A 141,009-nucleotide genomic window follows, 5' to 3' on the forward strand; every position below is an offset into this window, starting at 1 on the left:
CGCGATTACACCTATATACTACACCTTGCACAGCTTTTTCACCAAGCTACAAATCTGCTGCAGAACTTCGAAGCATAAAAAGATTTTCTATCCAATTAGTTGATGCGAAATCGTCTATATAAAATGAATGTGTGGATAGAGGGACACAAGTTTGATTGGACTGAAAAATATGCCCCATCCTACAATAGCGAATTTTAGCTGACCGTTTCTCACGAGTCCGCTCCGCTCCGATAGCAAGCGGGAGCGCCATTGCGCATGCGTGGCGCGCTTGGTCGTCGCGCACGGCTCCGGTTGCGCTTAGCGGGCCGCCGATACCGGAGCGGACCGTCGAAAACGGTCAGCTAAAACTCTCTAGTATTACTGAAAGTGTTAGCAAGACAACGATGACAACGTGAAGCGGCAGAACAACTGCAGAACCACTTTGTTCTTGCAAAGCTACAGAATGCATCTTTAATTATCACTTAAGAACAACTGGCACACCATAGCGACAATCCAGTGAAACTTATTCGGCTTAACCAATATAGGATCTCGCGGGAACACTAACGGGGTAAAAGATGAATTGTGACATCAAAATCAACGCACTTGAGTGACCATGAAAGCGAACGGCTAAAAAAAGCTTGAAGAACAAACTGGGTTTTAGTAAAACCTACGGGTCTGCGATTAACAAAGTTGGGACTGTGATTTGAATGTGAATACTAACTGCAAACTGAATTGAGTATTTTTAGGTACAAATCGTGAAAACAGATCGCAAGCAGAATTCAATATTTGCAGATACAACTATGTGTGCTTTAGTATGTAGAGAGCTACTAAAACACAGCTACAAAAAAAATATCACTTAAGCGGTCAGACTGGACGCATTTTGAGTGTTCACAGCCTTTAGCTTAAAAATAAAACGTTAAAAAAAAGTTTAAGACAACATGACAAAGCCGTGGAACAAAAATTTGGTCTGCATTCTCATGAAGGAATGTGGGTTCCTCAACACGCTGCAAGTACGGGAAGTATACTGGTCCCACCAGCCATTGAAAAGGGGCTACACACAGTAGTGGCCGGCACGAACTTACTCCGAGTCGACAAGTCATCATCATTATCAGCCTGGTTGTGTCGACAGGTACTAGTCTACCAGTAACAACTCTTCATTCCTCATTCGTACCGGTGTATTGAGAGAGAGCTTATATATTCCCTACAAGTAGCGTTCCACTTCATCTAACATACACCAATGCTTACACGTGCCGCGTAAGCATACAGAAATTAGTACATGCATGATGATGATGATTAGCATTATGATGATGATTATGTTGCTATTGGTTTCCCCTTTGAAGCGGGGTGATGACATGTCATCTTACCAAAAAGGACTAATATAACCGTGTTTTACACTCTTAGTTTAATACTAGCGCTGCTTAGGGCAGGCACTAAAGCTTATTAGGCCCGAAATACTTTCTTTTCCCTGTTACAGGTGGTAACTGTCCTTACAGAACTTACACGTGCCGCGTTTTCTTGCACAACTTTGGCGTCGTGCAAACAAACCAACTCAAAAGATATCTCGTGCAGTGAAGCTTAAAAGCTCATTTGTGCGCCAGAGCAAACCTCAAGTGCACTATTATTCCTATTTTTTAACACTTCGATTACTCTGAACAGTAAAACTGCGCTGCGAATCAAAACGAATAGCAAACACTATAGTAGAAGTTTTCAAAGTTTCGAAATTCGAATTTCGAAAACAAAAGTCTGCCGAAATTCAGAGGATAATCTACTAATGCGTAGCATTTTTATGCCGCCTTTCTTGAGTGTGAGTTTTTTCAGCCAATTTTTTGTATTTGTCTAAATCCTGTCCGACGAATTCTCTAATTACGCTTTCATTACGATCACAGGTGAAACTTTTGCGGAATCTTCATTATTGTGGAAATGCAGGGCGTTACACCGTTCACCATTTTCCGTAATTATTTTATATTTTTCTTAGTTTTTCAGTTTTTCAAAATTCCGTTCGACCAATGATCTCCATTTACGTTATTACATCGATTACATTTTGACCTTTTGCGAAATCTGCATTATTGTGGAAATGGCTTGCGGTATACGTTTTGACATTTTCCGTATTTTTAAAATATTTTTAGCACCGTCAGTGTCCAGCCTGTGACATATTATCTCGATCGTGGTGTCCCTCAGGGCTCCATTTTGGGTCCCCTGCTCTTCAGCGCAGCCATGCTTACTGTGGCCCAAGAACTTGAAACCAATAGTGGTGCCCGCTACAACATTTATGCGAATAACATCACCATTTGGACAAAGGGACGGGACTACAGTTGTAATATTGAATATATGGCCACCGAGCTCCAGGCTGCGCTAATTGCACTTGAGGAGACTTTTCCAGAACTATGACTCACCTTAGCGCCGGGCAAAACAGAACTCCTCTGTGTCAATGAAGGGCGGAGTGCCCTCCTAGCAGGGGAGGCAATCACTTTAACACTGGGGCAACATGAAATCAAGACTGAGCACGGATATGTCAGAATTCTCGGTATTCCTATACACAGCTGCAACACGGGCCACCATTTCATCATGGAACTCAAAAAACAATGTCCCGCGGTCCTACACGCAATCAAACCCGTTTCCAACAAGTTCGGCGGAACACGACAGACGGCCTGCACTATCCTTTTGAGATCTATTGCAATTTGTAAAATCACCTACGGGGGTACAGTCGTAACACTGTCAAAAACAGCTGAAAAGACATTGCAAGTTCTCCACCGACACATCCTTCGGACTATCACGGGCCTTCCCAAGTTCACCGATCTACGGAAGCTTCGGGACCTTGCACCCCTACCGCCAATCGAGGACATCCTCAGAAGCGCTCAGTCGTCATTGTACAACCTACTGCACCTCACAATAGCGGGCCAAGACACCTTGATTTGGGACACCCGACGAGTCTGTACAGAAGCCCGCGTCACTCCAGGCGAAACAACCACCTTCAGTTTTCCTACCCTGCACCCCTCCAAGACTTGCACGCACCCCGCAAATGACGCCACTTAAACCGAGAGCACCCCTCTCATAGGCACAATCAGCACAACGCCAATGCAGTATTTACTAACGCCGCTCTCGATGGGTTTCGTCTGGCCTTGGCCTGGTACAAACCCTCGACCAGAGAAGCCAGACGTTACGTCTGTACACTGGACCACACAACACCTGCACAAGCACAACTTTTGGCTATCTGGAGAGCTCTAAGGGACAACACCGGGCCTTCCGTTATATATACAGACTCATTTGAGGCACTACGTAGCATTGAGGACCCAAAAACAGAGGACTCCAATGCTCAACGCATCCGCCAGATACTCCAAGCACAAGCAGAGGAACGACGTAGACGCTACGGTCACCTGGACGCCGGGACACGTCGGGGATCACGGGGGTGGTAACGAGGTGGCACATGGTCTTGCCACCTCATAATCTGGAGTTCTACCTGTTCATCTCCAGCCTCTCCCGCTCAGATCTCCCGAATTTCGCGACCACCCTTACGCGGACTCGCTGGCAGGCGGCCACTTCGAAATGGCGCGAGTACGATTCTACCTCCGGTTTCTTCACCGCGAGAGATTAAAAAGCATTACCCCTCCACAAATCTTTAAGGATTCACCCCTTAGCCGATTGCAAGAAATATTTATCAACAAAGTACTTGCCAACACGGCCACTACACCTCATATCATCCATAAATGGCAGGCACTTGCTAACCGGAAGAAGGGCATGGGAACCGCTGCCCCCTGCACACGTACCTTTTGTAACACTGTGTGAAGCAAACATGGACCATCTTGTTCTGCACTGCTCCGCTTTCGATCTTCATAAACTAAACCATAGAGTTTTTCAAAATTCAGATATAGAAGCATTACATAGGGACATATCCCTGAACATCCACAACACCTGGTGACCTTAGCCCAGTTTGGCGTTACCAGTGGCCTGGCGACCGTAATTTAGTGGGCGTCTACCTCCCTCCCTACTCCCCCTCTTCCCCCTCCAGCGACCTTCGGTTCTCCCCTTCCTAATAAAAGAATTTATCATCATTATTTTTTAGTTTTTCAAAATTTTGTTCGATCAATCATCTCCATTTACGTTACTACATCAATTACATTTGGTACTTTTGCGATATCTGCATTTTTATGGAAACGCTGGGCGTTACACAGTCCTGGCTCTGGGGGTACTCGGTAAATGATGCTACGCATTAATAACTTGTTTGCGCGACAGATTACACCACCACCCTTAGCAGCAGCAGCAGAAGCCTGTTGATTACTGCTGCAGGATGAAAGCCTCACCATAGAATTCCAAACACACTAGCTCGCGCTGCCAAAACCCATTTTTCCACTTTAATTTTTTTTATGTCCATCGCTTCACAGGGCTTTCGAATTAATCCGAGTCCATTTCCTCTTTCTTGTACTTTAAAAAGGACTACTCCAGGAAAATTATATTCAGTGACCACTTACAGTATTTCTTCACTCATGCTGAAAGGCGACCCTCGTTTAATATTTTTTCAACATATTCTTATCTATTTTTTAGCCCACACAGGAGTATTCAGTAGAAAGCTCCCAATTATTTGCACGTATTCCCCGGATTGACAGGACGATGTCGCCCGCAAGGCCAAACTGTGTTGAATATTCTCCATTCACTCGTATCCTGGACTTCTCCAAATCGAGAAATCAAAGATCCCTTTTACACAGGTAGTAAATAATTTCCGAGAGTATCCTTGTTTGACGTCCTTCCTTAACAAGGCGCTTCTCACTGTTCTAAAGCTGTTTACTGTGGCATAACATCATTTTTATAGGTCCTCCGAAATTCCCATGCAAAATTCCTCCACACCCTGAACTCGCCATTTATCAAACATGAACATGTCATTTAATTAGAATCTCCAATCGCACTTCTTTAGTGCAGACCCTGGAGCATCAATCAGAAGGATCACCCATAAAGTCTGTTGTTTTTGTTCATGAACTTAAGGTTTACCTTCCCAATTCTGATAGTGAAAAATAATATTTTGATGTTAGGGCAAGTACCCATTTTTTGTAATTGCTGTTACGCCTTGAAAACGCGTGCTGCTAATCATGTTTTTGTGCATACAGCAAACTGCGTCCTCTTTACCGTTATAGAAAGTCGCCTTGACAGCTGTCGTTGAACGTGATGGGATGCAGCCACGATGCGGGGTGAATATAAATTCCGGGTCATTGTCAAACTGCAAGCAAAGAGAAAAAAGCGGGGAGGTAAAATCCGTTCTCTCGCTCTTCAGCGCACACTTTTGTGCGTGAAGTTCACAACGCCATCTTCCCTTTTGCAGCAAAAGACACTGCCGCAAGATTTGGTGTAACTAGTTTTGGTATGCACTATTACTTGTGGTTGCATTCAACAACAGTAGGTTTAGAACATCAGCGTGTTAAGCAAAGAAGCACATAAATAACGCACGCAAACACACACGAGAGCAACAGGGTCTTCTATTCACGAAGTGGTCCGCACAAAGTGTTTGCAAATGACACCTTCAAACGAGCGTGTGTTCACCCATGTGAACTTGCAGTGACCTGCTTAGCTTAGTTTTCCAACTAGGCTTTCCCTATTCTGCAGCCGCTGTAAGTACTTCACAAATCCCACAGATAGGGAAGGAGTCAATGTCGGTCAGAGACTTTATGCAGGGTGCTGAAAAATTATCTGAGCTATTTTACATTATCTGAGTTATTTTAAACATGTTTAACACGAAAATGCTCTATTCCCAGATACACGAAGATTTCGCTGACGTCATATCCGTCACGGAAGTGACGCCTGTACAATGAAGCAAGCGGCCTGTAAAGGGTGCACCCCTGCAGGGTCTTTTTGCGGGGAAGCAACCTTTAGTACTAAAGAGTACGTTGTACTTAGGGTTGTCATTATTGGGTTTTATATTTTAACCCGAAAGTGTTCTATGCCGCGATACCCCAAGATTTCACTGCTGTCATCCGTCACGTAAATGACGCCAGTACACCTTTGCCGAAGCGACCCGCCAGCAGAACGTCGCTCGCCAAGCACACCCAAAATACAGCCGCAGACCCACAAATCATGCTCAGCTGGAGGTTTCGCTGCACAATTCCCTTTTGTGTTTTACCGATTCCTACGACAGAGAAATCAACCACAGTTTTTAAGTGCGAATGCACTTTATAAGCGACCCCAAACCATCCACCGCCGGCGGCGGCGGCGGCGGCGGCGGCGGCGGCGGCGTCCGCAGTGCTCCTCTATATTTAAAAAAAAAACAGCATCCGGCGCCAGGTTTCGATCCGAGGATTTTGCGGCCGCAGCGCGACGCGCTACCGACTAAGCCACGGAAGCCACGCTGATATCAGTGTGAGTAACGCGCCTTATATCTTTAACGCATTCAAACTACGTCGTCAGCGGCGTGCGTTGGCGACTCAGCGGCGTTATAGCGGCTTGATAACTGCGTGGTGTACACGTGATACTACAAACCCGATGGAAGAGATGGAAGAGAAGGCGGCGAGGCGGTGGGCTGCGGGGGCCGAGCGCAAGCGCCGCAAGCGGGCCGACAACCGTGCATTCGCACTTTCACATTCTCGCCCTCGGGGAAATGCGGGGGAATTTTTTTTCAACAAGACTTTCCCTGTTCTGCAGCCACTGCAAGTACTTCCCAAATCCCACAGGTAGGGAAGAACTCAACGCCTGTCACAAACTTTATGCCGGGTGATGAAACATTATCTGGGCTATTTTACATTATCTGAGCTATTCTCTGCATTTTTTAGCATGCAATGCCTTTTATATGTGGCCCCAGGCCGCGGCATTCCATCATTAATGCATTCTGAACGTGGGGAACGGGGGAAACTTTGTCGAAACCTTCTCAAAACCAGTGTCATTCTCTTTCAAATTAAAATTAAAATTTATTCATAAACGTACAATGCAATTGGGGGCTGTCTTGGTCACATCATGCGGAAAGCTCATACACGAGGGAAGATATGAAAGCAGCACAATACATAACCGTACAGACGTCATCGGCTTACCCGGAAGTGGACAGTTCTCATGCTGTCATTACGGATCTCGATCGTAGCGTTCAGAACTTCGAAGCCTTGCTCGCGATGGGCACCTTTAAATACTACGACGCCTTCGGGACTGCGCATTAAAAAGAAAGTCCACAACCATGACATACCAGTGAGGAATTAAAGTAATTCAATAATAACGGGAAACTCTAAATCTAAAATTGAGCGATTCATCAGACGCAGTAAAACACTGGAATGCAGCCAAGGTAAAAAAAAAAGGACACAATACTTATTTACGAATGAATTTTGGTCTATCCAAGCACTTGTACATGAATGCAGCAGCAGCAATAAAAACCAACAAAATGCACACTTGCAACAAAAAAAAAATCACACTCAAGAAGTCCATCATAGAAATGCAACGTCCTTTTTTTTCATTAAGGTCCCGGAAGGATAGCTGAAGCACATGTGTATGCGGAAATTAACCCTGTAGGCCTCAACATTACTCTTGCTAAGTGGTTAGTATTTTAACACGAAAGTGTTATATTCGGGGATACACAAACATTTGAGTGACGTCATATCCGTCACGGAAGTGACGTCAATACAATGAAGCGAGTGGCCTGTAAAGGGTGCACCCCTGCACACAGGGTTCTCTTGCGGGGAAGCAACCTTTAGTACTAAAGAGTACGTTATACGTGGGGTTGTTCGTTTTCGGGTTTTATATCTTAACACGAAAGTGTTCTATACCGGGATACACCAAGATTTCACTGACGTCATATCCGTCTCGGAAACGACGCCAGTGCACCTTTGCCGAAGCGACCCGCCAGCAGGACGTCGCTCGCCAAGCACACCCACAAAACAGCCGCCGACCCGCAAATCATGCTCAGCTGCAGATTTCGCTGCACGTTTCACTTTCGAGTTTTACCGATTCCTATGACAGAGGAATCAACCATAATTTATTTGTACAAATCACAGAAAACGTACAAAAATGTCGAAGGAAGGTGTAGTTCGTACAATATATATATCGAGGTGTCAAAATGCTCACTTGTCCAACATCATGGCTTACATCTGATATTTGGACAATTAAGCAGGAAAAAAAGTCCATCAGTGTGGTCGTAATGAGGCACCAGTGTGAAAGCACGCATGTAATTGGTGTCATAGTTCTTAGTAAGGCATCATATGACTCTAGGAGGAATTTCTATATTGGAGTCATTCAACACCTCCACGAACCAAACAAACAAAGCAGTACGTAGACAAATATTGCTTTCGGCCTTTCACAAATGCTGGTAATGAATATACATTTTTACGATTATGACCTGAGGGCACTGGGATTACACAGAACTTAAAATAACCGGGGACGCGCAATTCGCTTTTGATTCTTATACGTTACGATTTTCGTTTACTTTATTACTATTCTATTCTCTTAATTCTGTTTGAAAATCCTTTCCTACTCGCCTAAATGCTTCACTCCCTGCCACACTGCTACACAAATCGTCGGTGCTATATTTTTCATAAACAAATGTTTATCCCCTTGATTATATCTATTACCGTGCATCAAACATACACCATAAAGGCTGATATGATTTATTAAATGTTTTAAGTGCTTAAGCATTTATACGCGGACTCAGCGAGGAAAGCCGTCCGTATGTATTGCTTGATGTGTCCAACCCACGTGGTCCAACCTTCGGTGCATACAGAAATGCTGTCAATAAATGGCTCTATGGCCTGCATATTTTCATATAAGACCTGGTATATTTCCCCTTAAAAGTCTTCCCCGACATGAGTTTGTGCGAATTAGTGAAGCCCGCTTTAAAGGGAACCTGAAGACAAACAAAAGTTTGGTTCATTAGAAAGGCGGCTGTGTCCTGATAACAGTGACACCACTTTTATCGCAAACATCAAAGAAGAACTATATGTGGATATTAAAGAAAACGTGTGAGCAGTGACGACTCTGCTGTCACTTTCCGCAACTTTTCTATGACGTCACAGAACCTTTTTTGTGCGATTGGCGGCTTCGTACCTAAACATCGCCAAGAAACATGGCTGCGTGATGCAGTGGAGCCGCGATTTCCGTTTGATCGTACATTACCTGAATCATAACGTGCAGTCAACACACTGAGAACTCTGTTTTCAGGCCTGGCCTCTATTCGTCCCCCCTGCCCAAATCGCGACACTCTAGATCGAAATCTGGAAGTTTTTCCATGTATCCATGTTCCTTTCGTTTTTCTTTTAGTAAAAAAACGTCTTTTCGGGCTGGACTGCAGCTGATTGAGTTACAAAAGATTAGTTCTTTCAATCTAAGCAAAGGAGTATTTTGCCTTCAAGGCTCCTGTTTAAAGCCATACTGTATAGCGTTTTATTGGCTACACGACGGCTTATGGGTGTAATTACTATAGAAGCCCCTGGGGCCGTCATACGTTGACATGTCTGCTAAATTGCCCCTGGAAGAATATCCCAGCAATGCAATCATAAATAATAATAAACCCGACTTTAAATAAGCTTGGGGAATAGCTGAGCGGCCAGCTTACGCATTTATCCGCGAAATTCTACTAGTCAGTTTCTGTATTTTTCGCTTACCACACTAGCCACAACAATGCCAACGTTTACCAGAACCTCGTGTGTTTTTGTCGTCTTACTGCGTGCGTGTAATGCACCGGAAGCAAAAAAAAAAAAAAACACTTGAGCAACGAACTTACGGTCAGCCTGTGAAAAGAAATTCGACAACCTTCACAACTGAGATGCGAAGACTGAAGAAACCGCGGAGCTGATGGTGTTCACTAGCTTTAACTTGGCTTTTCTTAGGTCAGCCCTTTTCTTATAAGAAAAAGTTGGTTAAAAAGTCAAGCTTTCTCCGTGCAAGCTGAGTTAAATCAAAGTCCACAAACCACCACCCTAAAGTACTAAATACGAACTGCTCAAGTCCGAGGCCAAAGTCCACTTCAACTCAGCCAAAGTCCAAAGCCAACGCCCGCGCTATGAACTCAAAGGAAATTCCGTGCACCTCGAATGCTGTTCTTGTTGAAAAAAAAATAGCAGTTGCTTAGCTCGGCTATGCCAGGATATACGTAGCCTCACTAGCGTGAGCTAAGGTTCAGCTGGTTATTCATAGCTGTCCTGGTTGTCTATGATTAGCTTGATTATCATGCTTACTGCTGCTTCAATGACACGCACACTGTACACGATTATGTGACACAAGTACATTTATCAAGCGGCTCCGACGCAGCGTCAGCAATCGCCCCAGAGCTAAGCTGGTTCCACAGGCGCACGCCGGTGTTGCTGCGACGCACGAGCCATCGGTTCCACACCCGGCCACCCCTCGCATGATCATCAAGTGGACCGGGACGCCACGTGCGGAACGGAGGTCGGCAAAGACGCTGGGCGCGTGGGGTGTGTGAGAGATGTCGGGCAGAAAGCAACGTTCTGTGCGCCGTGTGACGTCACTGCTCCGCGTGCACGCGCAGCACGGCCCTCCAGGAGCCACGCGAAAATGCTCAAACCGCGGCCAGTGTAGCTGACGCTACGAGAAAGAAACCGATGATAGCACAATCGGATTGTCGCTGGTTTCATAACTCAAGGGATCCAGGTTGTATTCTGACCACGCGTAGCGTTTTCATTTTTCGCGCAATCCCCAACACCTGCTCGTGGGATCCTTGCTTCTTGGCCTAGCATTTTCCCCCTGTACTCTCTCTCTCTCTCTCTCTCTCTCTCTCTCTATATATATATATATATATATATATATATATATATATATATATATATATATATATATATATATATATATATATATATATATATATATATATATATATATATATATATATATATATATATATATATATATATATATATATATATATATACTGCTCCCGCAGTCGAAACGTCAGTAAACCACTGTTTTTGTTTTTAGTCGTGCGTCTACCATTTTCTCAAGTATTTTTCTGGCTCCTCGAGAAGTTTTCTTTTACTGCTTATATATATATATATATATATATATATATATATATATATATATATATATATATATCGCCAATTCGCCGAGCGGAATTTTCTTTTAACGATCCGCACAGACAGAAGAAAGTTTAAAAAAGGTGTGCAGTAAACCAGGGCCTTTCAATTATTGATTGTCTGCAGACCGGTGAAATCGACAACAAAAGCTACCAGCGGGCCGCGAGCTGAAGCATCCTCGATAGCTATTGCTCTCACAACCAGGGCCGTACCCAGAAATTTTTTTCGGGGGGGGTTGTGAATTTCGGGAAGGAGGTAGTTTTGCTGAAAGCAACAGTAAGTATTGTTTACGTGCTGCCTGGAAAAGATTTCGGGAGGGGTTTGAACCCCCAAACCCCCCCTCTGGGTACGGCCCTGCTCACAACGAATCCTAAAAAGGAAGACGACCATCCTGCTTATTTCTTATATTCCTCTCTTTATCTCCTGCCCTTCCCTTAGCTATTCCTATTGGCCTATTTCGAAAATTACGTGCATTTGAGCAGGACGATCCGAAACCAAACTGCAACGCGAAAGCACAACTCACTTGAACGTCAACCGGGGTCCCGTTGTGGCGAGTCGGCGCATCTCTTGACCCAGCGACGCTGTCGTGTTCACATTTCTAATTAGCTTGAACTACGCTCAGCTAACCGCTTCACAACGCGATGTCAGATACGCCGCCACCGCGTAATGATGATGGAGACTATGATGATGCCCTCAAAGGTTTGAAACGTACACACAAGGGGGAATTGACCAGAGCTATACATCTTACTGTAATTCATGAGGCCCTCAAAATACTAGTTCATCTTTGGAAAGGCAGCGGCCGTAAAATAAACATCTTCTTCTTCTTCCTCTTCTTCACCTTAATTTAGTAGCTCGTACCGACAGAGTGGGATTGGTCAGGGCTTGAGTTATTATTTAGTTAATCAATGAAATGGTAACAATAGGATAAAATAAAAAGAAAATGGCCGCGTATCTGCGCCTTTCGTTGCAAATGTCGTCATTTGCCAAGGAAATGCCCCCCTTTGCTTTCCCGCTCACCTCTCTGCCGTTCCTGTTCCGTCGCGCTCATCCCAAGGTAAACACACTAAAGGTTTGCTCAAGGCGATTTGAATTTACCGCGTTCTACTGCTACAGGCGGGTTCCTCGATGCCAGCGCTGCAGCACGACGGAGACGCGCGTGAATCGAGGCGGCCGACTTCAAGGTTTATAGAACCGCGTTGCCGTGCACCACGTGCGTTCCAAGCAGAACGTGAAACCTAGCTCGTGGAACTTTCCTTTGCTGTTGCCGCGTGATTTCTCATATGCCGCCCGGAGATGGCGCGGGCAACAGCAGGCGGTACGCGTCGTTCTGCAGTAGATATAGAATACCATTTGCTATCGAAAAACCAAGCATCGAGGAGTTTTTTAATAAAGGAACGCTGTAAATGTCCCTTGTGTACTAATTCCCTGTCTTATATTTGCGTAATGTCTTGTTCTTGTTCAACACGGGTGAAGAGGTTTATTTGTCCATCGAAGCAGATACATAACATGCCTCGATGGAACTACGCATCGGGTAACAAATATACATTACAAAAGGGAAACACACAGAAAAACAACAATCCAGAAGTGGCTGCCGCTGGCCTACACACAAGTTGTAACAGTTTGTACCCCGCAGGGTACAACATAAACAGAGTAGAAAGTCGAGTTGTTGGCAAACGCGAACAGTAGTTTCAGGGTCGAAACACCACGAATGTGGGTAGAAGTGCTACAGTCTTACATAGTTACAGATACACACACGGTAAAGTGAACACTGCAGATAACTGTGTATCGTATTTAGTCTGGTTACAAGGCTAATATTCTAACTTTTTTAGTATGGTTCAACAAAGTTGACAAGTATGAACATAAACCGGGCTTAGAGGTTGACATTTGGATGTGAGTATATAAGACTATTTCGCAGTAAGCATTTTACTTTGGCCGGGTGGCTGAATCAAGTTACAGACAGACAGACAGACAGACAGACAGACAGACAGACAGACAGACAGACAGACCGACAGACAGACCAAAATTTCTGGGTTTAAGTAACCCAAGAAAGACGATCGTCTTTAATAACCAGATTCATTCCGTGGGGGCGGGGAAGCGGGATGAAGTAAAAAGTAAATTTATTTTCTTGTCTATCCGAGGCTTCTGGCGCAGAATGAAAGAATAACAGCAGTTTTTAGTCACGGTTTGAAACCGAGGCGTTCGAACATCACCGCAATTTCACTGCGTTGTATTTTTGTTCACCAACACTGGAGCATTGTCTCGCAAATTTTCGTTGAATTTTTAAATGCGAATGCATTTCTTAGTCGGGGGTTGTCGTGCGTTGGCCGGCGTGCGCCTAGCAACAGCTGTGGCGCGCCTAGCAACCGGAGCATATGGTAGCTCGGGCGGGAGTAGCGGAGGGCAAGGGGAGAGGAGGAGCGCGCTCGGGCGTGTGAGGGCGCTCGCATCGCGGAGCTCGGCGGAGAGAGCTCGCGCGCGGGGCGGGCGTGTTGCGCAGGGCTCTCTCTTTTCTCCGCGTACCCTCTCTCCGCTCGCTGCGCTCGGAAAATATATATATAAACGCAGTGGAGCGTGCGCCTCTCTCCGTGACTGCTTGCCGCAGCGCACTCATCGGTGCACCCAATTCATTCGCATTTCCGCACGATCCCCTTCGGGGAGGTGGGGGAAGTTTTTTTGTTGTAGCTGCGTCATCCGTGGTTTAGCCTGTCAATCTGTGCAAATTCGTAAGTGTTCTTTCTGGGTACAGAAGACGAAACAGTCTATTTAAATACATTCCTAGATTAAATGATCGAAAATGCTTTTCCAGTATGCCTTTCTTCTGGGCCTTTGGGAGTCATATAGAGTTTCTAGTGAGAAACTATATGTTTGGGAGTATAACTCTGCGCATGCGCATGTACATTGCGAAGCGGCGGGTTTTCGAATATGAGGACGGTACGTGCGCGGGACGCTAACTGAAACGGCATTTCATTTTAAATGCAGAGCATTTCAGTAACTCACGATGTCACCCGCGTTGACGTCCGTCGTAGTCCGCACCGTCGTTGTCCGCACCCCTCCCCCTACACTATATAAAAAAATACTATCCGGCGCCTGGTTTCGATCCCTCGACCCTGCGGGCGGAACGCAAGGTACATGGTGATCTACCCACTGCGCCACAAAGCCGACTCAGAATGGGAGGCTACGAACGCGCCTTATATCCTTGACTCATTCAAACTACGTCAAGAAGCTGCTGATACAACGCATTCACTACCACCAACTCCCCAAACACTAAACGTTAACGCAATACACCCACCCCCTATGCGACGCATTTACTCGAGTCCCCCTCGCGGGGAGATGGGCCCAATTTTTTCTTACTCTGGTTTCCGTTTAGTTTTATTTTCTACCCACGTTTCAGCCCGAAATGTTACCCTGCCGTGGCAAATCCCTTAAGTGGGTAAGCGCCATTGCTTTTACTGACCCTCACCTACCCGCATTCTTCCGTGATGTTGCTCACCGACTCCCTGTCCGTGTGCATGACTCTCTCCTCTGAAACTTTTCAATCTTATTCTTAAAACTTTTTATTCCTGCGTTCCGTTTCACGTGCGGGAGATTTAGCTTGTTTGGATTCCCGGTCACTGTGGGTAAACCCTCAATGAAACCCCTGATATGTTAGCTAACACAGCTTTGGCTTTACCGATTGTAGAGGTGCTTCCCCCGTTTGCTTACGTGTTGCTCGAACGTTATCGCAACTACCTGTTGGCCCAAGACGCCTCTGATTACGGCCTGTACACGTCTCCTGAACTCGAACATCACAGGAAAAGAAGTCTCTGCCAAACTCGCTTGTGCGAAGTATCGCTAACTTCTTTTCGCTGTGATGTGCCTCCACTTAATGTATACCTATATCGGGCAGATCTGACAACCTCCCTCTTGTGCCACGAAACTGAATCGGAAGAACATTTCTTCCTTTTTCGCCGCCGATTTTGTACTCATCGAAGAAGGCTGCTGGAGACTCCCCTGCGACGTCTTGGACTGCCATTGACTGTGCCGGTGCTTTTATCGTTTGAGGGCACTGAGCTGGGTCAACGTCATAGCTGGCGGTGGTGGTGGTGGTGGCGCATATACTGGCGCATGCCCACTCAGGGGGATTGGCCAAGAAGATTTCTTTTCATTAAAAAGAACCAGATAAGGCAAAACAGTACAGTCGAAGAAAGAATTTAGTACGTAGATTGAAGAGAGAAATAAAAAAAGAAAGAGGAACGAGAAAGCCTGATCGGAATCGCTTTAGCAATGCAGACGAGCCGTTTCTGAAATGAAGGAATGGATGGCGTGACAAACATCCCCATGGCAGTGGCCTAGCTTCGTGCCCCCAAAAGACAAAAGGCACGTGTGGAACGCCATCCACTTCTTCATTTCGGGGACAGCTCGTCGGACGTGCTGAAACTATTCCAGTCTTTTACCGAGTTTTCCTATACCCTTCTCTCTGTTCTTTTTGTTTTGTTTTGTTTTTTTCTCTCTATCTTGAACTTAGACTAAATTCTTTCTGCTGCTCCACTATTTTGCATTATCTGATTGATTACCATAAAAAAAGAACTCTTCTTGGCCAATCCCGCTAGGTGGGTATCCCCCATTTTTTGGGCGACCACGACCACTTCTTTTTAACTTTTTTTTTAATTTCTTTGTATAATATCCTTACTTTTATTTCTCTAGTGATGTACTGCAAGTCCATTCTAACATTTAAATATTTTCCTTTCCCTACAAAAACTACATCATTTTTTTCGGTAAGGCACCCATTTCCTGGCCAATCCCCCTGAGTGGGTATGAGCCATCTCACAGGTACCACCACCGCCACCACCACCAAGGACGGCGGCTTTAATGGAAATTCTTGAGGATGGCTGAGAAATGCCCCATTAACGCGAACGCAGGCGTATCTGTGGATGAAGCTGGTACGTCTACCAGTGATGAGTCTACGGGTAAGGAAGTCGCTAAACTTCGGGACAGCCCCCTCCGCTTCTTCGGTACGATATTTTTTTTTTTTTTTGGCTGACTCTAATCTCCCGGAAGCCGTGAGAATTATCTCCGGGAAATGCTCACGGCAGTTTCTTAAAAAGTGGCTGGCCTAAAATTCATATTCGCTCCCAACGCAGCCTAACATAACCTAACCTCACCGAACCTAACGTAACCTAACCGAACGTGTCATAACCTACCCAAATCTAGCCCAACTGCGACAGACATAACCTAACCCAGCCCAACGGCACAGAACACAACCTATATTAAACCTAATCCAACCCATTGTAGAAGCCATGTGCGTCGATATCTTCATATAGTAATAACCAGAATAAAAAAAAGCAAAATCACTATCAGCGAGAACTTCAAAATTCCAAAATCTCTGAAAAAAAATATCCCAGCAATGCCGGACTCGAACATCGGCCTTCGTGATAAAAGCAAATACTATACCACAGCGCCACAGCAGCAGCTGTGGGAACGAGCTTTTAGAGAATATTTGTTCCAGAAAATTTTTGGGTGGCATGTTTAGCCAATCAGAGGCGACTGCCGTGAGAAATTTCTGATGGTGATTCTCATGGTTGGTGTGATAATAGACACTACCTTTTTTTTTTTTCCTTGTATGTTCTAAACGAAAATCGCAAGCATGCATACCGTACGCATGTAACGTGGAGCAAAGTTTCTATTTAAGCTGTCAAAAATTCAGGAAGACTTATTATTTTGACTGGCTTTGCCGGGAAAGGTTATGTGCCCAACAATAGGTGAGATGGGCCAGCAAGATTCGGTGGTGTTGGTAGTGGCAGTGGCGTTGGTTGTGTGGGTTCGGGCGGTGCTACCCTGGCTATATATCATCATCATCATCATTTATTAAACCCTTAAGGACCCCAGAGGGGTATTACATAATAAGGGGGGGGGGGCAGAGTTATCAGTAGTGCATATGTGGTACAAGAAAAATACGGTTGGGTATATGGTTCATTAGACAATTTATACAACAACAAATCAAATTAGAGTATTTAACAACAACCAAAATAATAATACACTAAAAAAGGCAGCAGCGGCAAGTCTTGGGGATTATATAAAATTAAAGTCTAAGGTGAGATAACAAAAAATTGGGCCCATCTCCCCGCGAGGGGGACTCGAGTAAATGCGTCGCATAGGGGGTGGGTGTATTGCGTTAACGTTTAGTGTTTGGGGAGTTGGTGGTAGTGAATGCGTTGTATCAGCGGCTTCTTGACGTAGTTTGAATGAGTCAAGGATATAAGGCGCGTTCGTAGCCTCCCATTCTGTGTCGCCTTTGTGGCGCAGTGGGTAGAGCACCATGTACATTGCGTTCCGCCCGCAGGGTCGAGGGATCGAAACCAGGCGCCGGATAGTATTTTTTTTATATAGTGTAAGGGGAGGGGTGCGGACTACGACTACGGACGTCAACGCGGGTGACATCGTGAGTTACTGAAATGCTCTGCATTTAATAATTCTTTGAATTTCGTCGGATTGCGTTCACGGACAACAGAGTCTGGCAGCTTGTTCCATTCTTCGATGGCACGTGGTAGGAATGACATATTGAATGCGTAAGATATGCCGGCAACATGCTCCGCCCGAGCTGAGCCCGATTAGTCAATGTTCCTCGCACCACGAGTCTGCCAGTTCCGTCTCCCGAAGGAAGCTTTGCAGAAGGCGCGACACGTCTCTGCGCAGCATCCGATGTTCCCTTGGGAAGACGATGTGGTCCAGAGTGTTGTGTGGGGCTGCCAACTTTCGCATCGCTGAGAGCATTGCCGTCCGTTCTACAGCATGCTCTGGGCGACACAATACGTAATGGTGCACATCCCCCATCACTGCACATGACGAACACAGAGGCGATCGCACGAGGCCCACCTTGAAAATCCATGCTGTAGTCTTGGCTGACTCCGTTCGGATGCGGTAAAGCAAAGTTTCCTCCAATCTCGTAAGTCACTTTTGTGACGCAAGGCTGATGGTACGGATCTTCCAAGGAGTTGAAATGTTTTATGACTATTCGCCTGAAGTCGTTCCAGTGATGGGCAGAAACTTTAACAGTCGGTGCTGATGGCAGCGTATTCCGTGCCGTCTGATCAGAGGTCTCATTGTCCTTGACGCCAACATGGGATGTAACCCATTGAAACCGCACATTGAAACCCTTGTGGCTGAGTTCTCGCACAAGCTGTAAGGAACGCTGACAGACCCTTTTCGTGGGGATCCCATGCCGCAAAAGTTGTTGCGCTGCTATCGAATCAGCAAGAATTACAACTTCCTGAGGCTGGACGACTTAAGTTTCCTCAACGCAGCCGCGATGGCAATGCACTCGGTTTCGGTGGAGGACACTGCATGACCCAATCGTGCAGCCCAGGACACCTGCGCATCAGGAGTGGCATAAGCCAGTAAGAACCGGCTGGTTTATGGTTGAATTCCCAGCTGGTGCCGGCTGGGCCCGGCTGGAAATTTATTTACTCTTGGTGTTCCAAAAATGAGCCTCTTTAAATCTTCTGTAGGCATACTTAGTGCTCCCTTGCCCCCAGACTCTGCCAGAAGGTAATATTTGATGGTCTTTGCTTTGTAGGAATAACACAGCTGGCATCCCACGCTTACTTTCTTTTTCTTTTGCAATCGAATAAAATCCAATTTTAGACTTTATGGGCGTCAGAGTTGCCGGATTATTTTTTGTGCATTTACATAGCAAAACTAAAAAAATACTTTGTCATACCCGCACGGACAAAAATTCGGTTTTTTGTGTAGGGAATTTTAAAAATAACCAGGGCTTTGCTGTCGCCTGTGTTATTATAAAACGCAGGCGTAAATTTTGACATTCACCAAGCAAGCTGTTTTCAAACAATTTTTTGAACTAGAAGTTATTATTTTTTAAATTCCACAAGAAGAGCATGGTTAAACATAAACGGCCGGCCTCAAATCCCCCTCTGGAAACCCCTGTGTTGCTTACCCGGCCTTCAAAGTCCCCCCGATCGGTACACCTGTTAGCAATTTTCCCAGCCGGTTTCTATCTTCTTTGCGGAAACGAGGGAACAGGTGGTGCATCCTTGAAAAAGTAACGGAAGTGTGCTTCCCCGAATTACGAGTTGATCAAAAAAAGTGTGCTCACTGAAAAGGTAGTGTTTAATCTAGTGCCGACGACGACGAGTGGCAGCCCGACACGACGACTAGGCTGCGTCCCAGCTGCCGGACTCAATAAAGATGTTTGCTCTCTCTCTCTCAATTTTCGAGTTGACGAGGGTTGCAGCAACACGCTTTTACTACACTATTGTTTTAATTGATCACCTTCTGGCAACTGCTTCAGAGGAGTATACAGTTGACCATCGTTAATTCGAGCCTGGTGAAGCCGCTATTATTCAGTCAATTTAGGTGCAAAATCAAATTAAGTGAAGCAACAATGCATGCATCGATGTAGATTGATACATTCAAACTTGACTAATGAACTGATTTTGTATTAAAAATTGAGTTAACTGTAGCGTAACTTACGAAACTAGTGATTCTGAACACTATTGACTCGTTGCCTTTTATAAAGTTGGTTAAATTTGGCCCATAAAATCCGCTCTTCATCTACAATCAAAAGTTTACGAACCAGGTAAATGGCAATTTTAGGTTATTTCTCTTCCTACAGCAGCCCGACGAACTGTCGAATGCATGCGAGATGTCGTGTAAGTACTGAACTAATGAAAACTACCGCACATAGTATTCCGGGCTGCGTGCGGCAGAGAAATAACTCCTTTCGCGGTCTGTAAACTTCTGCTCTTCGGTGTTCATACTACTGTTGCCGCAGTAAAATTGCTTCGGCGAAACGGGAGTGTTGTGCGTTACTGCGTATAACTGTACACGACCGGCATCGTAAGCGTCGTGTGCTTTTGTTGCAGGTTACATAGACGAAGTAGGCGAAGCCTTCAGGCCCCTGGTGCACGTAAATCTGGTACGACTCTCGTATGCTTTCTTAGTGCGCGTATGTCTTAGTCGACTAGACAGCGAAAGTCAAGACAGCGGACAAGGTAAACCGGCATTGTTCGTTGCCATTTAAAGGGGCTACAAAGACGAAATACCAGCTTAGTTCATTAAATAGACTGCCTTGACCTGGTAAACGCGTGATAAAGCAGTCTTTTTCATGAACCAAACTTCTATTTTGTCTTCATGGCTTCTTAACGTTTTTTTCAGCAGTTTCTATGGGGTGCAGCATGATAATTTTGCGTGCTGAGAGACATGCAACGCAACAGTTCTTTCCACAACAGAGAGATTCAGCCTACCGTGTATACCGTATGTTCCGTGTGTACCGTGTGCACCGGGATCCGACAGCGCATGCGCGGGCGGACGTGGTGAAGCGGGGCACATGCGCGCTTGCCAAGTCAGGTTTCTGTACGCATGGTACGTACGGTAACACGGTTCACACGGTAGACGCCAAAAATCTCTAATTAAGCGTTTCAACCCGCAGCAAAGTGCCCAGATCCCAAGAACCACCAGGGGAAGCTGCTCATGGCTGCCGCCGACACCATTATCTGGCAGGCCCTGGCTTCCATCATCATACCTGGCGTCACCGTCAACCGGGTGTGCACACTGTCGCTATTCCTCTTCAAGCGTGTACACCAACCTGCGGCTGAAGACCAGCCAGCGCACCACACGGCCTCAGCTGCATCCCTCTCATCGTCTCGCCCATAGACAAGGGCGTGACCAGCTTCATGGACAAGATGATCCGACCGTGGCTGTGGAATCACAAGTTCGACTCCTACTCACTGTTGTGTAGCTGGACCCGTTTTTTAGTATGAGTGGAAATCGACATTAGTTCAGCGAATAGTTTCGCAACAAGCCAGATTTGTGAACAGACTTGAGGGCCTCACAGGCCACCCAGCTAGATATCGTTTTGAGATCCGGAAAAGTAAACCGTTCGTTAAGTAGCTGGAACCTTCGTGCAATTCGTAGAAATGGGCTTTTGCGGATAGCTTTGTAATGACCTTCGAGATGCTTTACCTTGCTGCCTTTGTATTCAAGAGGAATGCGGCTCACCCATCGTAATGTTTCAGATATTAAAACAATGTATTTTGTTAAAGCTTTTTTGTTGCGACTTCGTGGGTTTGTTTGAGAAATGCCGGTTCCGATATGGTTAAAACATAGCAAAAAGCAGGGAGCTTTTCAGGTGGCAGCATATGATCGATTTGTTGTTCGAATTTCAGAGCGGCCTTTGGCGGGCAGGCAGCACCGTGGACTGAGAGAAAGATGCGGAACATAATCGCTGATGCTTAGGTAGTTCGTATCGTGTGGATGTATGTCATGCACTGTTTTTCGTGTGCGACTCTTTGTTTTAAAAAAAAAGGCGTAAAATTCTCAATTTGTGTCTTCTTCTGTATGAACAACATGTGTTTAGGCAGTAAGGCATTCAACTCTGCTCTCCGTTTTTGTCTAGTTTGTGTGTACGTCTAAACAAACACAACTGCGGGCATATATGAGTTGTGCCAGAAGTGGATGTTCCTGTCTCTGCTTGCGTCCGACAACGATGCGACGTCTTGCGGTGGCGGGAATCCACGTGGACGACGCATGCGCTAACACCGTATGTATACAGGGACCCCATCATCGTTCCCTCTTATACCTCATCCGTGAAGCGATTCTGATAGGGTCTAACGCGCCGACGCAACGCAGGCGATGAGGCGCGCCGTAGTGGAGGGCTCCGGATTAATTTTGACCACCTGGGCATCAGTAACGCTCGCCGAAATCTCGTACACGCGGGCGTTTCTGCTTTTCGCCTCCATCAGAAAAGCGGCCGCCGCGGCCGGGAAACAAACATCCGTGAAGCGAGCATTTTCATGTTCATCTAATCAACTTCCCTCATTATAAATTCATACCCCTTCATCTACGCCCTGCGGTAGAATAAATGCCTTTAAAAAAATGGATGCATGGCAAAAAGTTCATCAATAAGAAATTAAACACAATTGCCTAATTGATCATGGTAATGATGATGATGATAATAACTTTATTTTGCCCAAAACTGGGTTGTGGTGCAGCAGGAAGGAGGCGATTCCATCGGGCACCTCCTGCAAGTTTCTGTGAAGCCAGTCCCAGTCAATTCAAGTTAATTGCCAGTTTCTCCGTGACGTACCACATCCAAGCAAATGACGCGCTCATCCCCCAGTGCTCGGCGGGCTCTAAGAACACGCAATGCACAGGCATCAGTCTAAGCAGCCATTATAGAGTTTCTTGAAAGAAACACTATGAAAGCAGCACCATGGACTGCTAATAAATTACACTCTCTCCCAACACTGTGCAGTACGTTCTGGCAATGCGAGGCGTCCGAGCAAAAGCGCGAACGTTTTAACTCTGAATAAATGACGTCACACCAGCCGCACATCTCTCCCTTACCCATCGGCGTATAAGGAAAGAAATGCAATAACAAATACACCTACCAAAGAAAAATTGTTCACTTTCCTGGTGGGGGGGCCCGCCGCCCCCCTCCCTCCCTCCCTCCCTCCCTCCCTCTCTCTCTCTCTCTCTCTCTCTATATATATATATATATATATATATATATATATATATATACATATATTACTTTACCTGCACCCCATTATTACGGTAAAATGATGATGAAATGTAACAATCATTATCATCATCATCGTGTGTATATAATATGGTATGTCGAGATTTCGGCGCACGTTAACGATCCCCACCTGGTAAAAAGTACTCCAGAGCCCTTCACTACAGCGTGCCTCAAGCCTGCGTGCAGGATTCGATGCGTGCTACTGAACCTGAGATCTGATTTTGAGTGAATCTGGCTTGGCCTCATTTTCAGTACTGAATGAATCCCATATTTATCACCTCTTCCTGCAAGTGACGATGTCTCCGTCCCGAAGAATTGTAAATTATTACAAGAGCTTCTTTTTCCCCGAGTCGTCAGGGTTTCCTGCGGGAAAGAGCATATGCACCAATACTCAGACACAAAACACTCATGAGCATTTGGCAAGTCGCTGATAGAAAGCGGCCGAAGGTGTCACTGAACACTGCAGCCTTTTTTTCATGCTCAAAAGAGCACGCAAAGTAATCTAACGCGAGGGGAACATACAGAAACATATTTATTCCCTTAGCATAAGCTATCCCCAACATTAGACAACGAAGTTTAGTAGGCTCCGTTCTCTTATTTAAAAATCAATTATTCTTGTGTAGTACATAAAATGTATTTTGTGTGTACATAGCGTTCGCAGAGAAAAGTTTAAAAAATTGAATAAAAATACGAATGACGCAACCGCCACTAGTACTTCTAGAGCGCTTGTGCTTTGAAAGAATGAATGGAAAGTATGAGAGTAAAGCCCGTACTACATGGAGCGATTTCGCCTGCGAATTCGCTGATGCGGCGCCGCTCGTGCGGCAAAACTACCTTTTTTCGTTGCTGCGGCAAAGTGCCAAACATTTGAAGCGGTCGAGCAAACGCCGCTCGTGCGGCGTGTGCGGCGTAGAGGGCAACGTTCTATAAACGTTGGTAGAGGGACCGGACCTGCGGCCAATAGGAGCACAGCTCGGCACCACTTGCACGCTTGGAAACCAGATGGCGTTGCTTGTATGAGCGCGACAAAACAGGGGGGTAAAGCGAGCTCCGAGACCGTACGAATCGTGGGCGCTGACATGATACAATTTTCATGGTTGCCAGATCAATTGCATTCAGTCTTCTAAAAAGTTGTTTCGTAATTATTTAACTAAAACAAAAAACTGAAGCAAAATAGTTACAAATAATTGCTTCAGTAATTAAAACTACCTTTATAAAAAACTTTCAGTGTAATTACGCTCTTATTAGCGGAGAAAGAGTAAGTGTGTAGTTCAGTTTTGGTTTCGATTTTCTTTAAGTGTGCTAGGAAGTGGCGAGGCCCTTGCGCCTGACTTGCGTAGTGTGTGTGTGCAGTGTGCAGTCTTCAGCTCAGATCTGCGCGCGCGCAAAACGTGTACAACTAGTACAACTCGGATACACGCGCTGAGCAAGTGCCTGCCCGGGCGCTTGCGAGGCTGTCATTCTTTCTTCACGTTACTGAACTGACGCCGGAACAGCAATTCTGATCTGACCTTGACTATCGCAAGTTCACTACAGGCTACGGAGTGGCAGCCAGCGATCGTTCCCGTTGGAAGAGAAATAAAAGAAGCTTCTATAATCGTTCGGTTCCAGTTGTTTTATTCATGAAACTTCTGACAGCTCTTCGTGCTTCGAACTTTCGCGCAAACGTTCGTCAAGGTAGAACGAAAAAATAGGTAACGAAATGCGGTTTCTTTTTTAATCAGTCAATGTTCTCTCCTCGCGCGCTCTGTGCGGTAAATTACTGCCCATTCAATATTGCGCATTCAGTCCCGCAAGCTTTCCCTTTGAAGTGGTGGAAAGCAGCTAGAACTTGATGAATACAGACAGAAAGGAAAACGGGACACGCCGCGGACTGCATTTCGCATACTCCCTTGGCATGCATTCTTCCACTCCGTTGGCATGCGATCGACCGCGCTCTTTCGTTCCTGTGCTTCAAAGCGCCGCGACTCACCGGCAATATCAGCGTTGGCCCATGCGATGTCTTTTTTGTGCGTGTCAATAAAGGTTTTACATTGAGCTAAAGCCACAGGCAGTTCACTACACTTCGTTTGAAAAGCATTGAGCGACTCGCAAAATGTCACAGAATGGCAAATAAAGCGGCACAGCGCAAAAATGCACGGAGATCATACGGAGATTCATTATTCTGTGCACCCAGTACGGATCAGCTGACTCCTTGGCGTCCTCGCGCATGCGATCAGTCGCATTCGAGCTTGCGAGCAAGTGTTGCGTGAGCGTTGCCACATCTTGCTCAAATAGTCTCAGTACATACAAGTCGCACGTACGCTAAACCGAAAACACGTCGGTTACCTACCCACAGGAGATAAACTACGCAATGCTGTCGACGCCGCCTACACAAAATCCGCCTGGCCAGCGGTCCGCCATGTTACAATTTCTCCCGGCATGCTTCGCTAGCCGGACGCGGAAACGCCACAGTAGCACGTTGCCAGATTACAACCCATCGCTTTCGCCGTTTTCAGTAAGCAAAAGCTCAGCTGGCAACCTTCAAATCGTTGTATCATGTCTGCCACCGTGTGTCGTACGGTTCCATGGAGGAAAGAAAATGTTAGGAGGGAGCATGACGTCAGGCGGCACAGCTTTGGCAAGCCAACCTCCTCTGACACCGCATTCTCCTCTCCTCGGGCTCCTCCCGCGCAATGCATTATGGAAAAAGCACTACTCTCAGGCCCGCGGTAGCATTTAGTGGCTCCGGCTGGCTGCCGGTGGAGATGGAGGCGAGCGCCGTCGCCGAAGGCGCCGTACAAGATTGTTCGCCAGCGTTGCGCTCCAAGCTTCGTATGGTGGAAGTACTGCCGCTGACGCTGTTCAAAGCAAGGCGAGACTTCGATCGCCTTCTTACGAAGCACCCTCACGAGCTGCAAGCCGAATTTCACTTCTGACGTTGGATCGCTCGTACGCGCCGCCGTAAACATTCACAAGCATGGAGCGGCCTACGGCTGCGCGGTGTTTGCCAGGTGTGCTGTGACGATTGCGTTTGGCATTCTGCTGAGTTATCGCGCGTAACGAGTGTCGTGTTGGCGGGGAGGTGGTGAGACTAGCTTTGGTTTCGCGCGCGCTTTTGCATACGTTCGCCTTTCCGGTGCTCCGGCGTGATGGTACGTTTTTATCTACTTCAGTGAACTGGAAAACAAAGGGTTCAGAACCCTTATGTTGGGTGTGACCACCTCGCGTCGCAAGCAGTACTCCGGCTGTTTGTCCGCTGAGGACCGCTCGATCGGTGCAATACGTATATTAAAAAAAAAAAAAACGAATGGTAGATTACGCCTGGGAGGGACCTTGCTGAATTGCGGACTGACTGCGCCTTGCCAATAAATGATTAAAGAAACGGTTGAAATGGTTGATCTTTTCAACTTAGCCTGAGCGGCAAAGTTGAAAACATCATTTTCACTTCTGCACGCGGCGGCGGCACACAACTCTCCGACTGCGGCGTGAACTTCGACGGGTCCGAAAGCTCAGTAAACAAAGATGTTTTCTGCCTCTCCCGTCCGACCACTTTGCCCGCACGATCAGGCCGCTGCGCGTTTCGGGTTGCAGGCAGAGCTGCGCGCAACGACTCGTCGCCGAAACTCGAATACGCGGACGGCCCGGCAACCAAACGGATAGACGCACGCACGCAGCGTCGGCGAAGGGCCACATGAGGCGCAAAGAACTACCGCTTGCCTGTCACGTGAATAGAACACCTCCCATCAGTCTTTCCTTTTTATTTTTTATGACTAGGCTTCACGATTGTCACGTGACGCTCCCTCCTAAACTTTTCTTTCCTCCATGTACGGTTCCAATGCATTGGCTCAGCGGCGCGCTTTCCCTCTAGAGTCAGTATATTATCTCTATGCGACAAAAGCGCGGGCACACCAAAACGTTTTTTTTTTCTGCTGTGTGTGCGTATATTGATAAAGAATTGCCGATTGTTATATAAAACTGCAAATAAACTTATATTTACCGCAAACCAGGCAGAAACAACTTGCCAAAAAAGTAAAATAAAACCACCCTTGTTAAAATCACAACAACCTTTGCTGGTGGCAAACTTAATTCAGTCTACAAACAAGGCGCATCTGAAATGCGAAAATCGCGGCGTTCGCAGGCCCCATGTAGACGACAATTCCAGGCATTGCGAACTTCGCAAGTGCGAATGTTCGTTCCAGCGGATTCGCAGGCGAAATTCGCTCCATGTAGAACGGGCTTAAGCCGTGCACGTCTGCGCCAACGATGCTAGCCACAATGAAATTTTAAGTGAAAAGGTAGATGCAACACAAAATAAACCACAACTGTAAATGTCACTGGCAATTGAAGTTCGGGGAGCAGCATTGCCTGAAGTGTGTGTGTGTGGAATGGGGGGAGGGGGGAGGGGGGGGGGCGGGGGCGGGGAGCGCTCAGTGGTTTATTCAGAATTTCAATTTCGGGGTGTTGAAATCCTCCTGGGGGGGGGGGGGGGGTGTGTATATATTCCTGGGCGGGTTGCTTGTGGTTGTGGAATCTTTTGGGGGGTGTCTAAATTCTTCTGGGGAAGGGGGGGGGGGTGTTAGGGGGTGTATAAATCCCCCATTCCCCCGTAGTCGGCGCCTATGACACCAATGCAGTGATATTTTTATAGCAGCGGAAGATGACAAAAAAAAAGAGTAGCAGCAAAACGCGCAATTAATCAGGAAATACGAAGGCGGGAGCGCAATTTCTGCAACATTAAAATCCAGCAGAGCACGGCACAAAAACTCAATTGTCCTAATTTTTTTTATATATAAACGTACCACTCCGAGCCTTAAATTCAGACATATGGCGTTTTTGTAAGTAAAATAAATATTGTCGCTCTTCTCTTACACAATGACAGGAAAAGGGGCGGGTCGTATGCATAGAGTTTCATTCAATAATAGCGCTAGAGAGTGAAGTCCCTCCATCACCTCTTTACCCTGTATCGCTGCAGCGCTCTGAAGGCGTTAAAGTGAGTAAATGCATGGCGCTCTACGCATTGCAATAAATTCAATGCCTTGATTTGGTCAAGTTTCGGTTGGGAAAATGAACACGCGTTCTGTTTTCGTACCGAAGAACGACCGAACTGCCTTCTATTGCTTCCGTTTAAAAGGCGCGCCTAAGCAGCCTAAGTAGATTCATATGGGCGTGGCATCAACCATGCGATCGACGGCCCCTGTAAAATAAGTGAAAATGTTCTAGCAACGACGCAAGAAAACTGCATCACACGCTCCATCCTGTACGCCCCGCCGACCAAACAGGCCTAAAGAGAAATAAATACGTTCTCTATGCGATTCCACGACCGCCACGACGCTAGAAGCGCGCATGTCGGCATCTAGGTGATTGTGTGCTGGAGGTTTCGTTTTCAAGTTTTCTAACCTTGATGCGTAGTTTGCTACAAGCTCAAGTTTTGTGGGCTTTTTTTGTTTACATGAATACCAACAAACAATCAGTAATTAGTACAAAGTTTTCCTAACATAAACGCTGTACAACGTTAGAAATTGCGCAACTATGCGTCATCAGGCTTTCGTCGACTTCGGCTCGACTTCGTACTGGCTGGTCATTGATTTGGGTTTTGCGTGAAGGGGCTGGATCCCGTGAGCCGCAGCTGACAGCGTTTTCCTCGGAAAATATCGACGGTTTGATGGTCCGGCTGGCCGGGTAACTGTTACCGTGACTGTCACCATGGTCAACAACACGGAAGTAGCCGCCTCCCAAGCCCAGACGGACGGCACGGCCAAGGAGGATGACGAGAGCCAAAATATCTGGTCGTCCATCCTCAAGCAAGTGCAGGCGAGCCTCCCCAACAAGTTGCCCTCTCACAAGCTCCTGCTCGTTCTCGGCGACAACGAGTCAGGTAAAACGACGCTGATCGCCAAGCTTCAGGGCAACGACGACCCCAAGAAAGGCTCGGGGCTCGAGTACCACTACCTGTACGTCCGCGACGAGTATCGCGAGGATCAGACCCGACTGGGCGTGTGGGTGCTAGACGGCGACCCATGGCACCGGAACCTGCTCAAGTTCGTCATCACCGAGGAGACCCTGGAAGACACGACCGTGCTTCTGACGGCGTCCATGACCGCGCCGTGGTCCATACTGGAGTCCCTTCAGAGTTGGGCCACCGTCCTCGAAGAGCACCTGGCGAGACTTCGTCTTCCAGAGGCCACGGTCGAGAAGAACAGACTCCGCGTGATGCGGAGATTCCAGGACTACATCGAGCCCGGTGACGAGATCGAAGGCGTGACGTTGCCGCTGCGGAGGACTTCCGTCACTGTCGGCGACGGCGGTGGCGACGCAGCCGCGCTGCCTCTCGGTGATGACACGCTTACCAACAACCTGGGCCTGGACGTGATCGTCGTCATCACCATGACCGACTTCATGGGCTCGCTGGAGAAGAACTTCGACTTCAAGGACGAGCACTTCGACTTCATCCAGCAGGCCGTGCGCAAGTTCTGCCTGCGCTACGGCGCCGCCCTCTTCTACACGTCCGTGAAGGAGGACAAGAACTGCGACCTGCTCTACAAGTACCTCGTGCACCGCATCTACGGCTTCCCCTTCAAAACTCCCGCGCTCGTGGTGGAGAAGGACGGCGTGTTCATCCCGTCCGGCTGGGACAACGACAAGAAGATCGCCATCCTCTACGAGAACATCACCTCGGCATCACCCGACGACCCCTACTCGGAGGTGATCACCAAGCCCATGACGCGCAAGCCGCTACAGCGGGAGCCCGAGGTGGTGGCCGAGTGCGACCAGGCGTTCCTGGCGCGACAGCTGGCGCTGGTCAACCAGCAGACGCCGTCGCCGGGCCGGGCGACCGAGGCGCAAGCGCGAACGCCCGTCGGCGTCCAGAAGTCGGCCGAACGCCGGCTTCCGGGCTCGCACGGCGTCCCCTCGCCGGCTGGGAAGAAGGAGAGCGAGTTCGCCAAGCTGAGTCAGGCGGAGGGCGTCAAGGGGGGGAACGAGGGGGTCCTTCAAAACTTCTTCAACAGCCTCTTGCACCGCAAGACAGGGCCGGGCAGCACGCCTCCCGCCCGGACGGCCGACAAGTCGCTGATGAGAAACGACGCAGCCGCCGAGCTCGAACGCATGACGCGGTCCATCGCGAAGAACAAGGGCATTACAAGCAGCCCCGCCGCTCCGACCGCTTCTCCCGCTGCTCCAACGGCTGTGACACCCACGGAAGAGTCGGCGAACAACTCGTTCAACTCCTGAGAAAATCGCCTTGTGGACTGGGTGCGGAGCGCTTGAGCAGACAGCCTTGAAGTGAGCGAAGTTGAACGGTGCAGAGAAAAGGGGACGGTGTGGGGAGGTGACCGGGGGCTAGTGGTGCGTAAACGAAATCTCGCAGTAACCTGTGCCCGAAACCAACAATACACTTAATTGGTTGTGCAATGTGACGATTTGTTGGAACAAATTGTAGCATTTGCTTTTACAAACAGTCACAGAATTTGAAGTGCAGGCTCAAAATAAAGGGCAGACAACTGCAGTGGCATCTGCACTGTGTTACAAGGCACTTGATTGTCGCAAAAAAGCCCATTGCGTAGATTCCCCGCCTTGTCCCGTGTTTGCTTGCACTATACAAGATCCACGTTGCCATGTAGCCTGATCGTCGACTCACAGGCCATGTTTCGTGCGGTGTGGTTGATAGCAGCTAAGTTTCTGTGCTGAGCTTTAATAACTTTGGCATTTGTCTATCATGCCACTGCATTCAACGGCTCAACTTGTAAGTGCCAGCACTCATCTGATAAAGGCTGTCTAGCTAGCTCTCGTCTTAAGCCATACTATTTATGTTTGTGTCGAATGTTTGCATCTGCGTGCGAGTCTAGAGCTGCGTAGTCTTGGAATACAGTCCTGTACACATTCCCTCCTCTGCAAGATTTTGGGGCTTCTTACTTCAGGCTTCCCGGTTAGCACTATGGTAGACAGATGTGGCCAGTGGGCAGCTTATGTCTTGTATGTCACAATGGCAGCATGTAAACACAGTGGAAATAAATTGCTTTGAATTGGATTGCTGTGTGGATTGATTGATTGATTGAAAGCTCACAAAAGTTGCTAAACATGGCTTGGTTGAAAAGCCATGGGCTTTTGTAAAGACTGGTGCAGCTTGGAGAAATTGTGTATTCTTCCACATACTTGTTTTGTTTGTGCTGAATAATCTCTACTCTGGTCTAATGAAGCCAAAAATGGGAGATGTCTTGAAGTTGTATGGAAGAGAACCAATCGTTACTAACAGGCATGAGAGAAGTGAAGGTGAAGTTAAGAAATATGCAGGTCACTTGGTAGTCTTGTTCACTGAAAGGCCTGTCCTCTCCTATAAACAGCCAAATCCGAGGTGTTCCTTAGGGCACTGTTCTGTTTCCCGTGCTTTTTAATATTTTAGCGAGTTCGATTCCGGTAAATTTAGGCCAGTGGTGTAGCTAGAAATGTTTTGTGGGGGGTGTTATACCCTGCGGGGAAAAAAATATTTCAAGATAGTCTGCACCCAAACAATATCTTATGTTCATTTTCTTATGCTATTCTCATTCTTACGTTTAATTTTATAGATGAAGTATGTAAAAAGCATGGGCAGGGAAAAAGGCCAAAAGGAGGGGGGGATGCATCACTTACAAAATTTTTGGGGGTGTTCTGACACCATAACACCCCCCCCCCCCCCTTGGCTACACCCTTGATCTAGACGTTCAGGTGTACATTTACACGGACGATATTGGTTTTTTTTTTTTTTTTGCCTCAGCCAGAGATATTACGATGTTGTATCTGCTTTTGCAGTCCTAAGAGGCTTGGCTGGATGGTGTCCACTTGACCCTACATGTAAGTAAATGTACTCTACTTCCCTTTCCAGTGAGCAGCCCAGTCTTTATCCCTCTTAGTCACTGTCAACAGGTCATTCCTCAGGTCAATTCATTAAAATATCTGGGAATGTTATACGAATATACTCTCAATCGTTGTTCACACAGACTATATTACGATTGAAGGGGCTCAGGCTGTCTCGTTCTTGAGAAGCCCAAGTTACAAGAGAACGGGCATGCATCGCGACACACTACTAATGATTTATAGAATGTATGTCTGGCCAATTCCAGAATTTGGATGTGTGCTGTTTTGTAGAAGCCTCCACTACAAACTTCACTCATTGATAATGCTCGAACAACAAGCTGCAAGATTATGTCTCGATCTTCCCCGTTATATGCCAATTAATGTTTTATACATAGAAGCCTGAACTCCTCAGTTCATCTCTCGAATGCACGCCCTTGCATTCCCAAGAGTTATGGTGTCGCCCATTTCCAGGCTGCAAACTGCTTTGGTTACATGGCCTTAGTTGTTATTCAGTAGTCGATGGCCACAATTAAAACAGCCAGGGGCGGTCTTCGTACAGTTGTCGGCTTCCATACCCGACCCAGTCTTGTCCTTAGATATCGCTTTTGATGATATTTTTCCCACGAATGCTAAATTACTCCCGCTGAATTTCTCTACAGTCCCCCTACAGGATCATCTGAACGGTTTCTGTTTCCATGCCATTACTGCAATTAACGCCACTGTCCAGAAGGAGAAGGCAGTCGTGGGTATTTTTTCCTCTTGTCTAGATTCACATTCTGTTTGCTCTGCCCTTACTTCCCCAACCTCATCTCCCCTTGCAATGTCCTGCTTCTTCATCACTTTACTCCCTCCGAGAACTTTTTGTAATGGCTTAATGAATTGGCACAAGCTCTGGCAAGAATGGCATTGGGCGGTGTCCAGTAGTGGAGGTTCCGCCGCCCATTGACCTCATCACTTCGGCTCGCTATTGTGGATTGTGCCCACTTCGAAGCATGCCTGCTTCCATTTACGCAGACTCCGAGTTTTTGCACCTCTGGTACTCATCGAAATGAAGCATAAGCAAGTCACGGGTTTGCAAAGTCACCCTCACCAGTTTCCGGTGTCGCGTGCCAAATTTAAATTACTACTTGCACCGCTGTGATCTGGCCCCTTCGCCTCTATGTCTGTTCTGAATCAAACCAGACACGATTGAACATTTTTTTCTCTCCTGTCAACAGTCCTCCTCCATACGGCGGAATTACTTAGAAGGCACATGCAACCAGCTAAACGTCCCACTGTCTGCTCCACTAAATTTATTGATCTGGGCGAAGGTACTGAAATTCTGCCACGGTCATCTTCACTTTGTGGTACGCTTATTCATTCTGGAATCAGGCCGTCTGCTCTGCTAGCTGCCATTTGCCTCTGCCGGTTTTCCCTTTTAAACTTACGCGCGTTTTGCTGACTGCTTCGTGTGCACAACATTCTCTCTTTGTTACACTTGCATCCTACTTTTTTTGCAATTATATTGTTTACTTGTTCTTAAAGGAGCCATGAAGAGAAAATACAACTTCGTTTAATTTGAAAGAACTAGGATTCAGTATCTCACTCAGCTCCATTACAGCCTCAAAAGATGTTTTTTTTAACGAAAATAAAGCAGGAAGTATTTAAAAACTTTCAAATTTTGCGCCACTGTGATGTGTTATGAGCAAGAATGACGTCATACGGGCCAACAATGAAACATAATTTTCAGTGCGTTAACTGCACGTTAGCATTCAAGTGATGCGGTCAAATGGAACTAGAGGCCCCATTACAGACGTCCAGTCATGTGTCGTCAGGACAGGTCAGTTAGGCGGCCGCCAATCGCACAAACAAGGTTCCGTGACGTCATAGAAAAGTTGCGGGAAATTGGCTCGGTGGTCGCGACTGCTTGGCATGTTTTCTTTAATATCTCCGTTATTTGTTCGAAGATTGCGATGATATTGGTATCATTGTTATCGGCACTAAGCAGTCTTTCTAATAAACCCAACTTGTATTTTGTCTTCATGGCTCCTTTAATCTCCTCACTTTTATTACTCTCAGCACCTACTTTCACTGCATTCCTTTATCTAAATGTATATTTTTCTTTTATATGTTTTTCCTCGTTAAAGCACCCATTTCCTGGCCAATCCCTCCGAGGGGGTGAGAGCCATTGTCCGATACCACCACCACTTCTGAAAATATGCGAGATGTGCATTTCGTTCAGCACTATTATTTTGCATTTTTCTTGCATTAAAAACTGCGAACAAATGCAACTCTTGGGCAAGGCAGTTTTACGGCTTTAACGACTGGTAGGCTAGTGGGCTACATGAAACAACAAATCCACGTGAAATGATGTCCACACCTATTCCATATTCTCGCCACTGCAGCTTTTTGCATGAAGCTACAAAGCATGAGAAATGGACAGACAGCCTCTCGGAAAAAGCTGTCCCCTCCACCCACTAGTTAAGCAAATTGAATGCGATCACTGCAGGTAGATGCAGACATTATCACCAACCCAACGCATGGTCAGGTTTATACTTTATTGAACCCACAAAACAGAAGAGGCCACATTGAAGGCAAAAAATTCGCAAGCTGTTTTCATTGCGAGTTTACAAAAAATATCACAGGGATGCTTGTAACTTTCAAAGAATGTGAAGTGGAAAAAGCCTAATTGGACCTTCTGCTGATCTGCCGTTGAACTCTTCAACTTTCACGATGCTATCATCGGGCCGCTGCAGCAGCTTCATTCATAGACGCTTCCTCCCTACGGCGGTTATGGTGGGAGCATTTCAAGTGTCTCCAGCCCCTTCCACCATGTTGCACTTTCACATCCTTCCTCGCTGAAGACCTGGGGCAGTATTCTCGAGTTTTGTCCCTTTCAAAAGTGTCCCTTTTGGCGAGCCCTGATTGGCTAAAAGCAAACAACCGGAAGTGACGTCACGCAAGCGCGGCAAACCTACTGTCAACGCTTATTGCTTTATCGGAAGTACGTCACGATGAAAGGGACTCAAAAGGGACGTTTTCAAAAGGGACAATTACGAGAATACGGCCCCAGGACCTGGCGTGCCGATGCGCCAACGTAACGCAGACGATGAGGCGCGCCGTAGTGGAGGGCTCCGGATTAATTTTGACCACCTGGGGATCTTTAACATGCGCCGAAATCTCGTACACACGGGCGTTTTTGCTTTTCGCCGCTACCAGAAAAGCGGCCGCCGTGGCCGGGAATAGAACCCGTGTCCTCGTGCTCGGCAGCGCAACACCTTAGCCAAAAAAAAATCCAGGTAAGCTAAATGGTGTTCTACGTCGGTAAGGCGTGGATCCAAGTGCCTACTTTGAGGGGGGGGGGGGGGGGGGAGGGGGCAGGTTTTCCAAAAAGCTGATGAGAGGGGAGTGAGCGAGGCACAACAACTGCATTTTTCACAACATGCTGCAGACAACCATGCGAGGAGTTTAAAAAAGGCTCCCTCCGAGCTGATACTCTTGGAAGGGGAAAAATTGGCTGTGGGGAAAAAATGATTAGCGTGCCCCCACTAAGGTGGAGGTTGTGTTAGCCAATATCACGCCTAATAAAAAGTTAGAAGTGACGGGTGCTTCGCTCGCCACAGACAGCACTGGTCCTCGGCGCGGTTTTAAAAAATTTACACATGCCGAAAAATCAGTGTCAAGGAGCGTAGAAGGGCTCTTTGGATTCACCAGTGGCATCAATACTTTAAAACTAAGAATCCAAATTTGGGGGTTTTACACTTTGGAGCTACACCAGGTCTATGAAGTGCGCTGTAGTGGAGGGCTCTACATCAATTTTGACTGCCTGGGGATATTTAACGTGCACCAAAATATCGACACACAAGTGTTTTTGCTTCTCACCTCCATCCGAAGAATGGTCACTACGGCTGGAATTGAACCCACGTCCTAGTGCTCAGCAAATATCTTAAAACTGACAATGACATGGCGCTGGAGTTTGCAATGCAGCCTTTAGCTTTCCAGGCACTTTCTGTGGGCATCGTCAGCTTTTCTTCATTAAGTGTCATTTTTGAGCAGACGGCAGGCGACCACGAAGTCACCGCCCTGAAAACAGTCTGGTATGCAGTTGAGACTGATATGATGAACCTCAGATGACAGACCTCACATCCTAATGAGAAATGATGTTGCAAGCAAAATAATCGCCTTCAACTCGACACGGCTGGTAATGTTTACACACTGGGAACATTGTTTGGACTCCATGAATAAACCCTGCAAGCGCGTGTGATTAAAGCTCAAATTCAGCAAAAAAGGCATAACTTTTATACGAATACAACTAAGAAAATGCTAACAGATGATATGAATGCCAAGGCACCTACTGAACATTTCCTGTTGCTTTTCCTTATGGATTGCAAATTTCTCACCAAGACCCTCAAACATCACTGGGATTTATTTGTGAAATTGGTGGTCGCCAACCAAAGCCTATGCCAAGAAACAAGACAGTGCAGTTGGTTGTAGCGGTGCCTCTAGTTCCATTTCATGTTAGCACTTGTACGCTGGCATGGAGTCACCACACTGATGACTCCAAGCATTTCCAGTATTACATTCTTCCTATTGTTGCGTAAAGCAAAATTTGAACGTTTTTCAATATTCGTCATCTCTTCGTCGTGAAAACATATTTTGGGGTTGCGGGAATGGGGTTGAGCGAGTTACCAAACGCTGGTTCTTTCAAATAAAACTAAGTCGTACTTTGTTGCCACGGTTCCTTTAAACACATAACTATCTTGCAAGTGCTGGGACCCCTCACGGTGTAAGCAGACGTCATGTTCGTAGCGTCGATTTCCGAGTGCCTGAAGAAGAAGCCCTTTGTCAAGAACAGTGTTAAATATTTTTGCATCTTTGTAGGCGGAAAATACTGCCCCACTAACATCCATGCAAATACAAGTCCAATACAAGCCACACCCCATGCAACACTCTTTTGAAAAAGTGCAAGCATGGTAGACTGCTCCTCCTTTTTATTGTTTCCCCAGAAAAGTAGTTGCTGCAGCCTAGCGTTCAGCAGCACAACACCTTTAACCATCACGGTCGAGTAAACAAGAGAAAACCACGAGAATTGCACATGGACCCACTACCAGCACGCTAGCTCAGTTTATTCTCATACACCTCCATCCAAGACTGCGCACCCCTTGGGCAGCTCAAAAAGCGGGTCCACGCTGAGCGCCTTGAGCCACTTCTTGACGTTGCTGGGCGCCCCCGACGCTAGCCTGGTCTGCAGCAGGGCGCTCCACACGGCAATGTCGGCCAGGCCGGGCTTGGAGCCCTGCACGTAGGGTGTCTTGCCCAGCTGGGTGTTGAGCGCTTTGAGCACGGCCTGCTGCTCCTTGTTCTTGCCGTGCAGGAGGCCGTGGTGCACTTGGGAGAGCCAGTGGTCCACCTCCGTCGCGCTGCCGGCGTCCAACGCCTCGTACGAGGGGTTCAACAGACGACCCACGTACCTGCACAGTGTTGCGCAGGGGCCAAACTTGTAAGCCAAGTCGAGGAAAAAAAAAAAAAAAAAAAAAAAAACAGAATATTGGAGTTTAACACACCAAAGCTACACCTCGGCTATGAGGCGCACCATATTGGAGGGCTCCAGATTAATTTGTTGGCCACCTGGGGATCTTTAAAGGGGCCATGCAGACAAAACGCAAGTTTGGTTCATTCGAAACATTGCCTCGTTAGAATCATACTGACACCACTTGTAACGCACACTTTGCTCAAATAATCTCACTAGCTCTATTCCTGCAACAGAACCTATGATGTTATATGTGCAAGCTTTGCGATTGGCTAAGGCCGGGAAAAGCAAACGTAAATTAGGCAGGGTTTATAAGCTTGCCAAGCAAGCTATTTCCGCTAAAACGTAATGCGTATTCGTTTTACAGCAGCAAAAATGGTACAGTAAACAATGAAAATTGCGAAAATAAACGCAAAACATGGAAGTACCGGCGCGCACTGCTGTTGGTACTGAGCGCACTATGCTTGTTTTACCTGCACAGCAGTCCGCCGCTTCAAAGTTGTCTTGCAAGACACTGGCCGATTGGCGTAAGCGACACTGTCTTACATGAGACTTTTTGTCGAGGATACCCTATGTTTAACGAAACGATTACTTTCTGCTGTGACAAAAATGAGCCAGGTGCAAATAGGGTCAAAAACAAAGCAACGGCGGACAACGGTCCATGGCTGAGTATGGTAGCGCCATCTGGGAGGACTGACAGCAAGCAAGGCTGCAGAGCCGAATGACACACTGGAAGATCGTTTGAATACGCGCACCTATGACTTCATGGCAGACGTCACGGAAACACACGATTTAGCGGGAGAATCAAAATTTTAACCTAAATTGATTAATTTCTCAGTGAATACGGCATCATTTGCTGCCAGGCAAGTGCTGGGGGCATTATAAAACACTAAATCTTTCGAATAAAATAAACTTGTATTTTGTCTGTATTTTAACGTGTACTGTATTTTAACGTGTGCCGAAATCTTGACAGACGGGCGTTTTCACTTTTTTCCCGAGTCTGGAAAGCAGTGAGTCATGTCACCAGTGGCACTGAGTAACAATTGTGCAATTGGTGAGGGACAGAGCTTCACAATAATTTAATGTAAACAGAAATCGGTGCTTAGAGTCTAGGTGAACTGAGTAAAAGTGTTCCACAATTTACTAAGCACGGCTCATGAACAAGCTCAAAAATGGCCTGTGGCTGCGGGAAACCATAATACAGAAAAACCTTATTATAAGAGACACTCAAGGGACCCGAGAAACGTGCCTTTTGTAACCAAGGTCTCTTGTATGCAAAGTTGCTAACAGGGCAAACATAGGAAAACCAACCAAACCGCCTTCATTCAAATGTCTCTTATTAACCAAGTGTCTCCTGTAACAAGGTTGTACTGTATTGTTAAAAGGCTGTTTAGAGTTGGTTGACCAATGTAACGGTACGACTCTTACAAAATTTATTCACGAGGTTTTTAAACACTTGTGCATGATGTCCCTCTTGTTCCTTTTGTCATCAGGAGTGATAAGAAGTCACGTTTCCACCCAGGCCAAGTAAGAATGGAACACTGCTGGCTGTTATGGCAGCCCACCCCAGTGGCATGGCACTTCGGCAACAGTTTTTCCTCAAGTTTGAATTCGTATCCCTTTCTTGACATACACGCTTTCTTGACATACATGACACAATTGACCCACAGACCTGCCTCTTCCTTTTGAAACAATCCTCTCATGACAGCACTTTAGAAATAAACTCTCTGTCTTGCCACTTGTTTAAGCTCTCATGCTGATCTTGCTTTCCCCCTCTCCACATTTCCATCCCATATTTCTGCAGCTCCTGTTCGTTCAGTCTTCACATACCGAAGGGGCCCCGGGTGAGTGCTGTTCATGTAGAAGTTTTTCTTTAAACCTGGCCTTTTTTTTTACAAGCCAGTGCCTAGTTCCTATCTCAACCCCTCTCTCTCTCACACACACACATACACACACTTGATAGGTGGCACAGCCTAGTTAAAGCCTTAAGATTAGAACCACAAACACAGGGGCAAGGGATGACAAAGCAGCTATGTGGGTGCAAAATGGGCTATGAAAAATGACAGCCTTGCTTTCCTTGGGCAAGGTAAACGTTGAAATGTCTCTGTCTGTTGCCTAAGTTAGCCAGGAAACTAATTCCAGCAGTTGTTTGTGCTCAATGACGCACTGGTACATAAGTGGTGGGTCAGTAGTGACCCATGACTTACTAGAGTATCACTCGTGACCCAAAAAACACATTGAGGAAGTTAGCAACAGCATCCATGGAATTCCATTTCAATTTCAAGCAAAGAGGGTGCTCAAAAGAGAGCACTGAGCAAGAAAAAAAAAAACCCACATAACATGAAAAATGAGAAAGCCGTGGCAGAAAAATTCATTCACATCAAAATAAAACCTTTGGTACGATACCATACTCTACACAACTTTAAGAGTGTTTTGTTCATTTTTTCTTCAGCAGTGAAATTGAAATATGACTGATCATCATGGGGATGATGTACACTGAAGCGGCATATGGTTGGTGAATAGATCATAATGATTATCAGTAGTCATGATTGATGACAGGAAGAGATCGTGGCCTTATTAATTCCTCCCCCCCTTGCACCGATCAAAAATTTGCCCGTTTACACCAATGGTAGTTAGTAACATGTCTCAGATGGTGTTTCAGCACCTGCCTTAAAGGGACACTGAAGTGATATGTAAACATTGCGCGATTATTAGCCCAAATTGTAGTCCGGAGTCCCCAGGCCATGTTTCGACCGCTCTGGGCGCGTTTACGCGATTTTATTTAGTAGAAAAATTAATTCGAAAATGCTGTCCTCCTCTCTTTACGCTCGCCCATTTTCTGCGCCGTTTTCGTGTGACGTCGGGAGGAGCCGAGCTCGCAATCTACTGCGCTACTGCACGGCTCCCCGGCCTTCAGACAGAGTCAGTCGGCCCAGCGTTTCATCCGCCAGCCGCCGACGGGTCGTCGCAATTCGTTCGCTCAGTTGAAACGAAGCCAGGAAAGTTTGTGAATGGAAGAATGTGCCTTTCTTTACTTGGTTAGTTTGTACACTGTATCTAGCTCCAAGTCAAGGTCGCTTCAAACAAGCGCTGCACAAGCGCACATGCGACGCTTCGCTGACTGGTACGCCAGTACGAAAATATAAGGCCTCTGGAAGGTGGGAGAAGAGTCAGCGAGGTCAATATAGGTACTCAGGAAATAAAATCAACAGATATTTTTACCGTGCAGCGTAAAACTATGGTGCGGGAAGCACTTTTTTTGCGCTGGGCGAACAAGCACAGCGGCCAGCAGCACAACTACGCATCTGCAAACGCTTTTCCGTCTAAGAAATGCAATTGCTAGATGTGAGATATTGTGGAAACTTGGGGAAGCTTACTGCACGAGCGCAAAACAACAAATAGTCACCTAAGTTGCTTGGAATGCTAAAACTAAATAAAAGTGTAAAATGGTTGTACATTATATACCTTATATTTCCAAGGTCGGCAGCTCTCGCCTGTGGCCGAGTGGTTTGGAGCGCTAGGTATGTCATCGCAAGTGTTTTGCAAGTCACAAGTTCGAATCCCCGCGGTTACGTGCTTTTTTTTCTGTAAGTTAACTTTTTCGTTTTCCGCCAATATTTTCTATACTGAGTTCACCTTTTTTTGGGCTGCAACGTTCATTGCTCCACAAACTAGTTCACAGAACGCGCGCAGGCTGGCACTGGCGCGCTAGCGAGTTCTCGTTGGCGTGCTGTTACCATAAGCACCGACTGCTTGCGGGCAGTGGGCACAGGCCAGAATCAACAGACCCTTGGCCTGGTGCGAAGACGCTTTTTACGATACAGGCATGAGTGAGGCAAGCTCCAAATATGGGGGGTAAGCGCATGGCATTTGAGCGTCTGCGAGGACGCGGAGGGCGTTCATGCACTGCGTAGGCTTCGGCTAGTGAATGCTACGATTCCAAGCCGTCCTGGGAGGCTTATCTTATGCATTTTACAGCTGACAACATGGCAGAAGTGTGGTACGATGATTACTGAGATATTGAGAATGCCCATCCAACAACGCCATCGGTTGTGTTTTACAGAACCGAAACCGAAACTTGTTTGATTGCTAACCTTGGGTATCGTCCAATCACGGTGCCCCCTCCTCCCAACGTCAGAGCCTTAGTTGGTGCGGCCGCCGCAAACCGCGCATGGCAGTTTTTCTTCTTTCGCGCTTTGTAAAATAATTACCGATTTGTCAACCGGATAAACGATGAAAAGTGTGCTAAGTTGAGCCAGTCTACGCAGTGCAAGCAAAAACGGGAGCTTGACAAATTCACTTCAGTGTCCCTTTAAGTGCACCAGTTCGGCAAAAACCACCAGCGTTTGTAATGAAGGACAATCAGTATCACCATCTGCATTACCACACCACAAATAGACTCAAAAGCATAAATGTACATGAAACTCTCCAATGAATGTATCCTCGCAAAAGTGCAAAAAAAACTGAATACAAACCAAAAACAGCCCCTACACGGCACTGTCAACACAAAACATGCCTTAACGCCATAAGTGTATATCTTTGTATGTTTGTTCTTGCTGTACTGACCACACCCTATGTAATACCCTCCTGTATGAGCACTTTTAGGGGTACTTTGAGTAAATAAAATAAATACGAAAGAATACCTCTAAAAAAAAATCAATGTAACAGCCGATGCAGTCAACAAAAGTACACTTTAAAGTAAGTATGCTGTCTTAGATCCAGGCTGCCAAACATTAGCATTTATTATTCCCACAATTAGAAACAACGACAACAACGGGTCTTCTGTCAGTCACTCCCCTCCACTCCCTCACTCGAGCAAAATGGGCAAATGACGGTTTTTCTGGCACAGTCTCACCTGATGAAGTTCACCTCTCCCACTATGGCTGCCTGGAGTAGCGGGCTCACCATCACCTCGCAGTCACCTTCCACTGCAAGGACGGCAAGGGTTAATTAATTAGCCAAGCAGAAAGAGTGCCTCAGCACAAAAATGCTTCGTCAGAGAAGTTCCGAAATTCAGGATGTGACCTTTTGTGCTGACTCAAAGGGATGCACGCGCAAATGACATAGCAATTCAGGCAAGTTGGTTCAGATTTATCTCGTACCACAGCGCAAACACACAAGAACCGGTGCAATGAAAAGACACTAGTGTGTCCTTTGGTTGCCTTGTTCTTGTGTGTTTAAGCTTGCAATACAAGATGAATCGCAAGTGTTTATTTGTCCACAAAATAAACCGCCAACGGCTCATTGCCACAATAGCTGAGATTCTGGTGTTAAAAAAGATTTCAGGTTGTTTTACCAACAAAAAGAAAGTGTACTCAAGAAATGATTTGTCTTGTGCAACGCGCACAAGAGAAAACATTTGTCGTGCGTGTTTTGCTGCTTCTGCTATCTAGCCCCTGTCCAGCTTCTTGCCGTCGCAAGGCACCAGTGTTGGTAGCGATCGAAGGGCTCGTTACGATGCGCTGCTGATGTACCGTTCAGGCGAGCAATGTACCACTGCATTGCACATGATTAAATACGATCCCAGAAGCAGCACCATATCACACTACGGGTAAATAATTCCAAACAATGGCGCAGCACATGAGACAATGCACCGCTAGCGAGCAAGGTGCGAAAAAAAATTGACGGGGAAAGAAAAAAGCTGAGCGTCAATCACGAACCACAAGAACCCAATCCGTGAGCCAAGCCAAGAGAGACCGAACACTTCACAAAGTTCCCAAATGGGACGCAGCGCTTTATTTTCTTCTAGTGTGTTTACTATAAAACTGTACGAGAGAAGCACCCCCAACATGCAACACTAGTCTGGGGTCACTTCGCAACCTCGGGCACACGCAGCTCCTGTTATACCGCCTCAAATAAGGCAAAATGTGCGAACAGATATGGCAGTCTGCGAGAATAATAAGAAGCCCACTACTGGAAGCATTATTCACAGGTACATTTTACTGGAAAGTTCAGCCAAAAGCACCTTTTTTTTTTTCTGTTGATGGTCCACAAGCTTGCTATGTAGCATTTGAGAATGCCTCGTGGTTGTCACTTTCTTCTTCTTGTGTTTGGTCAGTGTTGCGCTGTTCCCCTATTTGTAATCATGCACCAACTCGCCCAAGCCTTAACTCTTTGCGTACCGGGGGAAAAGTTCCGTTTTTTGTGGGTTCCGGTAATGTTTTTTTTATGAGAAACCTGTTAGGTGAAAAAATGTATAAATCACACGAAAATGAACCTAAATAGATTCTCTTTTTATTGACATAACTTTTATGAAATTGTAAAGAGAGAAAAAGCAAAATAAAAATTGTCAAATTAGACATTTTGGGCAAATTTAGCACAAAATTGCGAAAACGCTCTTTATAACTTCAAAGAAAAATTTTTAGAAGAAATTCTGAAATATACAAATGTTTTCTGCATTTCTTGACAATGTTCTCTAAAAAAATCAAAGCCCTAACTTTATCGGTTTCTGAGCTGCAAAAGTTTGTTTACAGCGCTTCAAAACCACGAAGAAAAAAAGGTTTTCTCGATTGTTTTAGGTAAAGATTTTTATTGCAAAAACTCCGTTGTCGAGGCAGCAGCGAGTCTTGGCCAAAGGATGTGGAAACCCTGCAGATAAGATAGAACCATGCGTGACACTGATAAACCTCGCGAACCGTCAGCGGAGCACTCAAAGAAAACCGGCTACACTAGAGAAACAAGCCGCTCGCTTACCTGTTGGCGGCCGCTGATGTTCCGGGCTGATTGTCGTCATCGTCACTGTCAAAACTCAAGTCTGACTGATCGAAATCATCGGAAGAGTCACTGCTGCTAGTAAAGTCCCGAAAATCCACCGAAGATTGAGTAGAATCTCGCGATTTGCGGTGTTTGGGAGCAAGCGTCGAGCTCGCGGGGGCGCAGCCATCTTCCGCGGCAACTACGCCGCGTATACGCTTCTCCCGGCGGGCTTTAAACTGCCGCCACCTGGCTCAAAAAATACAAACTACACAGCAAATGAAAGCTTATTTCTTGTGCTACACGGTAGATGGCGCCAAACGTTTCAAAGCGCCCGGCGCGACTTTCAAATCAGCGTTTGAAAACTCCGATCGAAATCGATCGCTCATGATCGAAATCGCGCGTGCGGTACGGAAAGAGTTAACCCTTCCAAAAAGAAAACGAATTCACCATCTTTCCTGACGAAAGCTGAGAGAAGTGTGAAAGCTTTCTCACATCAAAAACTTCATCAAAAGTGTGCCTTACCTTTCCTGAGAGTACACCCAAACAAATGTCAAATCTTCGAAGACCTAAACCGCAAACGAAGAGCGAACCCATGCCGCGATTTTTTGTGCACTAAGTAAATGCATCAACAAATTATCTAAATCTACACCGATACTTGGTTTATGAGATAAAGGTGTACTATTGTACTCTTTCATGATTGATGCATGTATTGTCTCATCTGGAACTGTTCCTTTTTCGCGATTAACAAGTAACCGTTTTGACACAATGGAAGCCCTGTTTCACGCTCGCGTCGCTTGTACAGAGATCTTATCGGAGCATTTAGGTCGACCAACATGTCTGTGGGGAAATGAATTACTTTTCTGACAATATGCTATCGGTACCACTACGAGAGCTTTCGCTTTAAAAAACTGAAAACTTGGATTTGCTTTGTGTGGGAATAAAGCAGCAACCCTGGCAGACTGTTTTTGCATGGCGCAGTAGAGTCGCAGTTGGAGACGCTCAAATCAGTGAAAAAAAAAGCTTCGATTGCATTTTGAGAAGGCCAACTGTAGGCTCATAGCTTTCGAAGTGCTGAAAATGGAAATAACCAAATATATGGTGTCTTTAAGCGCTGATTCAGAATCTATAAAAAAACAGATTAATATTGAATCTAGAGCATTGAAAAAAAGACGAGCTGGGGGACGTAGAGGAGGCCTGTGCCTCCTCTAGAGGAGGAGGATTAACATTTTTTTTCTTGTTCTTTTCACTTCCTGATAAAGTATAGCCCTATTGATACATTTTTTTGTGGAAGGGAAATCGTGAATGGTCAGCCCCTGTAACTTCGGTAGTTCAATATACACTTGCCCAGGCATTTTCTTTGATCACACAATAATTTTTTGTGGTACCCGCCGTGGTGGCTCAGTGGCTAAGGCGTTGTGCTACTGAGCACAAGGACGCGGGTTCGATTCCCGGCCGCGGCGGCCGCTTTTCGATGGAGGCGAAAAGCAAAAACGCCCGTGTGTGCTAGATTTCGGCGCACGTTAAAGATCCCCAGGTGGTCAAAATTAATCCGGAGCCCTCCACTACGGCGCGCCTCATCGCCTGCGTTGCGTCGGCACATTAAACCCTACAATCAATCAAATCAATTTTTTGTGGTAGCCAGAAATAATGTGCGAGCTCTACTGCACAGATCTAGACCATGCTTGTAAATGCCCTGGGGTAAACTGTATGACTTAACTAGCAGAACACCTACAAATCTTCAGGCATATTGCTATGTCGATGGAAGATGCTCCCGACATGATTGCCACCGCATACTTAGGATGTGACGCTGTGAAGTACATCACATGACAGCTAAGGAATGAGGGACCAAAAATAATAGATGGATAAAATTTGGTGACCAGGGTATTGGTATTTGGTATCCTACTGGTGGTTAGATTGTACAATTCTTTTTCCTACACCAAAAAAAGAACATTTTCACACAACGTACCCTGCTTCCACACCAGGGTGAGCGCCACATCGTAAGAAGTGCGCGGATCAGCCGAAGACAGGCCGTTTTCGCAGCCGACAGCAGCCAGGTGCGGTGGCACGGACGCAACCGACGAGTGGGTGTGGCACCCAAACAGCACCCGGCCGTGCCTTGACAGGAGACGGCGCAGGGGCCACAGGCTCCAAGGTGGGCTGTCCGGCGATGCGCTCACCACCACGTCCAGGAGCGAAGAGCCACCTTGGACGGCCAGCGGCATTGCGCTGCTCTCGGTTGATGCCTGCAAGGGCAGCAAATACGGTTAAAAGGGCAAAGACAAAACACAACTTTGTTCAAGTTGAAAGAACCAGGCTTTGGTGGCACACTCCGCTCTATTCCAGCCACAAAAGACGCTCTTAATCTTTTTCCTTACGCCGCCATAGGCCACCGGCCACAGAGTTCTGATGATTTCAAACGTCCCGTGAAAGCTAAAAATGGCGCCTGGCGGGCAACTAACGCCATCTGGCGTATTTATTGACAACACATTTTTCGATTTTATTATGTTTTGCTAATATTTCGCGTGCAGAGACCGCACCAAGAGTGAAATTTGAACCCGCGATAGTGGCGAGTTCCGTGAAAACAGCGTCCTCTGTATTTGGGCTGTATTTATAAACAAAACGGGCTTCCTATCAGACGACTGCGGCTTTACACATTTACATGTAGGGCCTGGACAACGTACGGTGGGGATATTTTGCCAAATGCGCCACGTCATATCGCGTTATCACCTTCATGATAGCCTGGCACTCGTGTCAGATTACCACTACGGAGCGATGTGCCACACTTCTCAAGAGCGCTGGATTTTTTTTCTGGTTTTTTACCACTAGAGTGAAAAGGATTTTGTGTCAGAACACAAAAAAGTGTGGTTGGATGCATGACCGACTTACACTCGAGTGGCTTCGAGGAGTGGCACAGCCGTCAGTTCCCCTAGGTTGGCGGGCCCACAAAAATACAAAACTTGGTGTACAGCATTGATATATATACTGAATCATAGCCAAGAAATGTAGGAACAATTCGTATATCTTAGAATTCTTAAAATAATTTTTAGGCTCATTACAATTGCTTATGTATGTTGCATGTATACTTTTTGTTCATTTTTTTCTGATTATTTGACTAATAAACTGTAAGTAATTCTACCTTTCACAAAACTGCTGTCATATGTTTGTAAGAGCAATCTATAAGCTACAATTCCATGCATAGCAATGCTAAATGTGTCCACTAGCTCAAGAGAAAGAAATAGTTTTGTGGAAGCATTCAAAATTAGCCGTTTTTCCGCCGTAATGAAAGAGTTAACTGAAACAATGCAAGAAATGGTGAGAAATTTTCAAATATCTCACTACAGGGATGTAATGTGGACAGGAGTGATGTAATATGGACCAGAAAATGGTTAGCATTCAAGTTACACAATCAAATGGAACTAGAGGCCCTGCTGCTACTGTCCAGTTATGTCTCTTGGTGGTGGCTTATGTCGACGGCCACTAAACGCACAAACAAAATTCCACGATGTCATATCATCATCATCACCAGCCTAATTACGCCCACTGCAGGGCAAATCTCCTATTAGCCCGGTCCTGCGCTAACTGCGATCAATTTATCCCCACAAACTTCTTGATCTCATCTGCCCATCTAACTTTCTGCCGCCCCCTGCAATCGCCAAAAAGTCACCACTGCTTTATACGCTACCTGTAATATCTCTATTATTTGTTTTGAATTCTGTGATAAAATTGGTATTATTGTTACGGGGAAAAAGTAGTCTTTTTAATGAACCAAGCATGCATTTTGTCTTTAATGTCGCCAGCTGCTTCACTCTTTTTCACGTCTACTGCAGCACCCGTATTTATCTCCCCTCCAAGACCACAACCAAACGGCATTGGACCAATCCTGTGAAGTCTTAGACAACTTGACCTTGCGCTACAGGAAGGAAGAGCCATTACACAATGTACTAAAAATGCGAAAAAAACCTCTCCTTGATTTTTTTTCTCTCATTTAAGTTTACATTCCTCCCCAAAGTGCGGCTGTAGAGCAGTAGTGAACCAAATGGTTCCAAAAAAAGGCCACAGAAAATAAGAACAGGCTCGAGTCCAAACTAGGCCGTCTTGTACAAATCCTAGGCACAGCTTCTAAAGCGGTTTTCTTTCCTCATGCAAGCATTTCTAAACATTATCATCATCATCAATCTGCTCAGGTCCACCGCCGCAGGACGAAAGCCTCTCCCATTGGCCTTTAACTACTCCTGTCCTGCGCTGCTCGAGTACACACTCTACCTCGAATTCCCTTATTTCATCTCTCCATCAGATTAATGGCCTTCACCTTCTCCTAAACCCATCTCTTGGTATCCCCTCTGTTACCGTAATTGCCCACCGGTTGTTGGTTCGTCTCACTACATCGCCAGCCAAAGTCTGTTTCCTTTACTGAACTATGATTTCCTCTACTCGAGTTTGTTCTCCAATCCCGGTAGCTCGTTTCCTGTCCCTGAGTGTTACTCCTAACATCATTCGTTCCATCGCCCCCTGCGCCGACCTAAGTTTGCTTTCTAGTTGTTTAGTAAGGCGCCAGGTTTCAGCTCCGCATGCCATAACTGGCAGTATGCATTGGTTGTAGATTTTTCTTTTGAGTGAGACAGGTAGCTTACTTTTCGTTATTTGGGAGTGCTTGCTGAGTGCTCCCCAGCCCATACCTATTCTGCGCCGGATTTCGCTCTCGTGGTTAACGTCAGTGCTAACCATCTGTCTGAGGTAGTTATATTCTTTTACTTTTTTTAGCATTTCATTTCCTAAGCTTGAGGGGACATATTTGGCATGTTTATTCCTCATTACTTTACATTTATTCATATTTATTTTTAGCCCCACTGTCCTGCTTTCTGATTGTAGTTCCTGAAGCATTGTTTGCATGTGTTCTGCAGTCTCACTCAGCAAGACTATGTCATCCACAAACCTCAAATGGCTCAAGTATTCCCCATTTATCCTTAATCCTATGTTTTCTCAGTCAAGCTTTCCAAATAACCCCTCCAGACATGCTGTGAGTAGTTTTGGCGAGATGGTATCTCCCTGTCTTACTCCCTTTCGGATCAGGAATTTATCACTTTGCTTGTGAGGGGTTATCCTGCACGTAAATGCCTCATATATGTTGTTTAGAAGTCTTATGTAGGTCTCCTCTATTTCATGGTCTTTTAGTTCTTCTTGGACGGCCGTGGCGAGTACAGAATCAAACTTTTTCTCATAATCTATAAATGCCGCGTAAAGTAGTTTAGTTTAGTGTATTTTGCGGATTTTTCTATTACTTGGCTGACGACATGGATGTGATCTGTTGTTGAGTGCCCTTTCCTAAACCCAGCCTGCTGTCTGGGTTTATGGGAATCCAGGCTGTCACCTTATGCGGCTAACTAAAACTTTGGTAAACAGCTTGTAAAGAATTGAGAGTAGGCAGATGGGTCTGTAATTCATGAGGTCCTCGGGATCTCCCTTCTTATGAATCAGAATAATGTTGGCGTTTTTCCAGGCCATGGGCACTTTTTGAGTTTTAAAGCATTCCGAAAAATAGTACAGCAAGCTTCTTCAGTACAGTATCTCCTCCCTCCTTTAACCGATCCACAGTTATGCCGTCGTCTCCTGCAGCTTTGCCTATTTTCATGTTCCTGAGAACCCTTCCAACTTCCTCTATAGTTACTAGTGGGAAATTGTAAGTTAAGCTTCCCTGGTCTAACGTCGCTGGCATACAGTCTGGTGTAGAATCGTCCTGTTACCTTTATTGTCTCACCCAAGTTGTGCGTAATGTTACTCTGCTCGTCTCTGAGTGCGTACATCCTGTCTTTGCCGATGGCAAGTTTCCTCCTATTTGCAGAGTTTCCTCAATCACTGCCACGTTAGTATATGCATGAATGTCGTTTGTTTTACTTCTGTGAATCAGTTCTGACAGCTTGGCTAATTCAATCCGATCCACCGTATTTGACACTGTCATGTTCTTACGTTTGGCAATTGGTTCCTTCGGTTTCTTAGTTTTCCTGTTTGTTCCCTACATGTTGCTTCTCCCACAACTGCTGCAGATTCACTGAGCGCCAATGTTAGGTTGTCATTTAGCCTGTCTACACTAACCTCGTTCTACTCGTTCAGAAGCGCAACAACCCAGGTATCGTGCAAGACGTGGAGGTGCTCAATAAGTTTCGGAGCACCGATCATAGGATGGTTAGATACAAGCTAAGGCTGAATCTCAAAAAGGAAAGGAGGAAACTCGTGAGAAATATGAAACCCTGCATGGAGTCAGTCAGAGCCAGGTCTCAGGAGTTTAAAATAACTCTTTAATACAAATTCTAAACATTCAAATCTCCAAATTCGAATTGAACACTGCGGTCTTAAAATGTCACCACTGAAAATTCACTGTTGATGCAAAGTAAGTGTTTTAGAAGAACGGAGCAATTACGCAATACGCCTAGTTCATTTCAGACCATAAGCGCTGGGGTGTGCTGAAAGGCCGCATGCCTGAACCGAAAGGCAAGCATACTGATCCAACCAAAGACCTGACTCCTCAGTCAACGAACACGAAACATACGATTAGCTTTATTTCCCATTTCACCAATGTTTTCCCTCGAATCCAGATTTACCGTTCTAAACTTGTGCAGTGAGAAAACAGTGTGCTTGAAGAACTGAGCCCCAGGTAGATCAACCTGTGGTCGGCAAGTTTGTTTAGCAGATGTGGCAATGAACAAAATGACGGGACAGGGAGCATGTCGCATCAGCGCCTGTCAAAGGGTTGCATTCGATGTACCGCTTACCGCACTAACCGCGCCGCAAGACCGGGGTTGCTCGGTAGGTGCTTCGCCCTTGATGTTGTCCACCAGCTTCCGCAAATTGTTTAATCGTTCCAGGAGTTGCTCTTGTCGCCGTTCCAAGTCTGCTACCAAGTCTCCCGCATTATCGTGGAGCACCTAAAAGAACAACGCGTATAAGTGCTCACTTTTGTGAGGAAGATAACGTCGCGGTCCGGACAGCTTGCCGACACCACCACGCGAGTGGCTAAATTTAGACAAGCTGTTTGCTATTTATACAAGCCAGGGGGGTGCGCGCTGCTCTGTGACAGGCAATTACATCTAACAAGCACTGATGCTGTTAAGGGGAGATAAAATTGTAAGCAGTAAGCAAGCATGTAGGAATTCCGCTCGTAACTACGCGGACACGTTTCGCGTCAAATAAGGCCCATAAAAGCGCTCACCTCGCCGTTAGTGATGTTAGTGATGCGCGATTCTCCGTACACGCTAGCGACACTATACATGCACCTTGGGAGCTCGACGGCAGTTATTTCGTCGTAGATTGGTTTGACACGGTACATGTGGCTACTGACCGGCGCGGAGGCCATGTTTAAAGAGACTGCGCTGCGATGTTTGAGCACATTGACAGGTGGCGCGAGTTTTCCCGCCCGTTCAAGGAACGCGCTCTGATTGGCCGAGGCAGCCATTATTTTGGTACACCAGAAGGATTGGATTTTTCATGGCCGATCGCTGTCGCATCACAATTCCAGTGTGGTTGATTAAAGCCTTTCCTTCCATCGACTGCTCTGAGGGCATGGTTGGCGTTGCCCCGACAGCGATTATTGTGCGCGGCGGTGTTTCGCATTTTGAAACGGTTATGGCGGCGGCCCGTTTGGGCCAATCAGAAGCCAGCCTGACGCCGAGAGGGGTAACGCAATATGTCGAACAACAGAGCTGTGTGCCTCGGCAGCTTGATCGATGTTACGCTTCTGTGTCGTGCAATTTTGCCAATCGGCGTGGTGTGGGTGTGATTTGTGCGTCCCGACAGTGCGTCTGAACACCCGTTTCCAGCGGTGAGCGTGGATTTAACTGGCGAAGCGACGTTGTCAATGGATAGGTCACGTGATCCCGACGGCACTAATGGCGGCTCACTAAATGTAGTCCCAGTATGGACCGTTTGCAGAGAAATGCCGAGCCCCAGGTAAATATCGGGCCTGATTTTCGCCCCAAAGTGCTTCTTTAGCCGGTTCGTGACGATACCAGAGCTGTGCGATGTCGTCCAGAGGCCGGCGAGGCCGCGGGCGCCCGCCCAAGTCGGCGGTACTCTCGCATAGGCCTAGCTTGCTCAAGAAGCCTCGCTACCTGTACGCTGGGTCGAGCGCTCAGAGCTCGCGCTTGGGACTGCAGTTTCGTCAGTATGAGAACAGCACGCCGCAGCCCCAGCTCAAGCAGAGGCTGCGCGAAAAATCGCAGAAGGTTCGATCCTTCATTCAAAATGTGCTCGGCGGCGACGACGAGGACAATGACTTGGAGCCTCCGTCGAGCGACGAGAGCGACTACCGCCGCGGCGAGGACGAAGAAGAGGAAGACAACGACTCGGTGGCCAGCTACGAGTCGGACGACGTGAGCGTCTACTCGCAGAGCAGCTACAGCACCATCTCGAGCTCCACTCCCGCCAAGCGCAAATGGACGCGGCGGCCGCACAGCCCCGTGTTTCTGCAGGAGCGCGAGCTGCCGCCTCTGTCGCTGCCCAAGAGCTCGGAGGACCTGATCCTGCCCACCTGCCACATCATGCGTGCCCTGAGCATCTACGAGACGCTGCGACACTTCAGGAACATCCTGCGGCTGACGCCGTTTCGCTTCGAGGACTTCTGCGTGGCCCTGATGTCGGACGAACAGTCGGCGCTCCTGTCGGAGGCGCACATCGCGCTGCTGCGAGCCATCCTGCGCGAGGAGGAGGCGGCGGGCACGCAGTTCGGCCCGCAGGACCTGAAAGACAGCATGAACGTGCACCTGTACATGGTGGACCCCGTGACGTGGCCCGCGGTGCTGCGCATGTATCTGACCAGCGACCCGGAGTACCGACCCATGCTGGCGGCCCTGGAGCGCTGCGAGTACCCCTTCACGGCCGTCGCGAGCAAGCTGAACGTGCTGGAGTTCCTCTGCGACCAGTTCCTGACCACGGCGCAGGCCCGCGAGGACATCACGAGCGAAGGGGTCGCGAAGCACGATGACCACTGCCGCGTGTGCCACAAGCTGGGCGACCTGCTGTGCTGCGAAACCTGCCCGGCCGTCTACCACCTGGCCTGCCTCGACCCACCGCTGGAAGACGTGCCCACCGAGGACTGGATCTGCACCGTCTGCCAGGCGAACCAGGTGCACATTATTTTTTTTTATTTTACATTCACGTTTAGGCTGGAAAGTGTAGAAACCAACGGCTTCGATCGTAAATACCGAGAATGGCGGGAGGGGGGATTTGACAGGTGGCTGAAATGGGACGCTTGAAAGGTCTTGCGCCGAAATAAGAACAAGCATGCGTCGATGGAGCTCCACATAGGCATTAGGCTCATTACGAAGGCCAAAACTTGGGTTCATCTCTCTAGGTTAAAACAGGAAGACAGATACTGCTGGCATATGCAGAAGTGCTTGTGTGGAAATACTGCGTATAAGCGTCACTACCCATTTTTAGTTGTGCACTACCCATTTAGCCACTGTTGTGCGCAGAATGAGCCATGTTCGATTTGATGTCCTCAGACATTTAGCGGGCAAACCTTTTTTATGCAACATACCCTTGCACTGAATAGGTGTTCAACCCAGCGTTGCGTGTTGACATTCAAGGACTGCGTCTTGTAGCATGCGTAAACTTATCATAAATATGGTGCAATTATGTTTTATCCGTGTTGAAACCTTGAAAAAGCGCAACACTGAAAACGTGACACACACAACAACCCCTTTTTATGCTGCTGCGGGCATGTCGTGGAATGGAACATTTTTTCTAGGTGAAAGATTTTGCTTTAGCAGCTGAGTATTTGAATTCATGTGTTTTCCCCTGTTTTGGTTGTCAACTCTCCCCCCCCCCCCCCCCTTTTTTTTTTTTTCTTTTTGCTAATTCTGTATTAGCTTTGGCACATGTGGCACTGATTCCCGGTTTGCACTCTACGCACCAATTTAGTGCAACATCAGCAGGCATAACGACTGGGCGTTGGTAAAAGTCAACTGGCACCGCATTTACAAACCATCAGGAGTCTATCCTGAACCTTCTAATAGCCTTGGACACTTCCATTTGTGGCTTACGTGTCTCCCCCCCCCCCATTTCTTAAGTGTGAACACTATTATATGGCGTTTTGTTCCTTGAAACAAGCTTCCCAAGTTCTACAGTTACAATCCACTCTTAGAGGCAACACTGGGGCACGTTTCTTCTGGACTGTTTATATAGAGGCTGCTTTGGCGGCCTCTTATGAAGGAGTTGTGGGTAAGGCAAGCCTTACGAGATAATTCCTGCAGTGAAATAGGCCAAAGTGCTCGCATAATGCTACTGAGTGCTCATGCAACACTGCAACTGGGCAGTGCCTTTGTGCTCCCTCTAAGAGAGAATCGCAGTGTAGATCCAGCGGTAGTTTTCTACCGCACGACGCGGAGGTATTTTTGTGCTCTATACTGTTTCATTTACAGTGTGAAACCTTTTACGTGGTCTGTGGAAACACGAAATGGTGCCTCCCACTACAAACACAAACACTCGAGACAAAAATCAGGTCACTTGATCTTTGCATGTGATAAGATTTCTAGCCCACATTTGGGGAATAAGTCACGTGGAAGTCCTGGGGGGGTGGGGGGGGGGGAAGATTTTTAAGGCACCGCAAGGTGTTGACGAAAAGCTGTCATGCGCACAATAAGCAACGGGTACAGTTTTGAAGTTTTTTACATTTATGACGCCAGGCTTGAAGGATGTCATTGTATGAGAACCTGCTCCGAGGAGAACGAATAATTTTGGGGTGTGCGTAGGCTGTTTGGTTAGCATGCAGATTTTCTGTGCCATCTAGTTCTAAAAAGGCTATCGAGTGTGATTATGGCAGCAAATCGACCCTCACAGGATTGGTCAGAAATTAATGGAAGCTCTGGCCGATGATGTGCTTGGAATGCCGACATCCTTTCGTGCTTGTATGTGTTGTAGCTTGGATGTAAACAGTTAGAAATGAGTGTGATGCAGTAAATACCTGCGAACTGTTTTTTGCTAAGGCTGAAAGGAGGGAGATAAAACGTAAGAAACAAATCATCGAGCTTTTGTAAAAGGGAAGGAACCTAATGAGAAGCTGGAGCAGCAAGACTAAATTGTTCGGCGCTTTCGCAGCAACGAAAATGCAGCCCGATCCAAAAAGAAAACGGAGGAGACACTTTTTGTAGATTTTATCAGTGAAAGGCTAGTGCCTTTATGTGCATGAATGCTGGAAAAAGAAAATGTTGATGCGGGCATGAAAGCACTGAAGCAGATTGTGCGATTTTTGTGACACCATGCTCCATGGCGTCACACAAACAGGAATCTTGAAGTTACAGCCTCAGGTGCTGACCTTTTTGAGTAAAACCTGAATTTTAAAAAATTATTTTGGTACATATAATTAAAATTTAGACGCATCAAAGTGTACTCATCTGTGCGTCAACCATTCATGGAATATTTTCTTACACATAAGCAAACGCTGGGTTATACCTCCAGTGTCCCTTGGCTAAACACAATTGATGGGTGTGGTACGCAAATGATGCCTGTCAGCTTGTACTTGTACAAACTGCTGGCATGCATGCGAGTTTCCCACTTCTCACGCAGCTGGTTGGAACGATATTCAAGGGTGTAAGCGGATGTGGGAAGCAGATAACTAGATTGCTGTTTTACTTCAAATATGTGTGCCCTCACGGCGGCGTTTCATTCTTCAAGGCACCCTTCGAGGTTTACACCTTGTTGGCTGAATTTTTTTTTGTATGTTGAATGTGATCCTGAAGCTCAATCAGCGTCGCAGATGGCGAGTTAGTACAATCAAATTGGGCGGGTGAAGTTCTTTCGAGAATACATCATCACATGAAGCCGCCTCTTCTTTTGGCTCCCTACCGCAGCGTCTAGCAGTGCTCCTTCTATCTCACTTGCTGTCGATGCATATTGCCTGCCCCCCTCCAGCTTGGGCTCCTTAGGAAGCTGCAAGCGCAAAGTGATAAACGACTCTGGTGGCCCTCGGCACACGAGTCAGCTGACACTTATCGTCGGGCCTGCGCACATCTTGCGTTCAGAATCTCGCTGCCTGTACAAGCATGGTCTGTTCTGCCTTCTTTGTGTTGTCACAGAGCGAAAGTAGCAAGACCCAGCCTGCCTGCCCACCAGGGTGTGAAAATTTGTTTCCGTAACATGAGGAAGATTCAGGCAATGGTGGCTGCTCCGGAGTTGCTGAATCCTCAATCATTCTGCCCATTTAGCTGTCGCCCTGCTGCCTTTTCCTTTGCAGTTGCAAATATAAATTGCGTGCTGGAAACTACTTTTGTGCATGGCTGGCCACGTTGCACATAAACAAGCATGCCGTCATGTTTTATTATGAGTCCGGGAATGTACAAACTACATGTCTTTCTGGCTGGCATGTGGTGATTCGTACAACTAGCCTAGGAGTGTGAGGGTGTTGTCTTATTCTCAGGAAACAATGTGTGCTTTCCCCGTGGGGCAAGTTGGTTGAAGAAGAATAGGAGTGAAAGTGCCTTGGTTGTGTTGGAAATGTTTGCTTGTTCAGTTTGGACAGATATCTTTCTTACTGTCAAGAGAAGGACCAGTTTCCTTTGCATCCATCACGATCTGGATGCATTTCTTAGCTGGTAGCTTTTGTCCAATGCATTTGGATTTCCGAGTATGTTGGGCCACTTTCGGGAGAGACTATGGTATGCATGGGCTGTGGTTAAAACTGGGGGGGAAAGCTGTTTGGTCTGCTCTGTTTATTTCTAGGAGCTGCTGCCTAAGTGCAGTCTGTGGACCTGCTTTACCTCTCATTTTATAGCCGGCATTGGAGTGTGATGACAGGTGGCGGCCTTTCAGGAATTCGTGGGGAACTGTTTCAGTGGCAGACTGATGTCATTTTTAACCCACAACCTGAGGAAGTTGCCTTTTTCGCTGAAAGTGGGTGGTTACCTGGGGCAGAGTAGACGCTGGTTGAATCGTTTCAATCAAACGCCCCGTTAAATAGTCCCATTCCTGTCAGTTGTCAAGAAGGCCTGCTTTCAGTATAGGCTCACTACGGGAACGAGAAGCCTTTCTTTTTTCTGTTGTCCTTTTCTCGTGTTAGTGGCCAAGTGGCTTAGTTTAGCCTCGAATTTTAGGGATTTAGTCCCCTGACCATGTCAGGCTTTGGGAGGTCTTGGCAAACTGCTCCGCTGTTATCATATCAGTTATTGTTGAGGCCTGTGCCAAGGCCTCTTTTCTGCTGAGTGAAGTAAGCGTACGGAAAGTTTTCTTGTTTGAGTGACTAGACCTGGAGGTATCCAGAAATCTGCCCAGTTCAAACGGTTTTCAAACCATGATTGTGTTAACATGGGGCGGTATTCTCAAGTTTTGTCCCTTTTGCGTCCCTTTCAAAAGTGTCCCTTTTGGGAAGCCCTGATTGGCTAAAAGCAAACAACCGGAAGTGACGTAACGCAAGCCCGGTAAATCTACTGCCAACGCTCACTGGTTAACTGGAAGTACGTCACGAGAAAGGGGCGCAAAAGGGACGTTTTCAAAAGCGACAGTTACGAGAATACCGCCCCTGGTGTCTTATTCACAATTCGCTTGGCGCAAGTAATTTTGCTGGCATGAGAATTCGCTGTAATACCCCGACCGAATGACTAGACATGTCAACGTTTGCCAGGTGCTGGTGTGGTGGGGACATTGCATATTTTTCCCTGTTGCCTTTGGTGTGTCTCTTTGACCCTGGGGAGTCTGCCGTTGTTTCACTCTGCGTGAGACTCACGTTTAGCGCACTTTCAGGTGTCTGGTGTGACGGACTGCATATCGGACATTGAGAAAGGGGGCCTCCTGAGTCGGCAAGAGTGTCTCGGTCTGGACCGGCATGGCCGCAAGTACTGGTTCTTGTGCCGGAGGATATTTGTGTGAGTACCGTACCACTACTACTGGGGACGCTGGGAAGTTGCCGGCATAGGACTCGAACCCAAATCACAGCTACTGGGACCTCACTACTTGAGGCACAGTCGTAGCGAGTGCTCATTTACCAAACAAAAAGGAATGACTTGTCGGGGACATGTTGGTGGCCGTGTTAGAAGGTGACACATACAGGGTAGCCTGGGATGGGGGACAGGATGTGGATACTTCTTGATGTGCGGTGCCGTTAGTTTGAGATCAAATGAAGAGTGTGTGTGTGTGTGCGATGTGCCTTGCAGGGAAGGGGAGAACAACGAGGCGTTCTACTACTCGTCACCAGCGCAGCTGGAGGAGCTGCTGGATGTGCTGGATGCGGAAGATCTGGAGCTGGACCTGTGCCGGACAATTGCCGAGTTCCGCGAGGAGATAGTCCGCCACATGGAGCTCACCGAGAAGCTCACCAATGCCTCCAAGGGGAACCGCAAGACCTACCTGGACGTTGAAAATGGTGCGTGTTCCCCCCTACTCCTCTCCTATTCCATTTTTTGAAATGTAGCGTTGGTGATGGATTCTCAGTGTGCGCATCTGCTGTATTAAGTAGTCAAACGCACATACGTAGGCGGGATCATGTAAATCGGGATGGTAACTGCCACTTTCATTGCCTTACTTACTGCCTTACTTACTTGTCTTGCTGTCCTGTGTCCTACTTTGTGACGTTACTGACAGTGTCTTACTGTCACTGACAGTGTCAGTGCCACAGTATCTTTAAGCTCATCATGGAATGAAAGGCTGGAAACAAGGCTGTCAGTGACTGTAACTCAGTAGTACGCTTTCTAAAGTTGAAAGCACACCACACTTGGTGGCAATATTTTTTACTTTTTCGTTTTTGACAGACTACAAAGTGATCCAGACATTCTTGTGCATTTCAAATTAGTGACATCACTCACTCCAGCAGTGCATTTGTGATTCTAGCATGTAATGCATTCTAGCACAGACCCGGAGGAGTATTTGAAGTGCTGCTGGCAAATTGCTCCAGTGGTCGAAACCGCCAAAACGCAGCGAGAGTGGTCAAAACATGGCCTAGAGACTCCAGGCTATAATTTGCACCAGTAATCCCGCAATGCTTACGAATCACTTCAGTGTCCCTTTAATGCGCCGCGCAGTGTAGCTAGACTACCCTAGACACAGCTTTGCGGCGACCAGTTCAAGTACATTTTAACTATAATAAAACAAATAACGCCAATTCTCACAAACTTACATATATTTAATACAGAGCAACTACAACAGTTCTTGGGACATCGAAAAATGTTAAGAATTAGTATGCTTATTTGGCAGGCACAAAGCCCTCCAGCCCATTTGGCGTAAGCTGCCATGCTCCCAAAGTTGCCCGTTGCTTTGCGTGTTTTCTCTTGTTGTCTGCTCCCCATATTTTATAAATCACTTAGTTTTATCACGTAATTAGTAGTTAAGTGAGCTTATTTATCAATTAGCCTAACCTGCTATGCTGCCTAACCGCCAGATAACATCACCGCCAGTGGTCGACGTCAACAGTGTGCGCCCGAAACTTTGTTTCTATGTCTTGCTGGCTCTGACTTGGGCGTAACAAGCGCATAGTGATGTATTCGGTGTATGCCGGAGTACGCAGACTTTGCGCTCGCTTACGCCGGGTTATGTCGTTGCACAAGTATGACGATTTGACACGAGCATGTGGTTGGGACTTTAATTGGTGAGAGCGTATCAGTGGAAAATAAGAGGGGGCATGGAATTCTGCCATTTGTTACCTTGTAAGCAAAGAGAGGGCCCTTAGTTCCCAAACAGGCGCCAAGATTGCCATGAATTCGGGTAGCTTTTAACGTTGGTTTTCGAAGTGTCTGTAACAGTAAATTGATGCAAGCTTTGGTGGCTGCATTTGTGATGGAGGCAAAATATGGATGTGTTTACTGTCTACTGAGGAGTCCCAGTTTTTCTTCACTAAATTCAGTTCTGTTACCCTCTTGCTGTGACATATGCTGGAGACAACCATGCCATTGCAGAGAGGCTTTGTGGTGACACTCCTGTGGCATGCGTGTGCAGCGGCCTTGGTCAAGGTGCAGGCTGAGCGGGCCGCCCGACGAGCCAAGGAGGAAGAGGAGCGGAAACAGCGGGAAGCCCAGGAGGCGGAGGAGCGGCGTCGACTGGAGGAGGAGAACGCGGTGAGTGCGCCGTTTGTTGCTCATCTTCACGGTGCAAAAAATTGCCGGAACAGGGGAAAAGAAAACGCAGGACAGGTGCTGTTTTCTTCTCCCTTTGTTCCTTCCATTTTTCCACTCTGAAGGTGAACCTTTACCAACTCGCCCATTTTTTGTCATTACTACAGTCCATTTCTTGCTCCCTTGCTTTTTTCACTGGAATCAGCTGAGGGAGGGTTCCACCAATAATACCTTCCCTCTCTGTGGTCCCCGACAAGTGTTGGCTGCACATTTTGGTGGGGAGAACCCCCCGTGCGAGAATGAAAATGGGCATTGGTCCCAAAATCTGGCACCGATGGGAACAGGGCATTTTGCAAACTCCGCTTTGCGTTTCTTTGCAAACTTGTTGAAAGAAATGAGCTAGCTGCCCTGTTAAGCGACCGAGGATTATTCCCGAATCCCCGCATAAAATCTTGTGCAAGTGGTGGGAGGAAGGATCCACCTAACAGTCCCCTTTATGTTCTTGCTCCGTCTCTGGTGGGGCACAGGCCCTGGCCGCCGCGGCCGTCCAGGAGAGCGTGGAGCGGGGCCTGCTGAATGCGGAGGACGGCCTGCTCATGCCCGCCCCGTCCCTGTGCGACGACGGGGGCCTGATGGGCGGCCACCACCACCACCACCTGGGTGCTGCCTCCGGTGGCATCAAGGAGGAGATTGTGGAGGAGGAGATGAACGTGGTGTCCCACACCAACGTGGTGCACATGGACCACCAGGAGGGGGAAGAGGATGGGGGAGGGGAGGTGCGGACGCTGGACGAGATGCTGTCCGAGCCCGTGAAATCTGAAGAGGTGGCCCCCATGGAGGAGGTGGAGGAAGAGCTGGTCACCACGACCACCACCGTGACCACCATGGTGGTAACCACCACCACCAGCACCAAGACAGTCACCCTGGGTGAGTTGGGGTCCTGATTTGCTTGGGTGGGCATGTTAATCTTTGCATTCCCATTTGAGATTGGGAGTTGTGCCAGGGGCCTTGTTATGTCTCTGTGCAGAGCATAGACAAAGCAACTGGCAGTGCGCCCAGCATTTCATGACGCAAGGTGTGTGCATGTGTGTGTGTGTGTGTGTGTGTGCTGGCTTCAATTATTGAAGCGCCCACCTATCCAGCTGGTTGAGAGCAGTAATTGTCTCACTCAATATAATGGTTTTTGTTTTTATATCATGAGTTAAGAATAGAATCCCAGTGTTTTACATAATCATACAAGTTTTGGATGGCAATCATACGAGTTTTAAATGGCAGCATTGGGGAAATTACTTTTTTACAGTTATGTGTTTTTGCATGTTTGGGCAGTGTCTATGTATGATATAAATTAAAATGAAAATTTTTGACTGTGCTGTTCCGAAGGCAAACTTCGCAAAAGAATTTGTGTGTGTGCGTGTGTGTGTGTGGGTGTGTGTGTAAGTCTTGTCAAACATGTCCCATGCTAATGCACAGCCCTGTACAGTCTCTTTGAGAAGGAATGAATCTTCGCTGAATTCACTCATTGCAGTTTTGAGAGAGTCCAGTAGAAAAGATTGTGGCATGTAAGAACACGTGACTGGTGGTGGCATCTTGTCACCTGCCATTCTGATAAAGGGCTTTTGGATGCCTGTTGTTGCCGCCTAAGTGGGTCCCTTTGTGCGGTTGTGCTTGCAGTGAAGGGGAGTGAAGAGGTGGAGACTGATCTCAAAACGCCGGACCACAAAGAGGGCGAGGAGGGGGTGGCCGATGCGGAGCATTCTGCAGAAGGCGCTGAAGATGACCCGGCCGGTAAGAAGTCATCCGAGGAAGACAGTGCGAAAAAGGCGGCTGCAAGGGCAGCTGTCAAGGAGGAGCCTGAAGGTAGGCTCTCCTCCTGCTTGAAGCGTTGTGGCTGCGCTGCCCGAGAACGTCCTTGCTTTGGGCTTGTGACTGCTATGGGTTGCTGGGGTGTAGAGGGGAACAGGTCGCATAGCTGCTTGTTTGTTTCATTTGGAATAAGGCGTTGCAATTTTTTTTTTTTTTTTTTCGGTCTTTTGTTTTTGTTAGTGAATGGTCTATTTGGTACTACGTAGGTTGAGAATCTGTCAGTGAATGTTCTATTTGGCGCTACGTATGTTGAGGAAGTGTAAGGGCACCTATCTCCAGTGATGTAAAGCGCCGGAAAGAAATGTGTATTGGATCATTTTGGGTCTCTATTGTCCATCCTGATTGGAACACCGTCTGGTAGACAGCTAGCAAGGGTTGCAGGCCAACGTGAAGTTGGATACGGGCAAGCTGTTACAGTCCTGTGGAAATTGTCACACAGAAGTGTTGGAAAGACGAAGTTACATGCCATGCTTCGTTTATATCGTTTGCCACGTGGTCATTATTTACTGCTTCTGTCTTGCGTAGCCAGGTGTATTTGCTGTTGTTGGTGCGAGTAGTTTTTCTTACGAGGGTGGAGCAGGGTAACACTCGTGTACCTCTCATTTAGCGCATTTTAAAAAATATCCAGGCTTGTTCCCCTGCTTCTTACAAGATGTCACAGTTCACTTGAAGTTAGTTTAGGTTCACTTGTAATTGTCACCCATTTGCTATGTGGGTAAGAACTCATGGCTTGTTGCTGCCCGCAGGCACCCGTTCAGGCATCGTGACCCGATCGAAGACGGGTTCCCTGGTTCCCCGGAGCTTTGCCGCCTTTGACTCACGAGGGGGCGTCGGAGCGGGCAACAAGAAGGCAGGTGGAGGGGCAGGAGGGGACGGCGCCTCTGGGGACGGGGACTCGGTGCTGGTGCTGACCAAGGACGGGGAGATCTCGCGGGTGCAGCGGGGCGCCAAGGGGGCCAGCGGGGGCGTGCCCCTCAACTCGGGTTCGCTGCTCTTCAAGCTGGGCATGGAGGGCAGCTACCGCAGCTTTGCCAACCAGTACAACAGCAACACGCTGGCCCTCAACAAGCACCAGCACGCCGAGGACCGGGACAAGCGCCGGCACCTCTCCCACAAGTTCTCCCTCACCGCGGCCTCCGAGTTCAAGGTCAGTCCCTCCGTGTGGTGGTTATGGCGAGAGTCAGCATGAGAGTATGCTCTGTGTGGCGATGCGTTTGGGTGAGCACGTTGCGACGGGCCCCGAGTGCGAGTGGCCGAGTGAGTGTGTGTGGCTAACGTGTGCGGGTGGCGGGCGGCGCTGCAGTCCCCCTCTGCCCCACATCACGCGTCCTCTGTGCGTGCTCCCTCGCACATGCAGTGGGGCGGGGCGGTGCACGGCAGCCGGGCGTCGCTGGTGGGCACCCTGCGGCAGACGCTGCTGCAGCTGGAGAGCAGCGTCCCGGCGGCCCTGCTGCACCCCAACTGGGCCATCCACCGGGGCAACTGGCTGCGCGCGGTCAACATGTGCACCTCCCCGAGGGACTTCTCCCTGGCCCTGGCCATCCTCGAGGCCTCCGTCAAGCCGGTGCTCTTCAACGCCGCCTGGAATGACTCGCTCGGTGAGGGCACCCCCCAGGGTCCTGTCCTGCTCCCCCTGCTGTTCTTCTTGGTCGCTGCTTCGGTTGCATGTTCGCGTGGTGAATGGAAGGGTAGAGAGAGAGAGAGAGAGAGAGAGAGAGCTGAGGAGTGTTCCTCCTGCAGGGCACACCCAGCTGCGGAGAACGACGGCGGCTGAGCGGGAGGAGAAGAAGAAGCTGGAGAAGCGTGAGCGGCGGGAGCTCATGGAGGAGGAGGTGGACCGCAGCGTGTGGGTCAAGTACACCCTGGGCCTCAAGCACCAGGTGTGGAAGCAGAAGGGCGAGGAGTACCGCATCACGGGCCAGGGCGGCTGGCAGTGGCAGAGCTGCACGCGCACGGTGCGCCACGTGCCCGCACACACGGTGGGCCTGCGGGCGGGGCCCCACAAGGTGGTCATCGCCCTGCAGGGACACCGCAACGCTGCCGCCACTGACCCCAAGGCCTCCCAGGACGCCGCCAAGGTAGCTGGGGCAACCACTGCTCTGTTGATCTGCCTCCTAGGTGGTCTAGTGAAGATTGGTTCATTAGAGAAATGTCATTTGTTGCTCTTACTAACATGGCTGCCACCCTTGCAGCTTCTTTAGTGTTGCAATGGTCCTTTCACTCTCGTATTGCATGGGTGAGCTGTGCCACTGTGCAATTTTTGTCTTTTAGAGGTGTGTCCAGTGAAAGACAGCACTCAGTGTAGGTGCGAGCATTAATATTTGAAAGGTTGCACTCACATGAAAGGTGTTCTCACATGAGGAGCTAATTATGAGGGGGTGTGGCTCATTTGTGCAGCTCATAGCCGGGAAAATACAGTACGCATTATATGATAATTCCCGTGACAACTGAAGTTTAAGAAAATTTCCAGGTTGTCAAGGCATCCGCCGGCCTAGCTCCTTTTGCTGCTAATGCTAAACACAGTAAAACCTCGTAGAAAGAGACACTGTTACAAGAGACGCTTGGTTATAAGAGAAGTTTGAATGAAAGCGGTTTGGTTGGTTCGCCGTGTTAGCAACATTGCATACAAGAGACGCCGCCAGGCGGCGTTACAAGGTCTCTTGAGGGTCTCTTGTAACAAGGTTTTACGGTATCGAGAAATATGGGGAAGGGGGGGCAGGGAGCTGTGGTTGTGCATTTCAAGTAATAAGTGCGTTAGAGATTCACAATCACCTAGAGTGGCTTACCCAGTGACTGACGGTATGGCCAGTGCCATGACTCGGCTCTGTCCTTGCGCATTTTGCGAACCCCCACCAGGCCTCGAAGGAGACCGGCGAGGACGCCGAGATGAAGTCTGAGGGGGGCGAGGCAGCACCCTCAGGGAACTCCTCCTCCAAGGAGGGGACAACGGAGGTGAAGATCACGGGCGAGACCCTGCTCAAGGCAATGCTGGCCTCCCGGGCCATGGTCGTGGAGCTGGTGGACGTGTCCGAGTCGCTCTCGTCGCCAGTCCGCAGCCTCTACCCCAAGGTGAGGAGGGCTCGTGCCACCAGTGTGCCTGTGTCCTGAGGGACGAGGATTCGAGTTGTGAAATGAAGAGCAGAGGGGAGATTGGGCTCACAGGGGGCTGTCCTTGGTCTTCTGAGTAATGCGGGAAAGGAATGCAGGATCGAGAGGGACAGTGCCGCAGGATCCATCACATTGAGGAGTTGGAATTGATTCCTCTTCTTGTGAGGCTGTCACTGTTCCTCAGTGTCACGGGAACTGCTTCGACGGAGGTAGCATTTTGGGCATCTCTGAATGCACCTGCAAAGCTTCGCTGATTTGGGAGAGAGAGTAACACCCACGCACCTCTCTCCCCTTTTATTGCAGTGAAGCTGTGCCTGGCTAGGTTCTGTCCAAACCTACATTCGTTGGCGGAGTTGCGTAGAATGAGAATTCTCATCTCCAGAGCGAGAGTAAAATTGCCTGTAGCTCCCAGACTAATGTAGGTGTCTTGGAAACAATGGTGCGGAAGTTGGCTGCTCAGATGTCTCTATCACTGCATGGGAGGAAGTGCTGCGCCATTTGTGCCAAGCTGCGCCAGTTTCCTCTTCCTGCACCATCCTGCTCCAAAAGGCAATGTTGCGCTCCAAACCGGCTCCCGAGCGGTGCCACAAAGTGTGAGGCAACAGTGAGATGAGGTTCCATGGCAGTCACATTGTGCAGGGAGCAGTAGGGACTCGTGGTTCAGCCGTGATGGTTCAGCCGCGCGCATCGGCGGACTCCCTAAGGGACTAACGTTCAGAGTCACTTGTCACAATTTTCAGCTTCACCGCAGACCGCGCTGCGCCATGATGCATGCGTCTTAATTTCTCTGGAGTCTAAGTCAGGTATAATTCAAATCATTTCTTGTTTCCACTTAACTTTCCAAGTATTTTTTTTTTTCATTTGTTTAGAGTCTCATTAGGTGTAGAATGAAGGCAAGTGTTTAACCGTAGGTGCAAGAGAGGCCATTTCGCCTAGCTCTGGTCGTCTCTTGGTCGTTTCTCATGGCTGTAATGGTGTTGTAGCAACACACTTGTCTGCAGTCTAGCTAGGTCATCCACAAAGAATTGCTTGTCTCTTTTTTTTTTTTCCCTAGTTATTGCTCTGTCGGCAATGATGCTTTGATTCTGGGACTGTAACTTGTTGAAAAAGTAGTCGGCTCAGTATTTATTGAATGTTGAGTAAAAACCATTTGAATATTTATTTTTTGTTTACAGGAGGGAGAAATTGCAAGTGGTGCTTGACTCTAGGAATCTGCTCCCAGACAGACTTGCACTGCTCCGAAATTCGCCTCTCGGTGCTCCAAAACTCTTCTTTCACTGCTCCAAACCTGCTCCAAAACAGCATTATTCCTGCTCCCCAAGCTGCTCCAAAAGTCTCGATCCTGCTTCCTCCTCTGTCATCGTGCCCATTTTTATTTAGTTTCTCAACTAGCCAGTCCACAGAGAAGTTGTACACATTGTCCACAGGGAAGTTGTACACATTGTGAAGTTCCCATCCGCTGTCAATGCGTGGCCGTGAGTGGTGGCTGAGCAGTGGCGGTCCTTGTGCCCCCATTGCAGGTGGCCAAGCCGACCAAGATTGACGGCTTCCTGGAGCGGCGGCTGAAGCTGAAGGAGCTGGAGGACAAGATGGCCGAGACGGCCCGGGTCAAGGCGGAGCCGCACATCGACGTGGAGACCGTGGAGTCGCCCGTCAAGGCGCCCCGGCCGCTGCCCAACGGCATGGTCGGAGCCAGCGAGGAGGCGTCCACGGTGAGCTTCTCAGCTTCCCAAGGGGCAGTGTAGCACACTTAAGGGGAAATCTTAAAAAAAATAACACCCTCTAGTTTGCGTGTTTCGTTTGCCCTATCCTGATCATCCACAACTGCCCCTGCTCTTGGCACACCTCTGAAGACAGCGAGCCCCCACCCCTTTCCGGGTGTGGTAAGTTGTTGCGATTAGAACCTTGTGCAGATAAGCAATTAGCCACCCTTTTCCTTTTCGAACATCTGGAGATAGAGAGCCGAGCCACAACGCCGGAGGTTTCCACTACCTGCACGTCATTCTGATAAGCAACCAACCACCTTCGGCATCGCGAACACAGAGCGGACAAAACAAAACAAAACAAAAAAAAGATCCTGTTTGCGTTCTTATCACGTCTCGCCAGCACTAGCCGGGCTGCTTCCTCTCGGCGGCATCCGTTCTTCTGGGCGCTAAGAATTGCAGATTTCTCAAAATGAACGCAAGGTATAAGTTAAAGCCGCGCTTGCGGTTACTGCAGCAATTACCAATTGTGAGTCACAGAATTCACACTCATGTCTCCGGCTACTGTGGAGATTTCCTTTTGTTAAAATGCATTTTTAAATGCAGAGCACTTTAGGGGCTTGCCTTGTCATAGTAGCTCGATTGCTGGACCCAAGTAGAGCCACACGGCGTTCTGTCGTCGCGGCGTCCCACAGGTTTCAAAACCAGAGCGGTTTATATAGTCATAAGCAGTCGAAACTCGTAAACTGCTGGGGCTTGTCCTACAACTCCCCGTTGTTTAGCTCAAAGAAAACTAAGTACATTTGAGGCAAATTATGCGCAATTAACCTAGCACGTGTTCATTTAGTTAGGAATGCTCGTTGGGTTGTTTTTTACGGTAGTAAGTGAAAAAAAGTGGCAGTGCAACACCGGCACGTGCGGGAGAAAAAGCAAGCACAAAAATAACAGAACTCCCGCTGGCGCTGTTCCAGGCAGGGGGCACGCGAGCACTGCGAAGGCGGGAAATTTGAATTGCACTTAGTGGTAGCAGTGAGGAGGTAACGGCGCTACAGCCCGTTATGGCGAATCACTGCTCTGCACTTCCGACAGCTTTCACATTGAGTGGAACGGCTTTAATGTTTCTAGCGTTTCTGCGCGTACTGTGCCATGATATCAAGTTACTGCTATCGTGTATGGCATCATCAACTTTGCCAAGATAAAAACATAATCTCGCTGCATTTTTTACGCAAGATGACAAGAAAGTAAATTCTCAAGAAGAAAAGGGGGGAGGGGGTTCATTATGCGAGTAAATACGGTATACGTGGCTATTTTTCTTGCCCTCCCGTGGTATGTTGCGGCAAATTTTGCCTCAACGAATTTCCGCTTCAGTGAAATTTTTCGCATGTCCCATCAATTCTATTGTAGCGGGACTTGACTGTACTGCTTTCTCGTTTCCAGGGGCTGGACGTTGTGGAGAGGGCGAGGCGATGTTACTCGCCCCAGTGCCGGCGGAGCTTGGCGACGCCCGGCGCAAGCGGCTGCTACTCGGCCGTGTGCCGCTCCTCGAAGGTGCTCGTCAAGGTGGAGGCAACCGCAACCGACAACAATGCCGGGCGGACTGCCTCCAGCGCTGTGGCCACTAACGGCGGCGCTGCGATGTCCAACGGCGAGACGAAGCCGGAGATCAAGGCGGAAGTGAAGCTGCAGAGCCTTTTGAAGTCGACCGCCGAGGCTGATGAGGTAAGGGGCTGCCTTCGAATGGGTGAACTGGATATCCTAATCTGGGAAGGAGGGGCAGTGTGTGCGTGGGCAGCTGTGGGTAGACTCTGATAGCCTGCCCTGGCACGTTCGTGTTTGCTTTGTTTCCTTGCTTGGGATGGATTGTCCAAGGAAAGCAAATTTTTGAAATCTATTTTACGCTTTACAAGCTTTACAAAAGCTTCAGTCATGCTATGGATACGGTTGATTGGCATGACTTGGCTTGGCCAGATAAACGGTACACTACCCAAACAAGTGGCAGATCCAAGTAAGCCAACAGAGCCTAAGTCCATGCTTGATGGTGGAGCTCTGTATCACACACTCGTGCTTGCGTGTGAGCATTTTGGCTCCGCTTCTCCACACAGGTGGAGCAGCCCGCGGTGGAGCAGACAACCACCATGACGACCACGACGACCACCACCGTGTCTCGGACCACCGTGACGACCACCAGCACGACTAGCACTGTGTCAGTGAAGCGCGAGCCGTCGGAGGAGCTGCCGGAGGCTGTTCCAGAACCGTGCAACGACGTCGAGATGACCACAGTCGCGGCCGAGGAGGTGGTCGAGACGGAAGAGTCCGAGATGCCGCTCTTCGACACGGCCGCCGAGGAGACCGTGCTCACTGATCCTCCCATCGCGGAAGAGGTTGTCTGCGGCGACGAGACTGTGGTTGAAGACGAGCAGCCCTTGGTGGCCGACGAGGAGTCGCCGCCTTGTCCCAACAAGGAGGAGACGTCCGTTGACGAAGAGCCGTCTCCTTTACCCGAGAGACGGCCGTCTCTTTCCACTGAATCTCCCACCAAAGACCCGTCTTCCCCGGCCAAAGAGAAGTCGGTGGTGTCGGCTGCCGAAGAGGACAATGAGGTGTTACCTGCCGGGGCAGAAAACGAAATTTCGCAGCCTGCGCCGGTCAGTACGAAGGCTGTGACACCGGTGAGCAATAACATAGACAGGAAGCCCCTCGAGGTTCCCGGTGCAGTGTCGGTGACAAAGCCCTCGCCGGTCTTGTTGTCTCAAGGCGTCAGAGTCGTCGTCGCTTCTCCAGCGGTGAAAACTGAACCGGACGTGAAGACCGAGCCATCACCTGCCACTGCGACGACGACGACAGCGACCACCACAGTGAAGAAGGCGTTGGTGGCGACGACGGTGGTTGCGTCGTCTGCGGGCACGAAGGTCACAGGGGCGGCTGTCGCGGCGGCAGCGACAGCGTCAAAGTCGTTGACGGCGACCTCGGTGTCCGGCGGCCGGGCGACGAGCACGACGACGACAGTGACGACGAGCAACAAGGTGTACCTGGGCAAGATCACCAAGGTGACCAAGAAGGTGAAGAAGAACAAGGGCACCCTGCCGCCCTTCTGCCGCTTCCAGACATTTGTGAGCAAGCAGCGCAGCATCATGGTGCTGCCCCAGCACGAGCTCCGCAAGATGGCCCGCAGGGGGTCCCTGCGCGAGGCCACGGGCTTCAGGTAACGGGCTCTTCTGGACCTCTGGCACGCTGTTTGAGGAGCTGATGAAATTTTGGTGGATGCTCTGGGGCTGTTTGAATTGGAGGGTGGCATGCATTGTTGAGATCCTGGCAGAGTGCTTGTGTGTGCTGACTCGTGTAGAATTGTGGTGGAAAGGTAGGGGAACAACGGAAGGTGCAGTTGGCTGTAGTAGGTTGTGGCCATGCTGCCATCGTCTTGTATTTTGCAAGTGACATCTGATGGCGGGCTAGGGCATCTGACGTAAAAGTGTGATCCTTAGCTGGTGCACTTTGTTGCGCCTAAGTTGTAGAAGAAAAAAAAAAATGTTAGGGGAGCAGTGTTAGTTGGAGGACTCGGAAGATTTATGCCTTCACGGAGCGGCTCTGTCCTAGAATTTCTGTGGCATGTCACCAGAGTGCTCGAAGTAGAATTTGAAGCTCGCGGGTGTCGTGCGAGGCAGCTCAGAAGAGGCCCCGCCCCATGCCTTTTCGCACGTGGACATGTGAGCACCACGTGTAGAAGCTCTGCATTTGCATCAAGGCTTGCGGTCTTTCTTGGCATAATGCTGATCGGGCCATTGAAGATGTGATGAACATGGTTGCTGAAAGACAAATGAGCACCTCCCTCCCCCTCGTCTTGCAGCTACACGGCCAAGATGAACCCGCAGAGCTGGCCGTACGGGGTGAGCCCCCGGCCCTGCTTCAAGACGGCCTGGAGGTACCGCAACCAGATGCTCACCACCATCCACCAGGTGGGTGGGGCTCGCTTGGGTCCATGCTGCTGTCGCTAAGCCTTTTGTGGGATCCTCACCATTGTGATCCTCACTGTTGCTCTGCGGGGAAGTCAAAGATGTGAACGGCCCAAAGACTGGTTGGGAAGCAACCTGTGGGCGGCGCGTTGTTCCGATATTTTCTCGCCATCTTACCCTGTTGAGTACTTCAATCTTGTGCAGTCGTGAAGACTTGGCTAAGCAGGTCAGCATATTCACACTTGGGTTTCTTTGTTTGGAGATGCAGTGCTTCTTTGAGTCAAAGTTTTCCGCACTCGTGGCGGCATTTTGTGTGTTGTGCAGCATTCTTTGTTGTAACGAGCTCCCTCTCTATTGCAGGTGGCCCTGCAGCTGCGGGTGCTGTGGGCAAGCCTGCGGTGGGACGACCTGGCGGCCAAGCCCCCGCCGGGGGGCACCAACACCATGACAACGGAGAGCGACGTGCAGACCACCGAGCTGCTCAAGCGCAAGGATGTGGGGCCCTTCGGCCTGCGCTCCGAGTACCTCGTGCGCCGCATCACCGTGCCCATCGACCTGCCCTCCAAGCCCCGAGGTATAGGGGGGCTAGGGTTGGGGTGCTTATTGCTAACCGTGCAGCCTCTGGGCGAAGGGGCAGCGCTCCTCAACGGTGCACCGCCGTCGTCTCTTGCAGAGAAAGTGACCCCGCAGCGGACGGGCCTGCGCGAGCGGCGGCGTCCCGAGTCCCCCCAGCACAAGGGCCCCACCGTCACCGAGGTCTGGGTGCCCGAGGAGGACCTCGAGCTGTGGGAGATCCGCCAGTTTGGAGAGAAGTGAGTTTAGCGCCTGTGCTCCTCCTCAGTGTTGTGAGATTGCCGTTTTTACCGGCCTTACCGTTAACTTTGGCGAGGTCATTTGTAAACAACACTGCCGAAGACGCAGAAACGCGGCATCTTCGAACACACTTCTGCAGCTGAAATGCTGTGAAGCTTGCTGTCTTTGATTTGCGTTCGGAAGGGCACCAATCGCGCGCAGCCGCAGAGCAGGGAGGACACGCTGAGGCTACCACAGTTGACCGACAGAAAACGCATAAACAACGAAATGGCGGTGCCCATGAACCATCGCAGTGTAAACAAACGTCATGTGATGCGAACTGACCAATGATCACGGCAGCGGCACGGAACAATAGGAGAAAAGCGTGCCAATACTCTGTAACTTTATCTAGTGACTCCAGTCTGTGCCGTGTGCAAGTTTTGGGAATCCAGATTGCGTAGGGTGAATGTCGTTCTAAGCACTCCCCCTCTATCTTGCCCAGGATTGAAAAGCAGCAGCTGGCGGTGCGGGAGAAGCTGGCCCAGGTGCATGCGCAGCAGAGCGCGGACAAGATCCGCGCCCAGATGGAGGCTCAGCTGAAGCAGCAGCGGCTGGCCATGCAGCAGAAGCGGCTGCAGGAAGGGGGCGCGGGGGCCACCGGGGGAGCCACCAAGGTGGGCGCCCCGGGCACCAAGACCATCACCGTCACCGTCTCCACGCCCCAGCAGGCCGCCGCCCAGGGGCTCACCAAGGTGAGAGCAGGGGGTTCACAATGGGTGCCCAGTATCCTCTGAAGAAGATAGTCATGATAGGCTCGTGGGTGCAGTATGGCGGGCTGGCTTACGGGGCCGACAACCTTGCTTCTCTCATCGAAAGCTACGGATGGCGAAAGGTGGTTGAAATTTGTGGGCTGCAAAGAAAAGTAGGCAGCAGTGGGGCTCTTTGATTTACAGCCTCCTCGGATTCACCTCGGACTTTCCGGCATTCGTTTTTCTCATAAATTTCTACAGCGTGGAGGATGCCCAGACCACCCACAGACTATCCGCGATGAGTTGAAGACAGCAAATTGAAGAGTCCTGAGTAAATGAGTCTTTCTCAGTGAAACGTGCTGTTGGGCTAGTTGGTGCATTATGAATTACGAAAATTGCACCTAATAGACAAACAGAGGAAGAAAGACAATGTGCAACTCACAACTAGTTGTGAGTTGCGCATTGTCTTTCTTTCTTCCTCTGTTTGTCTATTCAGCGCAATTTACGTTAGCCTTCCTCAAATGTGCACTAGCTTGCTTTTTGAATTTTATGCTGGATTTTTGTTTTTAAGGGGACGTGCTCCTCCAAACAACTTTTTTTTTAATAATGAAGTTAGGAGGCTGAAATTTTCACAGCTTATAGAGATTGAGCTCCTCTGGTCATATATGTAATCAGATTTTGAATAGCTGCTCCGGATAAAATGTTACGCAGCATGACTTTCAGAAAAATGGCTTTTTTGTGCACACTTTTTTTTATAGTAAAAATTTTTTCTGAAACTTTTAAAATAGCCTAGGTGGTTCCTTATGAACTGCAGAGTGCACAAATCTACCTGAAAAAGCCTCATCATCATTTTCCTCACCACGAAAAAAAAATGACTGGTAGTGTGCCTTTTTTTGTTCTGTATATTTTTGTTTTATGACCGTCATAAACATCTAAGGACACAAATTGCATAATGAACAAGATTTGTGCACTCTACGTGTTATAATGAACATCTGTGCAAAATTTCATCCTGATACGACAACTTTAAGTGGGAAAATAAGTGTGCACAAACTCAGAAAACGGACAAAAACAACAAGCTGAGAAAAACGCAATTGAAAGTTTATTTCTTTGGCAGATTCAGAAATTCTTGCTTGAACAACATGAAATTTGGTGGGGATACAGTCTGAAATGTCCACATTGAGGTACTAAAACTAGAATGCTCCTGCTGCACAAGTTGCACCCTCACGGTTTTTGCTGGGGTAGTCCTTGGTATGGGACCGTTTCACCAGGCTGCGGCAATGGGGCTAGCCTTAGCAGTCAGCTTTGCACACATCTGCCTGATCCTCCGCTGGTCACTTGCATTGCTTAGTCTGACCAGTTCTTCTGAAGGGAAGATTCCCAGTTCTTGGAGAACTTGCTCAAAGCTAGTGTGGCCTCTGTTGAACCACAACCCTGCGAGGGCAGTGGCAGTCTCCACTACAGTGAACTGCAGGTTGTACGATAGTGTCCTGTGCCAGATGCGCAGTGCTGCTTCCGTCTCCATGGCATGGGATGAGCAGTCAACATTTTTTTCACACACAAGAGGCATGAAAGGCTTGCCACACTTCCTCCTCTTGCTCATCAAGCTTTTGGTGGCGGCTACAAGTACAAGTAGTTTGACAGCACCTCAAAATCCAGGCACAGACCAGTGTCAAGAGAAATGGCAGTGCCAACACTGTTGTGGCTCGTGTCTTTGCTTCTGCCAAGTACCATCAAAAATCACACTGAGGTCAGTCTGACCAGCTTGCAACGCAGTTACTTGCCTTGCTTCAGCAAGGTTGTCTGAGACGCCTTTTGTGGCCGCAACATGAACTTTCTTGGCAGTGTTGTAGAACGTCTTTTGATGCTGTGGTTTTGGTAGACCAAGAATGGCACAAAACCTGCACAGCTGATCGTGTCCGATGCCAACCGCGCGTGCAGCGAGTACCGCTTTCACATTGACGGCGAAACTATCACGGGGAGGCCGCAAACCGGAACTGCGGAGTTCCGGTTTGCGGCCTCGGCGACCGACGGCGGCAGCGCGCTGCGACGAGTAAACTGAAGAAATCACTCCCGCAGGGCACTTCTCGTTTTTGCACTTCAGTTCCAGTACCGATGCGAGGCCCTTCCGCTTGTTCGCAACCTCAACTACGACGAGTTCGCACTTCCCGCACGTCGCGCACACGGCGGCACTCAAGGTCAGTCAGAGCGCCGACTCCACAGATAACTGCACCGCTCCTGTGGCTGGCTGTCTTCCTCACCTTGGAAGGCTGCCGACTTCTTCTCCGATGCGCTTATAAAGCCGATATCTTCGCTGATAAAATCAGCCCCGCCTGGTAGAGCCGCGCTTGCAACGCTTGAAGGCCCGGCGCCGTTAGGCCTCACGGTGCCGGTCGTGCCGGCATTGGCCGTGGTCGTCACAATGCTGCGCCGCTTGCGCTTTCCTTTGTACCGGCATGAAGTACGCTGCTTCCGGCGACAAAAGTCACGCTTCTCCTCACCGTTCACGATTAAAAACACACGATAAGGAAATAGAAAAGATAGCGCGAAGTAGCGAACGGAACGATGCGGGCGATGGCGGCTCACAAGCGGCAAGAGCCAATGGCGGTCCCGCTTTCGCGTCACGTGATTTAAATGCCCAGTGGGAGCTCGCAAAATAAGCGGGAAGAAACATTTTTTTATTTTTTTTTACACGGAGATACGAAGCTGGCGAGCGGCTCAATCGAGAGAAGAAGGCTTGATCTACCTCTCTCAAGTGACCAAAATGGCGGCGAGCCACGCTGCCGTGCGGAATAAATTCTCAAACCTGGCCGAAATTTGGCTTGATTGCGCGATTTCTTGGGTCACCGCGAGTCATTCAGACACATTTTTCACTAAGTTCTCGTTCGTATTTCGTTTTTATTTTTTTATCCATGAAAGAAGGATAGTCAAAGATGCTAATACAAGGGAAAACAAAAAATCGGTATATTTCGAAAAAATCGCGTTTTTTCGACCCGCGTGTCCCCTGCAGAGCCACTTTGTGAACTTAGCCCCACATCTCTTCTGTTGCAAATAGGGAACTTTCTCCAAAACTTTTCCTGCACTCAGTGGTTCCTCGTGCATGTGCCTGCAACGCTTTCCCGTTTCGTACAGGTGGCCCTGGTGTCCTCGTCAGGTAGCCCGATCAAGGGCACGACCCTGACGAGCCTGGTGAGCACGCCAGGCAACCCCGGCGCGGTGGGTCGCGCCGTGCGGCGCATCTTCACGGCACGGCCAGCGGGCGCCACCGCCAACAGCGCGGACGGCCTCACCAAGCTGCCCATCACCGCCTCGCCCACGCTGATGCCCAAGGGGGCGGCCGGCACCCAGCAGATCGTGGTGCGGGCCCCCGTGGCCGGCCAGGCACGGCCCGCGGTGATTGCGGTGCGCGGGGTGGTGCCCGCTGCTGCCGGCGGCGGCGGCACCAACGCCGTCATCCGGCCGGCCCTCGGGGCAAACCCGACGGGCACGGCGGCGCCCGTGCGCGCCCAGATCCAGATTATCCAGGGGCCCAACGGACAGCTCCAGGTCCGGGGGCTCATGCCGGGTGAGTTGGGAGCCTGCATCATTAGAGAGTTATAGCAGAGCGGAGAACTGGTCCTGGTACGGTACCTGGAACCCAACCAGTGCCGCTGCACATGCGCAGAGGGAGAGAGACCGGCTGGGCACATGTGCAGGTGCATTGACCATGTACCAGGCCCTGTACCGGGGCTGGTTCTTCACTCTGCTATAACTTTCCAATGCTTCTTTTCACTCAATTTGTTCATAAAAGCATTCTTCACATTTCCAGTTACATGCAGCGGGAAAATTCAGCAGTAAGAAAACTTGAGCTTATCCACAAACTGAAAGTTTTGTAGTTACTACAGTAAAACCTCATAACAAGACACTTGTGTAACCAACATGGTGTTGCTAACATGGCCAACATGGGGAAAAACAACCAAACCGTTTTCATTCCAATGCCCCTTATAGCCAAGTGTCTCCTGTAACAGTGCCTCTTGTACCGAGCTTGTACTTTATCCTATTGTGCACACTCACGTCTTTATGGAGAGCAGCATTCAACAGAGCTGCCAGAGCTGCCGTTTTGCTCTTCTAGGTATGACAGGAGCGTCTTATTGTGTATGATCATGAGCAGAACTGACCTCCTTTTCTTTCTTTCATCACTCTCTCCCACACCTCCCCTTCCCCATTAGAGAGAGAGAGAGAGAGATGTGAATTTTATTGAGCTGTAAAAGTAGGAGTCGCTCCTTGGGTTAGAAAGCCACGTGTTGACTGCCGTCATAGCAGGCGACTGCTGGTCAAATCTCCCCCTGCTCAGGGGAAAGGGCATTTGGAAGGGGTAGTACATCGGGGTTTTCCTTGCAGTCAGTCGTGCTGAATTGATTACAGAATTTGCATTGGGCTGTGTACTGCGTTGGGAACAATAAATGCATTCTTACGGGGTGTACGAAAGTGCCTGTTTGAATTTTACTCGGGATAATTTCTTCACTTTTGCTAAGTGATGCGTGAGGGCCTGGGAGTGCCTGTCTTGTAGCCCCAAGAGCTGCATGTCATGGTATGGCGGTTACGTTCAGGGACAGAATGAAGGCACACACTGAATGAAATTGTCAGGGCTCCTCTATCAACTTTGGTCACCAGTGTCAGCAGCAGCCGCGTTGCTCTTGCAAGGGCCTGTCCCGCTCGGAAGCACGAGAAAGCAAGGCGGCAAATGATACTGTGCTCAGGCTCTTGGCATCCTGTGCAGAAATTATGCCTCCTGCAGTCCATGCCCCAGCAGGGGGCTCACCAACGAAATAGGAAAAGGCTAGGGACTCAATAGAGAAATAAACTAAGGAAGTTTAAGAAGGAATGTACTCGGCAGGCTCGTATCGAATGGAATAACTTCTTGGGGATGTCCAGGATTGCTAAATTGAATAGAAAAGGGGACAGTGCCGTACCCTAGGGTGTGCCTCAGTTCGTGCCATAGCGTTGTGGAAGCAGCCATAAGGATTTCATCCATGACCTGCCAAAAAGTTATGGCAAGAACTTTCAAAGGGTTGAGGGAGCCACATGAGAAGCACAGATTCTAGACAAGCTGAATGGGATAAGATGACGAGTTGAGCACTCGTCAAATCTACGTCTCTTACAGTGCTCATCTAAAGTTTGCCCTTTTCCTTTGGCTCTTCGATCGAGCTAGATACTGGGCATGATTCTTTTCTCCCTTTTGTGTGCCTGAGTGTGCCTTACCCGCCCACAGGCCAGCAGCTGATCCGGCTGCCAGATGGCCGCCTGCAGCTCCTGACCCTGCCCGTCCAGGCAGCGCCGGCCGTGGCCACCAGCACGGCCGCAGGCACGGTCAACGCAACACAGCCACAGACCATCCAGATCACCACCCTCCGGCCAGCCATCTCTCTGGCTCCGGCTACGGCTGTGGCCACGGCGACAGCGGCCACCTCGGCCACAGTGGCAGCCGCCACGGCACCCACCGTCGTCGCAGCACCGGCACCCCAGGCGGCCGTGTCGGTGGCACCAGCGGGCACAGTACAAATCGTTTCACAGCCCTCACAGATCAAGGTGAGCTCCTGCTGTTATTTACGGTTGAGACCTCTTATAACGTATGTTGTGGGAGTCACGAAAATCTGCGCCATAAACAAAACATGCGCGGATCTAACTACATCGCAACCTAACTCTCAAGTCATTTTGTTTATGATCGCTCAAACGCACAGCACTTAAAAACAGGGGCACGGTCTTTATTTTGTCTTTTTCTTCCGCATCAGCCGCTGCTATGAGGTCTTACAAATGGCGAGTGTAGCTTTAAGGGGACACGCGGGTCGAAAAAACGCGATTTTTTCGAAATATACCGATTTTTTGTTTTCCCTTGCATTAGCATCTTTGACTATCCTTCTTTCATGGGTAAAAAAATGAAAACGAAATACGAACGAGAACTTAGTGAAAAATGTGTCTGAATGACTCGCGGTGACCCAAGAAATCGCGCAATCAAGCCAAATTTCGGCCAGGTTTGAGAATTTATTCCGCACGGCAGCGTGGCTCGCCGCCATTTTGGTCACTTGAGAGAGGTAGATCAAGCCTTCTTCTCTCGATTGAGCCGCTCGCCAGCTTCGTATCTCCGCGTAAAAAAAATAAAAAAAATGTTTCTTCCCGCTTGTTTTGCGAGCTCCCACTGGGCATTTAAATCACGTGACGCGAAAGCGGGACCGCCATTGGCTCTTGCCGCTTGTGAGCCGCCATCGCCCGCATCGTTCCGTTCGCTACTTCGCGCTATCTTTTCTATTTCCTTATCGTGTGTTTTTAATCGTGAACGGTGAGGAGAAGCGTGACTTTTGTCGCCGGAAGCAGCGTAATTCATGCCGGTACAAAGGAAAGCGCAAGCGGCGCAGCATTGTGACGACCACGGCCAATGCCGGCACGACCGGCACCGTGAGGCCTAACGGCGCCGGGCCTTCAAGCGTTGCAAGCGCGGCTCTACCAGGCGGGGCTGATTTTATCAGCGAAGATATCGGCTTTATAAGCGCATCGGAGAAGAAGTCGGCAGCCTTCCAAGGTGAGGAGACAGCCAGCCACGGGAGCGGTGCAGTTATCTGTGGAGTCGGCGCTCTGACTGACCTTGAGTGCCGCCGTGTGCGCGACGTGCGGGAAGTGCGAACTCGTCGTAGTTGAGGTTGCGAACAAGCGGAAGGGCCTCGCATCGGTACTGGAACTGAAGTGCAAAAACGAGAAGTGCCCTGCGGGAGTGGCTGCGGGAGTGATTTCTTCTGTTTACTCGTCGCAGCGCGCTGCCGCCGTCGGTCGCGGAGGCCGCAAACCGGAACTCTGCAGTTTCGCCGTCAATGTGAAAGCGGTACTCGCTGCACGCGCGGTTGGCATCGGACACGATCAGCTGTGCAGGTTTTGTGCCATTCTTGGTCTACCAAAACCACAGCATCAAAAGACGTTCTACAACACTGCCAAGAAAGTTCATGTTGCGGCCACAAAAGGCGTCTCAGACAACCTTGCTGAAGCAAGGCAAGTAACTGCGTTGCAAGCTGGTCAGACTGACCTCAGTGTGATTTTTGATGGTACTTGGCAGAAGCAAAGACACGAGCCACAACAGTGTTGGCACTGCCATTTCTCTTGACACTGGTCTCTGCCTGGATTTTGAGGTGCTGTCAAACTACTTGTACTTGTAGCCGCCACCAAAAGCTTGATGAGCAAGAGGAGGAAGTGTGGCAAGCCTTTCGTGCCTCTTGTGTGTGAAAAAAATGTTGACTGCTCATCCCATGCCATGGAGACGGAAGCAGCACTGCGCATCTGGCACAGGACGCTATCGTACAACCTGCAGTTCACTGTAGTGGAGACTGCCACTGCCCTCGCAGGGTTGTGGTACAACAGAGGCCACACTAGTTTTGAGCAAGTTCTCCAAGAACTGGGAATCTTCCCTTCAGAAGAACTGGTCAGATCTTCCCTTCAGAAGAACTGGTCAGACTAAGCAATGCAAGTGACCAGCGGAGGATCAGGCAGATGTGTGCAAATCTGACTGCTAAGGCTAGCCCCATTGCCGCAGCCTGGTGAAACGATCCCATACCAAGGACTACCCCAGCAAAAACCGTGAGGGTGCAACTTATGCAGCAGGAGCATTCTAGTTTTAGTACCTCAATGTGGACATTTCAGACTGTATCCCCACCAAATTTCATGTTGTTCGAGCAAGAATTTCTGAGTCTGCCAAAGAAATAAACTTTCAATTGCGTTTTTCTCAGCTTGTTGTTTTTGTCCGTTTTCTGAGTTTGTGCACACTTATTTTCCCACTTAAAGTTGTCGTATCAGGATGAAATTTTGCACAGATGTTCATTATAACACGTAGAGTGCACAAATCTTGTTCATTATGCAATTTGTGTCCTTAGATATTTCTGACGGTCATAAAACAAAAATATACAGAACAAAAAAAGGCACACTACGAGTAATTTTTTTTTCGTGGTGAGGAAAATGATGATGAGGCTTTTTCAGGTAGATTTGTGCACTCTGCAGGTCATAAGGAACCACCTAGGCTATTTTAAAAGTTTCAGAAAAAATTTTTACTATAAAAAAAAGTGTGCACAAAAAAGCCATTTTTCTGAAAGTCATGCTGCGTAACATTTTATCCGGAGCAGCTATTCAAAATCTGATTACATATATGACCAGAGGAGCTCAATCTCTATAAGCTGTGAAAATTTCAGCCTCCTAACTTCATTATTAAAAAAAAAGTTGTTTGGAGGAGCACGTCCCCTTAACTTCCTTATTGTTGTGTTTTGGGGTAGAGTGGCTGCATTTCTCAGCGCGTATGAACGGGTGCCGTGGGACAATGTGGTAAGAATGCAGCAGGACTTTCCCTCCGCTCGACTTGGAGTGCAGTGTGTCAAGTACCGGTTGACCGGAATACCTGCGTATATCCGGTCCCGCACAATAAGTGGTTGTGTTATAAATGGTCTACACTGAATCTACCTGTATGTCTCCGTAAGGACTCAATTCTCCCCCCCCCAAGCGATGCCCAATGAAGTGCTCTTGGAGATGCGTGCCTCGATGCCTTGAAGTAGCACCCTTGTTGCACCTGTGGTCTTTAGGGAGAGGAGGTTTTCTCCTTTGCAAGGGGGAGACTCCAATCGAAGACCATCTGTAAGCATCAAGGCCAGTCCAGACATGACAACATTTGGCCGAGGGGCTGCAGGATCGACGGGGATTCTTAGCATTGCTCAATTAGGCACAAACCATCTACCAAGAAAACATGACAAACACCAGTTTTGGCTTTCAGGCTGGAACACTGCGTGTCACTTTTCGGGCTCGCACGGTTGTTTCGTAGTTGCTTGGTATATAGAAGGTTGACGTGGGTGTCAGGACAAGGTGAAATAGGCACTGAGAGTATACCAGAGGTCGTTACGATTGTCTTTGAGAAGGGAAAAAACATTTTTAACAGCGAAGTTGTTTAGCAAATAGTTATTTTTCGTGCCTGCAGTTAAAAATACCAAGAAAATGCATAGCACACCCACTTAAGGAGATTGGCCAAGAATGCCGAGCATACCCACCAAGGGAGATTGGCCAAGATTGGTCCAGAAAACAAAATCCAGCATTCGCCGTAATCATGTCAACCCTTGCTTGAAACGGGAAAGACTCCAGCGTTCACTGTAATTGTGGCAACACTAGCTTGTAGTGAGAAAGACACGTCGTAGCGTACACCCCTCCAAGGGGATGTGTAACGATTATCACTTCCAAAAAAAAAAATGGAGAAAGCTCACACTTATAGCACCAGTGATGGAGTAAAGGTCGTTGCGGCAGCGAAGAAGAATGGAATCGTCTGCAATCGTGCTCTTAAACCTTCGTGATGGTCGTGCAGGTTGCGTAAAGCTTCAAGTCTTACGCATGAGTGTGAGCTTCCTTTTTTAATTTTTGTAAGATTTTCCCCACTTGTAGGTAGCTTGATACACAGTATGGCTGCTTTTGCCTCCCTTTCCTGTGTTCTTACTTTCGTTTCGTCAGTGGAGCTGGGTGTGTGTGTCTGAAGGAGAGCCTCTTGTTCCCCCCCTTCCCTGGTGCATCTTGCAGGTGCAGCAGCCCACAGTGGTGCTGTCCACCGCTCTGCCGGTCAGTTCTTCGGCCGGTGCTGTGGTGACCACCACACAGGCCGCACTGGCCCCCAAGCTGATCCAGATCCGGCCCCAGTTGACCACCGCCGTGCCGCAGCAGCTGCTGCAAACTCAGGTCAAAGGTCGGTGCACATCCCAGTCGCTCGCCTTATCTCCACTGCTGTTCACCTTGGCGTTTCCTCGTGGGTTGTCTGCAAGACGGTCCGTTCAACATGGGATGGTAAACGAAATAGGGAAAGGCTAGGGACTCAATAGAGGAACGAACTAAGGAAGTTTGGGAAGGAATGTACTCGGAAACCTCCTGATCGAATGGAATAACTACTTGGGGATGTCCAGGATATCTAAATTGAAAAGAACAGGGGCCGATGCCGTACCCTGAGCTGTGCTTATGGAAGGAGAGAGCAAAAAGGACAGCGGCAAGCTGTGTCCTTTTTCTACTCCCTTTAATTTAAGACTGTGAGCGAACTCGCCCAACGAAGCACTGGGTACAGAAGTGGTCATAGGTCTGAGAGAAATATTTGTCCTGCAGTGTACGCAAAACTGGCTGATGATGATGATACCCGCAAAGATTGACCCACTGCAATGTTTGTGTGCAGTGTTGCCAGCGGTGCGGCCCCTGGTGCAAGCGACGGCGGCCGGTGTCACTCCGGGAACTGGAGCTGTTCGTCTCCAGGCAGCCACCGTGAGCATTCCGGGGCTCACCGCCGTGGTGGCAAACCCCACCCCAGCTGCGGGCACCATGGCCACCCAGGTGGTGGCCACCAAGGCCGTGCTAACACCTGCGTCACCTGCCAAAGGTGGGCACCGTTTCCCACATTTGTTTGCCTGCAGCAGCACTCAAGGGGAACCCACAAGACGATAGGGAGGCTGAAAGTCACTCGGGAATGGCCTTGGTCTGAGAATACATAAATCGGATTGGCATGCAATCCAGTGGTCAATTTCACCGGTCGGGTTCTCTGGTAGCTGCTGTTTCAGGGCACCTGCAGTCAGTCAGTTGACAAAGTCAGTAGTTGGCCTTATTTGCGCTGAACTTGCAATTAGATGGGACATATCAGTGTTAAACTAACGCCTCTCGCCTCTATGGAGTGCTAAATCGGATGCGGATGTGTTAAAGCGGATGGCAGCATGCCGTTTGTGCTTTTCAGTTAATGCCCAACTGACGACAGTCTTCTAGATTGTAGTTTGAGGCGGCTTACAGTGAAGTTCATTAAGCTCAGTCTGTAATTCTCAAGCAATTGCTGGCAGGAACTTGCTCACAGCTGCAACAGCCTGTCTGAATAACGTGCCCTAGTGCCGTCAGTATGCATAGGATTGGTGTTAACTTGTTTCCTTGATTTGCCTGCAGCCATTGCGCCGGCCGTGACTGTCGTTGCGAGCAGTGCAGAGGCGCCTGCGCCTGCCACCACCGTCGTCGTGACCACCAGTGCAGCCAAGCCGGCAGACACGGCCACCGCAGCCAAGACGGAGCCGCCGCCAACGTCACCCGTGGCCTCGCCACCAAACTCTCCCCAGCAGTTCGTGCTCACACCAGCCATCACCCAGCAGAGTGAGTGTCTCCTCTGGCTTGCTGTATGGGGCAGGTGTCGAGAGTGTTTCTGATCGCTTGATGAGGGCAGCATGAAAGTGTAAGTCTGGGAGATTCGAGTTCTTGTCGTTTGGGGCTTAGGAAAGAACCTGTTGGTGTAGATACATATTTTCGTCGGTCACAAAAGCCATAGGCCATTTCTTTTGTCTTGTCTTCTCTCTCTCTCTCTGTGCATATGCGGCCGTGTGTGGAAAAGATTAGCTCATTGCAAATGTGGATGGGCATTTTACTGGCAGTTGTGAAAATTGCTTTTCAAGTGAAATCATTTTATTCTTTTCAGTTCGCGCATGCCTAAAATCATCTGACTTGGTGCCACCAAATTAGACAACCTTTAGGAGATATCATTGTCGTCCATTGCTTTCTAAGTGCTCATTAGTGCTATTTTTTATCACCATCACTGTTCTTTTGTTTTATCACAAAATGTGATTTTATGCCTTGCTTTATTGAGAAATTTGTCTGTACCTGTGTACGCATGTCCGTTGCTCCACGTTCGGCCAGCTCAACTTCCAGCTCTTGTAGTCGCGTTTCACCCCGTAGCGCACTTGGCTTTGGCTTTGGATACGTCTTGACGCATCTCCTTCCTCCCCCTCGTGCTGTGCAGTTGTGCGGCAGGCGCTGATGAACCCCCAGACGTCGCCCGAGATACAGCAGAAGCTGCTGGCCCTTCAGCGGCACCACCAGCAGATGCAGCGGACCCCGACGGCCATCCCCGTGGCGCCGGGGGTGCGCAGCTCGTCTTCCTCATCCTCCTCGTCCTCTTCCTCGTCCTCCTCGTCGTCCTCCTCATCCTCCGGAGGCGTCCCTGCATCCGGATCTCCAACGGGGGCCAAGGCCAAGGCGCCCGAGCATAAGGACGAAGGGCAGCGGTGGGTGTCTCAACCCTGCACCCAGTGGCTGCCGATGGCAGCATGACGCTGGTTAACTACGTTGCAAGTTATGCGTTGTTGAAGTCGTTTAGAGCGGAAGCTCTACTGCGCTGTCTTTCAAGGTCATTCATTGCACCACAAGTGACCTTCAGCCACCGGTGTAGAAGCTGTGCATTTCCCTCATATTGCTTCGCTTGCTCAGAGCCTTTCTGCCGTGGTACTATCTGACTAGGAGAGGGTGAAACAACTGCTACAGTCCTGTCTCACCACTGAAGGGATGAATCCGATCACTCAGTAGATACAGCTACTTTGTAGGCTGTGAAATCTCAAGCAGAGGCAAAGTTCTGTGAAAAAAATGTGTGCGTAGTCTTTTCTTGTGCTCGTGATTACTAGGTTTGGAAGTGTTAAACATGAGCCATTTTTGGGCTTCATGGGTGATGAGCGATTGAGTGGGATATCTGAGCAGTGGCAGTTAACTCGTACTGGGCTCACTCGTCCTGTTGTTCAGCAAAGAAACCCGCGGCAGTGTTTGTTTTCGATAGTGCCGGTTCCAGAGTAGTGCAGAATGCTTGAGCGGTGCTATCGTCTCTTCATGGGTGGGTGCAGGGCGGCGGTGTGCCAGCAGGTGCTGAAGGGCATCGTGGACAAGATTGAACGGGACGAGAAAACGACGGGCCGGCGGCAGCGGGCCAAGGCGAGCGCCGAGGAGCGCAAGGCGCGGGCCTCGCAGACACGCCTGCACGACGTGCTGGTGCGCCAGACGGAGTTCCTGCGCCGCGAGATTATGCGCAAGCGGGCCCTCATGGAGAAGGAGCTCCAGATCCAGATACAGGTGCCCCTTCTACATCACCCTCTCTCTCACCTCTCTCTCTCACGGTCCGCGCTTGCAATGCCCAATACTCTTCCCTTCCCGCCGTTTGCACAGACTGAGCTCCAGGCCGACATCAAGCGGAGAGCTGCTGCAGCTGCGGCAGTGGCAGCCCCGACATCACTGGTCACACCACGCATCCCTCCCCAGGAGAAGGTCGCACAGGTGGGGGAAAAAGCTTGGTGCTCTGGGGTTGCTTATCCCCCCGGATTTTACGGATGTCAGATGAAGCCCAAGCAACTATGGTGTACTGCAAGCGTCGGCCCGGCGTTAGTCCTAATGTTGACGAAGCCGTAGCGACGACAGCACTGTATGCATCGGCATGTAAGCTTTGGACATGCATTGGCCCGACATTAGGCTTAGCATTGAGGCCTAAGCCTAATGTCGGCTTAGGCTTAGCAGTACTTGCAGCTTGGCATACAACAGTTGAGTTGCTTGGCAGGGCATTAAGCCTAACGTTAAGGCTGCTAAACGTTACGACAAAACGCGGGCCAAACAAGGCCGACTGGCCAAAGAGTAAAGGGAAAGGAAGTGAGCCTTCATGGATTGAGTGCTGCTCTTATTTCCGCAGGTGATGCGGACCTTGGAGAGCAGCAAGCAGCAGCAGGCTGCGGCGGCCGCTGCAGCAGCGGCTGCGTCACGCAAGCGGGCAGCCGGGGCAGGAGGGCAGCCCCCAACGGGCAACACTTCGCCACCGCCGGTTGCACCCAAGCGGCCCAAGAAGGCCAAGATACCCACGTCACAACGGCCCCCGCCCGCACCTTCTCAGCACCGCGCGGGTGGAAACTCTATGACACCGGCAGGGCACGCTAAGCAGCGTGGTGCGGCCTTGAGTCAGCACAAGCTCTACTGTGTCTGCAAGAAGCCCTACGACCCATCCAAGTGAGTGGTGCTGTCCGGGCGTTTTTAAGTGCAGAGCACTTTATGGGCTCGCCTTGTCGTTGGAGCTCGCTCGCTGGACCTAAGTAGGGCCCCACAGCATTCCGTCGTAGCGGCTGTCGTCGCGGGGTCCCACAGAGGCTTTGAAAGCCAAGTGGGTTCATATAGTCATAAGCGTTCAAAACTCGTGAACCACAGGCGCTTGTCATACATCTCATTGTTGTTTAGCACAAAGAAAAACTGCAGGTACATTTGAGGCAAAATATGCACAATTGACCGGCTGCGCCCGTGTTCATTTAGTTAGGAATGCTTGTTGGGTTGGTTTTTACGATAGTAAGCGAAAACAAGGGGCAGTTCAACGCACACGCGTGCGGGAGGAAAAGCAAGCACAAAAAGAACAGAACTCCCGCTGGCGCAGTTTCAGGCAGAGGGCGTGCAAGCACTGCGAAGGCGGGAAATTTGAAATGCGTTGGACAAACCTTTGTTTTTCAGGAGAGGAATGAGACATGGTGGCGAACAGCGTGATGGGTGGTACAAGTGAGCGGATAATGGTGCCGCAGCCTATATGGCAAATCATTGATCTGCACTTCCGACATCTCTCAAATTAAGTAGAACGGCTCTGTTTTTAATGTACCAAGTGAAGGCTCTGCAAAGTTCCTCTGAAATCAGCCGCCTGTTTTGTTTAGGCGCAAGTGTTGGTCTCCTCTTCCTGTCCCGTCTGACGTGCTGTTGCTTTTTTTTTTTCAAACCTGCGTACTGCGTTGCTCGTTTTGGTTCAGTGGTGGAGCTGCTTTGAGCGACTTTCACGTAGTAAAATTTTGCTTTTCTACTCTAACTTTGTCTGCAATGTTTGCCTTGAGCAGTCCGATTTCATAAAAGAAGCACTTACCCAATTTTACTAGCCGCTGCCACAGCTTTGTTTTGAAATCTGAGACGCATGCCTGCCCTCTTCTGCCTGGCCCAGGTTCATGATCGGGTGCGACCTGTGCTCCAACTGGTTCCACGTCAAGTGCATCGGCCTGACGGAGCTGCAGGCCAAGGCGATGGACAAGTACGTGTGCGGCGAGTGCCGCACGGACCACAAGAGCTCCACCCAGGAGCTGTACTGCCTGTGCCGGCAGCCGTACGACGAGTCGCAGTTCTACATCTGCTGCGACCAGTGCCAGGACTGGTTCCACGGCCGCTGCGTGGGCGTGCTGCAGAGCGAGGCCGACGCCATCGAGGAGTACATCTGCCCCACGTGCCAGCGCAACAGCAACATCAACCAGGCCAACCTCAAGCCGCTGCAGCCGCGCGACTTCGACAGCCTGCGCAAGCTGCTCCGGAGCCTTCAGGTGGGTGGCTGCGTCTTCTGTCCGGCCGCTGAGGCATTGGCTGAGGCCGGTAAACCTTCAGTTGAGACATTGGTTGAGTCCATTGAGCTTCCAGTTGAGACCACTGGTTGAGACCGTTTAGCATCTGGTTGAGACATTGTTTGAGGCCATCGAGCCTCTGGTTGACACTGGTTGAGATCGTTTGCATCCGGTTGAGAAATTGGTTTAGGCCATTCAGCCTCTGGTTGAGATGTTGAACACCGCCTAATGTACAGCTTTAATGTACCGATTAAAGCTAATTCTTTAATCTGGACACTGCATGGTGGAAGGCCTTTTTTGTCGTGCGAGTTGCTGCATGCGGCCTGACTCTGGTGCCGCCCTTTCCTCTTGCACACCGCAGACGCACAAGATGGCCTGGCCCTTCTTGGAGCCTGTGGACGCGAAGGAGGCGCCGGACTACTACACCATCATCAAGGAGCCCATGGGTGCGTGCGCGGGCTCTTTCCTTTTTTTTTTTTTTTTTTTTTTTGCTTGTTTTCTCTGAGTGGCCATAAGATCATAAAGTTTCCTTTTTTTTTTTTTTTTTTTTTCGTGCTGAGCACCGTGTGACAAAAACAAATGTCAGTGGCCCTTGGTGACAAGATTGAAATAATTGTGTAGGCGGAAAGAAAACAGAACTGCATCTGTATCGCTCGTAACGGACATGTCCTGCTGTCCTCCCGTATGTCTAGCTTGCACCTGTGGCCATAACTATCTTTCTCAGCCTCGTCACCTTCCCTCTTCTTATCTCTCACCCAGGTGTAGGTTCCTGGTCCGCTTGTTTGTTTGTTTTTAAGTTGACAGCCCTAAAATTGGAACCTGCTAGTGAGCTTGCGGATGGGAAGGAAACGTCGTAAAGGAGCCAGAAGCCTGTGTACTAACAATGGTTGCCCAGGGACACGTTGAGGAAGATGGGGGAGTGGGATGCAGCCAAAGAATGAGAAACCTACTAGAGAGGCCTCTGTCCTGCTGTGGATGCCGCCAGGCTATTAGCACAATTTAGAACTTATTGAACGAACACCTTAGTGCAGTTCGACCAGCTGCTAAGGCCATGCCTTTTTCTTCTTTTCAGACCTGCAAACCATTGAGCGCCGGCTGCAGACTCGCCACTACCAGAAGCTGAGCGAGTTCATCGGGGACATGACCAAGATATTCGACAATTGCCGCTACTACAACCCGCGCAACTCGCCTTTCTACCAGTGTGCCGAGGTGCTCGAGGCCTTCTTCGTCCACAAGATCAAGGTGTTCCGCGAGAGCATCACGTGATGATCGCCGCCCGACCTCACCAGCACACCCCTCATCATCGCCGCTCATAACCGACGAACCACCGCACGGGTCACCACGCGAATGCCACGGACTAACGCGAAGAGCAGGACTTGCGCGCAGCAAGTTGGACTTCCGCCGGAAGTGCTGCCTGGGCTCGGAGAGAGCGCTCCGTTGCCTCGTGGAACTGGCAATCCCCTCGCCCCATCCCCGCTGCCCAGTGCTTTTGAAACGTGTACATAGTGTAGAAGGAGATTTCTCTTCATTGTCATAGCAACCACATTACCATGGGCACCTCGCTACCACCAACCACCACAGCTCTCTGTTTATGCCTTATATGGTCGTGTTCGCGAGTTGATGCAATTCATGTGCGAGCATTTCTGTTTTTTGTGTTCATCCCCCGGCTTTTCTCTCTGGCATGTTGCGAACCATTTGAAAGGTTATTTCCCCCTCACCCCCTGTTAGAGTAGGAGCCCACCCGTTGCATTGCTTTGCGTTATTTTCTAGTTCCTTTTTAATGTGTGAATACTGGACTAGTTTCGTTGGTTTGTGTATCGATATGTACAGAGACTGTAGAGACATGGAAAAAATTGTGCGGAATATGCGTCATTCGCGGCCTTGTTAACGAACTGTGCACGAACATCTCCAGTGCAAATTTGGCGTTTCGAGCGGCCATAAAGTTTGCGTGGCAAGAACGGGGAGAAATGTACACGAGATTTGTTTCTTAGGGTGTACTTTTATTGCGTTCTTTTTTTTTTTTTTTTTTTTTACAAGGTTTGTACATTGTAATAGCGAATATTTATTTCATAAAAGAACAAGTTTGAAAGTACGGAACTTTTCTTTTGGCAGCGGCATATACATGCGCGCAAAGAGGCATGCAATCGTGGTCAGAGTTTGATAGGTACAAATCGGTTTAAAGTTTTCTCTCGCATGTGACGCAAGAAGTGGAGTGGTTTTGTTTTTACGCAGACTGCTCTGCTTCCCCTGTTCAACACATCTGCTTGTACAATACTAAAAGCACTTTCAGTTGCTCATGCTGTCTGGCACTGAGTAGAGCCACCAGAAACCCAGGCCATGTTTACACAAACGTCCCATGCACCATTTACAGCTGGCGCCAAGAACCGGTAAATATTAAGCTCTACGGTAATGTGTGCAGGAGCGACATCGGTTAGAAACCGCATACAAACTATATTGGGGGGGCCGGACAGAGCTGAACACAGCCTTGGGTTGACAGTGCATGTGGCATGTCTCATTAGCTTGCTGTATGATGCATTTGAGCCTTTTGGTAAATTTCCGAGCAGTTGCAAGCCTTGTAAATAGCCATTACCATCCAACCATCTGCGTACTGCCTTTTTTTTTTCTCCCTCATCACAGCCGCATTCACGCACCCGCAGCGACTTTTTTTTTCCCTTGTCATGAATGGGTACGAACGCTGCACCCATCATTTTCACCCAATTGCTGGAGTTGCTTTGGGTTTTTAACCAGCTTTGCGTTCGTGGAACACTGTCTGCAAGGAGGGGTAGGAGAGCATCACAGGGACGACGTTGTACGTACAGACTGTGCATGTTGCGAAAGGCTCGACACTGCTGCGTCGCAAACGGAAGAAGAACTGTGTAATGTTGTAAACATGTTATTTGTAAGAAAAAAAAACGACAGAAAAATAAATTATATCGAGCAAGATTGGGCCGAGATCGGTGGTGTGCCATGGAGCTGTCTTTGTTGCAGCTTCAATGTGTGGATTTCTCCAGTCGTGGAAAGTGCAATAGGCGGTGCCTGCATTCGCAAGACGTTTTTTTTCTTTATGGGTGGTGTCAGAGCAGGAGATATCAACGCATCTAGACAGTATTATCGGTGAATGAGAGATCCAGCTCCGCCTGCAAACATTACCCAGTCAGAGACCTAAAAAAAGCCTCTCACTCAAGTGAAAAGGTACGGTTGACTAGCGCATAAGTTGCCTTGCCGCACGGATTAAAAAAACGTGTAATGGTAGAATGACTGATTGTGAAGTTGTGGTGGGTAAAATGGGTAAATAAAAGACACCGTCAGCTCATGGGTGAGCTGAAGGTGTCTTTTTGACCTTAAATTACTGTCTCAGTTCTAAAAAAAAACGAGCACAAAAAGCTCGTTTCTTGCCGAGGAAGAGGGGAGGGCCTCAGTCTGATCGGTGCTTCTTGCCTTGGCTGAACACGAAATATGCAATGGCTACGGAGCAGAGGCTGTACGTGACTAGTGTGACCACGGAGACCAGGAAACTGTCTTCCAGGCAGCCGACGGGAACGTCTGCAGTCAGGGCACCCAACTGCAACGGAAAGGGGATCCTAATTCTCTTCGTGGCTCGCACCTACATCACGTGAGAACTACAAAAAAAGGCAACACTTGGTATCAAGGAATACCTATGGTATGTTTCACCATCGTCGCCTGTATAACATTGCCTGACACATCGGCCACTTTACAATGGGAGCTGTCGGGATGTCTGAGGGATGTCTGAGGGATGTCTGCCACCGCGTGCCACATTACAGATCAGTGGAGGAACTAGGCTTCCTAGGGGCCCTAAACAAGGGCGCAGGACTGCCACCTTGCAAAGGGTGGAGGAACCCTGTAATCATTTAGTATAGTCTTCGTGAGCTCAGGCTGGCAGCATGCGGAAAGGCTAGTGAGGGGAGGGAAGGGCAGGAGAGGGCAGCAGGGAAGCGGCTGCTTTGCCATTATCAGCTGATGCAATAGACAATTCTACACAGGTGGCGCAGGTTTCACAACCTCTGTCACTTACACATAAGCATGTGGCCCAGACCTAGAGAGGGGCATCATACTCGGAGGAACTTGAATACTTGACGACTGATAAGTTGCGCAAGTCGGCAGCGAAAGCAGCATCGGATTGCTGACCAGCAACTCCTTCCCAGTGACCCTTTAGGTGTAGGAAAACCTCTGCAGCCATTCAACAAGGCGATACCAAACTAGTACTGTTGTTTCGTCTCTTTATGATTAATCATTGTTAGGTTAGCATTTAAACCGGTTTGCGCTGAGCATATCTCACAATACGGATTCATGATAGAGCACGATTCATTCACGTATGGGGTGGATGAGCTGAAGATGTCTTTTCAAACTTCAAAAGCAAACTCGATCGAGGCACTACTTACACCGGGGACTTTGAGCTGCTTCCACGAGCAGGCGATTTCCATGTTCTGAGCATCGCATGGGAGGCGCTGCAGATCTCCGCAGGTTTCTTGGAAATCTGCACATGACCACACTGCTTTTGACACATGCCTGAACCAGCCCAACGTGGCAGGCACCTCGGTAGCACTGGGTGCTCTACGAGAGCTTTGCCTTCAACTACCGATACTCCCATTAGGTATCCATGATAGTTGACAAGCCTAATTGACCACTTTCATCTATAATATGTCCGTCCTTATGCCCTGCTGTTAGCAGCGAAACTGCAGATGTGACAAACACACAGCCTAGTTTTAAATGATCTTGAAAGGCCAGATCAAATCAAAGGGAAACCGCACCCAAATTTCACTTCCGTCAGACTTACTTCGAATGTATAGTACGTAGTACCGAACCAACTAAACTAACTTGGACATGACTGGTAGCCCCAAAAATGCGTTGTTAGTTATAAACATTCAAAATAGCTCCGGGCGGATCGCGGAAACAGCCATGAAGTTCAAGTGACATTGCGGCCGGCCCTGCACTTTTTGCCAAGGCCACCCAGGAGAACCGGTCGAGCTCCGCTGTGCACATTTCTCATGGGGATGTGGTGAGGGCGAAGCGTTTAGCACAGGTGTGATCTGGGCGGCCGGCCGCATGTGACTGCATGCCCGCCGGCTGGAACTTCACTTCAGCCTGGCCATAATGGCTAATGGCCATGCTCTTCTCAATTTCAGTTTCAAAATCTCTTATTTTTGACGGCAATTTTCACCGTGGATACGCACATTTTCGCTGTCATATTTAGTACCTTGCAGTCTTCTCAGTAGACCATAGGGAAATAACGTCTTCAAGAGGTTGAAATTTCGACTGCAGTTGGCCTTTAATTATATTCAGTTACTATCATCCTATCATGCTGCACTTGTTTATAGTCCGTTTCCAGAGGTCCCTTCACAAAGGCATTACATTAAATGTTTTCCCTGATACGATCGAGCAAACCGGCACCGCAGATTAGCCAGAAGGGACTCTGTTATCCTCCAATGCGCAAAAGTGCATAGCTGTTGTACGTACCTACGTCTGGGTGCCGGAAGTAGATGAGTGGTGGCGGCAGGGTAACTTTGGCAAAGGGCCCGTCTGTGAGACAGTTCTGGGGTCGGTGGTAGCGCATGTGCACGGGCAGTGCTGCCAGGGCAGAGCTCTCGTTCAGTGACAGGAACGTGTACACGGGGATGCTGTCGGACTGGTGCTCCATTTTCTCCACGTCCACTTTGGCAAGGAGTCCGAACTGCGCAACAGTAACACACAAACTTGCAGGGACCATAGAACGCTTTGCGAGAAAAATCAACACAGCATTTGAGCAGGGAATAAATGAGGTCAAGCCGGTCCACTGCTGTGAAGATAAAAGACCAGTGAAGCTGCAATGCAGGTGGGAATGCTTCAATATTTACAGTGTGAACTATGTAATTACGAAAAGTATATGAAACCCTGTGTCATGTTTGAGTCGTCTTATACCGTGCCACACATACACGAAAAATTAAGTGTTTAATGCCTTATGTTTTATTTATTTATTTATTTATTTACAGTACCCTCAGGGCCATAAGGCATTAGAGAGGGGAGTGGTTAAATACAAAAAAAGGAATGACAAAAGCAGTAAAAGGAAGTAAAAAGGTTATAACAATGGCTTCTAAATATACAATTGTAGCTAATGCATTATAAGGTATAAACGAATATATCAGGTTGGCTTCTTAGTAGACAATTTTAGCTAAGGCGTGACAAAACAAAATACAAATGAACATATCATTATACAATGTTAGCTAAGGCTGTTTTGAATGATTCATGATCAATAATGGCAGCGGTTGATGCAGGAAGATGGTTCCATTCGACTGAAGTCCTGGGTATGAAAGACTGAAAAAATGCATTTGTCCTTGACGATGGTATTCCGATTTTATTAGCGTGATCCAAACGAGACGATATGAAATGCGGAGGCAAAATGAGCTGATGTCGTGGATGTGGGTGATAGAATATCTTATGGAACAGACAAAGACGCAAATTTTTACGGCGATAAGATAGCGTTGGTAGTTGAAGGCTACATTTCATTGAAGTTATGCTAGCAGTGCGATTATAGTTAGAAAGAATGAAGCGAACAGAGTTATTTTGTACCATTTCGAGTGATTGTATTAGCGTATCATAACTTGGATCCCATACTGATGCGGCGTACTCCAGTTTAGAACGAACGAGTGTTTTGTACATTAGTAATTTAAGTGAAGAAGGGGCTCTTGAAAAATTGCGTCGGAGGTATCCTAGCGCGCGGTTAGCATTGGAAATTACATACTCGGTGTGAGTGGTCCATGTTAAATCAGCTGAAATGTGAACACCAAGATATTTGTAGGATGATACATGATTTAAACGGGAGTTATCAATAAAATAAGTAGGTAACTGGTGGGCTGTTCTTGTAACACGTAAATATTTACATTTGGTAGAGTTAAGTTCCATGAGCCAAGTTTTGCACCAGGATGAAATAGTATGAAGATCAGATTGCAAGACGGCTATGTCATCAGCGCAAGTTATTTGTCGGTACACAACGCAGTCATCGGCGAATAAGTGAATGTTAGAAGAAACGGATGCTGGTAAGTCGTTAATGTATATAAGGAAAAGAAGAGGACCCAACACGGAACCTTGCGGCACACCAGAGTGGACGGGTGTTAACTCAGAGTTATGATCATTAGCGGATACGAATTGCGAACGGTTGGTAAGAAAAAACTCAAGCCAAGATAGAAGTTTGGAATCGAGGTTAAGCTGATGTAGTTTAAACAACAATAGTTTGTGACACACCTTATCAAATGCTTTGGAAAAGTCAATGAATATACAATCGGCAAACGTGGACTGATCAAGAAAAGTATGCAGTTTTGATGCCATTAATTCGCTGCTACACACAAAAATCTAATGCCATTCGCTCTAATACCACTTTTGGTTTTAAGGACTTCCGCACAACTCATTCGCCTTTTCGAACGCCATAAATCTGGCTACTCTCGAACGCAAGCGGCACCAAATGGACAAACGAAAGTCTCAGCACCAGAGTGCCGACACGGAAACGTAGTTGAATTTCGAAATAACCAACGATTTTTTGTGCCCTCTTGGTGGTGAAGTTCTGAAGAAGACCAAGTTCACTAAAACAGCGGTGAAAGGCAAAACATTGTGTTACTTGTTGTTCTGAACATTTCAGATTTGGCTATTGCAGGCAGGCGACAGCAGCTGCTGAAGCCTATTCTAGAAATGGCTCACACCATTTTTTTTAAAAAGCAACATTTCTAATAACGTTTTCTTTCAAAAAACATTTTTAACCCTTCTCAGATGTTTTTCTATGTTAAAAACTTCTAAAATATGACTGCATTAGCACGGCCCACCCAAATGTCATTCGGTATCTGAAGGCCTTAAACACTTAATGTCATTTTTCGTGTACGTGTGGCACAAGTATTAGAGGGCGCGCCTCCCATTATTTGTTTCGGGGTATTTTTGATCGATACAAGAGTTATGTATTGACAGCAGCCTGGAATTGTGTAACGTTTACGACCTCCCTGTAACTAATTATTACAAGTAAATGAAACTTGGCACAATGATTCTTAGCGGCTAATTTCAGTGTAATTTTTCCCAAGATAGCTACATTATATTGAGAGCTACTGGGAATTTCACACTAGCTCTGGCAACGAACCCTCTTCTACGCGGCTCTGTCGACGGCCGCAGGTTTAGCCTCGACCTAGCCATATTATTCACAGCTTCGCTGTATGAAAAAAACATCGTTTTCCTGTGCATACGATTTTAGTTTCACATAACTGGAAGAAATTACGCGTGGAAGAAATAAACCCCGAAACTGGTCACCAGAAGCAAAACTTTTCAACAACTAAAATAATTACGCACTTTTATCCTACCGTACTTGTATCCCGATCACTGAAAGCTGGCTTTCCTGGAGTGCAGGAACGTATGCTGCAATGCTCTTCGGAAGGTTGGCTACAAACACGAACGAATGCAAGTAATTACCGAGCATAGGCGTGCGCACAGGGGGGGCAGGGGGGGCGGCCGCCCCCCCTAATCACCTGAAGGGGGGCGCCAAATTTGCCCCATACCTTGCCGATGTAACACATGAAAGTAAAAATTTCTGCTCAGAAATATTTTGTATGTGTTGCAATTCCATCGCATTGAAAAAAAAATTTTATAACCATTCCTCTGCGCTGCGTTCGGACCACTAGGCCTTCAGTGGGAAGAGGTCGGGAGTTGCTATAAGAAGGGGGGGGGGGGGGGCGCAGCGGTAAGACTTTGCCCCCCCAAATCAAGAACTCTGCGCACGCCTATGTTACCGAGGCATCGCTATCGTCGAGAAGCCGTAGCTGGTGGGCGTCAACGAAAGCACCCGAAGGCACGTTATCCAGCACAAGAAGCGTCGGCGGCCGTCCCTTAACTTTCAGGCGATTCCTCGAGTGGACCACAGTTTGCAGCTCCCTGTAAAAGTACGGAAGCAACGGAAACAAATAACGTAATCGTGAACTAGCTTAAAAAGTCGCTACTGGTATTAGAAGCGACAGCTTTCACCTGTGATAGCCCGTCAAAGCCAGATTCCTCTCGACGATGATGTCCGGTTCTTCCTTGCACAGTTTTGCACCATTGCCAGCTTTCGCCTTGTTGTTCACGGCAACGGTAGCCGAAAGGCTCGCCGCGATGCACAGTGCGAGAGTTAAATGCACGCTAACAGCCATGCGTATGAGCAATCTGAGGAGCCGAAAATTAGGGGAATACACGAATACTGCGGAAATGCTGCTTGAACATCATCGTACAGAGGCGACAATACGCCGTCTTTGCAAACAAGCGGTTCAGAGCGCGTTCCATTGCAAATTCGATGTGCGAGCAGTGCAAGTCTGAGTGCGGGCGCGTTCTTGAGTCCATACCACTTTGGCTGCTGCGTTGAAGGAACTCAAACGATAAATAACGTGCCTTGTTAAACTTTTTTCGCGGAATGCTAAAATCATTCGTAGAGATAACTGCCTCGAGTATTACTGACTGGTACGAGTTCTAGTGTCAAAGTGTAACATGGAGGAAAGAATACTCAGGAGAGGCCCCTAGCATCCCAATGCATTGCGAAAAGTGTGGAGGAAGTTACGTCATTTTTCTTGAGCCCATAGACAATGTTGCTTACTTGTTTACAACTGCGGCGGCCAAATTTGGGCAAATAGAACGGACAAATTTTTAAGGCGCTTGGTATGTCGCTGCCTCGCTACGCTTGCAAACCAACGCAGTCGCTACGACAAACGTTTTTAAATTAGGCCAGTTTGAAAACTCTGCCGTCGGAGGCGTCTGCGTTCGCCATCCCGCGAGCCTGTTGCTATGACAACGACAAACGCTACTTTGCCAGGCTTAAGAGCTGAAAAATCGTCCTTCTATCTCAAAAACGAAGGCTGTTTTTCGATTGAAACTTTGGGTGAGGGTTAGAATGGGCAAATTGAAGGCGAAATCAACAGCTTAGAACATGATATCGCAGCGAGGAATTAGCGACGAAGCTGTTTTCGCTTCGAAGCGGGAAGGCAGGGCGACGCCATGTTAGTCAAATCAAACCGGAGACAGCAAAGTATGATGGGATAGAGTGCTGGGCTCCGTGGGCTCAAGTCATGGCGGGACTCGGCTTCACAAATGTGACGTCAGGGCAACGTTTTTAGATTAGGTCAGTTGGCAAAGAGCGCGGCCTTCCAAGCACAGCGGCGCGGGCCGGGTCTGTCGCCGACCAGGCGGTGGCGCTGCGGTAGCGTTGAGATCGGTCTCGGCGCGTCGTCTGCTACTCCTTGCTCGGAAGGGCGCCGGTGAACGACCACCGCACACCGTTAATGTTCTTCTTTTGACATGCGAAGTCCAACTTCGCTCTACTAGTGACAAGAGCTTCACATTTTTATCGACATTATAACGAGAAACAAGCTGTACTTAAGAAAAAAAAAGGCAAGGCAAACACTGCACAATCCGCTTGTCTTCGGCTGCTTCCCGTTCCATTTATTTTTTTTCCCAGTACGGGATCCCTTATAGCTTAATAATATTTATAGCTTACCCGAACGCGTCTTACGCTACTGTAACTGCGGGAAAGCCTACAGTAGTCGGCCATCTACTTGGAATCAAGAAAAGACGCCTCGACATTTTTATTTATGCTAAATGCAGTACGTACGTTTTCACAAGAACATATTTACAACCCCAACAAAACTGATCAAGTGAGCCGATTGGAAACCAAGTGCTGACGTGCGCGCTCACGCGCACGCGCTCAGCAAATTCTTGGTATTTTAAGTGCGGACACGAAAAATTACGATTTGTTAAACAGCTTTGCTGTTAAAAAAGAAAATTGAAGCAATTATTAAACCAATGTTTTTTTTTTTTTCATTTCTTTGACAGGTATAAATGTGGTTTCTTAAAAGAAATAAACGTTGTTCTCTGATGAGAATGCTTGTCGTACTGCTATTCTTTTTTGTTGGTTTGTAAATCTGATGGACTATTTGTTAGGGTCACAGAAACTTTCATTTATCGTCTTGTAGCCCTGATAGGCCGATTTTTTAAAGCGTTTAGCCTTCATTTATCTTCTTGTAGCCCTGATGTGCCGATTTTTTAAAGCGTTTAGCCTGGTAGTTTTTCCGTTGAGCCATCGCTTATGCTATCTTCTGCGTTGATTTTTTCTGCTCGTTTCTTTTTGCAATCTACAGATAGGCAACACTTCTCAGATTTGACTAGTCAGATTGATTTATAAGAGGTTTAACGCGCCGACGCTTCACAAGCGATGAGACGCGCCGTAGTGGAGGGCTCCGGATTAATTTTGACCACGTAGGGGATCTTTAACATGCGCTGAAATCCCGAACACACGGGTGTTCTCGCTTTCCGCCTCTATCAGAATAGCGGCTGGGAATCGAGCCCGAGTCCTTGCGTCCAGCAGCACGGCGCGCCTTAGGCACCGCGCCGGCTAGGGATCTGATCTGACAGCACCGTGAATATATATGTTGTGCCACACACACTGCATGCCCTTTCACGGCAGTTGTTGCGAAAGAAACGTCTGGAAACAAGTAATTTGTTCCAAGGGCTGATCTTGGAACAAATGGGATGATGCTACATTCTTCCACCTTGCCAGCTGGGGCTGAGTATTCCCATTTTTATCGCTGTAGCTACACGGCGGGACAAGCAAACCTCTTGAATTAACTTCAACCGACAAGTTTTGCCCGACTACTGCAGCCTTCTCAATCACACCCAGAATCTTCGAGCTTGTAGAGATAACCTGGGTAGGCGAAGCCTTCATATTCTACGATTGAAATGTCGGACATTTGCTGAATTCCTGCATAACCGCGAACCACAGATCAGTTCCCAACGTACGTGCTGACTTCGGCGCTTTCTACACCACTCATACTGCCACTTAATTACGCCAGTTTCATCGCGCAAAGGCCCATGATTTTGGCAGGACGCAACATAGGTCGGAACTACTGTCATCCATTTGGGTGGTCTTCGGCATGACTTTGACGTCTTTGGTGCCGACAGATGCTCAGGTATGTCAGGGAAAATACGGGGCGCCGCGCCGTCCCTTTGAGTCCACCTGCCTTACGGTATCCTTACAGTTTGACCGTTCACGACGTGTTCGTAACAGTTGACGATGTCTGAAGGCTCACAATGAATGTCACAAACGTATGTTTATGGCGTAACCTTGAAGGTTTTCCGCGGAATCGCGCTTTCCCACGCCTTCAATCCGTCAGGACCCTTCGGCGCTTTGAAGAAATGCCGCTGCACGGACTTTGCCGCTTCCGAAGCATACCCCGAACGGCAGCCCGGCGCGCAGCACGTCAACAAACCGCACCGACACTTCAGAGATCCACTAAAATATGTATGCACGATGACAGCACAGAGCTAATACGTTAATACAGACGTGACGAACAGGCGAGCACCAACAGCACAGCGAAAACACATGGCCGGGGCGAGCCTCGCTCCCCAAACTAGATCTCAAAGCAACGCCAGCGCCACCCCTCGGAATGGCGACAAAATGGTGCCGCCTCTCGAGGCGCAGTTTGCAAACTGACCTAATCTAAAAACGTTGCGTCAGGGCCTCTCCTAACCTTTTCTTTCCTCCATGAAGTGTAAAGAGAGTGCAAAACTGGAATGTTCGTTTTGCTCCACTGGGTGCGCTCCGCTGCACTGCGTGTTGGTACGCCGAGTGTGATTGCTGGCGGGAGATCTGAACTCTTAGTTCGGAAACTAGAATTTAGAAGTAAATTTAAGCCAATTACGCTTGATCCTATAAGAAATCGGTGGCTGCCACTTTTTTATCTGTTCTCCTATTGTATTAGCTTCCAATTTTCTTCTATTTCCTGTTTCTGTTTGACCTAAAATACCTCTTCTCTATGGGAAATGTAACCCCGCTTGTCGGCTACTTCTGACGCTTTTATAATTCTAAATTTCTGGGATTAAAATACCGCAAGTGTTCCAAACTAACGTCCCAAGTTACGGATATTCCTCTAGCCCCGCTCACTGTGACGTCAGAAGGTAATGACACGGATTGACTATGCGCAAGCGCGTACCATCTGCAAGCGTAGCGTTATCTTTTACTCGGGCCTCTCCCTTACCTTAGAAAAGAAGAAATGGAAGAGGGGGTTTAAAGATGCGCGCACAGTTTAGGGGGCGTATCTAAGAAGCCGTATAAGCGAAGGGGCAGCGCACGTACCGGTTTATTCGGCAGCTCTCTGTCATGTAAGTATGCGAGTCGGCTGCGTGTTGTTCTTCCGTCAGTTTGCTCTAATTGGGGCGCAAAGCGAAGAGGCTAACTAAAGTCATTCCTTCTCTCGCAGTACAAAATCAAGTATTCATGGTATTCACCTGCTCGCCATTATGAAGACGCTAAAATGGACGCTGCTGATTACTTTAACGCTGCACGTTTACACAGTCGGCGCCTTGTCGCAAGGTGAAGAGCTCGAAGACTACTTTAGGCGTAAAATGAACGACTTCAAGATAAAACTCCACGAAGGTTTTGAAAGGGCCAGATTGCAGCGCAGCAAGCGAAGTGTGATAGCTCCGAACAACCCGGACTATGGCGGTAAGTTTCGGTTTTGCGTTTTCGAAAGTTGTTTCTGTTCCGCGCGCTCTGTGAGCTTGTCGTGTGGTCAATGTGTTTCAGTTCCGCCGCAAGACCACATGCGCGTCGTCGGGACAAAGCCAGTTGACTTGGGCATCCAGTTCGGCAATGTGTCTTGTTGGGAACCCATCAACTTCGTCGGGACGACGATGCTTCTGGTCGCGACACGCTCTGGCCGGGTTGAGCTGCTCCGTTGGGCCGGTGGGCGGTACTCCGCCTTCGCCGGAATGTCCACAAGCCTTGCAACAAGTAAAGCGAAGGTGCGTTGGTCATTATTTAAATCACAATTGCACTTGAACGCGCATGTAACTGTGGTGTAAAAAAGTGTCTGCAAAAGTAACCTTGGCACGTATGTCAATGCGTGATTTTTGTCAACTTGCGGGGAAAGTTCATTTTCAGGAGTTTCTGATCTACTCATTTAACTGTACACTTCTGGTACACAAAGCTAGTTTTCTGCTTGTGCTGCAATTACTAGATTTTTTAAATGTATGCTTATGTCTATTAACACTGCTGTTACCCATATTAGGTTGGATTTTCGTTTTTCCCAGCCGAAAAAAAAAACCTTTCGAAGTCCAATTGTACAGTGCGCAACACCCTTGTCTATAACACTGAGTTCAACTTCAATTGGTTACATCTCAAAACTGCCGACTCAAACTTGCCACAAAAAACATTGAGGTCAAAATATATGGTCAAGACTTCAGAATGACGCAATAGTTTTCTTCAAATGTTTTTCGGCCGAGGCAAGATAAGGCTTTCAGTACAAAACCTGTGTTATAGACAAGGGTGTTGCCCTCTGTACCTGTCCAGAACACCACTGAACCAATTGGAACCAATTGCTCTTCCAATTAGTTCAATGGTGTTTTGTCAATGGTTTTTTTTTTTTTTTGCAAATCACTGTTTGCCATTAATGTGTAGTGCCTGGAGAGTACTTTTTTTTTTTTTTTTTTTCAGGCTTTCGTGTATGGTGACCAGTTATGGTTAGCCTGCCTGCACCAGCGGCGGGGTCCCAATGAGCAGTTTGTGAGGTTGTACCAGCTACAAGGCCAGCAGCTGATCACCAAGCAGTCTATCGAGCTTGGCGGTGAATCTGACATTGATGTTGTTCGTGGTGCTACGGCCCACTACCTAGTGACCTGCGTTTTCCGGAGCTTCTCCACCTCTGGCACATCGTACAACGGAAAGCTTGTGTGAGTACCTGCACAGTCATTGCACCTAACTAAATGCAATTTGAGGGTCTGTTTTTGATAGTGTGCCAGTGTTTTTGGCAAGTTGCCAAGGCAAACTTGTTTTCAATCGACCATTTATTGCTTTATTCAGGCACTCCTAACCTTAATGTGTGGTTTCAGACCACAGGCAATTGCAAGCCTATAATTTAAAGGAGCCATGAAGACAAAATACAAGATGGGTTTATTAGAAAGACTGCTTAGTCCCGATAACAATGATACCAATATCATCGCTATCTTCGAAAAAATAACGGAGATATTAAAGAAAACGTGTGACTCAGTCGCGACCCCCTAGCAAATTTCCCGCAACTTTTCTATGATGTCACGAAACCTTGTTTGTGCGATTGGCGGCCGCCTAACTGACCTGTCGCGACGACACATGACTGGACGTCTGTAATGGGGACTCTAGTTCCATTTGACCGCATCACTTGAATGCGAAAGTGCAGTTTACGCACTGAAAATTAAGTTTCATTGTTGGCCCGTATGACGTCATTCTTGCTCATAACACGTAACTGTGGCGCAAAATTTGAAAGTTTTTAAATACTTCTTGCTCTTTTTTCGTTAAAAAACTTCTTTTGTGGCTCTAATGGAGCTGAGTGAGATACTGAATCCTAGTTCTTTCAACTTGAACGAAGTCGTATTTTCTCTTCATGGCTCCTTTAATGAAGTTCCTCAAATATTTCTGATACAGACCACTCATGAGACTAACCAACAAGCCTTTACGCAAAATGTTAAATTTTTATCAATAGTTACTAGTTTGACCTTTGCATCCAGGCTATGGAAAAATGAGTCCATTATAACGCAGCTCCAGTTTTAAAAAGTGACCTTAGAAACGTAGCATCTTAAAATCGTATGCTCTAGTACCTTCAAATAGGGTGAAAGTATTACTGAAATGTGTGACTGGGTCCTTTCCATCTACAGGCTTTACGAGTGGAAGAACACCCAGTTCGACGCAGTGTCCCAGCACACAGTGATAGGAGCCAAGTCTCTGGTAGCCTGGAACATGGATGGGCCACTGTACATAGCAGTGGCACAGCAGAGAGACAATGCCGGAGAACGCTTCTTGGGCTCGCCTGTCTTCATCTTCAACCAGCGTCAGTGCATCTTCAGTATTCATTTCTCATTCACAAGTTGATCTCTGACACAAGTGATTGTCGGTTAAGCAAACAATATTAGTTGGTGCTCAATTGTTCATTGTAATTCACAATTCATTTACATTTTGAGTGTAACCATCCTTACACTTTTTACTATTTTGTGCTTCCGTGATCGCGTGAAATGGGTAGGCTAATGTAGGTCCGCGTCTTTTAAATGGCACATCTTCTGGATGAGTGAGATATCCAGCTCCATTTTTCAAAAGCTAAGGTGCTAGAAAAAAACATTCAAAATTTCGGGGTTCGTACCTGTCTGTGAAAGGATCTCCACAGTGCACATCTCAGTGCACAGGGAAAACATCTTGGGACAGCCATGGGCTACATTATACTGAAAATATTTTTTGCCTTGTTCATAATTTCAAATGTTGTGGAAATCCCAGTGCTAAAGCTTCATTTCTTTGTTCTTGTCTATCGTGCAACTTTTGGTGCATACACAAAAGACCTCTATTAGGTAAGTTCAAAGCCCTTCACTACCGCACACATCACGGCTTAGGTTGCATAACACCCAATTAGTTCTCAATAATCAGTATTACCAGTTTCATCTTATGTTTTTTTTTTTTTTCTCCTCAGGTCGAGAGCAAGAGCTGAGCTACGTGCAGGTGATACGGTTTTGGCAGGCCTTCAAGGTGAACCACTTCACAGTTGCTGGCATCCATTATCTCACCTTCCTCACAAAACAGGGAGTGTTTCTGTACTGGTACTCCGGTAAGTAAAACTCCTTCCCTGGGGGCGTAAAATTACACTCCTCGCCTGGTGTTTTTTTTGACTAAAAGCATAGAAATGCTAAGCCTGTCCTTCATTCACAATGCAGGCGACCAGTTCCTGGAGTGGCAGACCCTCCTGAACACGGAGGATGCAGAGGACGTCTCAGTGTTCACCCTGCCGAATGGAGAGGCGGCCATTGCGGTTCTGAGGAAGGCTGAAGTTATGTTCTTCCTGGAGACGGAGTCCTCCACCTACAACTGCACCTTCACACTTAAAATGGCTGGCACGGCCCTTTCCAGGGTGGTTTTCCAGTTTGTCGAGGGCCAGTACTTCATGTTTGCCACCCGTGTCCTGCCCTCGCCACCAGAGCCAGCGCTACAGCTCGTTCTACAAAAGTACAGCTTTGGTGAGCTCTGGGTGGATTTTGGCATGCTGCTCCATGCACAACAAAATTGAGTGAAACTTTTTACTTCTGGCTTGCATAAAATTGCAAGAAAATTTATTCGTATCACTCATGTCACCTGTAAATGCTTAATTGAAAAATTGTGCGGGCACTTTATTGAACTTTTGGCATTATGGTGATAACCAGCAGTCCTGCTATGTTCATCCGCCAATCGCCAATGTGCTTAATGAAATAAACCGCACAACTTTCCTTCACTAAAAAATATTGTCTGAATCCGAATATTTGATTCAGCGACAATGCATGGCAAACTGCCTTTCACCAAGCTAAGTAATTAGGCAAGTAGGTGGTGACGCCTTTTGCGGAAAAAAAACTAGGTAACTCAGAATTCATACCTTTACAGTAGCCGTCCTGTTTTTCGGACCTGGAGGGGAACAAAAAATATTCGGAATAAAAGAGGAGTCCGAAAAATCCGCGAGTCATTACTCCTATCGGGCAACTGGCGATGCCTCGGGAAAGTTCGGAATATCCAGCAAGTCCGAAAAAACTGTCTGCTACTGTAGCCGCAGATCAGATAGCAGCACTGTTCACCATTTAACAAGTAGCGATGTATGAAAGAACTGGACATCCAAATAAAGCAAAGTTGTACGAGTCTTCATGGTTCCCCTAACCATTTTTGCCATATGCACGTTTTAATTCCAGCTTGCTTGTTTTCTTTTTTCTTTTTTTTTTTCCGCTCTTTTATAGTTGCCTATGGGAAACCCGATCCCCTGCTGGAATGCCTGCACAACCTAGAGGGCACCCTCTCAAGGCGGCAAGTGCACGCCGACCATCTGGCCGCCAACATCGGACGCGTCTGGACCTCCAACGGCCAGAAGCCGCTTGCAGCAGAACTTGTGGTCATCGACGCTCCCGTCCGAGTGACTGGCTCGGTGACCGCTCCCAAAGCAGTCATCGTGCCCGGTGCTCAGAGAGTGCCCACAATCACCCCGTCGGACGTGTCGCGACAGATGGACGAGGTTGGGAGCAGCATCACGAGGATGGAGAATGAGCTCAAGAACGTCGTGTTCAAGTCCGTCCCCCAGACCATCCAAGGTGTGTGGGTGCCGCATCCAGTCCGTTCCCTTTGGTCTGTCCCTTATTTGTCTAAAGCTAGAGATGTTCCTGTTCCTTTAGAACTTGGTGCTGCGGTAGGTTGTATTTAAACTGGGAGCTACCAGACTGCACAAGGTGTACTCATTTCAAATTTTTACGAATCCTTTGTGAATGGACCAGCCATTACATGCAGAGTAGATACATGCAGGAAGCTGGGAGGTTTATTTATTTTCCTACAGATCTGGTGTGCTGGCCAGCCAACATTTGCTAAGCATTTGTGTATAGTAGCTGCATGTTGTGTATCTTGGATGCACAGTAGAACCTCATTGATATGTTTAAAAAAAAACTCAAGGGAGAAGCGTACTATCCAAGAAAACTTGCTATCTGGTAAGAAACTTGCTAGGGGAAATTTTTAGTGTTCACAATTGAGAGCGTACTAACTGGGACATCGTATGAACCAAGAGTGTATTAAGGGGGTTCTACTGTATACACATTTTACGATCTCTCTGCACAATTTAGTAGGTTCAAAATTTCTCTGCAAAACTCTTATATTGTCCTGCAGCACCTTGTAGCAACATCAATTTTTCAGTAATAAATCAAAGTATGTCTATGCACGCTTGCTGGAGCTGAAAGAATACTCAATTGATGTGCTCACAGGGAACCTGAGGTTTGGGAAGCCCCTCAGCTCGTCGACGTTTCATGCTGGCCTGCTGGTGAATTCCACCCTGAACGGTGTGCCGGTCGCAGACATGCTGAGGAACACCCTGAAAGTGACTGGAGACCAAGTTCTCAGCAACCCGGTGTCGTTCAGCGATCTCTATGTGAACAGGCTTAATGTGGATACCATCAACGGAATCAATATTTCAGGTGAATTCATTGAAATGTTTTCGCTCATTAGCCACATCACGGTGCCACGTTAATTTTGAAACCAATACTGCCTATACAATGCACAAGATTTCTGGTGTAGGCCTCCAAGTGGCTCACAACCAGATGTCACTTGCAGGGGTGTGGCGCAGGGATACACGTACTAACTCAGTATCTTCATGGCATAGTTAAAACCTTTATCTCGTGCAGCTACAGGCATTGTGTTGTGCTATACAGGTGTTCCTTTAAAGGAGCCATGAAGAGAAAACACAAGTTTGGTCCATTCAAAAGATTGTCTCGTTAGAATCATACTGACACCACTTTTAACGTAAACTTCGCTCAAATAAGCTACATAATTAGGAAAAACGGGAATGGTCATGCGACCCACCAGCTTATTTCCCGCAACAGAACCTATGTCACATGAGCTAAGTTCTGCGATTGGCGGAGGCTGGCAGAAGCAGACGCAAATTAGGTAGAGCTTACAAACTAGACGAACGAGTGATTTGCGCTTAAATTTAGGGCACATTCTTTACAAAGCAATAAGAATGATGGGACAAACAGTGGAAGTTACGAAAGCACATGTAAACATAGAAGTACTGATGCATTCTGCTGTTCGTACTGCGCACAGCATGCTTGGTTTAGCTGCACAGCACTAACGGGGCTTGGGGTTGTCTCAGACGACACTGGCCGATTGACGCAAGCAACGGTGTCTTACGTGACCCCATTTGTCGAGCGAGCACTGTTTTAGGGAACTAATATTTTCTCCCAGAACAAAAACAAGCCAGGTTTAAATGCGGGCAAAAAACAAACCAAACGCTTGCCACGGTATGGTGGCGCCATCTAGGTTACGGAACGTAAAGAAACGCGGGAACAAACCAACACCGCTGTACAGGGTAGAGACAACCTTTGAACGGTCCCGTGCCGCCACAATTGGGCCAACGGGCTCAACGCGTTATTCTTTTTGTTTCCCACGAGACCTAGCAACGCGAAAGACGATACGATTCAAACTTCTTCAGTAAACCGCGTTGCGGCGATAATTTTAGCGCGGTTTTGACACAGTGACTTGCTTCGGCGGCGAGCGAGCAACCGAAAATGGCGGTGCCAGCATATACGTGTCTCTACCCTGTACGGCGGATGCGTGAATGAAGGTACTCTAGGCTGCAGAGCGGTCGGTTCCTGTGATGTCATTTGGACCACGAAAACGCACGATTGAGCGGGAAAATCAAAATTTTAACCTAGATTGTTTAATTTCTCAGTGAATAAAGCACCGTTTGTATCCGGACAAGCGCTGGGGGCACTATAAAATACGAAATCTTTCGAATAAAACCAACTTGCATTTTTTCTTCATGGCTCCTTTAATAACCACTTTCCATTTTCAAAAACTGGTCAGTTTCTTCAACTCCTTCATCAAGTCAACAGGCTGACTCCTATTTCAACTTCTCCATTCAGCTGTCATGATGACCAACAAAGACCAGCTTGTGACTGGCAACCTCAAGTTTGGTCACGTCACCCTGACCGACCTGAATGTTCAAGCTGGACGCACCATCAATGGTGTAGACCCTGCAAAGGTGGTCACCACAAACACCGCCCAAGCAGTCCACGGGAGGAAAGAATTTGCCAGGCTGCATGTTCCCGGCGATCTCAAGGTTGCCACTACAACCAACAATGTGAGTGCTTGCCGCCTTAACTCCACCCACTAAGCCGAGCCATTTTGAAACCAGTTTTCTGTTGGCGTAAAGACTAAGTCGGGAGATGTTATTCTTAAAAGGGCATAGTCATTGACCATAATGACTACCTTGAGGTGAAAGTCTGTTACTTTTTTGGCCGATTTACACGTATTTGTTTGTGAAAGTCAATTCGGAAGCCCCATTTTTTTTTTCTTCCTTAACACCATCCTCCTACCTGATGTGGTGCCACTTTACGGATAACTGCTGCGTTTAACCTGCCTAAAAAGTAATCCTGAATGAAGTCAAAATTGGTCTAGAAAAAAATAGTCACAATTTGTAAGACTGAAATGGAAATCGAACCATATTGAAAACCAGCGATGCATCATTTTAGCAGTCCCTAAAGAATGGTAGCTGGTCCCACTTGGGAATTGGGCCATAGACCAGCTGGGACCAGCTACCATTTTCTTCGAGACAACTCTGAATAGCAAGGCATTTTTTTCTCCTAATCTCTGCACGTGAAGACTGCAAATTTTCACAGAACAAGAAATGGTTATCGATCAGTTGTCAAGGGCAGCTGCACAGCTATCTTGTTTCTGATAGTTTCTAGCAAGCATTACACAGCATTTTTGCATGCACAATACACAGCCTCAAGCTCGCAATCAGCCAAGGGGGCAGTTGTAAGCATGGCGATGCTGGAGGGGAAAATATCTTGTGCTACTTTTGCAGTTATATGCAGCCTCAGATTGAGCTGAATTCGAATCTTAACTCTGAAACCTTCTTGGTGGGGACAGCACAACTTTCTGATCTGTTCATTGCAATGCATTGACTTGTTCATATCTCGTCTGCGCGTCTACATCTTCAGAGAGACCTGTCAGAGTTCGTCAAGCACCTGGTTCCCCTGCATGGTGTCTCCACCGTGACGGGAGAGTGGAAGTTTGAGGCCCCTCTGACGGTCGGTTCTGCACTGGCCCTGAAGAATCCAATCAACGGCCTCTACAGCATTGCCAAACTGTACGGTGAAGCAGTCGACAAGCACAGCCACCAGACCATTCACGGTATGCAAAGTCGGTGCTTCTTTAGCCGTTTCTGTTTAGTGATGCTGTTGTATAGTTTTTGCCTCCAAATTTTCACTCGACAGAAGGGTTAAATCTAGGGGTGTGCGAATATCAAATTTTTCGAATACGAATCGAATACGAATATCTATCTTTGAATATCGAATAATTAAGGGGGGACGTGGCTTTCAAAACCAACTTTTTTATTTGTGGCTTTTAATGATTCAGAATCTATTGCTGGCTTCGTTTGAGCGTCTGTATTTTTATGCCGTTCGTGCATCTGTGAATGAAGGAAGATAAAAGAGATAGCCGAGACCGGAAAGAGATCGCTTGGCCGATCCAATGGTATCAAAATGGCCGCGACCACTGGCACCGAAGCGGAGATTACAGCGCTCCGAAAATTGCCATTTTTTTTCGCCCTTTTGCGCTGAAATTATGACACTGCAGCTAGGAAAAGTATTATGCCACTTTGCGATGGTTTTAGGAGGGAAAACTTCGAAAACGCACGGGATAGAAAATACAGATACCGAATATGTTCCTTTAGAAAAAAAAGATGTTTTGTCATTTTTTCCGAAGTTGAAAGCCGCATTTCCCCATTCGCATCAATCCAAATATTCTATAATAGCCATTTATTCGAATGCTTTCGAATATTCGGAATATTTCAAATACATAGTTTTCGAAGTGAACACGAATATGACATATTTAATATTCCAGTAATGTTCAAGATTTTTGAATATTCGCACACCCCTAGTTAAATCGCAAGTCTTCCTTTACTTCTAGTCCCATTTCTCAGTAGCCACTGTCACTCTCGTAGTCTACTTGTTGTCGCTTCCTAGTACTGCAGCGCTGTCGCCTTCAGGGCTTTAGGATTTAACCCCCCGCTTGAAACATTTCCCTGGTTAACTTTTCAGATTATTTTGCTTCAAAATAAATGCTGTTCGGCTCCAGAATAACTAAACTTTGTTAGACAGCTCTCGCAGGCAAATCTGGCTGCCCTGTAACGTGCCTTCTTGCTTTTCATTGCAATGACAGCAGTGTATTGCGGTTGTCTACCAGTTTAAAGACCAGCATTGGCACAGCGGTGATATGGCAACTGATAAGCAGACATTGAATCGCCTGCACAGTGGCAGCACTAGAAACATGGATCGCTACAGTGAAGCAATGAGAAGTGTGGATTAAAAAGGTTAATGGGTGGTGGGGTCATGTACACTTTCATGACCGACGGATACCATACAACAATGCTATGGTCTCATGTCAACTGCTTGTACGATTTTACAATTATCCTTAGTCTACGTGTAGGATGCTGATACAACCACAAATGAATGACTTCGGCATTTTCCTGCATTTAATCGAAAAGCATGAGTGATACCGTAATTACCAGATTCTAACGCGCACTTTTTTTCCGGGAAAATAAGTCGAAAAATTGCATGCGCGTTAGAATCGGATACGAAACCGAAACTGTCGAAACAGCGGAAATTTCGTCCCACCCATCGCCATTGCCATCTCAAGATGGCGCCAAAGCTTTTAGCAACGATTTTTCGGATGCAGGAAGCATAGGCGCCTTGGCTTTTCTATCGGCGTTCACACAAATCGTCAAATCGTTCCACTTGCGCGCTTGATAACAGCATTGGCAGCAGCGGCTCTCACGCGTTCAAAACGAGCGGTCGGCTGAAGCGTGCGCCTCTGGAGAAGCTCGCGGGATGGGCGTGCGAGGCGTGGGCCACGATCCCATCGACAATGGTTGAACGTTCGTTCAGAAGTGTGGCATCGCGAACGCGCTTGACGGCACCAAGAGCGAGATGTTGTGGTCAGCGGAGAGCGACGAGGAGTGAGATGAGTGAGATTACTTCGAGAAATAAATCGCCCGTTTCTCTCGCATTCGTTTTTCTTGCTCACAAAGTTCCCTGCGCGTTACAATCGGAGGTGCAAGTTTTTTCGTTTTTTTGTTTGCCAGGAAAATTGGGTGCGCGTTAGAATCGGGGGCGCGTTAGAATCGGGTAATTACGGTAGTTGAAACCTTCATTTACACTAGCTCCTATTTTGTTCTTCTAATGCTCTTCCACCTCTTCCCTCTGCAAAAAAGTGCTTACTTTCACAATTTAAGCTTGCATGATTTCGGTACAAAAATGCCTGTTTCATTCCTGCTTTTATGTCCACAATACTGAACTCTTGCATACAATCACTGCTTCTGTGCATACTTACCGTACTCTCGTATTTTCAGGAGCGAAGACTTACCAAGCACCAGTCGCGATCCGTGGCAATGCGGAAGTCGCCGGTGCCCTGAATGGTGTCCGCCCCAGCCACGACCTGGTCACCCTGCACACACCACAGGCCATCACAGGCACGTGGGTTGTCAAGGACTCGCTCCACTTCAAGCGCAACCTCAATGCGGCCACAGTGAACGGCCTCGACTTGGCCAGAGACACCGTGCTGAGGACTCGAGGCCCCCAGGTCCTGTATGGGCGGAAGACCTTCGAGTCGGACATGTTTGTGGCCAGGGATATTGCCATGACTCCCGGGAGCACGATAGATGGAGTCGACCCTTCGGAGCTGGGGAGGATTGCCGGCACGGAGACGGTGTACAACTCGGCAGTGGACATCGGGTCGATGATCGTCATTGGGAACGTTGTGGCGCGGAAGGGCATCAATGACCACATGATCAAGGACCTGCAGAACTTGATCTGGCTCAAATCGGCTGACCAGGCAAGTGCACTTTGTTGTTAGTTTGTTGAAGTAGATGCAAGGAAAATGCCTAACTGGACCTTATTTTGCAGAGGAAAGAGCTGTGTGCTTTCATGATGCCAGATGTGCTAAACAGAACAAGCAGCATCTTTTAATTCCACCAATCTGTTTGATCGAACCTGTATTGCAATTCCTTTGCACTTTACCTAGCGGTGTGGTTCTTGAACATAAACTGTATCAAGACTAGACTTTCCACTAAGAAAAGGGAGGGAAGGCCAAATTATTCTCCTTAAACATCCCTTGCACACTTGAATTCTGCCTACATTTTGCACCATTCAATCATTTTAAAGGAAGCAGATGTACAGGTTCCTGCTAAAAAGCTTGTCTCACTTTTTTTCTTTATAGGACATCAAGGTGCCCGTAAGCTTCGGCACCGTTCATGTGGAGAAAGACATTGACACGGAGACTGTCAATGGTGTCAACCTTGACGAAGACCTCATGAGGACCTTTGGAGATGAATTCCTTGAAGGGCCGGCCACGTTCAGAGACTCCATCCACACAACGTCCCCCATAGACACTGCTCCTGGCGTCAAAGTGAATGGCATCGATCTCTCTGAGGCTGCCAAGCTGGTAAAAATGATTCCACAAACCTTTAATATTGCTGCCAGCTTTCTGTTACGATTAGATTTCCCCCAGGGATAGTTAGAGGTAACAGGTTCGCAAACTCTCTGCTCAAGGTGAATGCAATGTGCAGTGTTACTGGCATCTCAAAACAAACCCCTTAGCAATAACAGCACTAACAGCAACATATAGTCAATAAAAATCCTGCACAGCCTAACTCTAACATCTTTTCCTAAAAAAAAAGCTGTTCCTCAACTTCAAAACAATGTCAAAAGTGCGTCCAAACTTCCCTGAAAATGCATCCAATCGATTGTCAAACCCTCCTACTCAAATCGCAAACTAAGAACGAACCCATGTGACGAATTTTTTGTGCACTAAATGCATCTACGAGCCATTTTTTTTTCGAGATTTTCAAGTAACCATTGTGACATAATGGAATAAGCCCCATTTCACGTACGTGACATGTGTGCAGAGACATCGGAGTTTTATGGTGAACAAACCAGTCTGTGGGGGAAATGCATTAGTTTTTCGACGGGACACCATTGATCCCACTAAATGTTTTTGTTTTAAAAAGCTTCAGCTGTTTCAAAAAGCTTGTTCAAAGGTAAATCACTCAAGCTTTCGGCAGTATACACTGCCCTGGTAGTGACCTCTCTTGACCCTTGTTTTGGCGCACTTGAAATGTCTCTAGTGGTCTACTTTTATCTCTAGCCCCCTACTATAGCGCGCATCTCAGCCCATGTGTAGCCAGTGTGCAAAAAGTGCATACAATTTGAATTTCTGTTCCATCTTGTGCAGGTAGCGAGGGCACACCGCAACACCGTCGTCCACGGCGACGTCTCCTTCCCGTCGATCGTCGTTCAGAAGGACCTTCACTGCGAGATGGTGAACGGGAAAAGCCTTTCCAGGCAGTTCCTCCTGGTGAATGGCGAGCAGGTGATGCTGGGGACGCCGTCATTCAGGCAACCTCTTTCCGCCAAAGACATTGCCGTGGACTTTGTCAACCCACGGCAGCTGAACGGAGTGCCCTTTGCGGAGTTCATGGATGAGCTGGTCTTGCAAAACACCACCCCGCACAGACCAATAACCAACAAGCATTTCAGCAATGGCTTGGAAGGTGAGGCCTGGAATTTTTTTTTTCATATGTTGCGTTTTGTCAAATATTTAGCAAATGCTTCAGCATAGCTGCAACTCGTCTTCATTATAATATACAAAGTTTGTGTCCTACAAGAATATCATTTAGATAACTGCACGTCCATGTTTGGCGATTGTAAAAACTTTACACTTTTTTTTTCTGTACGCAATAACATTGAAATACACTGCCATGTCTGAATTTTGAGATTGAAATTGTGCTGAAATCTACTGAAAACTACCTTGAAACTTTTTTTAATGCAATTTAAATCTTTACTGTTGAACACTTGTTATTCTGTCGCGAATTTATTCTGTACATAGTCTTATTGCTTGGCGTTTATTATACCTTGAGTTGGCATTATACCCTTAATTTAAAACACATTGAAATGAGTCTGCTTTGGCCTTCATGGTACATGATCTCAATTTTTTTTTCCCCGTCCATTCTTCACAACAAATCTACCCCCCCCCCCTTTTTCCCCACGTTTCCAGTCCACCACTTGCAGAGCTACGGCCTTGTGGACAACGTGGACATTCAAGAGATGCTCCACAGTGTGGTTCTGCTTGACGTTCCCCAGCCAGTAGACGGCGTGAAGGTGTTCCAAGGTCGCCTCCGCTTGGAAGCCTTACATGCAGATCGGGTGAACGGCATCAACATCGGGGAGCACGTCCGCAGGGTCGTGCATCGCAATGTTCAGCAGGTCATCTCGGGAAAGAAGACTGTCATGGGGTGAGCTGCTGCTTTGCGACCTTATTGTGCAACATTAAAGTGGCCTCCGCTTGGTCTTGCTATTATTGCAGCACTGAATATGGCCAGTGCTGCAGAATAATCGGTTCTCTGAAAGTTATCCAATTCAAAATGTTTAAGTGGACCCAACGGAAACTCTGCCCCATCCATTGGTAGTGCTTCATGAGACTTTCACTGCCCAGGAAAATGCTGTTAATTAATTAGTGCTTGGCCCCCTGTACACCCGCCCAATTTTTTACCAATATCACGAGAGCGTCGACCGTTCCGTCGATCAGCGCCCTATGATGGAGCAATACGACAAAACCGGCGAGAGTAACCGCATGCGCATTAAGCAAAGGCTGCTGCTATCGTCTTCTGCTGGGCTGTTTCAAGAGCAGACAACCACCCCCGATTTTTTTATTCGCTTATCACACTGCCCTCCAACCCGCCGTTAACGGGGCGAAGAGGGCAAGTGAAAGCGAGTGGTAACAGCAGTATGGGGTGGCTGTCGGCTCTTGGAACAGCCTAGCAGACGACGGCAGCAGCGGCCTTTGCTTAGTGCGCATGCGATTACTCTCGCTGAGTTTGTCGTATCACCCCATCATACGGCGCTGATCGACGAAACGGTCGACGCTCCCGTGATATTGATAAAAAATTAGGCGGGTGTACATTACCACTCGTTATATTGCTCCTGGGAAAACTTCTTTCCAGCAATGCATGTTTGTAGTGAAGTTCCCTTTAAAGGGCCTGGTTAAAGGGCCCGGTTTAAAGGGCTCATGCATTTATTTTACAATTGCCACTACAGCATTTCTGAATTTTGCCTTGTAAAAGTGGCTGTCTGAATTATATTTGACGTGATTTAAGACTTAATGGTTGTTTGGTTTACTGAACTGCCAAGCACTGCTGGGTGGGTCAGCCACAAAGGAAACATCACCCGATTTGAAAATCTGAATTGCATGCAAGCTATCCAGACGGCATTGCTTGTACTCCAACACAGTAGCAATTGACTGTTTCAGCTGGTAACATGATTGTTCTACAGTTTAAAAAAATACTTCGTGCACACTTTTTTCCAGGAAAACCTTTGTCCATGGACACGTGACAACTGGCAACCTCGTGAACGGAGTCAACATCAAGGATCTCTACAATCGGGCCATGTCCAAGACTCGGGAGAATTTAATCTCTGCACCCATGACCTTCCTGGCTGGCGTAGAGGCCCGTGAGTGCACGATTTGCACATTCCATCGCCTGTTGCGCAGCTTTCTTCAATTTCGTTCGTAATTTGTGCATCCTCGACAAATTAAACCACAACAAAGTGGCTCAAATACAGAACCTTGAAGCGCTTGGTGTACAATACTATAAAATTAAATATGCATGCAAGCACTTTATTATGATAGCCACACACCCATTTTCTGCATATGTACGTAAAAGCCATATACCATTTTGTACATGGGTCTGTGGGAGGAAGTAAATGGTATAAAAACAGTATCCCGAATGTAGCCCGCCAACTTCCTATTTCCATTCCAATTTAAATTTCATCCTTCTTAATCGTGTGGCCCAATTATGTTTCTGTGACCTTGACTCAAATGTGATAACTTTTAATGAAGTCTTAAAATAAGGGCTTGGCTTGTCTTTCCATTTTAGAAATGCGTAACTAACCAGTGTCTCGCTGCAACCTCCCCCATTTCCTAGGGCGTCTACACCTGTACGAGCCTGCCAAGCTTGACGGACTTGACCTCGACAATGTGGTTCTGCTCCGTGAAGACGAGGTTCTGACCGGCGTGGTGGTCTTCAAGAACCTGCTTTCAGATGGTGATATCACGATCCATGGCCTCCTTAATGGCTGCAACATTACTAAGGTGACCACCTTGGACCCTTCTGCAATTTTTTAGTTCTGGTAACTAGCCACAGATAGCATGCTTAGATGTTTCTGCTGCTAAAATCCCACATGTGCTGCCATCTCTTCTCATGGCAAGAATGCTTGCATCTGGCAGTGCAAATCTGCACTCAGTTGTCCTACGATTGTGTATGTCATCAGCGAGCCCAGGTTTGCACCCTAAGCGCAAGGCTGTCAAATTTTCATGCTTCAAAAGTAGTGCGAGGGTTAACTTGCGTATTAAGAACTTTCGCCATGTTCGCAATCTGCAAATGCAGCTCTCGCACGTGCAGAATTTTAAATTTCTGAAACACCATTACTGTTGTGTGCAATTCCCAACTTTTCTTCTCCTCATCTTGTATGAGCTTTCTTAGTTTTTCCCCAGATAATTTCCAACCACTCCTCCCCCCCTCCCATCCCTACAGCTTTTCCAGGATGCACTGTATGCTACTGGTGTAAAACAGACCGTACATGGCCGCAAGCACTTTTCCAAGATGACAGTCAAAGGGAATGTCCACATAATTGGACACCTGAACGGGGTTCCTTTCGATGCTTTAACGGGCAGCCTAGTCGTGAAGCACGTGCCGCAGACCATCGATGGGCCAATGACCTTTATCGACAAGGTAGCCGTAGACTCGCTGACCCTGGCTGGACCGATCAACGGCCTGAACTTGAGCGACATTCTTCGAGATGCAGTCACCAAGTCAACAGAACAGGTATCACTGTTTTGCATTTTCAGTCCTCATGTGGCATGATATTTTGTAACCTGCAGGAACATCTGGCTACTGATTTAAAGACTTAATTTAAATTTGCGATTTAAATTTTTGCAGCATTTGTGCTTCATCTTTCGGCTTTGTCCTGGTTAAATTTAGGCGGACCAGTATGCAAATCATGATCTTGCTAGCTTATTCTGCCTATTCTAAATTTTTTCAAGACCCTAAGGTTTTACAAGTTTTCAAGGCTTGCTGCATTTCATTCCAATTTCATCTTCATTATTTGGTGGCCCTTTTTTCAGATAAAGGCGAGACTAAACCAGCTAAGATTTCTGCAGATGTTCAAATTTTCTAGGTGTTCTAAATTAATCCGCAGATCTCCATTACGGTGCACCTCTTAATCCAGGTCCACCTTCGGCACGTTCACCCCAACATTTCTTTTAGAATTTCATCTTAAGTTTAAACATTTTTCTAAAAATGTTGATACAACTTTGACAAGTTTTCCATTTGCCTTGCATAAAGTTCAGGTAAACAATTTTTCAGGAATTGCGCAGAAATTTTTGAATTTGTAACTGAGTTTGTAACCTTTCAGACAAGTTTTTTGCAGATGTGTTTAAGCAGACTTCAACCACCATTAATACTGGTCATCACATCATCTTAGCTTTAGCGCTTGCATCACACTGCATCCCATGACGGAAAAGGGAAAAATTTTTTTTTCAGGTGATTCGAGGAACGAAAACCTTCACAAGCCTGCGTGGCCTCGACATTTCCAACGCCCTCCACGTCCACGGCACTGTTCACTCACGTGGCCTCATTGGCGGGATCAGCATGGAAGATCTCGCCACAGTGGTGACGGCGCACGGTCGTCACGTGATTCGAGGGAAAAAGACTTTGGTCGATGACCTAACTGCAGACAACATTGTAGTCAAAGGTAAGTGCTTCCCATTTGGTACCGGCATTTGCTTTTGGTATCGGTCCTCTCATTTTCTCGGCAATATATATGGAATGCAGCTATTACTGAATGAAGCATGCAGCCAAATTACTAAGATTTTTCCCACCCTCTCCCATGAACATGGAAAGAGCATTTCTAGCAAAATCAGTTTCCAGCTTCATTTCTGACCAGATTTATAGATTATAGCTGGAATCGACAGCTTCTAACTAGAAAAATTCTTAGTCTAGCTAGAGACGGTTATGTCCAGCTTGCAGGTTTTCCTTCCATCTGGACTGACAAATGCTAGCTGGAAGTAATAGCTGCCAGCTGGAAAAAATCTCAATCCAGCTAGAAACTGAATTTCTAGCTAGAAATATTTCTAGCTGGAAATTTCTGGTTCAATAATTCAGCTAGAAACAATATTTTCACCTGGAGAGCTCTATTTAAACCAGTTGCATCAATCACCATTGGCACCATTGGCTCCTCCCCCCCGCTTCCTTTGTTCCAGGCAAACTGAATGGACTGCGCATCCCCGAAGACTTGGTCCTCCCGAAACTCAAGCGGCAGCGCATTCCCGGCAAGGTCATCCTAGCGGGGCCTGCTGCGATTCAGGGCAATCTCAACCTGAACCGGGTCAACGATCTCTACCTGGAACAGCTGCTTGCCGAGAGGGTCACGCTAAGCGGAGAACAGAGGCTCAAATCCAGGCTTGTGTTCCAGCAGGACGTTCCAGTTAGCGGTGAGTCCAAGTGATGAACATGTTCTGCATGCTACAGTCATTGCAATGACAAATGGTGCATGTTACAAAACTTTAGGCGGTCTCAACTAATGTGGAATTTAAGGTGCCGCCCTTTGTGCTGTACCTTTGTGCTGTACTACCCACATCTAGCTTACGTCTGTGAACAAAAATTTGTAAAATTTTTGACATGCAAACAGCCACGGGTTTGTATTTGCTATGGCAACATGAACCCCTGAACACATATCTGCAAGCCTCATGCCCTCCAAAATTTGTAATAGCCCCCCACCTCCAATTTGGTGAAATTCTGCCGGTTTAAGTTGTATTTCAGACACCTTCAAACCATTTTTTATAATGGTGCTTTGACGTGGATGAGTACTGAGTCTTTGCTGTGTTTTATAAGACTTTCTATTTATAAGACTTTCTATTATAGGTTTCATATTTCATAATGCCGTTACCATCAAAACCCTAGACAAACGCCTGCATAGTCAAAGCCTGCTGAATAGCGTAATAAATCATTTACAGAAGGCAATGTTCCTGCTGGCCATTCAACCTTGAAGTTGGAACACCACACTGTTTTTGTTAACCGCTTTCCTGATTAGGGCGAAAAGCAAAAATGCCAGTGTGCGCAAGATTTCGGCGCATGTTAAAGATCCCCAGGTGGTCCCTTCACTATGGTGCGCCTCATCGCCTGTGTTGCGTCGGAGTGTTAAACCCTACATTCAACCAATCAACTGTTTCTGTTAATAGTAAATTAAGCAAGTGCAGTAATGCAAAGTTAAACTAACCATGTTGTGCCTACAAGCGAACATTCTCAACTTCGTGACTGTTTTCTACATTCCGTCTCCCCACCATGTGTGGCTTTATAAGGTTCCACTATTCATCTTTCACCAATAGGTAGTGCTTCTTACTGGCCACATTTCTTCGTCAATCAGTCAATCGTACCTTGTGGTCTCTCCTTAACCAGGAGACTTCAGTGCCCACCGAATAAACGGCATCCTGCGGGAGCACCTGGTCACCCAGACGGGACACCACAGGCTCTCGGGAACCAAGACCTTCGTCCAGGACGTCGAAATACGCGCCAACCTCAACACCGTCCACGTGAACGGATACGACCTGCTTGACCTCTCCAAGGACGTAGTCCTCATCAACCGACCTGAAGAGATTCCACATTCCACTGTGAGCATTGTGATGCCACTCGTCTCTATAATTGCACCACCTCGATTATGAGCCCCGGATCGTCCGCAGACTGCCCGGGACGTGATCTAGCACTCAATTTTCTCGTGTATTCCTATGGGACTTCCAGTCCGAAGGCAGTCCTTGGACTGCCCGCAGGCTTCCCAGAACTGGTAAATCAAGGAGGCCCATTGTTCTATTGCACATTTTAAATGTGCTTGCATGTCCTCCCTACATAAAACATTTTTTTTCCTGCGCTACAGAAAAACTAGCCTGTTCATCTGGGTCTGAGACCAAAAAATTGCCTAAAAAGATTTTTTTATGTATCACTTGCCTCTTGATTTGCACTTTTCCCTCCGAAAATTCCGTACGTGGAACAGTACCAGGTACTTGTGAAAAGCTAATAGAGGCATGATTTCAACAAAGAAATTATTTGCCCATAATTCCCCACTTTTTCGCCACGAGTGGTATGGCAGTGATACAAAATTCTCAAGAGGTACATCCCAGCATGTAGTGCAGCTAGCAAGATCATTTCTTTTGCACTGTGAAGCGGAATGTTTCAACCATGCGATGTGGGAAGCACATTTTGCATTTTGTTTCAGTAGTTGTGTAATTAGCATTATTTTTAATTGGTTAGCAGTAGTAGTTCAAACTTAGAAGTTAGAATTGATGTAAACGTGTATGTGATTACAAAACGAAAAATCTGCTTCCTTTATTTCCTTCTACACAACTTCTGGTATCTATTTGTCTTGCTGGTAATCTTTTGTTGAATAGTCTTTTTTTCCTATTCTCAAGAACAATCAATTTCTTAAATTAACTCTGACACTAGTTATCTCGCATCAAAACTAGATATTTGAAAACTGCTAAAAAAACTAAACAAGCCCATGAAGTTTCATCAAAATTGGTTGGAAAGCAAAAAGTTTCTAAGACCAGTGTGTACCTCCTTAAAGTAATCCACCGCACAAGCACTTTACAGAAAGTATTTCTTTGTGCGCCTCTGGTAAATTCCAAGCTATCACTGAAGGGTGCACTCGCATCTGGTGAATTCAAGTCGAGCACAATGTGCGTGCAATGCGGATCCTAATGACTCCATATGCGCCCCACTGCAGGTGTTCTCAGCGCCGATCGAAGTGGTTGGAGGCATGACTGTTGTGGGCACTGCAAACGGCCTCGATGTTCAGAATCTGAGGCAGAACTTCAACGCCGGCAGGGACGCCTGGAAGCGGGGAGTGAGTCGGTCGGCAGATGCCCTCAGGCAACACGAGCAAGCTCTGCTGAAGCAGCAGGCTGCCTACAAAGGTGGGCTCAGTTTTTCTACCGAAGCACCTAGCTGCCAGCCCTGACAAAAGTTTAGTTTGTAGGCAGTTCCACTACTAGTTGACCTACTGAATAGGCAGTTCCTTTCTCGGCTTAAAGGGGAAACTTTGGCAATTGCAGGACAAGCAGCAGGTTTCTCCTACTTCAAGGCTGTCCAGACGCTGGACATACCATCGCGAAGGATTCTGACGAGTCCAGTGGCTTCATCCATCAAGTACGTATCGTAAGCATTCTTTTGCAGGGTTTCTTGCTGTGTATGCTTAATCTATCAGCTGCATTTACCCATTTCATTGAACTGTTCACAGGCACTAACAATATAACATGCAAGCCATGTCACATGCTTAGGTAGCCTCTGGAGCAATTTTTAAACGCAGGACAGCTACAAGCAGAAAGATTTACGCATCTGAATTTGAACAAAACACTCTACAATTTTTATACATCATAATGAAACAGCGCCAACAGAAATGTAAATCGCTACTTTTTTTTAAAAAAAAACTGGCATTTCCATGTACTAAACAATTTCCAGACATTAGCTAGTTCGTCGTTGCCAATCATTACCAATTCTGAGTGCCAAATTTGCTCCATTTGACTGTTGCACTCATTGAGAATGTTTTCTGCTTTCCCTTTGCAATTAATGCCTAGCATTAGCATTTCAGAACTCGTGACATATCGTAGCACTGTCAAAACTTCAGATTCTCTACCTTCTCTGCTGCTGACAGCATCAGTTCACTTGGTTCTACAACAGCTTTCAACTACCACCATGCTATGAATGGGCAGCCGCAAATTTTATTGCAGCAGTAATAACAGCTCATTCGGACACGTTAGTTCAGAGACTAAGCGGTAATCTCCCAAAACAGCAGCTTCAAAACAGGACCAAGGAATCCTTGGTTATGCACTCCCAGGGCTCTACTCTGCCCTTACCGCTCTTCTGTTGTGTTCACACTAGCTTGGCTTGGCTTGCTGTGTCCACAGGTCCCCGTGGAGTGTTCCAGCATCTGACTCGATGGTCCTGTGGACTGGCTGGCCAACTGCATGCCCCCACGGTGCGGCGGAGGAGGGCTGCTGCGAGGAGTTCTCCTCGGAGGTGCTTACCGTCGAGCCCGACGGCACACTGTCCAAGGGTCGGCTAGTCTCGCGACGCCGGTATTTCCCCTTTGTGTCTCCACTCCGACAATCTGGCCATCCTGGATTCGTGGTCTGGACCAACAGCACCTCAAGCAGGCCGGGGTAAGCTATGAATTTTCAGCAGCCACAGTGCTGTCCTATGAAATACACTGCCTGCTATGAATTGCTTGTAGGTGAAAAACAAATGCCTGTCTACCGAGATTTCGGTGCGCGTTGTCAAAATGAAATTGTGGGGTTCAATGCACCGTAGTAAAGGGCTTCGGATTGATGTTCTTTGAAATAAATTGCTGATTCCACTCTGCTGCTCGGTGGCTAAGGTCCTGCTGAACCCAAGGAAACGGATTCGACCCCGGCTGCCACAAAGGCTGTTTTCTGGAGGCTAAAAATGAGGACGTCTGTGTGAAGACTTTGGGCACTTAAACACCCCAGGTGGTAAAAATTACTCCAGAGCACTCCACTACAGCATGCCTCGTAGTCCAGGTGTATCTTTGGCATGCAGGACCCCCCAAAATTTCATTTTCTGATACCTCTTTGCTCCCGATCATTAACCATCTACCTCATTTGCTCTAGCACTGCTTTAGTTTTTATTAGAGAACAATTTTAATCTACTGGAAAACCTTCAGCTGGAATGTATGGAAACGAAGGACTGTCGAGAGAAATTGACTGCAACACAGATTGTAGGCGGGCCAGTTGGTACATAACTGCACTGTTTGTGACTCGGACTCTGTCGAGAGAAACATGGACACAATGGTGTCTGGTCCATCCTTCATATCCGTACGTTCCAGCTGAAGGTTTTCCAGTGACCATGACCCACTCGCTCAATGCCAAGTAATACTAATGTCCTGTGTGAAAGATTCTGTACAATCTTTCACTTTCAAACATTAGCTGCTGCCTGGCTGAAGTGGCAATGTTCAGAAAAAACTAAAACTCATGCGCCAAGCAGCAGCTCTAGCAACTCTGTAAAAAATTTGCGAACTGTACAAAAAAAAATTGGGGTGTACAGCACTACTCGATGAGTACAAAGTGAAACGCAAAGCAGCAAATGTGGGTGCAGTGCGAGTCAATGCAAACACTGGCTTTTTAAAACTGCCCTCATCTCAATGCAAATTCCTTTGAAAGTGCGACACTCAGTGATCAATTCTTTAAGCTTTCATGCTGAACTGTGATGTGGTGGTACCCATCCTGCAGCTGTGAATTTCCTGGAGCCGAGGAGATGGCCTTGGGCGTCCTCGATCCACGCGGTCAGTTCACCAGCGACCAGCACGTGAAGGTGGACCTCAAGGTCACTGCTTCGGCGTTTGTCAGCGATGTCAAAATGCTTGAACATGGTGGAAGCCTGTACTTGGTCGTCGCGCATTCCTTCAACAAGTACCTGTTGCCTTCGAGCAGAGGTGAGCCCACCAACACGTAATCCCAGTTCGTTAAATTAACGTTCTAAATTGCTAATAGACCATTTTGTCCTCCTTTCAACCTGGTTGCAACAATAGGTGGTGATGAGAATGATTTTGTTAGGTTTTCAATATTCCAATAGGCAATTGTAGACTTACTTTTGGCACGCATTGTGCCAGCTTGTCACTCCAGTTTACTGCTTCAATACAACTTGTGCCAGAGGTCTCTTGACACGTTTTCAGTCTCCAAACTTATGCACGTACAACCTGGCATGCTCTTACACCGTGGACATCGTCCTGTATTGTGGCCCTCTCGTGTAAGCCCAGCAGCTTACCACTTCCATGTTTCTTCTATTAATAAACTGTGAAGCAGAATACCTTTTCTAAAATATATTCCAAACATTCTATGGTTACTATGAAAGGCTCTGCTCCAGTATACTACGCTTCAATTTACCAGTTCTAGACTGTCTGCAGGCTTCAAAAGTGCCTTCAGTCCCGATATACTGTGGGGACAAGTCATAGAATCGAGAACAGGATTGTCTTGTACATAGGATTGTGTCTTGTACATAGGGATAGTCTTCAACGACATGCAAAATTCCGCTCGTGCATGCGCTGCCTACAAATAAATCCAGAAGCTTGGAAGCAGCTTCGTCTTGTTTCGTCTTTGCAGGCGGCCACATTGACGTCTACAGGTTCACGAGGGAGCAGGGTCGTTGGCAGCTTCACCAGTCTCTCAACTCCACGGGCGTGGCTGCCATCGACCTGGTGGAATTTGAGGGCACTGTGCTTCTGTCCACGGCCAACAGCTGGAAGAGCGGCCTGACGTCGGCACAGTCCACTGTCTACGTACTGGCAAAGGATGTCAATATGGTGAGAACGTCTGCCTTTGTGGGTGCTTATACACTTGGGCATCGCAACTGGGCACCACAGGAGGCTGGTCTTAAAATAACTTTTTTTTTTTAATTTTTAACTAACCTCTGTGAAACTTGTCAGTCTTGCTGCTTTTTTTTTTTCCCACTGATTTCAAATATGCCATCATTTTTTCAGTTGGTCCATTAGTTTCCAATATAATTAGAGGTAATTAGCCATTTTCAATCGACTAATAGACAAAACAGTGTTGATCATAAAACTAATCTTTATATTTTCCAATACTACGCACCCTGGTCAATGCAATAAGAGAATCATTTTTTTTATGCATCGCTTGGAACTAATTTTACAGCTCGTTAAATGTTTGAAATGGGCACTCAAAATGGTTCCTTGCGACGGGTGCCACCAAAGTTTAACGAGCTGTAAAATTGGTTCCAAACAATGCACAAAAACCAGATTCCCTTATTGCATTCACCAGGGTTCATAGTATTCAAAAATATACACATTAGTTTTATGGCTAACACTGTTGTCTATAGCTCCTCCCAAAATGGCTAATTATCTAATTATCTTCAGGGCTTATTGACTGACTAAAATAATGGCGTATTTGAAATCAGTGGGAAGAAAAGCAGCAAGACTGACGAAGTTTTACAAAGGTTACTTGAAAATTAAGTTTGTTTTAAGACCAGTGTCCCCCCTTAAAGTCCTGCTGTGCTGTAATCAAGGGCTTCAGGGTGCAGTGGAGACTTCTTGCTGCATGGTCAGGACTTTTGACGAGTGGTGCGAATTGGACCAGCAATATAAAGACCACATCTGAGCAGCAGGGATGCAAGCAATTGCTTCATAAAAATAAACCACCACTACAATTTCGAAAGGATTATCATTCCTCAGTTAGCTAACCAAACATCTCACCACACCCTGCCTTACAAGACCCTCGCGCCTTGTGTCGAAGTCAGAATCTTTACTCCCTGTAGCCAGTATTTTGCACATGCCAAAAAACGTGAGGTAGTTCAAACTAATCTATGGCCCCTCCATAGAGTACTGCTTTTAAAGCATGTTGCATTCGCGTATTAAACTTCACACTTTATATCAGTCCTCTCATACTGAAATGCACAGGAAAAGACTGCAGCATTATTTACATGGTCTTATTCTGGTTTTCCGCTACAAGCAGCGACCTTCAAAAATCCCATAGTTCTTGTGTGTAGCAGTTGGAAATATGTTACCACAGTGAAAACAGTGCTTTGCAGCTTAAGTACCAAATGCCATGAATGTAGGGAGCTTCTCAATGCTAGGAGACTGGTGCTATGCTTTTACAGAAAAAAACGTACATTATTAAAGTCCCATGGAGAGCAAAAGCAAATTTGGTTCAGTCAAAGGATTGCATTGACCCAATAACCACGATTCCAAATTTAATGCTAGCTTTCAGGAAGTGGGCTGGAGATTAGTGGAAAAACGGATAAAGCAATGATAGCCCACAAGCCATTTTCTTACTGGGTCATTACCATGTTAGCCTGACTTGTTTGTGTGCCTGGTGGCCATCAGTCACCACCAAGAAACATGACTGCAATTTTAGCAGTACCACTTAAATGTTAATGAGTTACCACTGCTACCCGCTTTTAGGATTCCCCCTATTATGTTAATGGATTTGCATAGTGCAAAATTTCAGTCTCAGTATTTTGTAACTTCTCGTTAACGAATTGCTTCTGGGGCTGGAATAGCATTCAGCTAGTTACCAAAAACTAGTTTTTTCAAATCAAAGTTACAATTCGTTTTCACAATCCCTTTATAAGCTTCGAAAACCATAACATGAATTTCCAAAGGCGCTTGCTTTAGGGGGCACGCCTTGCCGTCGTAGCTCACTCGCTGGACCCAAGTAGAGCCCCGCAGCTTTGTGTTGTAGCGGCTGTAGTTGTAGTCTCGCCAAGGTTTCAAAAGCCAAGCGGTTTAGTCGCAAGCATTCGAAACTCGTGAACCGCTGCCACTTGTCATGCATATCTCCACGTTCAGCGCAAAGAAAACTGCAGGTACATTTGAGGCTAAATATACGTAATTAACCGGCAGCGCCCGCATTCCTTTAGTTAAGGAACGCTCATTGGCTTGCTTTTTACGATAGTAAGCGTAAAAAAAAGTGGCAGTTAAACGCCGGAGCGTGCAGGAGAAGCAAGCACAAAGAGAACAGAACTCCCGCTGGCGCAGTTTCAGGCAGGGGGCGCGCGAGCACTGCGGAGGCGGGAAATTTGAATTGCATTGGGTGGTAGTAGTAAGCAGATAACGCTGCCACAGCCCATTATGGCGAATTGCTGCACTGCACGTCAGACAGCTTTCACACTGAGTGGAAAGGCTTTAATTTTTTGTCCACTCGTTCCCCGCAGTTTGTCCCACTGGCCCACGTTCCCACCACGCTGGCGTCGTCCACCCAGTTCGTGACGGTGGACCGCACGCTGCTGTGCGTGTTCGCCAGCGAGAAGGCAGGCCTGCAGGACCAGCACAGCTGGCGGGATGCCTACACGGAACCAGTGAGCGTCTACAGGCACCTCGCAGGCAGACTCGAGCTGGTCCAGAACATCCCCTTGCACGGAGTCAACTGCATGGAGCGCTTCCGCTTTGCAGGCAAGTGCACTTCCAGGCTTGACCGCCGGTTTGAGTGTCCCTCCGAGGAACTCGTTGGCCAGTATAACGATGATGGCAAATGTGACATTTTAGGGGTGCTATTTGTAGTCAGTACCATTGCTGAGGTGTTCAGTTGGTCCTTCAATGCAGTACTTGTCTGCTTACCACAAAGGACACTTCCTTAGTGGTTTAAGGGTCTTAACACAGCTGGTTTTAATTTTTAAGTAAACTCTGTGAAACTTGTCAGTATTGCTGCTCTTCCCCACTCATTTCAAATATGCCATTATTTTTTCAGCTGGTCAATTAGTTCCCACGATAATTAGATAATTAGCCATTTTTGGTAACACAATAGACAGCAAAGTGCGTCATAAAAGAGTAATCTTTATATTTTCCAATACTGTGTACCCTGGTGAATGCAATAAGATAATCGGTTTTTTGATGAATCACTTGGAATTAATTTTACAGCTCATTAAACTTTGGTGGCACCAGTGGCAAGGAACCATTTTGAATGCCCATTTCAAACACCAGTGTCCCCCTTAACCGCCAGTTTGAATGTCCCTCCAGGGCCCTCATTGCCGGTGTAACGATGACAGCAAATGCGACATTTTGGAGGTGGTATTCGTAGTCAGTACAGTTGCTGAGGTGTTCAGTTGGTCCTACAATGCAGTACTTGTCTGTTTACCACAGAGGACATTTGCTCAGTGGTTTCAATCGGGTAGTTGTGATGTGAATGGGAACAGTGAACACCTTACCAAACTAAACCACTTATTCTTTCCATTTCGTGCATAGTACAACCTTAATCAATCGGACTTGTCGAAAATTTTTAAAGAGTGCCTACTGAAAAACTACACAAGTTGTTGCCGGGTGAAGTTTCTTGCCTTCCAAACCCCCTGGAAAATTCAGTAAACGAGAATGTGCCAAGTCTTCAGACCCCTCCGTCCGTTAAAGTTCGAACATGCACATTACATCCCACAAGCAGCCTACGAAACCAATAAACTTCACCGTTTTGAATGCTGCTTAATAATTGCGCGACTGTTTTCAGCCATTTCATCTCCTCTGTGCTTACTTCCAGGGGAGGTGTTCTTGGTTCTCGGCAGTCGCCACCTCAAGACCATCGCCATCTACCAGTGGCAGGGCTACAGCAAGTTTGAAAGAGTGCAGGCCATCTCTGCATCTCCAGTGTCTCTCAAGTCCTACTGGTCTCACACTGGCAACCTCTTCCTGGCGGTGGCCACACAGTGTGGCAAGACCCAAGTCCTTCAGGCTTCCCAGCATAGCCAGTGCCTTTCTCCAAGGGATGGCAGAATCTATGGGCATTAGAGAACGCTCTGTACGTGGTTCGGTTCAAAGCTGTACCACAGCCATGACACTGCTGCTCTAGTGACGGAGATGCTGAATAACTTCTAGTCATGCGTTTGAGGCTTTTGCCGCGGTTGTGTTAAAGCTGCTAGCATTCTTTTGAATGGGTTTTATATTGACATTAGTTTGTTACAGCTGCTTTAGCAACTTTTACGGAATCTACACTAAACTGTTGTGTTATATGCAGCTTTTGCTGCTAATGTAAGAGCAAGTCATACTTGCTGTACTGTTGTCTAATGTTACTGCCATGCTACTCATTTTTTGGCCCCTGTTGGCAATAAAACTGTTGGCAATTTTATATGCAGTTTGGTTTTTGTTCTTTGCATGTTTCCAGATTGGGCCATCCATGTCTTGCAGTTGTCTCACGGTGCCACTATGCTAATGTCACCCCTTGTGTAGTGGGAAAAGGAAGACTGACTCTAATTTAGGTTCTTATCGATTTGCCCCGGCCACAAAAAGTAGACTATTTTACTGGATGAAACATATCGTTAAAAGTTCCAATGCCTGCGAAAAGTTAGCCAGAAAACATTGCATTACTGGCAAGAGATCGGCCTACCTTTCGATGCCGCTGGGTTGCTAGTCTTAAAGCTTTAAGATTAAATGAAGTGGCCAACACTTGAGTCTTTATTTGTTGTAGTCTAAGTTGCACTGTTTCACCAAAAACTAAGTTGCCTGCATAGCAGGTGGCCTGTAGTGCACAATGAAGGCACAAATGCAGCTACTACTGCATTACAAGTTTCCCATAGTGTGTATTAAAAAGAAAATCCACTTGCACACTAGGCCTGTAACACTGGGGCTTTTTCTATTACCAGTCTGATTCAGTACGGACTCGGTTCAGCATTCACTCTTCAGACGTTGCTGTAAATAGAGGATTCTCCACGTCGTAGCAAGTCGGACTACATTGAAGAGACATTGCATGCAGGCAGTAATCAGAGGAGCTTTGAGTGTTAGTGTCAACATAAAAGTTCCACCATGAGGGTATCTTCCAACTGTTATGATATCAAAAGATTGCTGAAAAAACCCTACTGATCGTAATTTTAATCGGTTGTTTAATTATGTAGAACACTTGTTGCAGACCTCCGTGAAGGCAAACCAGAATCCCAAGATGAGCTGAGAAAAGTGTGCTTCAACTACTATTTACAAGGCAAAAAATGTGCCTATTTTATTACACAAGAGATAAAAAACAAGCCTCTTTAAAAATAAAACTGCGTAATACATTTATTTCACACCTATGTACAGACTGCCCTTAGACACCAGCCTCGGGCATTAGCCCCATGCGTGACTTTTTGCATAGTGCAGAGTCAATTTCCCATTGGAGCCAAAGCACTGCAAAAGAACAAGATGCAAAAAAAAATTGCAGTTACAGATCCACTGGGTGTGCAAGCACTGCAACAGCACCCACCTCGTAAAGATTGCTGATCTCTTGGTCCAAGGATGGTGCAAACACTTGGTTTATATACAGGAACTGCAAAAAATATAAACACGTTTAAAAGGACATCAAAGCTGATGGCAGTGTCCTGCCAAGTTTAGTTAACAACCCTGAACACTTCATAATGGAATAAAAATGACTATTGGAGCCGTTGGCACCAACTAAATGCAGATTTTTAACTAGACAAGGCCGAGAGCTTTTGCGCAGGTTCCCACCATAAGAGGCATTCATCCTGGGAGTAAGTTCAAACCATTTACTACGATTCTAGTCAAGCACGCCCATTCAGTTACTTTGTTGCTCAGCTGCCAGCCAGCAGCGACAAGGTGGAATATTAACAGCCAGGTCGACAGAGGGCGAATGTGCAGCCACAATGCATTAAGTGGGCATTAAACCATCCCCGTACAAAATATTGCTTCCACCTGGGGGGCTTTAAATGTTCAACTCACACAAATATTGGGCTTATACAAACATGCAAGGCACCCAAGGCTTGACTTGAACACTATTACTTTTGATGGCATGGAAATGAATACGCTATGATAAAAACTTTACTTTTTTTTTTTTAAGTAATCTCAACAGAAGCATAGGATGTGGTATGTGCCAGCACACCCAGTGCCCCGCATGCCACTACCCTTCACCTTCCTACCGTTGTTCATGGCCACTCATCAGAGATGCAACACAGTGTCAACAGCACACCTAAGCTGTTTGATGCAATCTAAGACTACCTTCAGTGATTTCTTGACTGGTGAGGAGCACTGTCGTGATCCGATTGCTCAACGACCTCATCGGAGGAAGAGTTGATGAGGTCCCATGCATGATAATGTTGCTAGGTGCATAATTGTCTTGGATACAACAGATCGAAGGAGTGATTCCAGCTTGCACTTTTCCAGTCATCATTTCAGTTAATCTGTGCATTAAATCTCTTCCATTTAGGGAAGCAATTTAATGACAAACAATAAACTATATGCTTTTTTTTTTCAATCCCAAAATAAAGCACTTATTTCAGTTTACTTGAAAGTACATGCTTCCAGCTGCTCATGTCTCTCGTGAAGTAGAAAACAGCGCTAGATAAGTGACTTCTTTTGTGTTTTGGTGCATCATCTGTGGAAGTTGACATACGGTTTCAGACCAATTTTACAATTCTATCCTCAATGGGCAGCGAGGTGAAAAATCCTGGGCCGATATTCACAAAGCTGTTTGCACGTAATGACACAGCAAAAACAATTCGTGATTATCTGCACCCGTGCGGTGTTTATTCCCTTCAGAAAGAGCGATATAATAGAAGAGGCGCCAGCTAAGCAAGGCTGCTTTTAGATATCGTACGAGCAAGTAGCTTTGTAAATCTGGACCCACTTTTTTTTACTTCGCAATGCCAAGGACTGTTACTCGGGCAGTTATTCTGATGCAAAAACAACTGTAGGATGGTCTACTTCATCTCGATTGTTAGCAATGAAATGTCAGAATTGCACTTGACTCCATTAGCATGGGCAGATGTTAGTGGAAGTTATTCTGTGTAAATAACAATTTAAAACGTGACGCTACCACATGCATTTGGAGGCTGCTGTGAGCGGCCACCGGTACTGGTACACCCGCTTTGTTCCATCACTTATGTCATGTCCAGCCGCTGGCAATGGCAGCCTTTTTTTTTCTTTCTTTCTTTTTTTTTCCCCCCAGATCCGCAAACACCAATCTTCACGAGTTGTTTGCGTTGCGCGCATTCGTGTTTGAAACGCAGTACTTTGCATTTCGCACTTTTTTTATGTGCACTATTGGATAACATTATTTTTACGTGGTTGAAAATTTGAGCGAGTTGGCCTTTAAGCTCTTTGCCATCCCCCTTCTTCTGAATCAGGATTACATTCCAGAGGCATTTTGAAAGTAATTTTGCAAGCTTTTGAACACTGTCTCCTCCCCCCCTTTGGTGTTCCACGGTTATTACGTTGTCTTTAGGAAGTTTCCCTCTTTCCATCCTCTAAGCACATTTTTCATTTACTCTTTAGCTACTATGATGGGGATTAGCGAACAAAGTTGGTAATTTCAGTACTACCTCCAGGCATAACATTGCTCTCTCCCCCTACTATGGTATCTCATAGTAAAGCTGCTATCTCGTCATCACACGGTTATCTCGTCGTCACAAGAGGCGTGAATTGTTCCGATTGGAATCATTAACGAAATACGCACCAACGACTCGGATTGGCCGAGTTTGAGGTACTTCCGGATGAAGTCGGCGATTTCCATGATCTTCATTTGTGGAGAAACGGACCACTTTCTTTTCATCATGATCGGCGCGTCGCCGGTTGCCTTCAGCAGGACATCGACTGTAAAGACAGAACACAGTACAGCTCGTACGCAATACGTTGTTACCAAGGATGAGCACGGAAATGCAGATGATCAGAAATCTCCACGCAAGCGAACAGCACATGTGGCTATTCAGCAAAAGGAGAATGGTGAGTGAGAAGACACAGCCGCATTACTAGTAGCGTAGTTCATCCGAAAAGAGACGAGGTACATCCAAACGATCGCTCGGTTTACGATGTAACCCGAACCCACCCCTTCAATACTCGAGTAAGCGACTCGTCAGCCGTTGTCATCAGACAGCATCGATTGCGCGTACAAACAGCAACAGGTCGTATAAAATAAACACACGTACGCACTTTTTCTCTTTTCACCGCTGTTAGTTTCGAAGGGATCAACACGATCGGTGCGCGCTTCGTGTTTTTCAGCAGTGGCCTCCGAGGACTCTTCCACACCATTCTCATTATTTCCGGCCTCCGCAGTCGCACAGCCTTCAGTTTCATCGGACATGGTAATGCCACTAAAAACTGCGACGACTTCAACTGACGCTCTAATCACAAACCGTTTATTTAGCGGTGATCCCAACCCGCGATATGCGATCACGGCTGTTGCGTGCTGGATCGTGTTGACTTTTTCTGACTTCTAACTTTGGCTGAACCTACGGCTAAGTTTGTGGCTAAGCCGATGTGTTGCGATTGATCTGTAGCCAACACAAATCGGCTGGCGGCAAGCATGGCTACCGATGCTTGTGTAGAAGTCGAAAATCGCGACAAAGACACCGAGAAGAGCTCAGAGACGGTTGATCTTTCCAGAGAAGAGGCTCCATCGACAAGCTCAACTGACGATGTTTACGTCTATCAGCTTCCGAGGTTAGAACCGCTACCTTTAAGCCCACATTTGTCAACTGGGGTTGTCGTCAGTCGCGGTTTGGTGTTATCTCGGCAGGCTCGTCCTGATTTAACCCGAGTTAATGACTTGCAGAGAGCTAATTAAGCCAGCAAGGCACTAGCGTGAATGCTGGTATTGTCAACGTTCATCAACCAGGTGTTTTCTCAAAAGCATGAACGCGCTGTTGTGAATTTGAAAGTGTTTGCAGGTGCCACTGTTTCGACGCACTGCTGCTAACAGGTTGAATGCGAACTCGCCGACCTGCGGTTACCCGATGTAGCTATAAAATGTTCGTTGCTTAGCATCCCAGGAACACATCACGGGGAAAATGAATCTGTAAAGCCGCTGTTAAGGCGCATCTTCTGACACTTTTCTGGGGTTTTGCCGCACTCTTGTGTGATAGAGTAGTATTGAGACACTCGTATTATCAAGGTCTTCCCCATTTAACTAGTAATAACTAAGAAATCGATGTTCGTGAAAGTTCATACTTGAGCTTTAAGCACGACTGCTGTAAAATCGCGATTGCAGCTACCCTTTCCTTATTGGCTGGTGTGCGCCTTTACAGCCGGCGACTTTTTAATGATAAGGCGCTGACCGGCTGGTGGGTCAGCGCCTTATCACCGTGGAAAACGGTGAAATAAGAGCGTAGTCGCCTGTTGTGCAGTTCCTGCAATCAGGGCACGTTCCCTTCTGCTATCAATCAGCCAGCTCCTGCCATTCGGGCACGTCCAATTTGCTGCCACGAGTAACATGACAAGTAACACGGGAGCTTGTGAAATCATGGACGACATAGCCTCGTTGGAATGGCTTCAAGGTATAAGCAGATCTTACCACACACTTTAAGCTGAAGATTGATGTGAAGATGTCAACAACTAGCTCCACCTTACCTTCACTTGCATTTGGCAGGTGTACCATTATACTTAAGGTCGCACTAAAATCTCTCCTAGTTTACAGAAACAATAGGCCGCACCCAGACCCAAGCCAGCCAAACAGATAAACCTTTCCACTGGCAGCATGCTGTCGCAATGGTGATCCACCTGAGAGGGCCGTGGCATTGCACTCGGATGAGTGCGGAGCACAAACTAGATTAAAGAGGCCAAGAAGACAAAATATACGTTTTCTTTATTAGGGCCATGTCCTCGTACAGTAAAAGCTCGCTAATTTGAACTTGAAGGGGACCATAAAATTGTTCTAATTAGTGAATGGACACTAGAACGAATTGACATCGTGCCACACTGCACGGGCAGAACACAAAGGAGCCACCTATGGACTTGTTATCGCGAATTAGACACTGTTGTTTGTTTGTGGCAAGCAATTTCATAAATAATGTTTATGGATCTCAAACAGCGAACAAAATTAATTGATCTAATGTCGAAATATTGACGTTGTTTATGCTTGAACACACGTTTATTTACATGACAGGGTCGAGGCAATCAAAAATACTCAGTCGATTACTTCTTTTTTAAGCCGACTCCAGGGCCGACATCTTCTGCGGAGAGCGATGGAAATCAGAGGATCCGAGTTCGAATTAACCGTTCTGGATACCGATGTGTTCGAATTATCGGGAGTTTTCTCCCATTAAAATATACAGCGCTGTGCCGGGACCAGGGCGTCAGTTCGAATTAATGAGCTTTTACTGTATCAACTATACCCATGTGATCGCAAACTTCGAACAAATAATGGAAGTATTAAGGAAAACAGATGAAGCGGTGGCGACTCCCCGGCGAAGTCTCTATGATGTCCCAGAATCTTGTTGGAGCGATTGGTGGCCAGCGGCCTAAGCCACCACCAAGCAACATGTACAGGCAGTTGTAGCAGGGCCTCTAGTTCCGTTTGGCCGTACCATTTGAATGCTAACGAGCAGTTTATGGACTGGCAACTATGTTCTTAGTGCTGGCGCCGAATCCGGTCGGCACTGCGAAGCGTCGACTGGAGGAATGGCGAAGACGCGCCCGTTAGTGTGAGGAAAGGAGACGACGTACAAAATTCTTGAGGCTATAACGCCGGGGTGATGATTTGCCCTCTGGAATGTCCCCCCGCTACAAAGGGGCAGCCACCAAGCCATCATCATCAGCTGGCCTATATTATGTCACTCTTGCCCGTATTACATCACTGCAGCGTAAAATTTGATAATTTAAATTCCTTTTTTTTTCTTTTTGTTGTTGTTGTTTAAAGAGACCTTACAAGGCTTGAATAAAGCTGAGTGAGTTCCTGAAGGCTAGTTCTTTCCAATCGAGCAGCATTGTAATTTGGCTTCATGGTCCTGTTAAGAAGAATATCACCTGACCTGCTACAGGGGGGGCTCAGCCTCCTAATAGCTGCACACTGCACTTCACCAGTGAGTCTGCTGTGCTATTTGTACCGCTCCCATTGCTTGAGTCCCTGGTAAAGTCGGCATGGCATTTTTGCGAATGAAAATTTGGCCACCTGCTCGGTTGGGCATAGCTCGGGGGGCAAGCAGCACGGGCAAAAGAGCAGCCTTGGTTCTCCCATCTCTGCAGGCCACTGTCCCAGGTCCCACTACTAATGATAATACCTTGTAGCAGTTTCAAGGCATGCGTCCAAGCTTCATTTATACACAAGTTTAACATGTTTTCTATGCCTTTGTTCGTTGAAAGAAGCCTCGTAAGGTCGCAAGAAGCAGAACGAGTCGTGGCAGTTCATTTTCAAAAGGTCATTTAAAGATTGGGAAGTAGCCTGTTGTCCTAGTGAACACTTTCGTGGCCGCGGAAAGATTGGTTGTTTTTGGGTGGTCCAGGAAGTATTTTTTCCTGCCACAGAAAATGATTGATGCTAAGTGTAAGGTATGATGAAATGATAGAGGAAGGATAAGGGTTTCCAACAGCACTAATTTCAAAGAACAGATTTATTACAAATATTATCCAAAAATTATCAAAACAAAAAATAAGTAACAAAAAGAAAAAAAATGATGAAAACATCAATGCTACTATGCACGGGGTGAACAAAAAAAATTGAAATATACACTTTGTGTACAAAGCCCTTATAGAACAATACTGCAAATATGAGCTCTGTAAGTACAAAAAGTTATTTACATACGTACACAAATATAAGAACTAGTGCCTATCATGCCACCACACGAAGCAGTTTCTTGACGCGGTGAAACAAAGGTTGGCTCCACTGTGCAGCTGGCACCAAGTGGTCCCGCCCAAACGAAGTCGACTGCAGATAAGAGCTGTGACCCTTAGAACAGGCCGTATATGTTTACATGCCCGGCAGCGATTGGACGGCCCGAGCAGAAAGCGAAACTTACCGGCGGATACCTGCTGATGTTTTGGGGCGGTTTGACGCACTATTGCACATCCTTACTAAAGCCTGACGAATCGAAATCATCTTGTGTGTCTGTGTTGCCACCATCATCCAGAGATTACAGCTCAGATTCACAGGAATCTGTCAAATTTCGCCGATCTCATGGAGCATCGGCAAGTGGCATCTACACCATAGCTGAAACCATGAAGGAGCTTTAAAAATCCCCCCTCCCCTGGAGAAAAGTAACTCAAAAGCGAAAGATAGGAAATACTTCCTCTTTTACCATTTGGAGGGTGTTAGCTGTCCAGAAGTGCCCATGGAGTGATGGAGTGCCAAAATTTGAAATTGTGTTCATCGATGGGAATAGGCACGGTCACGAAAGTGTTGTGTTAAAAATGCAAAGGCAAATTCTTGCCTTGGCAGTATGTAATTTTAGTGACCAAAGAAAACGGCCCGCTGCATGCGTATCTTCCAGGGTTCTTTTTTTTTTTTTTCCGGCATGCTGATCAATACAAGCCTTCTAGATTAATTAAATGCTACTCTCTTATGTGGGCTGTGACCTCCTCTCTTTAGTCCCGTTTAAAAGAACTGTCCCGATGCTGGCTTTTTGTGTGCGCAGTGGAGAAGACATATCCCGAGCAGGCCAGAAGCTTCGCTCCCAGGAGGGCCCTCCGAAGGGTCGCATTGGCCACAAGCGGCTGGTCCCCACTTGCTCAGCGGAGGAGGCCCAGCTTGTCGACAGCCTGCAGAGGGACAGGTCACAGCTGCTCAGTCGCATCGGATCGTACAAACCGTGAGTCCAAGGCTCAAGTCGGGACGTGGGTCTTATCTGCAATTGGGCTTGTCTTGGGCAATCTCACTCAGTAACTGCGCTTTCTTATGTTCTAAAAAGACCTGTGAAAAAAAAAATATTTCCAAGCAGAGATGCGTACCATTCACTGCAGATGACAGAACCAGCTTGTAACTTCTGGAGAATATGCAGAGGCGTGACACGCTTAAAGTGCCCTCTCTGTTTCGACGTGGCTTTTATATTACCTGGCTGGTTGTACCAGCACAGCCCTTAGCAGTATCTTCTGTTGAACACCAGCATTAAGTATCTTCTGTATCCAGGAGATATCCAAGCAGTATCTTCTGTTGAACACCAGCATTAAGTTACAGGGGCTAGTCTAGAAATATAGCTGTGTAAATGGTGCTTTTGACTTCCACCATCTGGTGGGGAGGCTATTTGTGTTTTATTATTGCTTATTATTACAGGGGCTAGTCTAGAAATATAGCTGTGTAAATGGTGCTTTTGACTTCCACCATCTGGTGGGGAGGCTATTTGTGTTTTATTATTGCTTATTATTACAGGGGCTAGTCTAGAAATATAGCTGTGTAAATGGTGCTTTTGACTTCCACCATCTGGTGGGGAGGCTATTTGTGTTTTATTATTGCTTATTTCTTGATCAAAATGCTAGACACAAAGCAATGTGTGATAGAGTCTCCCCCCCCACCCCCCAAGACAAAGATTCCACAGCTGCTAGCACCCCTCCCAGGGATTTATACACCCCCCACTCCCCCCACTGCCTGCCCCAACATCACCCCTACACCTTCCCCAGGAGGATTTCGCCACCTGCCCCCCCCCCCCCCCCCCAAAAAAAAAAAATCAAAATCCTGGATAAACCCCTGCCCAGCATAATATAGTAGTGCTGCACTATCAGTTTCATTTATTTCTATTTTAAAGGCCATGGGGGAGGAGGAGGGTAGAGACATGTTTTGCATATCTTCAAGAAAACAAAGTTTAAAAAGAAAGAAAGAAATTACAAAGGTGCAACAAGCATAAGTGGCATAACGGCAAAACTAAATTGCAGTACAAAGAGTGTGCAATCAAAAACGAAAAGTACAAATGAAACGAAAGCATCAGAATGCAGTAACACATTAACAAGCTACGTACTATGGAATATGAGGGGTTAATTTGTTGCAGAAAAGTTTGAGGTCGCAGCACGAGGCTATGGTTTCCGGTAGATTGTTCCAGAGGGTTATTGCTTCAAGAAAAAATTAGTTCAGGATTGATGAAGTGCAGCTGTTAGGTCATGCTGTGGCATTGCTGTGACTGATAGAAAACGAGGTACGGTGTGGAGGTTTTAAGAGAGAGTGTTGGGGCACTGGGTGATAATAAAATGCATGAAGGAGTCAGAGGCTTGCTATGATCCAGTGCGACTCAGCTGAATGTAGGTTTGAAGATTGCTTCGGTGCAGTGGCGCTGATGTTGGGGTAGTACTGTGAGCAGGTGAAGCAGAAGGCACGATTCTCTATGGCTTCTAATTTTTGAGTGAGATATCCGTGCGAGGGATGCCAAGTTGATGACGTGTGCTGGAGCTTGGGTCGCACAGATGTTATGTAGGCTAATTTCTTGATGTCCGGAGAAGCACGAGGTCGCGGGGTTCGATTCCCGGCCGTGGTGGCCGCTTTTCTGATGGAGGCGAAAAGCAAAAACGCCCGTGTGCCTGAGATTTCGGCGCACGTCAAAGATCCCCAGGTGGTCAAAATTAATTCGAAGCCCTCCACTACGGCGCGCCTCATCACCTGCGTTGCATCAGCGCGTTAAACCCCACAATCAATCAGTCAAATCGATTAATGCCCGGAGATGCAAGTTTCTGGCTCCAGTGCAGATAGCCGAGTGTGGTCGCTGCAACTAAGCAGACGGTTTGTGTGTGTAATGCTTTTTCTTTTGTTTTATTTTTGAAGACTTTTGTTTCGTTTTTGTTTTTTACAGCCTCGACGTTTTGCACGCCCTGTGGGATGATCAACAGCAGAGAGTGGTCGTCACCAAGCACAAGGTGTGGGCGTCCTTTTCTATTGCACTCCTGGTTATCTTTAGCCTGTTGCAGTTTGTTTGGCCAGCTGCCGGGCAAAGCTTGAAGAGTTTTTTTTGTTTCCCACCTGCAGAAATTTTGCTGTGAACCGGAGCGCTACGAACTTTTCGTGCGACATGTGACTACTGTTCAAACCTTGACATGGTCAAACCTTGGTGCCCTAATCTCTCAGGTTTATGTATTTGTAATCGTGATCTTACAAGCACATTGCCTACGTAGCCCGGTTTTGCGGAACTTCTCTGAAGACGGTAGGCTCAAAAAGGAGCTGACCAGCTGCCACAATTTTCTGTCGGCAGGCATGATTCGGCTATTCGGGGATAGCAGTATACAACATCGCTGCAAAGCTGTGTCACCTTAGTTCTTTGAAATGTGTCCACTTAAAGGCCAACTGCACTCAAATTTTCGACAACGTAAAAATAATGTCACCTAACAGTTCATATAAAAAGGGTGCGAAACGCAAAACACTGCGCTTCAAACATCAACGCGCGCGACGCAAACGGCTCGCGACATTCGCGTTTTCGGAACCGAAACTGAATAAAAAAGGCGGCCATAGCGGCGGCCGGACGTGACGTAGGTGAGGGAACGGAAGCGACCGTGCCAGAGCCGCCTTCAAATGCGCGTGGTAGCGCCGCGTTTCGCTTTTGTTATTTCCACAGAAGAACTTCCACTAACGTTTGCCCATGATAATTGAGTTGGGCGCAATTCCGGCATCCCGTTGCTATCAATCGAGATGAAGTAGACCGCCCGACAGTAATTTCTTCCATCATAATAACTGCCGGAATAGCAGTTTTTGGCATTGCAAGTAAAAAACGGACCCTGATTTACAAAGCTATCGAAAAGCAGCTTTTATTATAGCCGACCCCTCGGCTATCACGTCGCCCTCTCTGAAGGGAATAAATCGCACGCGGGCGGAGATAAATCACTATTTCTACTATACATTACATGCAAACAGCTTCGTGAATATCGGCCCAGTATTTTTTCCTCTGTGTGCACATTGAGAATCGAATTATAAAAGGGATCTAAAACTATAAGCCCGCCTCCAGAGCTAAATGACGCACTAAAACACGAAAACACTTCCTATCTACCGCTGTTTTCTACTTTAACCAGAGACAAGTACTGTTGAAAACATTTTACTTCCAAATAAACTAAATCTAACGCTCAAAGTAAATACTTCACTTGTGAATCGAACAAAAATATAATCTATTGTTTATGAGAGGAGCAGTTTAGTTTTCGCACTTCCCAATACGACGGCCAATATTTGTGCGCGTGTATTTGTTACTACGAGAAAGGCTGATTTTGGTTCACTTAGCTAGGGAGACAAAAGTCGCACAAATGTTTATAGCCGCGTGTACAAGAACTCTATTTGGGTCGTAAAACTTTTGGAAATGTCTAAAGGATAGAGGTGGCGTTGGGCCAGCCCAAATGAGGCCAATATTGGACGCGGAAGTGCAAGTGGTCAATAATTTATAATATATCTTTTTTTTTCTGTGGTAAATGCCATAGGAATGACAAATGTCAGGCAAGTGCTCCTTTCACGCTATTTTTTTCTTTGAGTAAAAATATTATTTTCAAGTAAAAGGAGTTTTGCTAACTCCAACACATTCGCAAGCGCCTGAATAGGTTTAGGCTTCTAATCATTTTTTTTTTTTTTGCATTGAGAAAAATGGGGGATATTACTGCCTATGCGGTTAGTTTAAACATTTGATGGCGACGCCGGTACAGCGCGCTGGTGTAGCAGAGAAACCCCGGGCGAACGTATCCCTGCGCCCGGAGAAGCGCGAGCTTCACGGGACAGGTTCCCCAACCTCCGTCACAGGCCGCTCGGAACTTGTTACGGCGACTCTCCGCCAGGTGCAAACGTCGTCTGCTCGGAGGTACTTTGAACGGCGGTACCTAGCGCTCTGTGTGATTACGAAGCCAAGGATTTCGCCATGGTGATTTTAAGAGCATAGACTACTTATTTGGACAAAAAAAATGTTTGAGTGCAGTTGGCCTTTAAGCCACAGTTGTTCAGAGACCCCGTTTTCTGGCGAATCCATGTTACGGATTTTGGCTGTATTTCTCCCTTATCTCTTTGCCTGGCTTTCACTGACATCGCTGCACGTATTAGAGGTTGCCAATAACTTCGCAGCCTTCCTCTGGCTCAAAGTTTGCCCTGCGCGCCTCCTGCAGGGTGCGTACCTCCAGTTCATGGGGCAGAAGGTCGGAGACCGGACGGTGCTACATCCCCTGGAGACCCTGTTTCTCCTCGAAGCGGTGGGTCGCCTCTGTCGAGTTCTACCAGTCCACCGTGAAAGCCACAAATCCATGTCACAAGGCTAAGGAACGGCCATGGAGCTGCTGCCGGAGATTTTAAAAGGAATACACTAGTCAGTGAAATGTGTCACGATGACATGCAATTTTAGGCTAGCTGGTTCATTGTTGACGAGTGTGGAACATTACACTGCTCCTGTTAGTCTCTCTCGCTCTCTCCCTCTGTTAATTTCTTTTTCTTCCTGATAAGCTGTCA

The 141,009-nt window shown here is 47.4% G+C and overlaps 8 protein-coding genes across 14 annotated transcripts in view; 5 read left to right on the plus strand and 3 right to left on the minus strand.

Annotated features, from left to right (window-relative positions):
- Window positions 1–15,825: 15,825 nt before the first annotated feature.
- LOC144139695 (mitochondrial fission process protein 1-like) lies at window positions 15,826–20,609 on the plus strand. The gene is made up of 4 exons (XM_077671982.1): window positions 15,826–15,952; window positions 19,820–19,883; window positions 20,371–20,389; window positions 20,421–20,609. The coding sequence occupies exons 1-4, from the start codon at window positions 15,826–15,828 to the stop codon at window positions 20,607–20,609; spliced, it is 399 nt and encodes a 132-aa protein (XP_077528108.1).
- Window positions 20,610–28,008: 7,399 nt separating this feature from the next.
- Dlic (dynein light intermediate chain) lies at window positions 28,009–30,484 on the plus strand. The gene has a single exon (XM_077670463.1). The coding sequence runs from the start codon at window positions 28,162–28,164 to the stop codon at window positions 29,686–29,688; it is 1,527 nt and encodes a 508-aa protein (XP_077526589.1). The 5' UTR covers window positions 28,009–28,161; the 3' UTR covers window positions 29,689–30,484.
- Window positions 30,485–36,371: 5,887 nt separating this feature from the next.
- Window positions 36,372–50,954, minus strand: Aimp2 (aaRS-interacting multifunctional protein 2). 2 transcript variants are annotated; one of them, XM_077670468.1, is made up of 5 exons: window positions 50,697–50,954; window positions 50,260–50,412; window positions 45,459–45,735; window positions 41,652–41,724; window positions 36,372–36,737 (listed from the first exon to the last, which is right to left on the minus strand). In XM_077670468.1, exons 1-5 carry the CDS (start codon window positions 50,937–50,939, stop codon window positions 36,398–36,400), a joined length of 1,086 nt encoding a protein of 361 aa, XP_077526594.1. In that variant the 5' UTR covers window positions 50,940–50,954; the 3' UTR covers window positions 36,372–36,397. The 2 variants fall into 2 exon arrangements, with proteins under 2 accessions (XP_077526594.1, XP_077526595.1); XM_077670469.1 differs by lacking the exon at window positions 50,260–50,412 and having other exon boundaries at window positions 50,697–50,867.
- A 90-nt stretch (window positions 50,955–51,044) lies between these two features.
- On the plus strand, window positions 51,045–89,786 carry E(bx) (nucleosome-remodeling factor subunit NURF301 E(bx)). 3 transcript variants are annotated; one of them, XM_077670467.1, is made up of 29 exons: window positions 51,045–52,608; window positions 57,218–57,339; window positions 57,628–57,836; window positions 59,402–59,520; window positions 60,045–60,444; window positions 61,189–61,302; window positions 62,127–62,527; window positions 62,684–62,978; window positions 63,121–63,458; window positions 64,237–64,449; window positions 66,009–66,200; window positions 67,629–67,910; window positions 68,294–69,393; window positions 70,036–70,144; window positions 70,502–70,715; window positions 70,815–70,953; window positions 71,436–71,685; window positions 74,812–75,244; window positions 76,931–77,247; window positions 81,244–81,406; window positions 81,881–82,081; window positions 82,630–82,830; window positions 83,471–83,735; window positions 84,342–84,567; window positions 84,661–84,768; window positions 85,175–85,485; window positions 86,447–86,816; window positions 87,196–87,280; window positions 87,907–89,786. In XM_077670467.1, the coding sequence occupies exons 1-29, from the start codon at window positions 51,505–51,507 to the stop codon at window positions 88,098–88,100; spliced, it is 8,475 nt and encodes a 2,824-aa protein (XP_077526593.1). In that variant the 5' UTR covers window positions 51,045–51,504; the 3' UTR covers window positions 88,101–89,786. The 3 variants fall into 3 exon arrangements, with proteins under 3 accessions (XP_077526593.1, XP_077526590.1, XP_077526592.1); XM_077670464.1 differs by having other exon boundaries at window positions 51,046–52,608; window positions 61,189–61,374; XM_077670466.1 differs by having other exon boundaries at window positions 51,048–52,608; window positions 61,189–61,374; window positions 62,738–62,978.
- On the minus strand, window positions 88,843–96,258 carry LOC144138279 (GPI alpha-1,4-mannosyltransferase I, stabilizing subunit-like). The gene is made up of 5 exons (XM_077670470.1): window positions 95,823–96,258; window positions 95,591–95,732; window positions 92,310–92,523; window positions 91,235–91,329; window positions 88,843–90,396 (listed from the first exon to the last, which is right to left on the minus strand). The coding sequence occupies exons 1-5, from the start codon at window positions 95,984–95,986 to the stop codon at window positions 90,250–90,252; spliced, it is 762 nt and encodes a 253-aa protein (XP_077526596.1). The 5' UTR covers window positions 95,987–96,258; the 3' UTR covers window positions 88,843–90,249.
- Window positions 96,259–99,839: 3,581 nt separating this feature from the next.
- Window positions 99,840–128,067, plus strand: LOC144138280 (uncharacterized). The gene is made up of 28 exons (XM_077670471.1): window positions 99,840–99,980; window positions 100,079–100,323; window positions 100,405–100,622; window positions 101,314–101,549; window positions 102,507–102,679; window positions 103,307–103,441; window positions 103,548–103,847; window positions 104,589–104,936; window positions 105,594–105,803; window positions 107,250–107,467; window positions 108,330–108,522; window positions 110,741–111,222; window positions 111,607–111,831; window positions 112,621–112,939; window positions 113,443–113,680; window positions 114,751–114,893; window positions 115,367–115,533; window positions 115,976–116,266; window positions 116,984–117,194; window positions 117,703–117,933; window positions 118,898–119,109; window positions 120,216–120,405; window positions 120,544–120,637; window positions 121,396–121,650; window positions 122,737–122,939; window positions 123,607–123,806; window positions 126,173–126,410; window positions 127,483–128,067. The coding sequence occupies exons 2-28, from the start codon at window positions 100,119–100,121 to the stop codon at window positions 127,728–127,730; spliced, it is 6,183 nt and encodes a 2,060-aa protein (XP_077526597.1). The 5' UTR covers window positions 99,840–99,980; window positions 100,079–100,118; the 3' UTR covers window positions 127,731–128,067.
- Window positions 128,068–128,961: 894 nt separating this feature from the next.
- Atg12 (Autophagy-related 12) lies at window positions 128,962–132,120 on the minus strand. Of its 2 annotated transcripts, none has more exons than XM_077670477.1 (4): window positions 131,850–132,120; window positions 131,377–131,513; window positions 129,172–129,234; window positions 128,962–129,095 (listed from the first exon to the last, which is right to left on the minus strand). In XM_077670477.1, exons 1-4 carry the CDS (start codon window positions 131,998–132,000, stop codon window positions 129,036–129,038), a joined length of 411 nt encoding a protein of 136 aa, XP_077526603.1. In that variant the 5' UTR covers window positions 132,001–132,120; the 3' UTR covers window positions 128,962–129,035. The 2 variants fall into 2 exon arrangements, with proteins under 2 accessions (XP_077526603.1, XP_077526602.1); XM_077670476.1 differs by having other exon boundaries at window positions 131,846–132,120.
- Window positions 132,121–132,181: 61 nt separating this feature from the next.
- Window positions 132,182–141,009, plus strand: part of Tsen54 (tRNA splicing endonuclease subunit 54) — a 28,141-nt gene continuing 19,313 nt past the window's right edge. For all 3 annotated transcript variants that reach the window (XR_013315863.1, XR_013315864.1, XM_077670472.1), the window contains exons 1-4: window positions 132,182–132,359; window positions 136,265–136,438; window positions 138,401–138,464; window positions 140,673–140,756. Coding sequence is in view for 1 of the 3 variants with exons in the window: in XM_077670472.1 (XP_077526598.1) it covers window positions 132,223–132,359; window positions 136,265–136,438; window positions 138,401–138,464; window positions 140,673–140,756 (459 nt within the window). In the remaining 2 variants the exon portion in view is untranslated. The remainder of the gene's footprint in view (window positions 132,360–136,264; window positions 136,439–138,400; window positions 138,465–140,672; window positions 140,757–141,009) is intronic.

This window comes from Haemaphysalis longicornis, unplaced genomic scaffold (assembly GCF_048455015.1).
Source record: "Haemaphysalis longicornis isolate Haplotype H1 unplaced genomic scaffold, Haemaphysalis longicornis Haplotype H1 scaffold_5, whole genome shotgun sequence".
NCBI lineage: Eukaryota > Metazoa > Arthropoda > Arachnida > Ixodida > Ixodidae > Haemaphysalis > Haemaphysalis longicornis.

Bases quoted from the DNA above. Each gene is read 5' to 3' on its own strand.
- LOC144139695 (XM_077671982.1), top strand. From the start codon at position 15,826: ATGGCTGAGAAATGCCCCATTAACGCGAACGCAGGCGTATCTGTGGAT. The intron at 15,953-19,819 runs GTACGATATTTT...CTTTTGTTGCAG, and splicing joins CAGCCCCCTCCGCTTCTTCG to GTTACATAGACGAAGTAGGC.
- Dlic (XM_077670463.1), top strand. From the start codon at position 28,162: ATGGTCAACAACACGGAAGTAGCCGCCTCCCAAGCCCAGACGGACGGC.
- Aimp2 (XM_077670468.1), bottom strand. From the start codon at position 50,939: ATGGCTGCCTCGGCCAATCAGAGCGCGTTCCTTGAACGGGCGGGAAAA. The intron at 45,736-50,259 runs GTAAGCGGTACA...CTGCCCTTGCAG, and splicing joins CTTGCGGCGCGGTTAGTGCG to GCATCAACCGAGAGCAGCGC. The intron at 36,738-41,651 runs GTGAGACTGTGC...AACACTGTGCAG, and splicing joins GGAGAGGTGAACTTCATCAG to GTACGTGGGTCGTCTGTTGA.
- LOC144138279 (XM_077670470.1), bottom strand. From the start codon at position 95,986: ATGGCTGTTAGCGTGCATTTAACTCTCGCACTGTGCATCGCGGCGAGC. The intron at 95,733-95,822 runs GTGAAAGCTGTC...GTACTTTTACAG, and splicing joins GCTTTGACGGGCTATCACAG to GGAGCTGCAAACTGTGGTCC. The intron at 90,397-91,234 runs GTAAGTAGTGCC...TTTCCGTTGCAG, and splicing joins AGCAGCTCAAAGTCCCCGGT to TTGGGTGCCCTGACTGCAGA.
- LOC144138280 (XM_077670471.1), top strand. From the start codon at position 100,119: ATGAAGACGCTAAAATGGACGCTGCTGATTACTTTAACGCTGCACGTT. The intron at 104,937-105,593 runs GTGTGTGGGTGC...ATGTGCTCACAG, and splicing joins CGTCCCCCAGACCATCCAAG to GGAACCTGAGGTTTGGGAAG. The intron at 105,804-107,249 runs GTGAATTCATTG...TTCTCCATTCAG, and splicing joins CAACGGAATCAATATTTCAG to CTGTCATGATGACCAACAAA.
- Atg12 (XM_077670476.1), bottom strand. From the start codon at position 132,000: ATGTCCGATGAAACTGAAGGCTGTGCGACTGCGGAGGCCGGAAATAAT. The intron at 131,514-131,845 runs GTACGTGTGTTT...CTGTCTTTACAG, and splicing joins GGTGAAAAGAGAAAAAGTGC to TCGATGTCCTGCTGAAGGCA. The intron at 129,096-129,171 runs GTGGGTGCTGTT...GTTCTTTTGCAG, and splicing joins AGATCAGCAATCTTTACGAG to TGCTTTGGCTCCAATGGGAA.